The 113675-nt window shown below is 36.7% G+C and overlaps 3 protein-coding genes across 4 annotated transcripts; 1 reads left to right on the top strand and 2 right to left on the bottom strand.

Annotated features, from left to right (window-relative positions):
• The first annotated feature begins 10794 nt into the window (after positions 1–10794).
• mafk (v-maf avian musculoaponeurotic fibrosarcoma oncogene homolog K) lies at positions 10795–32137 on the top strand. 2 transcript variants are annotated; one of them, XM_005164203.6, is made up of 3 exons: positions 10795–10911; positions 25161–25235; positions 27670–32137. In XM_005164203.6, the coding sequence occupies exons 2-3, from the start codon at positions 25191–25193 to the stop codon at positions 28096–28098; spliced, it is 474 nt and encodes a 157-aa protein (XP_005164260.1). In that variant the 5' UTR covers positions 10795–10911; positions 25161–25190; the 3' UTR covers positions 28099–32137.
• A 3118-nt stretch (positions 32138–35255) lies between these two features.
• tmem184a (transmembrane protein 184a) lies at positions 35256–72706 on the bottom strand. The gene is given in 9 exon segments (NM_213520.1): positions 35256–36799; positions 49049–49246; positions 51073–51242; positions 51353–51444; positions 55558–55633; positions 55983–56073; positions 58632–58797; positions 70639–70875; positions 72361–72706. Coding segments are annotated over 8 exon segments (1263 nt in total). The 5' UTR covers positions 72361–72706; the 3' UTR covers positions 35256–36566.
• Positions 72707–75715: 3009 nt separating this feature from the next.
• psmg3 (proteasome (prosome, macropain) assembly chaperone 3) lies at positions 75716–76872 on the bottom strand. Its single transcript, NM_001002529.1, is given in 3 exon segments — positions 75716–76130; positions 76222–76450; positions 76762–76872. Coding segments are annotated over 2 exon segments (369 nt in total). The 5' UTR covers positions 76438–76450; positions 76762–76872; the 3' UTR covers positions 75716–75977.
• Positions 76873–113675: the final 36803 nt, after the last annotated feature.

Genomic DNA, 113675 nt, shown 5'->3' with positions numbered 1-113675 from the left:
TTACCAGCAGAGATCATGTGATTTTCAACTCCACTGCCATCTGTACGCTAATGGATGTTTACCTTCAATCTTGACTGCATGATGCAAAGCTTTGAGTCACTAAATCTGAAGCAGTTATTCATTTATTTCATTCATAATGTCATCGCCCCTTAAGACGCTTCACTCGTGTGACATAAGAATCTATCATTTTATCTAAAAGTAAAAGTTTATCTTAAAGTAACCACAGACTCTGGGTGGTTAGATGTCTCTGGGTGGCAGTGTTTCAATAGAGTGTTCCTGTACAAGGAATAATATTTCCAAGAATCTTCATTTTAAAAATGATGTCAGCATGGAAACAGACATTACTCTGCCTGCCAGACAAAAAAACAGCACAAAACAACACAGAGATACTCGCTCCAAAATAAAATAAAATAAAATAAAATAAAATAAAATAAAATAAAATAAAATAAATAAAACAAAATAACATTTTAGGCGACACAGTGGCGCAGTAGGTATTGCTGTCGCCTCACAACAAGAAGGTCGCTTTGCATGTTCTTCCTGCATTCGTGTGGGTTTCCTCCGGGTGCTCCGGTTTCCCCCACAGTCCAAAGACATGCGGTACAGGTGAATTGGGTAGGTTAAATTGTCCATAGTGTATGAGTGTGAATGAGTGTGTATGGGTGTTTCCCAGAGATGGGTTGCAGCTGGAAGGGCATCTGCTGCGCAAAAACATTTGCTAGATAAGTTGGCGGTTCATTCCGCTGTGGCGACCTCAGTTTAATAAAGGGACCAAGCCAAAAAGAAAATAAATGAATAAATGAATGGAAATAATATAAAATAATAAATATTAAAATAAAATATAATAAAACTAAATTATATAAAAATTTAAAACAATTAAATTACATACAATTAAATACAACTAAAAACCACAAAATAAGATTTTTTTTAATAAATTAATACAAAATTAGATACCATTACATACAATTAAATTTAATTTAATTTAAAATCTTAAATTAAAATTAATTTAAAACTAAGATACAATTAAATTTTATTACATTTAGTTAAGTTATATTAAATTTACTTATAAATAATAAATATACAGATTATGAATAAAATATAAATAAATAAATAAATAATAAATGAAGGAATAAATGAATGAATGAATGAATGAATGAATGAATAACATAATTATGACACATTTGAATGGAGCTACATAAACTTCAACTTTTCATCTTTCAAATTCCTTTTGAACCAATGAGATCAAATCAGTTCAACTAGAATATTATGAATTTATCACAGTTTAGACTTGTTGGGGCAATTAACTTTCTTAAAGTGAACATTTCCTCATCATTTGCTCATACTAAAGAAGTTCTAAATAAAATATTAATAAAATATTCTTCAAATTATATTATTTTGTGTTTAACAGAAGAAAGAAACTCAAACTAGTTTAGAACAAGTGGAGGATGAGTAACCGCTGACAGAATTGAAATTTATTTGAATTGAAATTTGAACTATCCCTTTAATTCTGATCAATGTTTTGTAAACTAATGCAGTTCAGACTTGACTTTGTTAATATTTTTTCATGCATAATATGGACTGTGCAAGTAAAAAAAGACTGATCTCAGAACTGTCATTAGTACAGTTATTGCTGATTGAGCGAACTAACAAACATTATTCCCTTATTCCCTGCTATATCAGGGATCACCACAGCAGAATGAACCACCAATTGCTCTGGCAAATGTTTTAGAGCCTGATGCCCTTCCAGCCACAATGCAACAATAAAAGCACAAACCTCAGTGCTGGGAAACACCCATACATTATGGCCAATTTAGTTTATCCAGTTTACCCATAGGGGTGGCACGGTGGTGTAGTTTGTAGCGTTGTCACCTCACAGCAAGAAGGTTGCTGGTTCGAGCCTCGGCTGGGTCAGTTGGCATTTCTGTGTGGAGTTTGCATGTTCCCCCTGTGTTCGCGTGGGGCTCTGGTTTCCCCCACAAGTCCAAAGACATGTAAAGGCGAAGTAAAGGCGAAAGTAAAAGTTTATCTTAAAGTAACCACAGACTCTGGGTGATTAGATGTCTCTGGGTGGCAGTGTTTCAATAGAGTGTTCCTGTACAAGGAATAATATTTCCAAGAATCTTCATTTTAAAAATGATGTCAGCATGGAAACAGACATTACTCTGCCTGCCAGACAAAAAAACAGCACAAAACAACACAGAGATACTCGCTCCAAAATAAAATAAAATAAAATAAAATGAAATAAAATAAAAAAATGAAAATAAAATAAAATAAATAAAACAAAATAACATTTTAGGCGACACAGTGGCGCAGTAGGTATTGCTGTCGCCTCACAACAAGAAGGTCGCTTTGCATGTTCTTCCTGCATTCGTGTGGGTTTCCTCCAGGTGCTCCGGTTTCCCCCACAGTCCAAAGACATGCGGTACAGGTGAATTGGGTAACCTAAAATGTCCATAGTGTATGAGTGTGAATGAAAGTGTATGGCTGTTTCCCAGTGATGGGTTGCAGCTGGAAGGGTATCCGCTGCGTAAAAAACATATGCTGGATAAGTAGGCGGTTCATTCCGCTGTGACAACCCCTGATTAATAAAGGAACTAAGAAATTGAATGAATGACTTTACCCATACATGTCTTTGGACTGTTGGGGAAACAGGAGGATCCTGAGGAAACCCACGCAGACACGAGAAGAACATGCAAACTCCACACAGAAAGGTACTCGGACCAGCGACCATTATGCTGTGAGTCATCTCTGCTGATCACTCCGGCCACTGTGCCACTCCTTGTTACAAACAACGTCAAACATTATTGTTATTAAAGCCCCTAAAACTAAAACAAAATAAAAACTAAATGTATTTTTGTAAACATGTTTCTTGGCACTTCACACACACTCCTATGTCTCCAAAACATATTTATAAAGCCCAACACAAATTCACTCATTTTGCTTACTATTATGTTGTTTTTACAAATTTAAAAGGATGAAACAAAAAACAAATCACTTATTAAAATAAGAATTGTGTTGTTTCAGCTCATTTTAAACAAGTGGCAAATAAATATACATATATTTTTTGAGTGTATGTGTTTAAGTAATGTACTCAGCAATAGCAACGTGCACTTGTTATGGAGAAAACGCACACATGTGTCTGCTCAGAGTTGTTAAAAACAGATTTCTCTGACATGAACAATGAGCAGTCGTTTCTGAAAGCCTTCCAGATATGAAATATGCATGCCACTCCTAAAAAGTTGTAAGTGGAAATAAAATATGTGTTTCCCTAAACTCGGACTGCACTTGAGGCAGATTTGCTGAGTGTTTCTGCTGTCTGTGATGAACTTTTAAAAACACTCTTCGCTGCATTTTTCCATAATTAGTAATGCTATGGCAAAGTCAGTAAAGTTATTACTTAGCCAGACGCCACACCAAACTTCCCCCATGTTATATAAACTGTTTTTCATATTAACCATATTTTCATGATGTCAGTGGCACACCAGTCACTTCTCCAAATATAAATCCTGTGTCACAGGGGAAATTGAACACTTGCGATTCTTTATGATAGAGTCTTTATAGTATTAAAAATATATAGAATATGGATAAACTGCTATTCTTAACTCTTTGGCATAACTTTAAATTTTAATCATTTAATTATTAATAACAGTATTTAATATTTAAATTCAATTTAAACTTTAACTAAAGAAGATTTCTTTACCACCATCCGTCTAGAGAGCAACCGATGAGTCATTCGTTGTAAGAAATGTAATCGTTTGAATTTACATCCACATTTGTTCATTTAGCAGAGGTTTATCCGAAGCGACTTACAAATGAGGGTTGAAATTTATTGTCTTCCACTCTAAAAAAACATTACATTGGGTTTATATTGGGTCTAAAATTACAGTTCCTGAGAAAAACTAAATTACAGTAATTTGAGTATTTGCAAATTGTTATTTTACAACACTGCCTGATGGTAACAATTTGAGATAAAGGATGTCTCTCATTATTGACAATCGTGATAGCCTTATTTAATACTCTTTGTACAGTATATGTCAGGAATGCTCTTTAGTTGTATTCCCACAACTTACTGGGATACAGTCTAGATTGGATATGCGGCTGGCTTGAAGTGCGATATACACATTAATATAATAGCTTGTCACAGTGTAAAACCAAAGACACTGACTGACAAACACACATCACATGGCACTCGTACACAAAATACATACACTTATAAATATTAATTTTTGTAGCGTTATCTGTTTTGTGCATGTGTGTGTTTGTGTAATGTGTAGGCTATAAGTTTTTGTTTTTTTCCAAGATTAGCATTGCGTTTATATAAAAATCTCACTTTCGTGTCAAACAATAGGCCATATCATCTTCCCATTCACACTAAAATAACCACAGACACGTTTTTTTTTAACATAATTTATTAACCAAACATAGACAGTTTACATACACTTACCAGTTTCCATTTCTCAGCACCAAACCTGATTATGTTTCAAACGAAGACTTTTATACAGATTTTTCCCGCCTTCACTTCGGAGCAGCCATTTTTGCATGACATCATCAGGGCATTGCATCAGGGTCACTGGTCAGTGAATAAAAATCACAGTTTTGTTGTTTAAATTTGTATTGGTTATTTGTTGTGTTGTATTTTCAGTTTTGTATGCATATTAATTTACTTGCATTAATTTATACTTTTGTTTAGTGTCTTTTTATGTCTTTTTTTTGTCTACATGTTAACCTACAACCAGTAAAATGGTTGAACCCATGGGCGGGGCCAATACTATAAAATGGCCCCAAACTTTGCTAGTGGTGGTGAAATGAAGCTTTCTGAATCAGTGAAGCGATCAACACAATTGTTTTGGAAAAAGGTTCATTACTCGAAGCTTTATAAATCAGAGCTCGATGAGGAACAATTCTGGTTAAAGTGTGGGAAAGCAGAAATGCATGCAATCGACGCCCAATCTCTCGCTACACACTTTACTAACCCATAAGTGTGTTTAAATCTTTGAATCAAAATTCGAAGCAGTCACGTGGGTACAGGCGGAAAATTAAGCTTCGGACGTCATTGATCACGTGATAATGGTAAAATAAATCAAGCTCTTGTACACTGCTTCACTGCGAGATGTATTGTTGTTGTTTTTTTTTTCCTTTCTTTTTTTTTGATACATGCTTCGAAGCCTCGGCGCAGAATGTCACATCACTACCATTCACCCCCAAAAAAATAGTTGTCAATGTGGGTATATGCACATAGACTTCTTGTGCCATTATAAATCACCATGTGTAAGATCTGGTTTCTTTAAAATCAATGATCCTCACTGCCTGATTAAGCTGTGATATAAAGTGGGAAGAACTGCATTAAATTACATTGTGTTTACGGTATAAACATTTATTTAACCACAGTATTTTAAATGGAGTTTCAGCACTCGCCTGCTGCTCTTGATGCTGCTTGCGTCTTCATCTAGTTTTGATTTCACTTATTTAACTGATTATATTTTAATTAAATTACATTATTAATGCTGTGAAAGCAACTTTATGAAATTTAAAAACGGTTCCATTAACATTTCACCAGACATTTATCGATGGCTGAAAAACACTTGCTCATTTACCCATCCTCAGAATTTTCATGCAAAGTGACTTTTTTTCTGGTTGAATTTTAAAGAAGATTTTTCTAGGAGTAATTGTGGTCCTTGTGATTAATAAAATAAAAGTTAATGACAGCTGGAACATTAAGAGTAAAAGAATATATTAAGCATACATGGTAATCATTTCAAATATTTACCATTCCTACAATCTGTCTTTATAGAAAAAGAAATAAATAAAATTTACTATGTGCTATAAATCAAAAGTCTTTTTTAGATAAATCTTGTTTAGTAATACCTTTTCAAAATTTGCTATTGCAGGGTGAAGCGAGGGACATTTTAGCTCTTAGAAAATGTAAATATTACAGTAACTATTTATTTCAAGCACCTTTCAAAAGATATGAGAATGTTCTGTAACGGGGAACATTTGGCCAGCATGTTACATGCGAAAATTCTGTTAAAAATGCTAAACCGTAATATCCTGAGCTGGAACAGTATTTTCTTATAGTTTATTAAGTACTCTTTCAATTGAAAAGATAAAATCTTGGAAATGGAACATTTTTTTAGGGACAGTTACTACCCTGAAATGGCACTGAATAGTAGGAATGACCTAGCACTGACCAATTGTTTTGCTTCATAAGACCTCAATATAGCATTCAAAGCCACACGGGTTATTTTGCTCTATTTATGTTTTAGTTTTCAACTTCAAAGTGCCAGTAGATTTTGAATTGCATTTAATAAATCACCAAGGACCACAATTTGAGCTAAAAATCTTGTTTAATGTCCTACTAATGAATAAAGAAAACTACATCTCAGACTGTCAAAGGTTGAGGAAATTACCAACTTATTTTCATTTTTGGGTTCACTGTCACTTTAAGAATCCGGAGATGTGTTTCCACTTAAAAGTTTCTCCCTTTTTTCTAATGTCCACATGGTGGTTTCCCACAGGTCCCACAGGAATCCCACGGGAAGCAGAACGGCAGTCCATCACTTCTTTTATGTTATTTGAGCTACATTTGTCTGTTTTTGTCTATAGAGGTGTGTATGTTCTTGCTTTGAAAGGTTCAAATGATGGGGTGGAGGAGAATTGTTCGAAGATAAGGAGTGGGGAATTTTTGGTAAAGAGATATTTTCACCTGGCCATAAATATTTAAAATGGACAGAACACTTTTCAGCAGCTTTGTGACATTTCTTAAAGATTTTACTTCATAACAATTGCTAACTTATTTATTTTTAAATATTTTTTTCTTAAGAAAACATTTTATGCAAACAACAACAACAACAACAAAAACATGTTTTCAGTTGACATTCAGTAAAGCTCGATACACTTGTTGGTACAAACCAGATAATTAAATGCCACCCAGAATTCTGGGCCTGAAAGAATCAAGAGGCCAGAAGCACAAACACTGATATTAAAGCCATATGCTTCTTCAGAGAGGGAATATGTGCTGAGTCACTAGAGACAATGCGAAAATTAATAAGGCATAGAGGACTAAACCTGCTAGGAAATAAATAATACCACAAAATGATCTTTCCCTTTCATTTTCCCCATAGATAACATAATGTGCAGTGTATAATTTTCCAGGACTACAGCTGTGATAAACAAACAGATCCACATAACTGCAAAGAGAAATAAAAGGATAAATAATAAATATGTATTCAATAATTTCTGAATTTATTTATTTATTATATTATATATTATAGAGATACTAAACCCTCATCCTCCACACTTACTACTGATGACTTTGCTACTTTTTTTTGCACCAAAACTTCAAAAATCAGTGCTCAATTTGCTGCACCTACAACAAACAGGCAAGACACACCACCATCACCACACACACTCACCTCTTTTTCTCAGCTCTCTGAGTCTGAGGTGACCAAACTCGTGCTATCTAGCCATGCAACCACCTGTCCGCTTGATCCAATTCCCACTCATCTATTGCAAGCCATTTCTCCTGCAGTCATACCAACACTGACTCACATAATTAACACATCTCTTGACTCTGATTTATTCCCCACTTCATTTAAGAAGGCTAGGGTAACCCCACTGCTAAAGAAACCCAACCTGGACCATACGCTACTTGAAAACTACAGACCAGTATCCCTGCTTCCATTCATGGCCAAGTTTCTGGAGAAAGTAGTGTTCAATCAAGTTCTGGACTTTCTTACTCAAAACAACCTCATGGACAACAAGCAATCCGGCTTTAAGAAAGGCCACTCAACTGAGACTGCCCTGCTCTGGGTCGTGTAGGATCTCAGACTGGCTAAAGCAGACTCTAAATCATCAGTCCTCATCTTGCTGGATTTGTCAGCTGCTTTTGACACTGTAAACCACCAGATCCTGCTATCTACGTTTGAGTCACTGGGCGTTGCAGGCACGGCTATTCTATGGTTCACATCTTACCTCTCTAACAGGTAATTCAGGGTGTCTTGGAGGGGAGAGGATGTCCAACCTACAGCATCTAAAACACTGGCTCTGTTCTTGGGCCACTTCTCTTCTCCGTCTACACAACATCTTTAGGACCAGTCATCTAGAAACATGGATCATCCTGATGATCCCTCGGTTCCAGCTCGCATCTCAGCCTGCCTGTCAGACATTTCACACTGGATGAAAGATCATCATCTTCAGCTTAACCTCATGAAAACAGAAATGCTTGAAGTTTCTGTCTGATGACCAACTAAACTTCTCTGACCACATCTCTAGAACTGCTCGATCTTGCAGATTCGCACTCTATAACATCAGAAAGATCTGACCCTTCCTATCTGAACATGCAGCTCAACTCCTAGTTCAAGCTCTTGTTCTCTCCAGACTGGTCTCTCTACTTGCCGGGCTTTCAGCTAACTCTATCAAACCTCTTCAGATGCTTCAGAACGAAGCAGCACGAGGGGTCTTTAATGAACCTAAATGAGTACATGTCACTCATCCGTTTGCACTGGCTGCCAGTTGCTGCTCGCATCAAATTCAAAGCTCTGATGTTTGCTTACAAAGTGATTTCTGGCTTTGCTCCTTCTTATCTGCTCTCACTTCTGCGGATTTATAGGCCCTCCAGAAACTTGCGTTCTGTGAATGAATGTCGCCTCGTGGTTCCATCCCAAACAGGCAAGAAATCACTTTCCTGAACTCTCGCGCTCAATCTGCCCAGTTGGCGGAATGAACTTCTTAACTGCATCAGAACGGCAGAGTCACTGCCTGTCTTCAAAAAACGACTAAAAACTCAACTATTTAGTCTCCATTTTCCTTACTAATCTGCAATTCCCTCTCTGGCTCCTACACTAACTACCACAAAATGAATAAATAAATAAATACTAATGTTTTGCTTCTTACACTTTCTTTACATACCTGAAACTTGCCTACAGCACTTATTCATTGTTGCTCTTATAGTTGTGTAAATTGCTTTCTTGTCCTCATTTGTAAGTCGCTTTGGATAAAAGCGTCTGCTAAATGACTAAATGTAAATTATATTATATTATATTATATTATATTATATTATATTTATATTCTATTCTATTCTATTCTATTCTATTCTATTATATTATATAATTACCTTTTTGTAATTACCTAGCTGTTTTAGCCATTTATTTTGATGATTTTCCAGCATCATAAGTCTTCAGTGACACGATTCCTCTGAAATTTTATAAGATGAATTCTGTAAATACTATACTGTTTTTGAACCACACTATAGGAAATACTTAAATTACTCTGCTGTACACACAACTACTATACTAATATAAAAAATCATACCATACTGTAGTTTATATGTTATAGAATTATTATCCCTCCTGAATTATTAGCGCCTCTTTATATTTCTTGCCCCCAATGTCTGTTTTACGGAGAGAAGATTTATACAACACATTTCTAAACATAATAGTATTAATAACTCATCTCTAATAACTGATTTATTTGATCTTTGTCATGATGACTGTAAATAATATTTGACTAGATATTTTTCAAGATACTTCTGCACAGCTTAAAGTGACATTTAAAGGTTTAACTAGGTTAATTAGGTTAACTAGGCAGGTTAGAGTAATTAGGCAAGTTATTGTATAATGATGGTTTGTTCTGTACACTATCAAAAATAAATATAAGGGCTGATAATATTGACCTTAAAATTAAAAACTGTTTAGCCGAAATAACACAAGTAAGACAAAGTAAGTAATCAAAAATATTATGACATACTGTGAAAGTTTACTTGCTCTGTTAAACATAATTTGGAAAATATTTTAAAAAGAAAAAAAATTACAGGAGGGTGAATAATTTTGATTTCAATATTTACATTTACACACTAATACACTACAGTTTACTGTAGTAACATATTAAGTACACTACAGTTCTACAGCCTTTTTTTGTTGCAGTTTTCAGCTCATGGTTGTTAATACTGTAGTATGCTTTAGCATCCATTAGAGGTAAAAAAAAAACATACAGTATAAAGCATTTTAATAAAACTATGGCTCAAAAACACTATAGTATTTACTATAAACTACTATAGTATTTTTGTCAAGTGGGTCTCCTAATAAATTACATTTTAATCAAATAAATACAGCTTCTGTGAGCAGAAGATACTAAAACATTGAAAATCTTGATATTTACAAATGTTTTATTTTATTTTATTTTTTTAGTTTCCAAAATCTTTTATTCATGCACAAGATTATCTAATCCTCCTGAATGACTAACTGGCAGCAGTTGCTTCCCATGTGGAACTGAATGAGTTGTTAAAATGCTTGCTGCTTTCTAAGCTTATTTTCACCTACTGTAGAAGTCTCTCTGTGACAGACAGAGGGCGCTTTTGCTTCCACTTACTCAAATGTATGACACAGATATATTTATCTCAAACATAGACGTCAAAGGAACACTAAAAAATAAGTAGAGGCGTATGAACTCTGATAACAGTCATATCACCACATATCTATCACTGATGACTAGCACACACATAAAACAATTCATTTTGTCGAAGAACACTTCAAAAAGAATTCCTAAAAATCAAATAGATATTTGCCGTTTGTATCCATAATCTGAAGATTATATGCTTACTTTCTGCGATTAATACAACGCACCGACTAAAAGTATTCAGTTGCGTCTATTTCTGGCCTCCCCTAGTTTCCCGCCTGACTGACGTCAGCATAAAGTTATTTTCATGAATGGAGGGGGCGGTCACGAGGAATTGGTGACGTCAGTGCTTGCGGAAGCACGGAGTGGAATGTTGATACATTGTTGTTGTTTTGTAGTTAATTTAGTTCAGGGAAACATTTCGCTTCGGTTGCAGGACGCGGGACAAGGCTCGACCTGTTGACTCCAGGACACTTTCTCAGAGTTTCTGCGCATCCCCGACACAGATTCCGCGTTCACAAGGTAAAGTGTGCGAGCTTTTCTGCGAGATGTTTTGAAATTCCTTTCGAAATTGCTGATGTTCTCATGATGACGGACAAGAATTCAGCCTATCCGTAATATTCGCGTACATTTGGTCGATGCGTACCATGTATCCTTCTCTAAAATAATAAAGTTGAATGAGAAATGTCTTGTGTTATAAAGTTTAAACATGAAACATTATGTAATAATGAAATATTATATTATAAAAATCAAAATATACCAGTCTGCTTTGGACACGTGTTAACGGTTACAACTTGGAATTTAGCTTACAAACACTTTATTTTTTCATGTAAACGAACACTTTAAGTCACAAACCTCACTGATATGTTGCGTACTATTCAATGTTGTGTATTTTGGAAGTTTGTTCTACTTATTTACATTTTAAAACAAGGTGTATTCGAAGCAGTGCATGGTAAACCAAGTAAACAAGGCAGTCTCGTAACATTTAAATCAATATGGCAATACTCTTCCAACTTTTTTTCTAGCTTTAACAGCGGTATGTTTCAAAAGAATTACTATTACGACATAAGGAAATAACACGTGGTGGGCATTTGGAATTCTGGGACAAAGGGCATATTTGTGTGGCGAGTAGTATTGGAAAGAGACCGAACGACTGCTATAAAGATCTCAAGTCATTCGAGCCGCGCGGAAAGATTCCGTTTTCCCGTGCTCTTTAATCAACACGAGGGTTCAAGAATAGGGTGACGTTATGTCAGATGCCCGTGCACGCGGCGTGAACGCGCACTGGTGATACATAGGCTATTACTTTTTAAGCGCTGATTTAAGAATGCGTCGCATCTTCACCATTTGGCTTACTTTCTATTTATGATTGTGCAAGTTGTTTAGTATCATAAACGCGCTTGGGCACTCTCTGTGTTGCAATAAGAAGACAGTGGTCGAAAATTATCAATGAAGGTCATCTGAAATGGAATATGAAAGTGTTTGTGGATGTGTAGGTGATTGGAAATCTGTTTGAGCACATTGTTTTAGAGTGATTGTGTCCACTCTATGCTGGCAGGTTAGCACTAGAGCGACGCCCTCACAGGAAAAATGAGTCATAACTGGATAATGTGATTCATTTCCACACATGATGATAAAATAGTTGCCCTGAACCAATTTAACGTGATTAAACCGTATTAAAGGGGAATCCATTCATTGTGATTAGAGGAATGCATGTCTTTTGCTGAAACAAGTAGTTGTTCAATTGTGTTTTGTATGCAGCTTGACCATGTAAGGACAATCGGTGTGGTTAATTAACTGTAAGAAAGAATTTAAGAATTAAGAAAAAATTAATTAAAAAAATTAAATAATGCGAGAGGAGCATTTAAGCAAGAAACACTAGAGAAACTGAATAATCAACAATGCTTATTTTTTTATAAATTACAATGGATCAGAATTGGATGAAATGTATGTGTGTGAATGAGTGTGTATGGATGTGCCCCAGTACTGGGTTGTAGCTGGAAGGGCATTCGCCACATAAAACGTGCTAGATAAGTTGGTGGTTCATCCCGCTGTGTTGACTCCTGATAAATAAAGGGACTAAGCTGAAGGAAAACTAATGAATATAGAAGATATAACAAGTTATTCATTCAAGATCAGCGAGTGAATCCTTCTTTTTGTGTTTTGAGTAACATTAATGACAAACAGCAGGAGGTTTGTTAGACTAGATGCACGGATCTAAAGTAACATTACACATCAGATTTAGTAAGAATGCCTTTATCTGCAAAAAACTGTATTATAAAATATTTGACAGACATATTTAAATTAATTTGAATTTGAATATTATGTTTGCTGTGTTTACAAGGAATTCTGAAAGTCTGTGAATTTAACCAAGTCATACATATTCTCTCTCACTCTCTCATGATTAAATCTGGATTAGTTGTTCACCTTAGTAACAGCAATGTAAAAAGCAAAGTAAATAGTGTCAGCTTTGATTGTGTGATAACTTTCAAAAGTGGGCGTGCTGTGTAAAATCAATCATTAGCCACAGTAGTTTATTGAAGGAAATAAAAACTATTGTATACTACATCAGAGGCTTTTTACAAAAGGATTACAACAAACTTCTAAAATATTCAGAATAATAAGTTACTAATATATTAAAATAAACAAGTATATTTCTAATATGTAATTATGAAATAATAATAATATAAACAAATGTAAACTAAAATACACAAGATTGTTTCATTAGTTAATTTTAGCTTGAAATGCTCAAACTAGTATGTCTTATATTATATTAAAGTTCTTATATGTATAAAAAAATATAAAGTTCTTATGTAATATTAAAATTTTGATTAAAACAAGGTTGGGAATCACTGTATTAAGCTCATTTATTTGTACTGGAAATGTGTTCCCACTGTTCTGCTGTAGATAGGGTTTCAATTTACATTGCATTAACACTGTTTATGCAATTCATCCTTAACCCTAACACTGTTCCTTTGCATTAACTTTGTGTAGCATCTTGTACAGCCACAAAATTAGAATTAGACAATAACAAATTAAAGTCAATTTGTAGAGCTTTGTTTTAACTTTACATCGATAAAAGTGATTTAAATTGTCTCAGATTTTAAAATAGTGATTTTTACAGTACGTAATGTGGAAAAGGATGCCTAATCGTCCATACATATTATATTATGTAGTGGGTCACTGTTGAATACTTGTTATTTGCTGTATAATGACTATGGTTTGCTCATAAAATTACATATACTTATAGCAGTTGTACTTCTAAGCTTATAATGTGTTAAATGTGAGTTATGCGTGTTGAAAGAGCGGAATCTGAACCTGTGCATCACTTTTTTTCCCCCCACATGTATTCAGAGAGCTTCTAAACATTGCCTGCCACAGCGACTAGCAGATGAACAAAAATATCCACCATGTGTAAAAAAAGCAAGTGTGTTAGCCTGGTGTTCATTTCACACTTTGGAGAATATAAAAAGGCCATCATCTAACCACTTGCGTGTGGCGCTGTGGTTTAGTTTGATAATTTGGCTTTGTTTTTTCCAGAGTCAGCAGGAGATCAGTTGTGTAGGCTGCTAGATCAGCAGTGCTCATTGCCCAGGAAGAGTCCTAAGAGCCGAGCTAAGGGGAAACTGCTCTGAGTTCCTGTCATTACACACTCAAACAGTTGCTGGGCTCAGCTTACATTTGTGTTTTCATATCTTCCATCGATATAAGAAGCATATTTATAGTTTTCTCTTGAAGTCGCACCCTTGTACAAACGGCCACCTATAAGGTGAGACAACATGTTCCTCTCTTACCACTTTTACATTGTTTGAAGCAATATTATATGACATTGATTTTAAAGTTGTGTTCACACTTGCATGGTCTGGGCTGATTAAAATAAAGTGTGGAATGATTGCTCTTTTGGTGCTCTTTAAGATGTGAATGTTTATCTGAGGTTTAAGTGCACCTAACAAGAGACCTCTGAAAAATGGGGTTTCCATCAGCCTCCAATTGAGCTCATTTTGGCTGAAAGGTGTGAATGCAGCAAGAACCACAGAAATCTAAACAAACAAAAGCATGACATGATGTCTTAAGATGTGACCTTTAAAGTAGCAGAATGATCAAGCAATAGCTGGCTTTACAGTTCAGCACAGGCAGCTTGCAATAGATATAGTGTGTGATGGAGGAACTCCTGGAGCTGTTTATACTCCTTTACATGTTTATAAGCTCATTAAGGGCATACTCACAATAGGTACAGTTGCCTTGAAGAATGATTGTCCCCCCTCTCCTCTCCCCCGACGGCCTGCACTCACACTGCATTTTGCCTTCCGAACCTGAGCACACTTGCGTCATCGATGATGCGACTGCTCAGTTTAGCAGGAAGAGAAGCGCTCTCACTCAGCACAGTAGAGATCGCTTCAGTTATATTGTCAAATATTTTGCAGAACATATTTTGACACTCATAAATGAACATTAAAGTCCTTGAACTGCACATATTAGGATGTTTGCTGAAGGTGCAGCTGACGTGCTGCGAGGGGTTTGCGTCTTTACTGAACTATGACAGTTTGCTTTCATTGAAAAGTAATGATTAATAATAAATCCAAATGAAACCCTCCCTTAAAAGTGATGTCACATCTTCAGTTTTGACTCAGGCATGTTTTGCACTCACACTACAAGTGTACCGCGCTAAAGCCCAACTAAGCTGCGATATGGCACAACTCTTCCAACTGAGTCAGGGCTGGCTGTACCTGAACCGTGCCTGGGCCCAATTCTGAGCACTCATACTTTAACAAACAAACTGGCAAACGCGCCTGGGCACTATTCGAATAGCATAGTATAAGTGCACCCTATGAGTTCTCATCTGATATAGTCATATGCATGCATACAGCTAGCGTTCAGACCAGCACACAGCATTGTTTTGGAGTTTTGTCACAAAATATACATCATGATAGCCAGATTTTCATGGCTGATGTAATTGCATATGCCTTTGTAAGGTTTTCCATTTCAGGCACAAAATTGACAGTCTAATTTGCACTGCCTATGCACTGTGTATACATATGAAGAGTTTACTTGCAAAAAAAAGATAACAGTTTTTAGTGATTTTCATACATCTTGTTTTTCTATTATGTATTGAAGGATACAACTGCAAAAACATAATTTATGGATCTTCAAATTACTAAAGTTTTAGAAATCAGGATTTTACATTGAGTACTGAAGAGAAGTAATTCTGTAATAGTAAGATAAGTAATTCTGCAGCATCAGTGTTTTGGTCTTTTAATATTACAGCCTTATTATTTGTATAATATTACATTAATAAGTCAGATGATGCAGTGTTGTTTGGTTCACTTCTTTTTGGACCAAATAAAAGTTTAGTCCTGGTTTACTTAGGACCTATGGTGTAATTTTAAGACCTGAAGAAAACAACTACAACAAAAAGACTCATATGACACCCATTCTGTGACTAAACTTGCTGGACTTGCTTGTTGCATTCATTCATTTATTAATTTTTTATGAATAAATGAAATAACAATTTATTAATTCTTTGGCTTTGTCTGTTTATTGCCAACTTATTCAGCATATGTTTTATCAGCGACAACTGCAACCCAGTACTGGGAAACACCCATACACTCTCACATTCACACACACACATACATTACGAACAATTTAGTTTAGAATTTACAATTTAGAACACAATTCACCTACACCGCATGTGTCAAACTCAGTTCCAAAAGGGCCGCAGCTCTGCACAGTTTAGTTCCAACCCTAATTAAACACACCTGATCAAACTAATTGAGACCTTCAGGCTTGTTTGAAACCCACAGGTAAGTGTGTTGGAGCAGGGTTAGAACTAAACTGTCCAGGGCTTCGGCCCTCCAGGAATTGAGTTTGACACCCCTGACCTACACCGCATGTCTTTGGACTGTGGAGGAAACCCACTCTAACATAAGGGAGAACATGTAAACTCCACACAGAAATGCCAATTGACCCAGCTGGGGCTTGAACCAGCGACATTATTTCTTTGAGGGGACAGTGCTAACCACTAAGCCACCGTGTCGCTTGCTTGTTACAAACAAATGATATATAAATGAATGCATATGTTATTTGTATCAGGTAAAAACTCATAAAGAGCTTATTAAATGTGTAATGGAGTCAAAGCATCTTCTGAAAGGAGACAACTTTCTAACACTTGCACTGAACTTTAATGAGCAACATAGTGACTTTAAAGGGAAAATAACAGACATGCTTGCTTGAGCATTCTGTGCATATTATGGTCTTATTATCTTTGATTCCATGTCCTTTTTTTTGTTCATTTAAGCATCTATGATCTGTGGTTAATTTTAATTGATCTATTTAGTTTATTTAACTCATTGTTTTAGAAAGGTGATCTAATTATCAAACGCAACCTCATGGTAATTGGTTTAGTGGCTTATTTGTATTTATTTGCACAGTCTCATTTGTACATTTTTGTCTGAATTACTCATCCCCCAATAGTTTTTGGTTTTTGGGGCAAGCTTCATTTTAAAAATCTTACACATTTATACTAATTAAATCATATGAATTTTTACAAATCATCCACTTTACTGACAACATCCAAATAGTTATCTTTCCTCATGAGATCGTGCTGAATTATTCATGTCTTGAAACCGATTTTCTATCAATACCTTGCCCGACTCATGGTGGAAGATGTCACAGTAAAGTAAATCTTGGTTTCTTTTGACTTTGACCCAGCATGTTCAGTGTGGAAAGTCATGAAGGAGGGCAACTTTGTGTTGTCTCTTCATACTGTACGTGGGGTTGTGTGACCTCGTCTGAGATCTAGTGTGACTCAGAGTTGCTGAGGTATCTGTGGCCATGGCCTCCCACATGTTGTACGTTATCTGCACGCTGCATTTAGAAACCCAAGGGAAGTGCAATGCACACACTGCACTGTCATAAGACATACACGTGGGGTCATAGGAACTCGAGTTTGGTCACTAGGTGTTGACAGAGTAAACAGTTTGCCATTAGCATTATAATCACATGATGTCCATATTCGGTTGTTGGCAGTTTTGGGTTACATTACGATCATTGTTGTATAGAGGATCTAAAGATAGCGTAGTCTGAAATCTCTGGCAGAAAAGATCCTGTGGTTTGGATGTTGCATTTGGAGAATCGGAACTCTTACAGTGCTCTTTGTGGTTAGAACAGCGGGTTTGAAAGTGAATGAGACAACGGTAGTTGGTGAGATAATGACTTAAAATGAAACTCAGGGGAACTCCATATCCAATTCTCACGTCTAGTTTGTATGTCGCTTTCACTTTGTGCACCATGTCTTGACTTAGTCACATCGTGATATTATCACCAGTCATTGTGAATCAAGGTCATTTGAAATAATGTGTTTGGCTCTTTCAAAACATGTGTTGACCAATGTTCCCTTTCAGAAAAAAGAATGTTTTTTTTTAAATAGATTTAATCTAAATGTTTAAATATAATTAATTTGCAGTGATAATCCCTTTTACTCAGGACACAACAGTGTACACATCTTAAACATTTTAAACATCTTAAACCAGAATTTAGGTTTGACGGATATTCATTAACAGTATTATGATTATTAATAATAATATGAATTAGGTTGTTTATACCAATTGGCATTAAATTTTATCTCATCAAAAAGTCCAGTTATTTGACATTTTAAGCGGCTTGTTATTTTTGACACCTTGAGTCATGGGGAGTCTTCTAAAGTGATATCACTTCCTGTTTTGATTTCACCTGCATGTGTCTGTTTGATTTTGTTACAGAAAATAAATGTTCTGAATAGCACATATTTTATTTGAAATATTACACATTGTATTTAATATTGTAATGATATTAAAGTATTTAGTAATTATTTTATTTCCCCAGAGTTTACCATGAAACATGTTTCTTAAAAAAAGTTATTTATTTTTATATTATTAAATCAATGTGTGTATTTTTCTTAGACTATAGAAGCAGATACAGTAAACAATGGTTGCACAAGTCTATGCATCCTCATTTGTAGTGCATTGCTGAAAAAACAGTAGAATCACATTATTGATCCATGTAGTGAATCAGACTTTATTGGCCTACGGGGTGTCTGGACCACAAAGCTGCACCCTGCCCTTTTCTTGCTGCCCTTTACTAGTTTCTGGATTGGACAGGATTGACCTCACCACATTGTGGTCAGGCCTGTGGAAGAGCTGTCTGGTACTTATTTCTCAAGAGCTTGGGTAACTGGATGTTTATGTGTCTATGATGTGTTGGTGCTGCGTTGCACAATCCCCAGGCCTGACCCGATTGCTGAAGACCATTAGTTAAGCCTTGTTTAATCATATGAGGGTGGAGAACTGATGTTACGTCAGATAGGGGTTTGGATGAGATCTGTTGGTTGTAACAAAGTTGGTCAAGTCATGATTTTTTCTGTGAAGAGCTGTGCTTGTTGTTCTTTACTCATTAAGCACATTGCACTGGCTTCCTTGTCGTACATACTGGGTGGGTTTGTCTTTGGTTAGCACATGCTTAACATTCCTTCGAATCCCTGCATCCCCAGTTGGAAAGGAGCTTTGCTCTTGCTACCTCTCCTCCCAATCCGCAGAAAGTTCCGCCGGCTCCGCCAACCATTCCCAAGGTTCCACGTACTTTTCCTTCCGCCCCTGCGAAACAACAGGATTTTCCAGGAAACGTCAGTTTGGGAGGGTGTGATTCCCTGCCGATCGTCCTAGCTCTTACCAGTAAACAGCATGACTCACAGCTCTGCTATGCTCTCCATTTCCTTTACATAATATTCCTGCGAATGCGCCGCTGCGCTGTGGAAAAGAGTGGGCCAGGACCAAAGGAGACTGAGCTCTCCACCTCCCTGTGAAAAACAGAGTCTGAGCAAATCCTTCATCTGGCTCCCTCACGCAGGAACGTAGCAGCTGGCCATGCGCTGCTTGACTAGCTGAGCAAAAGAGGGAAAAACAAACAGCAAGTACAAGCCAGGCCTCCATTTATCATGGGAACACAAGCACACATGGCTTTGAAGTGGTGTTTGGTTTAGCCCAAGGCCTCGTCTCAATTCTCTACCTTTCATAAGTGGTCAAAACAAGAGAATCTCACATTCTCACATGTGTTAACATGGCAACACTGGCGTCAAATTCCAGAAGAGGGGAGGCCCTTTGTGTTGTTTCTGAGAAAGTTCACAATCTCAAGACTCAGATATGCGGTTATCCAGCCATATTGCTCAGGGAGCCTAGAAAAGACGTCATCCCTCTAACAGCCAAAGCACGCAATACTTGAGCAGACATTAGCCCTGCGGGCCAGAGGTTTAGTCAGTAATAATCTGCCCCGTTTGGTTTATTGAGATCAAATGTCATATAAGTAATTACTTGAAGCACAAGTTATGTGACGCAGAGGCCCATTGTAATTTACCTCATGGTTTACAATTCATGGAAAATTATTGCAATATTTGGCGTGGGACCTTAACTTCCATTGTAATTGAGAGTCACCAAATCATGTGTCAAGGCTAGTGTGAGACGGAGGCTGACCTTTGAAGTTGAACAGAAAAAGCCATGACAGACATCCACATGATTCCTGTGACATGTCTGAACAGCTTCACCTTGTGATTACTGAATAGTTTCAGTTCTGTTTGTGCTAACATATTACAGTATGTACAGCAATCAAATCAGGTATACCAGGCATGGTAAGCCAAGTGGAATTAAGCATAAGGGGAACTTGATGTGAAATGAAAAGAGCAACTTGTATAGAAAAATTGGTCTCTGTCAGAAAGCTTGGCAGGATTTTGCACAGTATTGTTATTGTTGACTCCTAGTTTGACTCACCGTAGGATGTGGATGCTGGGGCTTCCAGTTCTGTCCCTTACAATCCTCTGATGAGGTAATTGTTGCTTTCCCACAACAATGCATAAACAAGCCATTTTTACGCTGCACAACCAAAATGCTTCGCTTGCAGAAATTAAGCAAAGTTCTTATAAAAAGTATTTAGTGACACTCAATTAAGCCAAAACCAACTTAAACAGACTTGACCGACATAATTTAATGTTGCACATTTGTCTGAATCTGTTTTTACAATATGTGCCATCTTCCAAGCCATTTTGTATGCCTCATGTTGGGTGTCAACATCAAGAATTTTAACAGAACTCCAAATAATATAAGATATATCACTAGAAATCAAATATGCATTTTAATTGGCTTCCTTATATATATATATATATATATATATATATATATATACACACTTGTTTGATTTTACTACACTTTATTAATTAATACACAGTTAGTGCAGGCCCAATACTAATACTTGATGAACGCCATTGTCTAAAAACAACCAGACTGATAAAGACGCCTAAAAAGGGGTCTGAAAACAGGTTTGATGAATTTTTGCTGAGTTGGCGGCACATACTTTTATACACAGCTTTGTAAAGTAATTCCATGCATTGATGTCATTTCTATTTAATGCTACAGTGTTGTTGCTGCGAGTATACTGTAACAAGTGACTAAATATAACATGGAGTGGATCTGGTTATATTTAGATGATTATAGTCATGTAGTAAGATTATTATGCAGAGAATTAAGTATGCAGTTCTTTGAATGGAAAGTGGGGCCTCTTCGCTTTTTCACAATGCCAACATGTGTGGAATGTGTTTGTTATCCACACTTCACATACGCTTTGTGGCTTTCTTCATGCTGTAACATGGATTCATTGTTTCGTCCTGGCTTCAGAATCTATGATAAGAAGTCTAGTGTTCACAAGGAATATCAAATGTTCCGCATCAAAGGCGTTGTTCGGTCCTATAATTTATGTCCAGGAAACTATGAAAACCCGGCTCTGGCCTTGGGACATTAAGGCTTTTCCTCTCTGTGAGGGCTGAGCAGGAAAGAGGGGCCCCCTGTCACTTCACCCCAGTTCTCAGAGCAAATGGAAGAAGGGGGACCATGTGCTGAAGGAATTTCAAGGAAGTGTGTGTATGTGTGTGAAAGACGTGAAAGACTGGAGGCCCCATGAATAGAAAGGGAAGCATTTAAAAAAATGTGATTCCATGGTGCTTGTTGGAAAGAAAGACAGGGCCTCCCCTGTCACAGCCATTTTAAAATCAGCTATGGTAAGCCAATGTGATGTCTGTCTAGGAAAGCTGGTCAGAGCATTGCTTATTGTAAAGTTTTATACGTTTTCATAGTTAATTAATTGTTTTGCCATTACTTAATCTGCCATTTTAAACATGAAGGAATGTTGTATAGATTTCTTATTGGATTGTAGCTGAATTAGTTGAGAGGCCCTTAATGTAGCCCTCACATCAATGGCCAGATGGAATGAATCAACCATTCAGTTTTTTTTTTTTCATGGTGGTATTTGGTTTCAAGTGCGCAGTTCAAACCCAATCTATACTCTTTTTGTCCCGTCATAACCGAAACATTTAAACCCGCAAGTGATGCTCATCCGGTGTGGTTTACTTGGGCCAAATCAAAAGAATGACTCAGAATGAACCAAACATGCCACAGGCAGTGAATCTGCTCACTGCTCAGAGATACTTAATGTAACCCTTACTAAAGAATTCTCCTCAAGACAAAATAATCAGCTTAGAAATGATTGAGGCATTTAGAGGGTTAAAAAGGCCAGATGACTGGGCCGCTGGAATTCTGCGTAAATCTGTGCACCAAAAGAAACGTGTGCTTCATCCTAGAATAATACAGTAACATACCAAAGAAATAGTATCAGGTGAACGTAAATAGTTAACTTTGAGGATTGCACAATTATTTTACTTCCTAATGAGTCATTTCTAATATTTCTACTCAAAAATTGTGTCACTGGCAACTGGAGTTTAGTGTCAGCATGCTGAGCTAAATATAACAGGCACAGTTAAATAAGGACATGAAACGAGCCAGGAAAGCCTGGTGAAACAGGATCCAGTCTTTCAGCTACAGTTCTAAACCTGATAAAGAACATTGTCTAAAAGCACAAATATAACAGTGACTGTATAAGGGAAACTATTCCCATGTGACTGACGGCTTTCTGGAATGTTCCATTTACTGAATGGCGAAGGATAGACTTGACTTAATTAGAGCTCAGCATTGCATTCAAAGAGGTCCGTGTGTGGTCTGTTCAAGTTCTATATGTATGCATGTACTGTATGTCTGTATAACAGGATGAGATCATCAGATAGAACGATGGCCTGGGTATACATGTCTATCAGTCTGTCTATTGTTCCTTCTGTTTGCATGTTGATCTTTTCTAAATCTAGTCAATGTAAATATATACACAGTGGTGTGAAAAAGTGTTTGCCCCCTTACCGATTTCTTTTTTGTTGCATTTCAGTCACACTTTATTGTCTTAGATGATCAAACACATCAAATATTACTTAACGCAACATGAGCAAACACAACATGCAGTTTTAAAATGAAGTTTTTTTTTTTTATTAACAAGGGAAAACAAAATCCATAGCCCTATTTGAAATAATGTTTGCCCTACTGATTGGGCCATGCTTAGCAGCAACAACTGCAATCAAGCATTTTCAGTAACTTGCACTGAGTGTGTTACAGTGCTGTGGGGAATTTAGGCCCACTCATATTTGCAGAATTGTTGCAATTTAGCCACAATTTGAGTATGAACTGCCTTTTAAAGGTCATGCCATAGCATCTCGATTAGATTCAGTCAGGACTTTGACTAGGCTTCTCCAAAGTCTTCATTCAGTTTTTCTTCAGGTTTTCTTCAGCCATTCAGAAGTGGACATGTCTTCCAAAAAAAACCCCGACTTCAACCATTGTCTCATCAGTCCACAGAGTATTTTCCCAAAAGTCTTGTGCGTAATCAAGATGTTTTCTGACAAAGCCGAGATGAGCCTTTATGATCTTTTTGCTCAGAAGTGGTTTTTGTAATAGAACTCTGCCATGCAAACCAATTTTGCCCAATCTTTTTCTTATGGTGGAGTCATGAACACTCACCTTAACTGCTGTTGGATGAGCTGTCACTGTCCTCTGGTGGTTTTGGTCCATTTGTAAAAAAAAATGGCTCTTACTGTGGTCTGCTGCAGATCCAAAGCTTTATAAAAAAACTGATTTTTTAAAAAACTTTTTTCCAGATTGGTAGATCCCAATTATTTTCTTTCTTGCTTGTTTTTAATTTCTTTTGGCATGGTGGCTAGCTAATAGCCCTTTTTACACATACAAAACTTTCTGGAAAATTACCGGCAAATGTAATTGCAAATGTAACAAAGGTCTGTATGTGTGAACAGGTCCTTTTTGAAAATACAGGTAAAGTCATTCCGGCAATTTTCCAGGATAAGAAATTGTAACATTATCGATAATTTGCCGAAATGCTGCGCTGTGTGAACGCAGAAGGAAAATTGCTGGAAAGAGTGCCTTAATGATTAAAATGAGATGACATAAGGCATCCAACTCCAGTCAATGAGAACATTCAGGGCCTACTCACACTGTGCTATCTGAACCGTGCCCAGTCCCGTTTCCCGGATAGTTTGAGAAGTGTGAGTGCTCTGAATCCGGTTCAGGCATGGTTCACCTTGGCTTTGGAATGGTACGCTTGTGTGTGAGTGCAAAACGCACCTGAGCCCAAAACTGAAAGTGAGACATGACTTTTAATGGACTGTTTGATCTGGATTCATTATTCATTCTTACTGTTCAGTGAACGCAAACTGTCATAGTTTAGTAAAGACACAAACCCCTCACTGCACGACTGCTGCACACCTTCAGCAAACCTCCTAATTCCTGCAGCACGAGGACTTTATGATTGTTTATGAGCGTCAAAAGTGGCGGATCTGTTCAGCGAAATATTTGACTGCATGTCACTGCATCCCAAACGACTTAAACGATATAGCTAAAGAAATCTCCACTGTGCTGTGCGAAAGCGCTTACTGAACTGCGCATCGTCGATGATGTAAGCATGCTCAGGCCCGAATGTAATGTGAGTGCGGACCATCGGGGGAGACGGGAAGGGGGACAAACATGCTTTGGCCCAGTTCAAAGCAACTGTACATATGGTGAATGTGTGTGTGGATGATTCCCAGAGATGGGTTGCGGCTGGAAGGGCATCCGCTGCGTAAAAACTTGCTGGATAAGTTGGCGGTTCATTCTGCTGTGGCGACCACGGATTAATAAATGGACTAAGCCGACAAGAAAATGAATGAATAGATAGATAGATAGACAGACAGACAGGCAGACAGACAAACGGCTAGACAGACATGTTATTTCCTTTTGAATATCTATTATTATTTTTTTTGTTTGTTTCTCCCTTGTGCGTCGAGCTTATGAATGAAGCTTGTTTACCATTTTCTGGTCACGTGACACTCACTCCCACACCCTTTGAAGCGCGTCTCCATGGCTGCAGTCATGAGCAGAGTTCAGTTCACGCGCTCAGACGCTCCTGAAATGGAGCCCGCAAAAGCGCGTGTCTCGAGCTCAAACGCACACAGTGGACTCTTTTAAAAATAGCACAGTGGCCAAAATAGCCTCGCTTGAACCGCTAAGCAGAAAGATCAGACAAAGCCTCATGCCGAGCGCTGACCTGCTTCTATTATTGCCCTCCTGTAACGGTCTAGTGAGCCGCATCGTGAGAACGCGAGATCAGCAAGTAAACAGGGCAACCCTTGTCTGGCTGAGGTTGTGCAGTACTATACTGACCTCTGCTGCTCACTATAGGACACTTCATTCAACTCAGCAGTTTCATTGGAATGTTCTAACTAGTGCATTCACACAAAAGTGTTTCTCCGATTTTGTTAATTTTTTATTGCACATATAAGTGTTACATTTGATATATTTATTACGTTATTTTCTCTTTCTTTTAGACAGATTTTTGAAGAGTTCTGACAAGCTGCTTGTATGCAGGGCATGACGACTCATTTTAAAGCAGGCAAAGCTTTAAAGGTAAGAACACTTGTGTGTTGGGAAGATTAGATTTTTCATAAATGTAAGGCCTTAAAGGGTCTAAATTCAAAGCAAATCTTAAATTTATAGAACGATTAAATGTTGCAGATGCAAAGATTAACATATTGTTACAAATATCTACACATCTTTAAATCAACATGCATCTACTTAAGATGTAAAATTAATAAATTGTTTTTTTTTTGCGAAATCTTTTAAAAATCAATTTAGCATAAGACAAGATTTCTAATCACATGCCAATTTGCTTTAAAAGTGTGTCTTAATAACGAATCTAAACATTTACATTTTGAAACGAAATAAAAAGTAATTTAAAGTCATTGTTGTTGTTTTATTTATTTTTGGAAGATAGAATAAAGTTGATCTTAATATTTAGTGTTTATGATACCGCTTATTTTTTAAAAAGTACTTGAGCATATTACCATTTGACAGCATGCTAATATTTAATACATCTAAAATTTACCTTATTAAAACTTTCAGGAACCCGTATGAAATAGCTACTATTGCAATTTAAGCTGAATTTAAGATGCCATTTATTCTTGTGATGGTACAGCTGAATTTTCAGCATTACTCCAGTTTTCCGTGGTACGCAATTCCTCAGAAATTATTCATATTTGCTGATTTGAGGATCAAGTAACATTTTTGAAAGCCTTTGTATAATTAATTGCTTTTTTTGTTAAAATTGTGATCAGGTAATTTTGTTAAGGTACATGGTGATGGGTAAATTTTATGAATTTTTTTTTTTTTTTTACGAACAGAAATTATAAATTAAAAGCATTTATCTGAAAATTGAAATAATTTTTGATGAAATTAATCTTTTATGAATAAAAAAAGTATTATTATTATTATTATTATTTAAAGTGCCATAGAACTGATACATGCTTAAATTGTTCCCTGAACTCTTCATAGAATGTATGTGGCTTAGGTAAGTACAAAATCTCCAGAAAAGTTTTTACAAGTCTATTTAAAACCCTACACTAAACAAAATTAGTTTCCCGTATTTTGTGCTTTGTGTTTTTATTTATAGATCTTTTCCCCACCCTTCTATTTATGCTTTTAAATTGCATGATGAGACTTTGATCTTTCTTCTTACAACTTTTAACCTTTTAAAAAAAGTGACTTTTATTAACATTTTGAATAGTTTAAAGTGATATATTGTCTGGTTTTGTTCTGTTATTTTACATGCTCATTTCTCTCTATATTATTTCTTATACAATATATAACTAAAATGTCAATAAAAGTCACTTTGTAAAACTGTAGAGTTGAATTTTCAGCGCAGAGATCAAGGTCCCATAATGCAATTCACAACCGTAAATAAACAGAAAACACTAATCCCTAAATACGGAAACTGTAAATGAACAGATCTTTTTAAAGCATAGGGATTTGTGCTACAATGAAAAGCTCAGTTTTCCCTTATTTGGAAAGATTATGAACATTAAAATATTCAGAATAAACTTATAATCTGATTTTACTCTATTGAGACTGTTGCATTAACTTACCCCAGAGCTAACGTCTGTCCCATTTTCAAAATATGAGTCCAACATAAGTTGTTTTAAACTGAGAACATAAGAAAACATTTCTATCTCACTAGGAAATGTTGTGTCCAATCAAAGGCTGCTGGGGTGCATATTGATTATCCCACATGTAACATCACAGTCTGTTATGTTCAGATTCACGTGTGGTCTTTTAGTCAAGTAAAATGTTTATGAGAAGAAGGAAACAGTGGTGTTTGACTCTTGTGGTTTGAATTATAATTCAACCATGCATATGCAATTTTTTTTCATTCTATGGAAGAGATTTCTGAGATTTAAAATTCTTAGCATGTTGATGTACTTGCGACTGAAACAGAATATTGAAAAAGGGCCAGAGCTGTCTTTTTACACATCATTCCCTTATAGCAAACTAAAGATAAAAGGGGCATGGTTAAGAATTTTGTGACTGAAGCCATCAAACTGACGTCAATAGACCCAAAGACCACCACTACAAACATGGATCAGGGTGGGGCCAAGCTGGAGCGCACGCTCTGATCCCCCTGGCTCTGCAATGGTTTGGGAAATTAGAAATTGAACCGAAAACAAACAATTACAGATGGCCTAAGATTGACAATGCAAATTTGGGAAATGTAACCAGCAGAAACTGGGAATTAAAAAAAAAACCGCATGGAATGGTCAGACTTTGATTAATGATTACCAAAACAAACATTTTTTTTCTCAATGAAATAACTTGCAGTTATTAGTTTAATCACCTAAACAATAACAGTGTATGCTAGCAATATAAACATTGTACTTTTTGATTGCTCATGTACAACTTTCCAAACTTTGTAAATTTACAGATTCCTAATTTTTTTTTTACATTTGACTTGATTATGAAAACTTTATCAAGCACAGTCTCTAATGTCTGTTTCTGTGCTATATTTCAGGTAAAGAAGGAGGCAGGTGAGAATGCTCCGGCGCTCAGCGACGATGAGCTGGTGGCCATGTCTGTGCGGGAGCTCAACCAGCACCTGCGCGGCTTGACCAAGGAAGACGTGGTGCGGCTGAAACAGCGGCGGCGCACGCTCAAGAACCGCGGATACGCTGCCAGCTGCCGCATCAAGCGCGTCACGCAGAAGGAGGAGCTTGAGCGGCAAAAGACGGAGCTGCAACACGAAGTGGACAAGCTGGCTCGAGAAAACGCCAGCATGCGACTGGAGCTGGACGCGCTTCGAGCTAAATACGAGGCCCTACAGTGCTTTGCCCGGACTGTCACCCGTGGGCCGCCCGGTAAAGTGGCTGCTACCAGTGTCATCACGATTGTCAAGTCTGCCAATCACAGCCCAAGCTCCGCCCCCTTTTCAGCACAATCGTAGTGCAGGCTGACAGTGCCAACCTGGTCCAATCTGGCTCTGAATCCAGACTGAATCTGAATCTGAGATGCTCGGGGTTCAGACTGACGGGATGGCGGACGCCTTCATCTACGCGACTACAACAGGCTGCATTCATTTTCTTTCATGTTTTTTTTTTTTTTTTACTCATACACAAAATACATTTATATTGTCTGTGCACTGTGCTAGAAAGTCCGGCACCGGCAGGGCACGACGACCGCTATTTCCACAGGCTGAGCGTTAGCTGAGATGAGCACTTGTTGAAGAAGATACTTGATTTATGATATGGCAGCACTGGTCAGACAGCTGTGACATATTACATATGCATTGGAAATATTTTATATATCTTACGTAATAATTATTCCTATATATTACAAAAATATATAGTATAGCACTCAGATGGTTGAGGTCAGTAAGATATGATGCAATTTTGTTATATATAATATATTCAGCAGCAAATGTAGTTTTGTTGTCATTTAAATAAATTATAATTTAACGCATTCAAAGAGGAAACTTTTTAAACTATTCCATACAGTGGCAGAGAGAGCTTAATGTGCTGCAATTTAGGGGTGCTTTCACACCTGTAGATCGATTGTTTTGTTCCAAAACAGGGCTTATAACCATTACTGTGTTGCTCTTTGTTCTTGGTGTGGTTGGCTTTCACACAGCAAAGTTTCTAAATGGACCAAAATAGCTAAAACAAGTCACGTGCGAGTAAACTCTCCTTACATTTGTCAGAGTTCCACTGTTTATTTTTCGCGCTCGGCTGTCATGTGTCCTTATTTTAATTTATGACAATGATCAATAAGATATTATAAGCAAAAAAGCTGTGCTTTCATTTTGAATCGTGACACCCACAGACCTTGTCACCAAATATGAATCAGAGGAAAGACTTTCTCATACACTTGCTTAGAATTATGCATTATAGGATTTACATTATAGAGAAATATAACAGATAAACCTAGACTGCAGTTCTGTCAATTTTTCTAAAGGATAAAAAGCTGTCGTAAAGAGTTCAACGTGGCTTCACATTTGTATTTGACATGAAATGCATATTTACCAGTAGGAATGATGACATCCCGTCCTAATCATCATTTTCTCTTCATATAGCCATATATGCCTATTATATATCTACAATATACTGTAGTAAAGCCTGGTTTGTTAGGTTGTTGGATTGTTTTGCTTTCTCATTACAATCGATCGGCCCCAGAGTTCACTTCAGTTGAGCAAAGACCACCCCTCTTTCGAGCGATCTCGAACTAATTGATTTGGTGCAGACCTGAGCGCAATTGCTGGTTTCACATATGCCAAACCAACCACGCTAATGGGGGAAATGAGACCGGTTCCGAAACAAAAGTCTAGGTGTGAAAGCACCCTAAGAAAATATGTGTAATTACAAAAAAATGCCAGCCAATTGTCATCTGTTTGACAGCACACGTGCTGCAAATCGTCACAATGCAAACACATTTGTAAAAAAAATTTTCTGCATTTTCTTACAATACAAACAAATGAATAAAACGCGCAGCATGTTCTCAACACACAAAAAATAATAAATTGTGCTGGATTTCTTTTTTACAGTGCAAACAAATGACAAAAACGCCTGCAGAATGCAGCACGTTTTATTAATTTGTTTGCATTGTTAGGATTTGCAGCACGTGTGCTGTCAAACAGATTTTGCTGTTCTTTTTTTTTGTAATTGCTCTCTCGGCCACCATAATTCCATGATATTACTGTTTATAGGTTCGTAAGCAAAAATAATAATTAAAAACAATACAACTGACCTTTAACTTCTGAATATATTCATAAAGATTAAGTGACCACTTGAAAATTCACCATTTTCTGGATTTATTAGATATGGGTTTGAATGAAATGTTAATATTTGTTTTATTAGGTAAATGTCTGATAACATTGTCTAAAATTTCAAATAAGAAACATTGTAACTTAACTTTTTTTATTTAAAGATTTACAATGATTGGCTTGCGTATTCTAAAGTTAAAACTGGCGTTGTGTTCTCAATAAATAAATACAAACCAAAACATAACTATTCCAAACAGAACTTTCAAGTGGTCTATTAATTGTATTTTAAATTATATGTTATGCATATATAGATAGGTAGATAGATATGTGAATAAAACATGACATCATCATATGTCATCAAATGTGTTGGCGGAATCTCATAATACATCACTATAAACTGATATCAGTCATTGTAAAAGACCAGTGATTCTGATGAAGTCCAAAGTTGAAAATGATATCGACATCAAGGGCAAATCCTTATCCTGAAACATGACATTACTGATAAACAGAGAAAAAAAAAAAAAAAATCCAATAGGAAATGAGCCAATCCTCACATAGTCAGCTTTTATAGACATAGCAATCCCAAATGGGAAAACGGCACTTACCTTTTACTGTTGAATTGCAGTACAATACTATGAAGCACTTGCAAAGCAGACTGACATATGTAAATATGCAAGACTGAAAGCACAGAGGGGCTGAGATTCTAAGGGCACTTCATGTTTTTTTCTTTTATGATACTTGTTTTACAAAAGGTTAGTTAGTATAAAGTTGATTATCCTCAACTTGGTGATAACATCTAAGCGGCACATCAGTGTTGTCAGTTATCTTGAAGATATATCGTTTTTTTCAGATCTGTCTCTATACGACACCATAAAAATGGTAGGTAATCCATATTGGATAGAGCGATAGCTGTCTTAAAACTAATGCAGTTCAATTCTAACCTGTATATTACAGAACTGAGTTAAGCTTAGCAAATAATGTTGAATTCAAGCTCCCAAACTTCATCTAGAAAATTCCGTCCGTTCAGAAATCATTCCTACCGCCAAGCCACGAAAAAGTGCCACTGCCGGTGTTGGTAACCCTGATGAAATGTACATAAAAATGCAAATATTTGATATTTCGACACAGACTCTTGGGTATAGGGAGAATTCTGGTGTAATGTAGATCTGAAAACATTAACATATCCTAAAACTGATCCTTCGTAACATTGAGATGGTTAAAATCAGGATTGTCTCTTACCTAAGTGGCTATGACCTTTTTTTATTTTGTGAGCCCTTCCACCAATGCAAGGAAGCATATTGGGGTTTATATCGCCACAAGTGTTTTTGTATGTCTTTATATCCCCCAACATGATCTAAATTCCTCATTGCCTCTATAGTTTATATCTATATCCAGGACTGGTGTGATTTGTCTTTAAGTGGTTTATTTAATTGTCGATGAGCAGCAGAAACACACACACAATATCTTTTGAACAATATGTACAATATTATGAATGCAACACACTATTAGTTTATTATGGGTGAAATGTGGTGTGTTTAGGTTTCATTTCAGTATTCATTGTTTATTTGGCATTGTTATGAAAGGTTTAACATGCAGTCAGCATTTCAAACCATGACCTTTGTATTCTAATATATAAATGTGACCACAGCTCTGGTTGGCAAATCCGCTTTTATAGACGAATGAGTTTTTAAATTGCTGTCTCCACTTCCCTTTTAGGCCACAAAAGCTTTTTAGTGAGAGAAAAAAACTCTGACATTTACCATTCGTCATTGTGGCCATTTATTTTGTTCCTCTGAGATTCCTAACACATTACGTAATATTGGAATTGATCCAGTTCCATTAAAAGTCACTTAATCCTCCTTTATGGAGTTATATACAGCTTTTTAATGTAAGAAAACTTGACAAAACAGCTCTTTCTGCGCTTTACACTGACACCTGGTGGCGAGTTGTATTTTCTCCTTCAAAATGCTGTGATCAAATGCTGATGACACCAAGATCTCCGTTCGTTTCTTGGACTTTTGAGGCATTTTTGTTTTGCTTTTTTGTTTGTGTGTGAGTTCAATTCAGCTGCCACCAAAGCCATAACTCATTTGTGTACATTCTTTAAAATTCACTCAATTTTCTTGGTATCGTGAGTGAGGGTGTGCGATATTTTCTTTGTTAATATCTGCCGTTTTTGAATGGTATGTGCGCTAACATTTATCGCTACGCTAAAAAAACAAACAAACATAGCTCGAGAGTTGACTGTAAATTAAAGGGTCAGTTCACTCAAAAATGAAAATTTACTCACCCTTAAGTTGATCCAAACCTTTAAGTTTCATGGGTGTCAAGCTTCCAGCCCTGCATCAACACCTATCTGTGGGTATCAAACAAGCCGAAAGCACTCAATTAGTTTGATCAGGTGTGTTTAATCAGGGTTGGAAGTAAACTGTGCAGCGATGTGACCCTTCTGGAACGGGGTTCGATAGCTGTGTTCTTCTGTTGAAGCCAAAGCTGTCAAAACTATGTAAATCTGTAACCATTGACTTCCATAAAAACAAATAGTATTGAAATCAATGGTTACAGATTTCGAGCATTCTTCAAAATATCTTCTTTTCTCTTCAACTGATGACAGAAACAGGTTTGGACCAAATAAAGGGCAAGTAAATGATGACAGATTATTCGATTTAGGGTGAACTATATGGGGTGGCTAACCCTGTTCCTGGAGAGCCACCTTCCTGCGGATTTCAGTTGCAACCCATATCAAACACACTTGCCTGTAATTATCATGTGGTGTTCAGGTTCTAATTAATTGGTTCAGGTGTGTTTGACATGGGTAGCAACTGAAATCTACAGGAAGGTGGCTCTCCAGGAACCGGTGTTAGCCACCCCTGATATAGACCATTTTGAGGGATGTAAACAATAACAATAGTCCTAATATATTTACTGTTATGCATTTTTAATTTTTATAGCTTCCAGGAATTCAAAAAATGACATATTATTAAATAATGTTATATATAATAGCTGTTATAATAGATGTTATAATGATAGCTGTTTTAACGTAAAGTTTGATTGAATTGCCTTTATTTACAGTTATGAAATAGTTTGACATTAAACAGGAAATGTAAACGGACTATAATTCACTTCATGAAAATGATTCGATGGACAGTCCAACAAACAAAAAGTTAATATTAAGTAAATTAATATTGAGCTTTTATATGCTTTCCAGCTAGTTTTTAGGTTCCAAAATATTCTCAAAGTGTTATATGTTGATTAGCCAGGACCATTTTCTATATGTAATTAAAACATTCCTTCTAGTTTAGGAGAACAAACTCTATGTCATCTGTAACGTGATACAATCTGGAAAGTTTAATGTTTGGTTAAAAAAAAAAACCTTCAAAGAACATCCTAAAAATTTCTTATTTGGTTTCTAAAACAAGCTTATTTTTTTATAGTTCTGAAGCTTACATTTCTGAATGAATTAAGTGAGTTAATGATTGATTCATTGTCATTTGATTAAATGAATCATTTGCTTGACATTAAAGGGATAGTTCATCATTAGTCATCACTATAAACCAGTTTGATTTGATTTCTTCTGTTAAGCACAAAATATTTGTTAAAGAAACCATTGACCTCCATAGTAGGAAAAACAAATACTGTAGTCTGTAGACTGTAGTCACAGGTTTTTAGCTTTCTTCAAAATATCTTCTTTTGAGTTTAAGAGAAGCTCATAAAATTTTATAACCACTTGAGGTAGAGTAAATAGTGAGTCAATTACTATCCCTTTAAGATACAGACTTTCCACCACCTTCTAGTTGTTTTGGTGTTATATTTATTCATCCTCAACAGGCCTAAACCGTACCAGGGTAAAAAAAAAAAAAACACACACACACACTAAGCAAACTGTTGTTTATTATTACTATGGGGCAACACAGTGGCTTAGTGGTTAGCACTGTTGCCTCACAGAAAGAAGGTGGCTGGATCAGTTGCCATTTCATTGTGGAGTTTGCATGTTCTCCCTGTGTTTGTGTGGGTTTCTTCCGGGTGCTCCGGTTTCCCCCACAGTCCAAAGACATGCGCTATAGGTGACTTGAATAAACTAAATCGTAAATGAGTGTTACCCATTACTGGGTTCCAGCTGGAAGGGCATCCGCTGAGTAAAACATATGCTGGATAAGTTGGCGGTTCATTCCACTGTGGGGACCCCTGATGAATAAATGAACTTCGAAAGAAAATGAAAATTCTTACTATAGATACCATTATTGCCAGTATCGCACACCCCTACTCCATCCTTCAGTAATGCCGTAATTCAAACTAATAAGAACCAAACATGCTGTCAAAGAAGCTGTATTCTGTAGCCTTACAAGGAAGCCAGTGTTTTTTGGCCAGTTGATCAGATTAAAAAACAAGATCTGTACTGACAGAGGCATTACAGGTCATCCTGTGAGCGAGGCCTGTAGACACTTCCCTTTATTTTCATGCGGTTTTGTGCAGTAAACGTTCCTCCTAACACAGTTAGATGGTGAAGATGGTCTTTAAACTAAGTGGGTACTTTTTCCTGTCTTTTTTATTTTTAATGTATGCTGTATGTGGCCTTTTGGGCTGAATATGATAAATTATTCTATATTTTACATATGAATATATCTATTTTTTAAAATATATATATATATAATATGTGCTCAGTCAGTCCTTAAAAGCTATTTACCATGAACGCACATAGGATTTTTTTTTTCACCAATGCTCTTTAATACACACTTGCCTATAAAAAAAAAAAACCTCCATGACGTATAAAGTATGCTGCTCCAAATTATTACTTTATATTTGTCAATGTTCAGATGAAACTGCAAGGTATTGGGGGAAAGTAGTCATGTTTGTAGTTAAAATAGTGCCTTTAACGTTGAGCTCGTCATCATTTAAGTACTGTATGAATGGGTTGTCATTTTGTTTTCCCGTGTTGGACAGATTTGCCTGTTTGATCGGTCTCATAGGCGTAATTCCTATACAAGTCGGCGATTGTAAATATGGAAAAAGGCAGCAAAAACTAGACGTAGATTAATCATATTCATGATTCTCATCATTAATCAGCTTGTATCACGTTAATCTTTGGTATTTATTTTATTTTCAACCTCTAAATTATTTTATTGACATTATTTTGTTTCCTTTTCAATGAACTACCCTCATGTACAAATGAAATCATTCTGTGTTTTTTATTTCGTTTTCTTTCATTCTGGCTAAATTTGAGGTGGTAAATTATTCCTGTACAAAGTCTGCAGTGTTTGTTTTGTACTTTTAAATAAAGCTTTTCTCATGTAATCTTGTTTGATTTGAAGTCTTTTTGGTTGGAGACGTCAACAAAAAGAAACAAGTTTCACTCTCATTCATTTATTTCCTATGAGAACAGATTTGTAAAACCAACTGTACAGGTAGCTTGTTTATAAGATATCATACTCGGAATCACACAATATATAAACACAACTTCCTTCATCCACATATATAAGGCAGCAATCATTGGCACAAGTTATACTCGTATAATGCTGCCTCCCGACATTCGTTTAATGGCTATTTTACAGACAAAATAGGCACCCTTATTTTGTCTATAAAGTAAAGAGAACACTTATTACATTCTCAAGTCTGTATATTTTCGAGAAATAATTAACAAAACAAGATCAAGACATATTAACAAACATACCGGCTAACATTTAAAAACAATTTTGTATTCAGACATAACAAGCGGTGTGCTCAGAAACTTCAAAAGGCAGGGTTTCAAAGACGTCAAATTCTGTTTGGAAAGTGATCAGGAGTTCACTTTGTGGTAACAAGCGGTAAATAAACATTTTCAATGGCTTTTTCATGACGCCTGAAGTATTTCATCTTGGACTGTTTACACATGTAAACCATAAAAAGAACGAATCACTCTTGAACGGAGAGCTAAACAACATCGTTTAACGTCAACAAATTAGCCCAGGTAACCGCCTGTTTTGTTGAACACTTAAAACATCATAGGTTAAAGCTTTACCCAACCAAACATTGGATGAATACGAATGATCTGCAATTAAAATACACAACAGTGGTGGAGACTCTCCTTTTTTTCGGCATCAGATCATATTCTCTTTGAAGACCTGGTGTGAAAATTAATGAACCTCCGAATCAAACAGGGGGGGCCAGTGCTCAGTCCCACACTTTGTCCGTGTGGTATGATTGATATGGAGGTTTCAAAGAGTCACATACAAATGTTTGAAGTGCCATCTCCAAAGCCAGGGCGTCTTTGGGAGCCGTTCAATTTGTCCTGGGAACCAGCAGAGGGATGCTGAGCAAATACTTCAAACGGACAGATGCAAGGATGGCTCTCTAACGTGTCGCTCCCTCATTCTTTCCATCCAAACACCCTCATGTTTATAAGACATTGGCTTGGTAGAAAAGTGGGACTCTTCATCACAGGGATCAACTGCAGCAACGGGATGAGCTCCGGACTACAGTGAGGAAAACAAAACAAGCCCTTCCTGACACCATCTCCTTTCATTCCTGGTGTGCTCAGATCCCTTTTTTAAGATCTCTTCATATATAGATATATAAAAACAAATCATGAGCTGATTTACATGATTAGCATTGGTATTAAAGTTAGAAAGAGTTAAATTAGTTTCAGATTCAATAAATAGAAGGGACAGGACAGATTCAAGCTAGAACTCATCATCTGTGTCGATCAGCATCACTTTGTCTGATTTTTTGGTGCTCTTGGAGGTGCTGATTCCCGGTTTGCCGTTTGCATTGGGCTGCACCACTTCCTGCGTGGACTGCTGGGTGTACTGCTGGTAAGCGGGAGAGAAGTTGTGGATTGCATCCTGAACCATGTCTCCAGGGTTAATGGTCTCCTTCAAGCCACTGGATATGCTGTGCATAGGTGCCACATTTTCTACAAAACAAAAACACGGTAGATTAAATTTAGGACATCCAAAACTTTTAATGAGCTATTCTAATTATTTTTAGACTATTAGAAGGGTGTGAAAATTGAGGATGAAGCAACCATAAGAGTCTACAGCAGAGCTGCTCAACCCTGTTTTTGGAGATCTACCTTGCTGTAAAGTTCAGCTCCAACCCTGATTGAACACACCTGAACCAATTAATTAGGACCCCGAACAGCACTTGATAATTACATACAGGTGTGTTTGATATGGGCTGCAACTGAAATCTGCAGGAAGGTAGATCTCCAGGAGCAGGGTTGAGCACCCCTGGTCTTCAGTAAGAAGCCATTAAAATACAGTCATCATCATTTAAAACTGGGTAAAGTCTAGATCGGATACGCGGCCGAATGTATGATGTGCTAGTGATTGTGAAATAAAGCTTTCTTAACCAGTGAAGCGCTCGACTTGATTGTATCAGAAAAAGGTTTGTTACTCGGAGCTTTCTAAATCAGAGCTCGATGAGGACCTCTTCTGGTTAAATTGTGGGAAAGCACGGCCTTGCAATATCAAATGTTCACAACTGACCAACTCATTCATGTAGTAACACAACAACAGTAATATAAACACAATTAATCAATTACTGTAGTTTTACACATAAGGTATGTTACATTATACCACCGATGACTAGTAAAATAATGTTCAAATAAATTTACATTTGTCGTATTCCAACTAGTCCTTCACCCACCCACTCATTCCAAGCGGAGATCGAACTGGCGACTACTGTATGGGAGGCGAATGCTCTAAGGAAGAGGCTTTGAGAGTTCAGACTGTATTCGCAAGCTGGCCTCTGCTAAACAGTATACTACGATATGCAGTGGTTTTCTTTAAAGATACTTGCAAAAAATACGCTTATACACTTTAGTACGTTTCAAAACCTTTTTACTATAAATTACTATTCTATTTTTGTTTAATTACTGGTGTGTGGAACCTGTGCAGTGCTTTGAAACAGTAGAAATGCATGTAATCGACACCTAACCTCTCGCTATACACCTTACTAACCCATGAGGGTGTTTGAACCTTTGAATCAAAATTTGAAGCAGTCACGAGGGTATAGGCAAAAATGAAGCTTCGGAAGTCACTGATCACATGATTATGGCAAAACGAAAATAGCTCCAGTACACTGCTTCATTGCGAGATGTAACTTTTTTGATAAATGCTTCGAAGCCTCGGCGCACAATGTCACATCACTACGATATGCATATCAATATAGCAGCATTTATGACATTGTATAACAATAATTAATATTTGTTACAGTACTGTGATGGTTGGGTTTAGGGTTAAGGTAGGAGTATGTGTTAAAAAATTCAGTTTATTGGGTAATTTAATAGATAGCATAAATAATACTCTGTACAACCAGGGCTTAATTTGTGCTGGAACATGCCGGATCCAAATCCGGAACCTCTAAAATCTGATCCAGCACCTCATTTTATATACCCCTCTCCTCATCCGCCCTCCTTCCTCGTCCGCTGTTCACTTTCACTGTCTTCCGTGACTCCCCAACACTCTTCACTTTCGTCCACGACACCTCTCCGCCATCCACCGTACCAACCAACAACCACCGCTCCTCCACGCTATCTACTTGTGAGCGCGACACTTCTCCATTTTCGGTGAACATGCCGGATTACGCACTGGGTACAACTTCTGTTTTTACATTACTGAGATGGTTGGGTTTAGGGTTTGGGGTGGGGGTAGACGCAGTAGGTAGTACTGTCGCCTCACAGCAAGAAGGTCGCTGGATTGCTGGTTCGAACCTCGGCTCAGTTGCCGTTTCTGTGTGGAGTTTGCATGTTCTCCCTTCCTTCGCGTGGGTTTCCTACTGGTGCTCCGGTTTCCCCCACAGTCCAAAGACATGCGGTACAGGTGAATTAGGTAGGCTAAATTGTCCGTAGTGTATGAGTGTGTGTGAATGTGTGTGTGGATGTTTCCCAGAGATGGGTTGCGGCTGGAAGGGCATCCGCTGTGTAAAACTTGTTGGATAAGTTGGCGACCCCAGATTAATAAAGGGACTAAGCTGACAAAAAAAATGAATGAATGAATGAACTAACTTCCAGCCATAACCATATCTGATCTAGCAACAACCTTAAACCTGACCTCACAACTACATGGCAGGTCAACAAATGATATGTAAGCTAGCGGTGTAACGATACACCAATGATTCAGTTCGATTCTTAGTATTGGACCACCATATGGTACATTTCTCTTTGGTTTGGTTCCGTTTGCTGCAACATTCAAAATGTCCAAATTCCGATCCTTCTAAAACCTTGTATCCAGAAGTCACTCGGGAACAATCACATTATCATTATGGAGCATGTCCAAAATTTGGTAGCCTTGGGGGTGGGTTGTACCTTGGTACTCAATGGAAGCATCACAATATAGGGTGTATCATGGTTTTTCAGTTCAGTTTGAATGTCGTCACACCCTTAACCGTAGGTTAGCTGAAGATATGGCACCACACAGACCCATCTTTACCTGACAAATCTAATGCATACTGCTGCTGGATCATGGTCATGTGGCATCAAAGTAGCGCAAGCACCAGCTGCCTGTGTCAGTTGCACCAAATCAGCTGCATGACCTCTGATGCCAGCACAGCTGTTCAACAATACTCGCAGGAAATCAACTGATTTATTAATAAAGTGTTGTAAACATGGTTTACTTTTGTTGTTGGGTTATTGGTTTGGGCATAAGGCTACTTCAATAAGCAGGTTGAACAAGGGCACTTATTGAGCAATGTTGCTTAGATACTTTATTACTAAGAAAGGGCAACAAAATGTGTATCTGGACCTGGTTGATCTAATTAGTTCGGTGTCTCACATGGCTGCCCAAAAAATAGCAAATTACTGGATATTTTCAAATATTGTATCTACTTACTCTTATAAGTAAACATATAAGGTATTTCTGACCTGTTTTTTAAGTCAGCCACAAGGAAAACAATCCTTGCTGTGACAAATGCAACAAGGTGATATTTGACATGTCTCATGTGGACAAAACTACCTATGTGCAGTGGTGTAAAGTGACATTACAAATGCTCAGATTACTGTAACTAGGTAGTCTTCCTCAGGAATTGTAATTTACGAAGTAGTTTTGAAAATGTGTACTTTTACTTTCTTTTGAGTACATTTTTAGTACTCTATCAGTACTTTTACTCTACTACTTTCCTTCAGCCTGCAGTCACTGCTTTATATTTTCTTGTCTGTGGGGATTAGAAATATCAGTCGCACATAGTAGGTCAATCGCATCATAATGAACTACTACCGCTAACTGTATTACAAAAAAATAAATAAATAAAATAAAACAAAACAAATTACTAATGTTTTGCTTCTTACACTTTACATACCTGAAACTTGCCTACAGTACTTATTTATTGTTGCTCTTACAGTTGTGTAAATTGCTTGTCCTCATTTGTAAGTCGCTTTAGATAAAAGCGTCTGCTAAATGACTAAATTTTTAATGTAAATGTAGATGAAAAGATGACAGATGTTTACTGTGCGATGACCGAAATGGCCTTAAACAACCAGCGGCCATAAGACATCAACATGACATCAAATTGACGTTGTACCCCAACGTTATGGGGATGTTGTATTTTGTTTGGAAATCAAAATTGGGTTGATGTCAGAAGCCTACGTTAGGCCGTCGTCAATATTAAACGTCCAACCTAAAATCAACATCTAATAATGTTAGAGCTTGATGTTGTGTGTATGTTACCACTGTGACGTCTATCAGAAGTTGGCTTTTGGTTGCCATACCTGACTAAAAAAATGTCAGTATTTGACGTCAATATCACTTTGGTTTTAGATGTTGGCTCGACGTTAGATTTTGGTCACTTTCACAAGCTAAAAATCAACCAAATATCAACGTCATTTGACGTCGTTATTGGACATCAAAATAATGTTGTCCTTAGACGCTGGCTAGACATTGAATTGTGGTCAACTGAAGTCACAAAATAAATCTGACAAAATATTAACATCTTATGACGTCGTGTGCCTGCTGGGCAATAACTAAATGCACTACAGAATGTTAAGTTTACAAAAATTTACAAATAACATGTAAACTCATCAGCTTTTTACAGCGTAGTACTCACTTCTTACTACTCTTGGGTACTTTTAAAGGGCTACTTTTTACTCATACTTTGAGTAATATTTACAACAGACACTTTTACTCTATTTGCACTACATTTTTAGACAGGTAATGGTTCTTTTCCTCAAGTATGAATTTTCAGTACTCTTTCCACCACTGCCTATATGAAGTAAAATGTGACTTGTCAAGTATGGTTTTACCCATACTCGAAATTGGTCTTCTGCTTTTAACCCCAATTTGAGCGGGGTTGAAGAGATATCACACACAAATAAACACACAGAGTGAGCATACACCTGGAGCACTGGGCAGCTATATAACCTTTGGATCACAAGTCCAATTCCCTAACTATTAGGCAAAAACTGGTACCTCTATGGAACTAGAGGTGAAGCAATCTTAGTCACACTGACTTCTGTTCTACCTGCAGGCTTTTTGGGCACTTGAGCTGGGCAAACCCTGAAAATTGTGGGTAATAGGAAAGGCAATAAGATAGATCTTTCTGGAATGCACATAAACACAATCCACCCCACGTAGATCTCTAATCTAATTCATCCAACCAATAAAGAGCCCAAGAACTGGGCAAAAAGACTTGCTGTAAATACAGACAAACTGTGAACATTCACCTTGGAGAATAATACACAGCCTGCCCAGATTGACTTAACACAACAGTCATATTCCACATTCTTTTTGCATTTTGTTTGTATTACACAATGCTTTAACAGCCGGTGACATTTCCACACAATGCAATCTTGCTATTATCCTCACCCTTGTGAGCACATCCCTGCTGGCGCTGCCAAGGTTCAACCCAGCTGTTCGCAAAATAGAAACCAGGATGAAAACACTAGCAATGCATTGCTCCGCTTCACTGATGGGGTTGCCAAATCACTCTTTTGCTTCATTTATCTACTACAGACTGAAGAGGCCCACAAAAGAAATTTACAAACCCCCCAGATTTTGGCTTAGCTGTGGATGTATTGAATGGGGTTACAGAGTACAGCCGTATACACTGGAAAATGATGAGTTCCAGCAAACTGCATTTTGCCTTGTGGCTGATGGATGAGAGCTCGGACAAAGGTGACGGCAGGCTGCCATGAGAGGGGTGGAAGTTTCTGACCTCCTGTTCAAGAAATACTTAAACTATGCTGGTAGATCTCCAGTGGCCTACACTGTGTGTGAACGGATGGACTATTGGGGATCTGGCCTCAAGAGCAGAGGGTAAAAACTGGACAAGCACACCATCCTGAGCATCTCAAAAGCTGGTCCACTTGGGAGAAAAGGCCGACCTGGAAAAGGTTTAACAGGTTTCACAACAGTCGTGACCTTTAAATCGACAGTGAACAGTGACTTCACCTTTCCCGCTCTGTGCTAAACTGTGGTTAAAACAAAAGCAGCTTTGACTTCATATGCCAGTAATATGAGTATATATATATATATATATATATATTATATATATTTTCTTTTTTTTTTCTTTATTGTCTACACTACCTGACAAAAGTCTTATCATCTATTCTAGTTTTAGTCACAACAAATAAAAACTTGACTTCTAGTTGATCATTTGGTATCAAAAGTGGCTTATATGAAAGGCAAAAGCCTCTAGATTACGTCTATTTGACCAAAATAAAATTTGATCATGTCTTGATTTTTTAATTGTTTAAATAGGACAGTAAGGTCTGAGTTGGGTTGGGAGCTGGGACTAGAGGTCTGCATTCCCGCGGCTGTCCCGCGGACGCCGCAGGACCCGACCAGATTTCTGCGGCGCGGGAATAAATTTCCGCAGTCGGTAACGGGTTTAATTTGGGACGGGAGCGGGCTGTCTAGCAATATCGTGGATATTGCTATGCGAAAGAAAGAGAGAGAGAGAGAGAGAGAGCTTTGCCTGTGTGTGTGCTTGGTGCTTGTGTGTGTGTGTATGTTAGTGCGCGCGCGCGCGAATGAGAGAGGGAGAGATTTCCCAGATAGCAAAATACACTCAGGCCAGTTCCGGCTAGATTCTCGCCTGCCGGAGACTTACCCCTCGGCCCGGCTCCGGCTGCCGGACTCCGGATGCTTGTGGACTCACTGCCCGATTCCGGCCCGAATCAATCGGGCCAGATGCGGCGGCCGTAAGCATGTCGATGCTGCTGCATCCGCGCCGGAATCGGCCCGAGAGTAATGTATATAAATGTAATGTATATAATTTATATAAAACCTTTTGGTATTATATTGGTACTTGATACATGGTATTACAAGCCTTTGAGTTGATATAACAGCAAACGCCTGTGTGTCTGCTTGATGCTTGTGTGTGTGTTAGTGCGCGCGTGCGCGTATGAGAGAGAGAGAGAGAGAGAGATTTGTCTGTGTGTGTGTGTGCTTGGTCAGCAGGATGACCTTTTGGATTTTTACTTAGTTCAAAGACACTACTGACTACGTTTACATGGACATCTGTAGTCTAGTTATTTGCCTTAACAGACAATAATATAATTAAGGTGTTTATGTGAAGTGCTTTCATGAAAGAGTTTTCTGTAATGTTGGGTGACTTTAACTGCAGTTCGGCACTTTCACTCATGAACATTTCATTCATGCCCCCATGACAAACTGGGGTATTAGACGCAAATAAGAAGGAAGGACTAGTGAGTGTGTTATGGAATTAAATAAGTCACACCAAATAGAAAGAAAAAAACTTTCGCATTTCGCGATGTGTGTGTGGTCCTTTACTGACAGCCATGTGTGTGGATCTCGTCAAATATGTGGCGAAACGTCCTACATGACGGTAATAGTTTGATTGTGGTGTTTACTTCAATAATGCCAATAATATATGCATACTCCATATGTCTTAATTCCATTTCTGTTTAGACTTTAGTCAGATTTAGGTAATCAAAAATCACTGTTTCGAGCTTATGTAGGCTTACAAAACAGTTCAAAATTCATGTTTAACTGAATAACCAGTTAGTAAACACAAGTACATCTTATTGAACATCATTTTTTTCATCACCAAGTTTAATAGTACAACAGTTTCTCAAGCAGTTTGTGATGCATTTTAGAAACAGGAGATGAGCCCCTGGTCTAATGCGCCACCTGGCTTGAGAAACCCGTTCTCAAAGACTTATATTTAGTCATTACTTGGGTAGCACACATATTCAGAATGCCTTCATTAGAAATTCAAACGAGCCATTTTATCTAGATTAATCTGGATTAATTCCAAGATTAAAAAAAAACATCTATGCCCACCTATAATATTATATATAATATATAATAATAATTTTTTTTTTTTTTAATCCTAAGAAAGATTTGCTGAAGTTTGAAGTAAGATTGTAGTGAACCAATAACTGACTACTTTGCGGTTGCTAATACTTAAATAGGTAAGTCATTTTTGTGCTATATCAGCTGCTATGGTGACCCCTGATAAAGCAGGGAATAACCTGAAGAAAAGTGAGTGAGTGAGTAGTGTTAAATCCTTGTAGTTGGTATAGGTAAAATGAATTTGTTATGTATATTTATTGTGTTTTGTAAAGACTTATATTTGGATGTCTACACTCTATTTAATATAGGCAGAGTTTAAGTTTCGTACCTCGCTTAAATGATCTAAGATTATTTGGCAGATCCCGGATCTTTTAATCTTGATAACTGATCTCTCGCTAATTTGGTTCTTCAAACAAGTTCGCAAATCAGATTAGAATGTCTGGATAAACTGATCTGAGATCGCTGAATGTGTTGTGAAGGACAGATCTATCGATCCTCGAAATCATCATCAGCAATGCAACGATTGGCTGACGGCACAGCAGCGTAATGACATCATCTGATTAATATTCAATTATCCATGTGAGCAAAATTACATCAAATTAGCAGTAAACGGTTTGTTAAATATGACACGCAATAACCTTCCACATTTGTTGTGAGCTGCAGGCTTTACACTTTCATGTGTCAAGAGTATTCATCATGTATTTCAATGCAAATCAGTGTATTTAGTTCCACATTTAGAAAAGATTTTCTTTATTAAAGTAGCCGTTTTTTAATCGGTGTAAAAAATAACTGGTTGTTTACAAAAGCGTTTTCATATTGGTAAAGGCTCTGCAACTTTTGTGAAGCATCAAATCACCGGCATATTAACTATCAAAACATGTTCATGACTGCTGAAATGTATTATTGCTTTAAAAAAAGTCACATATTGTGCATTTCTATTATACACAATTTGTACTAAAGCGGTCTAAAAAGTTCATATCAATAGGTTTTCTTTTTGCACCACCAGGTGGCAATCTTTGTACTTTCATTTCGAGGGTGCAGATTGCATATGTTTTTTAATATGTATAACTTAATTTATTTTATTAATGACTATAACTTTATATATATACAGTTAAAAAATATGTACCATTTTCTCAAATGTATATAACTACTACTGTAAGAAAATATCAGAATTCGGAACATACTTTCTGTATTATCTCTGCTTGAACTGAGCCGATCTAATCCTGTTTATATGAATTGAACCTGCTCCCGATCAGGTTTGACCTAGCAGAACTGTTGCTATGACAACAACTCTCGGATCAGCTTTGAAGAACGAAACGATCCTGGATCGTGTCAAATCGTCAATATCCAAGTCCAGCTAACTGAGTAATCCACGTACGAAGAACGGACCCCTGGTGCCATTTTAGAAATGTAGCTTTTAGCACTAGTTCTACCAGGAAGACATAATGTCACATCGCTCATCACAATCATTTCCAACCGATAGCCACGAGACTCAAGAATTGTATAAGTTTTTCATTCATTTTTTTCATTTGATTGCAGATACTGATGCGGATGTTTACCCACCATCCTCCCCACTACCACCATATTGGCCCTGTCCAGGGGGGTAAGCTCCGCCCCTGCCTTTGTCCTCGGCAGCCATAGCTGGATCAACAAACTTTCGATTCAAGCTATGGATGGGGCCTCTGCCAAAGAAATCCATTCATTCATTCATTCATTCATTTTCTTTTCAGCTTAGTCCCTTTATTAATCAGGGGTCACCACAGCGGAATGAACTGCCAACTTATCCAGCATATGTTTTACGCAGCGGATGCCCTTCCATCTGCAAGCCATCACTGGGAAACAACCATACACTTTCATTTACACACATATACTACTGACAATTTAATTTACCCAATTTACTTATAGCGGATGTCTTTGGACTGTGGGGGAAACCGGAGCACACAGCAGAAACCCACATGAACACTGGGAGAACATGCAAACTCCGCACAGAAATGCTAACTGAACCAGCTGAGGCTCAAACCAGCGAACCAGCGGCCTTCTTGCTGTTAGGCGAACGTGCTACCCACTGCGCCACCGTGCTGCCCCAAAGAAATCCAATGATTTGTTAATATCAACTTTGTCAAACGATACTCATCAGATAAATGAAAATTAATATCATATTTATCTCCCTGGTCTTTCTGTTAGAAGTATTGATATGGCACCTTATACTAAAAAAACAACAACAACTAAAGATGAGCCAGAACACATTTGTAGGTCTTCTTACACATATGCCTACAACTGTTATCTAATATGCTTTAATATCCCTACAGCTTATCTAATAAGCTTCAGTATGCCTACAATAAAAAAACCTCACGCTCAGAATATTAACATTAACAATGACACAAGGCTTGAAGCGTGTACATCTGATTGACATTCAAGTTACATTTCATAGATGCCTCTTGAAGTCAGAATACAAATCTAATGCAGCTTTTAACATTCAGCGGCTGAACTGACATTACAGCTTAAATTGGTGAAAATTGAAACGGAACTCTTCCTCGCTACCCTGAAAAGCACAAGCGGCAGAATATGACTAATCCGTTATCCGAGAGGCTTTCAGAGCTTTAAGGATATGATCAGAAATACTACTAGCTTTTTCAGATAGAGTATGCTTCTTGATGGATAAAAATGGAAATATGTAATCACTAGTAATAGTGGCTCCCACAAATAATTATAAAAAACATCATCATTTAATTGTTTACTTAATTAACTGTATTCATTATATGACTTTCAGAACAGAAATTCAGAAGTCTTTCTGTGCATTTGTTTTTTAAATAATAACTTTAAAAGGAATTTTTCATTCAAAGTTTTTCAGTTTACATATTTTTTTTCATAAGCATTTTACATTGAAACTGCAGTTCTTGGTTATTCATTAAATGTTTGTAACAGCTGCCAGCATTGTGGTAAATAATAATAATAATAATAATAATAATAATAATAATAATAAACCTTCAGCATGCACTGAGGCAGTTTGCTGCAGAATGTGACATGACTGGGATGAGAATCAGCACCTCCAAGTCTGAGGCCATGGTGCTCCACCGGAAAAAGGTGGTTTGCTATTTCCAGGTTGGAGGAAAGTCCTTACCCCAGAGGGAAAAGCTCAAGTATCTTGGAGTTTTGTTCAGGAGTGAGGGAAGGATGAAAGGTGAGATTGACTGGCAGATTGGTGCAGCGGCAGTAATGCGGTTGATGTATCAGTTTGTCGTGGTGAAGAAGGAGCTGAGTCGAAAGGCAAAGCTTTCGATTTACCAGTCCATCTACGTTCCTACTCTCACCTATGGTCATGAGCTTTGGGTCATGACCGAAAGGACAAGATCTTGGATACAAGCAGCTGAAATGAGTTTCCTTCGCATGGTGGCAGGGTGCATCCTAATAGATAGGGTGAGGAGCTCTGATACACGGGAGGAGCTCGGAGTAGAGCAGCTGTTCCTCCACATTGAGTGAAGTCAGCTGAGGTGGCTCAGGAATCTGTTTCGGATGCCTCCTAGACGCCTACCTAGGGAGGTGTTCCAGGCATGTCCCATCGGGAGGAGGCCTCGGGGAAGACCTAGGACATGCTGGAGGAATTACATATCTAGGCTGGCCTGGGAATGCCTCTGGATCCCCTGGAGAAGCTGGAATAACTGTCTGAGGAGAGGGAAGTCTGGGGTTCTCTCCTAAGACTGCTGCCCCTGCGACCCGGCCCTGGATAAGCGGGCGAAAGTCAGAGCTTAGTCCCTTTATTCATCAGGGGTCGCCACAGCGGAATGAACCGCCAACTTATCCAGCATATGTTCTACGCAGTGGAAGCCCTTCCAGTCGCAACTCAATAAAGGGAACAACTTATTTAAGCAACTTATATAAACAAACTCTCATACACCACGGCCAATTTAGCTTATTCAATTCACTTATAGTGCATTTGGACTGTGGGGAAATCAGAAAACCTGGAGGAAACCCATGCAAACATGAGAAGAACATGCAAACTCCGCACAAAAATGCCAACTGGCCCAACTGGGACTCGAACCAGCGACTTTCTTGCTGTGAGGCGATAGTGCTAACCACTGAGCCAACTGTGCCGCCCTAAAACCCAAACTAAACTAAGTAAACTAAAAGGGAATTTATCAGCTAGTATTTCCCCACACTTTTTATTTTGACAGATAATCAGGACGTTTTTTGCTATTTCTGCGGTGAATTTTGGTAAAAATTCTGCGGAATTATTTTGGGAGTATCCAGCGGAAAATCATAACTAAAACCTTAATATATTAAATAAAAAGTAAAAAAAAATAACTGAATAAAAACTGAATAAATTCAGATTTACACATTTACTCGAGTAAACAAACAGAATTAATGATGGACTAAAAATCTGCAGAAATCTGCGGAATTCTGCGGAAAATCTGCAGAATTCTGCGCGCGCAGATACAATAATAATAATATCAATAATATCAAAATAATATCAATAATAATGTTATTTCATATTATTTTTGACACAATAACTGTGGATTAATATGCTTATATCGTGACAGCCCTAATAAAAAAGCTTTTGATAATTTTTTTTGATCAATGATTTTGTGATGCAAGTTAAATTCCTAATAGAAAGGATAACCTCTAGAAAAGCACCCACTGAAGACTGTTTTCTACTTTTTTTTGTTAAATGTCATCATTTGGCCTGCTACAGGTCTGTGTTTCTCACTACACAGGAGTTATTTGATGATCTGTGTCTATCTGACATGAGTGGAGCTTTCCAACAGTCCTCTGAACTGTGAGTCACAACCCTCTTGAGGAGAAAAACTTCCAGTTGCCTCATAAAGGTTTGACGAGACATGTTTTTATGAACCTCTAAACAACAAAGTTACTCTTTCTTTTTCCCCCAAGTGTCAGATTTTCGAGTGTCTAACCTGGTGCTTCGTTTTTCTTCTCGCGGTACACGCTGGAGGTGAAGGCGTAGCGGAGGGCGATGGAGGCGAAGAACATTTCGATGCAGATGATGAAGTTCTGCCAGCCGGCTGCTACTGTTCCAGCACCAACCTCATGACCATCAATGAACTGAGCTTCTGGGATCACACCACAGCGTTCCAGAATAGCCAAAACCATGCCTGATGAAAGACACACAAAAGAAATGTTTTCAAATGGCCCATGACTCCAATTTACCAGACAATTTGCAATTTAAAAAATACTTTTGCCCAATTTCTATATGAGTGTGGTGAAGTTATGGATAGATGGAGTTTTTTTAAATAACTTTTAAAGAAAAAAGTTAAATATTACATTTATTTTAATGTAATCTTTGTTAGGCCATTTTAACAGTTATGAATAAATGGCATATAGTTTCATTTACAAATTGTAGAACATTTTTGTTGCTATCTTATAGACTCCCGTTAGGCATGTGTCTAGATGCTAGATGATCATTTAAAATGATAAAACTCACTTAAAACATACTTAAAACTTAAAATTCATGCAAAACATATTAAACGCATGTTGACAACATGCTAACTTCACACTGGAAATATGTGAACTATGCTAGCAACATGTTAAACATGGTAACAATGAGCTAAACTAGGTAACAACATGCTAAATATTGCTCTTTTTTCTTTCTTTGAAAGCTGTATCAGACAAAGGATGATCTTTAGTAACTATGCTAGCTGCGACATGTTGAACATGGTAACAATGTGATAAATGAGGTAGCAACAATGTAAATCTTTCTCCTTTCTTTCTTTTTTTGAAAGCTGTATCAGACAAGGGATAATCTTTCTATGTTAACTATACTAGCAGAAACCATTTAAACATGATAATGATGTGCTAAGCTAGGTATCAACATGCTTAACCTTTCTCTTTTTTTCTTTCTTTCTTTGAAAGCTATATCAGATTAAGGATAATATAATTATATGTTTACTATGCTAGCAACCTGTTAAACATGATAACAATGTGCTAAGCTAGGTAACAGCATGCTAAATCTTTCTCTTTTTTCTTTCTTTCTTTGAAAGGTGTATCAGACTAAAGATAATCTTTAAATGTTAACTATGCTAGCAACCTGTTTAACATAACAATGTGCTAAGCTAGGTAACAAATTGCTAAGTTTTTTTCTTTTTCCCTTCTTTGAAAGCTGCATCAGACAAATGATAATCTATGTATGCTAACTATGCTGTCTGTCTGTCTGTCTTTAAAAGCTGTATCAGACAAAGCCTAACTGAAAAAAAAAACTGTTTAAACCAGCCTAAGCTAGTTAGCTGGTTTTAGCTGGTCGATCAGCCTGGTTTTAGATGGGTTTTGGCCATTTCCAGGCTGGTTTCCAGCCATTTCCAGCCTGGTCTTAGCTGGTCAGGCTCGGAGATGACCAGCTAAAACCAACTTGACCAGCCTAGCCAGACTGAAAGCCCAGCCAAAACCAGCTATGTCCAGTTTAATGTCCTGGTTTTAGCTGGTCATTTTTCAGCCTGACCAGCTAAGACCAGCCTGGAAATGACCAAAATCCCTCTAAAACTAGACTGGTCAACCAGCTAAAACCAGCCAACCAACCTAGGCTGGTTTAAGTTTTTTTATTTTAGCAGGGAGGATAATCTTTGCATATTAACTATGCTAGTAACATAGTAAACATGATAGCAATGTGTTAAACTTGGTAGCAACATGCTAAATCTTTCTTTATTTCTTTATAGGATGCATTATACATCAAGGCTAATCTTTCTAGTTTTTAATTTAGCTTTATAGTTACATGTTAACACAATTGAATACACATGCTCTCTCCGGTTTAGTCTTAGTTAACAATAATAATCCTGCAATAAAGACTAAGCAATAAGCTGGAATAAACATTATTATTATTAATATCATTATTAATAAACAATAAACATAGTCAAACAATATTCCGCTTGGACAGAAGTGTCAAGTAACAACAATGCCAAGTAATACGAAGCAAACTTCAGTTACCAACCTTGCCAAAACGAGAGGAAGATGACTGATTTGATGGTGAGGAACTTGAGCACAGGCTCAAAAGGTCTCAGAAGGTCACTGGTGGCGAAGTAGAAGAGAAAGAGGGCATAGAGAGCCAAACTGACAGAGAAGTTGTAGATGATGGTGATGTACAGGTAACCTCCTGTTACACTATATAAGGAAAAACAAAACGTCAGAAAAGTGAAACGCTTGATTTAAACAGCCAGATGTTAGGTAACTATGAGGGTGTTAATATGAGAATTAATGACAAGGCGGCTCACTTAAAATCTCCATCGTGATATTTGCCAAACGCCTGCAGAAGGATGGTGATGACAGCCATGATGGGTTTGACGACGCAGAACTGAAGTGTGGCCTAGATGACGATGACATTAGTAACAGATGAGTAACGGCAATGGTTTGACTTTTACTCCTCTTCTATTTAGTCAGCAAGAGCATCTCATATAGTCTGAGTGATAGAAAACTTCTAGTCCCCATCGCTTTTTCAAAGGCATGGTAATGCCGAATGCTTATTTTTGACAGGAGGTGCTTATTTCTTACATAATCAACACAACGCTCGACATGACTGACAAATCCACTCATTGAGAATGACACAAAGGAGAATTTCTCCCCAATATCTCTACAGGCAAATCAGAATCGACCACTTGAACCATCAACGTGGAACACAAGTTTTAAGTCGAAGCTGTCTGCGTGAAAAAGCCGTCTCCGAAATAATCAAAGCACACGCTCTGGTGTTTCGCAAGGTGGTGACGCTTTGAAAAATCCGTAAGGTCAGACAGATTTATGAGTTTTGAAATTCCACTTCCTATTAAAACAGAAAGTTGAATTCACATTCTTTTCAGTGTTTTTTAGGGACAGGGCTCTCAAATCCAATTTCCATCAGTATTATTTTCAAAGCGTGAGTTTCTCAGCTGTCACACAGACAACATCAGGCTGGCGGCTGTAGCTATTTTTTGTGTTTATTATCAAGCTACCTGCACCTGCTTCCTACTGTTTTTAATCCTACTTTAACCACTGAAGCTCCTCCGGAAAGACAATGGTGCACAGATAACAGCTGCCACTTCATGACAATTCAGGTAGAAAAGGTAGATAAAAGGCTGAGGAGGATAAGTCACAGGAATTCAGACCCACTTATTAATATATTCATGCTATTTAGACAAAAACGCTGTCCTCCTCATACAATTTCATAGCAAAACTTGGATTTGAGACACTAAGTGGAGTCCTAAAAAACACTGAAAAGTCTACATGTTTAAAACAAATAAATGTAAAATCTGGGATTGATGTTAAAGTCTCCATGAAATCACAATAAATCTTTTTAGATGCTAGTATTAGTTTGCTAGTTTTATAAGTAGCTAGTGTGCTCCAAAGCGATGACAATATTTGCATTAAAAAGACTTAAACATTGAACGCTTGTGGTTTGTTAGTCATGCTTAAATGAATCAACAATTTTTGACATCAACTCACTTCAGTTCCTTATCAAATCTTCTGACCAATCAAAAGCTCTCTAGGATCTTACATGCTCCGCCCCCTTCAAGACACTATAGTTACAGTATGTCACAAAAGTGAGTACACCCCTCACATTTCTGCAAATATTTATTTATATCTTTTCATAGGAGAACACTGCAGAAATGACTCTATCACAATGAAAAGTAGTCAGTGTAAAGTTTGTAAAGCAGTGTAAATTTATTGTCCCCTCAAAATAATTAAAATACAGCCAATAATAGCTAAACCCTTGGCAACAAAAGTGAGTACACCCCTAAGTAAAAATGTAAAATGTCTGTATTTTGTGTGGCGACCATCATTTTTCAGCACAGCTTTAATTCTCTTGGGCATGGAGTTGACCAGAGGTTGCCACTAGAATCTTTTTCCACTCATCCATCACAACATCAAGGAGGTGGTTGACATTTGACACCTTGTGCTCCTTAACCTTCTTTTTCTGCCCCAGAGGTGTTTTATGGGGTTTAGTTCAAGAGGCAAGCTTGGCCAGTCCATCACCTTTACCCCTCAGCCTCTTCAGCACTGCTCTGCTTCCCAGTTTCCTGAGATAGGGGATCATGTTCTTCTTCAGTATGTCACAGTACATGTTAGTTAGTAATTTCTTTCAATGACATTTAGCTCCCCAACGCCAGCAGCACTCATGCAGCCCCAGATTATTACACTCACACCGCCATGTTTGATGGTAGGCAAGATGCACTTGTCTTTGTACTCCTCACTTGGTTGCCGCCACACACGCTTGAGACCATCTGAACCAAATAGGTGTATCTTGGTCTCATCAGACCACAGGACATGGTTCCAGTAATCCTGGTCCTTACTTGCGAGCTTTCTTGTGCATCATCTTTAGAAGAGGCTTTCTTTTAGGACAACAACAATGCATATGGTCTGAGCACTGACACGCTGACCCCCCATTGCTTCAATTTCTGCAGCAATGCTGGAAGCACTCATCCGTCTGTTTTTCAAAGACAATCTTTGGATGTGACGCTGAGAACATGCACTCAGCTTCTTTGGCCGACCATGGTGAGGTCTGATCTGAGAAGAACCTGTCCTCTTAAAGCACTGAATGGCCTTGGCCACTATGCTGTAGCACAGTTTCAGAGTGTTGGCTTCTTATAGCATAGGCCATCTTTATGTAAAGCAACAATTGTTTTTTTTCAGGTCTTCTGAGAGTTGTTTGCCATGATGTGCCATGTTGAACCTTCAGTGGCCAGATTGAGAGAGTGGAGAAGCTTTTATACCAAATTTAACTCACCTGCTATCTGTGGATACCCGAGACAGTGTAACACTAATGAGTCACATGACACATGGGAAGGAAAATGACTAATTGTTCTCAATTTGTACATTTTTGCTTAGGGGTGCATTTACTTTTGTTACCAAGGGTTCAGATATTATGTGTTAATGTGTTTCTAAATACTGATTTATTTTATCTTTGCCATGATGAAAGTAAATAATATTTGACTAGATATTTTTGAAGACACTTCTAAACACAGTGTCATTTAAAGGCTTAACTAGGTTAATTAGGTTAACTATGCAGGATATGGTAATTAGGCAAGTCACAAAAAATATATAGCTTAAAGGGGCTAGTAATTAACCTTAAAAAGTTTATTAAAAAATTAAAAAACAGCCTTTATTCTAGCCGAAATAAAACAAATAAGACTTTCTACAGAAGACATAATATTATCAGACATACTGCGAAAATTTCCATGCTCTGTTCAACATCAATTGGAAAATATTTAAAAAAAGAAAATCAAAGGGTTTAATAATTCTGATTTCCACTGTATATTTTTGAGCAACTGTCCCCTCGATTATCACAAAAGCCCTCTCTGTTTTGTTGTATGTGATCAAATACTTAAGCTGTGTCAAAAGTATTTTTGATATCTGTATAATGCCTCCAGAGTCAGCACTTGATTGGACAGAGGCAATAAGTCAACAGCCTTAGTTTCAGACAGACAGTGACATTATGTCATAAATGAGAATGAGTATAATTTTATAACATTTGGTATAAAAGTTGATTGATAATCAGATAATGTACTGATGAATACAAGGTTATGAAGCCTGTCTCTGTGAGAGTTCTCATTTTATGTCATATGATATATCTTAACACAACCAAGACAATTAAAAATCTAACAAACCTTTCTTTTATATATTTAAAAGTATCATTGACTCTCCTAAAACATTTTCATATTTTGTGTAGTGCTTTATTTGTTTAACATTTGTAAACTAAAACTGGTTTAAAATCAGTTCATAACATTATTAATGCAACTGTACACTGCAAAAAATGCTTTTCTTTTTGTTTCCAGTCCAAATATCTAAAAACCATGAAGCGTTTTCTATACAAATAAAAATATTGTTTTGTTTTCAGAAATAAGGCAAAAATAAGTGGATTTTCCCTTAAAACAGGCAAAATAATAAGCAAATAAGCAAAATACTAATTTTTGCTTTGAAATAAGATTATTTTGCTTACTCCATTGGCAGATATTTTAAGAAAAGAAAAAAAAACTAACTTAATTTTAACATGTTTCTGAAAACAAGAAAATATGTTGTACTTGTCTAGAAAATGCTTCTTTATTAAAGAATTTTTAGATATTTGGACTAGAAATGACAAAAAAAAAAAAAAAAAAAACAACAAGGAACAGCATAAAATTGCCTTAATAACGTTATGAACTTAGTGTTAACCATTTTCTGCAGTGACATTTTGCACTGTAAATTAATTCATGTAAATTATATGTAAATTAATGCATGTAAATGATAAATTACTCCATGTAAATGAAGCAAATCATGTTGATAAATTAATTAAATAAATCATGGTTCATTTGAGTTCATTATAGTGTAAATACATCTAATTGTCACCTCTGATGCTTCCATTTCTTGGAAGAATTGATTAAGAATATGAAATAAAAATGATTCATTTATTTTTAATAACATTAAGAAAACAATAGTCATTTATGTGGATGTAAAAAACATGGGAACAAACCTGCTTGCAGAATCTCAGGAAGCCAATAGAGTAGCTCATCCCTACCAAACAGCATGTGCCATACAGGCAACTAGACCTGTTGGAGACAAATGAAGAAGGACATTTGATATTGCGGTTTGTTGACTGGATCTCTTAGGGGAGAAATCTGAAACAGTGAATCAAAATCTCTGTCCAGGTGAAAGTTCACTTCAAGAATAACCACATTTTCTGTATGTGAATGCATCTTTCCATGTACACATTTGAGTTATTCCAGTCACATAATCATAATGACATTAAAACATCAAAAAATATATATATATATCATATAATATTTAAAACCCCAATAATCATGTCTACAAACCATATTGTGCATCCTTATCATGCTTTTAAAACGCTATATAAAAATAGCAATTATTTATATATAAAAAATAAACAGGCACACTCACTGAATGGGCTTTCCTCTTATTTCGGACATGATGGCACTTTCTCCTCCAAGGTACTCAAAAGACAGACTCAAGAAGTTGTATATCACAAATGCTAGAAGAATAAAAAGGAAAAATCTAATTTAGATGACAGGCAAACTATTTGCTGAGCTTGCAGTGAGTTTTAAATAAGCAGGCTGAACACGTTTGACATGAAAGAATATCTTTTTCACTTTGTGTGACAAAACAAGATTGCGGAATTCCAGGAAATCCTTCTTAACCTGAGAAGTTTATTTAAAGACAGATTAGATGGTTCGATCTTATTGTCTCTTGTCTGACTTAGAGCGTTTATACGAGAAATAACACAAGTTATGGCAAAGTTTCTGGACTTCTGGAGCTTTCGGTTAGAATTTTTTTTAATACTTTTGTAGTTGAATTAACAATTGGATCTTTAAATTTTGTTTGTTCATTTTGAGATTTTGTTTGCATCCACACATGGATAAGAATTGTTTCTTGAACAATACATAAACATATTGCATATTGTGCTATAAAAATATTGGCTTGTTTTAATTTGTGTTAAACACAGACAAACATAACAACTGGGTTAAAATGTCATAATTTTGGGCAAATATGAGCAGACATTAGGCTAAAGGTAACAATCAGAGTTGAATACATAGAACCCAAACTTTGGGTAAACATTTTATTCTAAATTAATTTAACCCAGTGGGTTCATATTAAACTCAAATTTGGGCTGAAATAACCAGTGTAAATTTACAGCTTTGTTTTTAACTGTATTTTTGGTCAAATAACTGCAGCCTTTTGAACTGAAGTATAACCGAGAACACAACAGATTGAACTTCAAAACTGTGACTGATGTGTACACGGTTACAATGATAGTTTAAATCAGTGGTCACAAGCTTGTTCCTGGAGGGCCAGTGTGCTGTAAAGTTGTAGCTCCAACCTAGAGTTGGGCCGATGGCTGATAGATATCACGATGCTGAGCCGGCATTGCGATCCTCCACATGCTCCCGTTGCAGCAGCAACCCGCCCCGTTTACACTAGTTGTAAAATGGCCTTTTAGAATGAAAATGATCCACGTCCACACTGGCATTTCACCTGGCATTTATGAACGGCTCTCTGTCCACACTATACCACTCAAAACACACATCACGTGACCACACACACACACTCTCTGTCATGCACTCTAGCATTTGCATAGAAGTCTGAGCTCCAGGCAGTCAGCGGGCGCTTTGAGCACAAAACCCCAGAGAGCAGTGCACGCCAGACAGTTTATCAAGGATGTACCACTGGATCGAGTCCCACTATAGTTTCTATAAACGTGAAATTTAATTAATGTTGTCTCTATCTTACGACCCTTCTGTCTTTTGAATCTTTTAAGTAATGCGTTACAGCGCCAGTACAATGCTTCAATCTTTCACTTTCACGCTTGTACTCTTAGTAATTATAGCAAAAACCTCAGATACTGTTGATTGGTTGCTGTTGATTGGGCACCTTTTTTTTACCAACCAAGATTGTCGATGCCATTATAATGACACAAATCACTCAGAGCCTATTCATGCCAGAGTCCTGCAAAAAAGTGATAGACAGGTGGTAATTTGGTTGTAACTTAACTTATTTATGATTTGGTTATGGGTAAAACATAGACCATGCGGGTCAGGAAATGGAAACTGTAGGCTACAAATAATTACTTCGTTATGAATTCCTTAGTTATTCATTAATGATTAATTCACCGCCACCTACGACGTATGATGCCAAATTGGTCGACATCGTCCAGCCCTAATCAAACACACTTGAACAAGCTAATCAAAATCTTAATAGACAAAACCAGTGCATGAGGAAGGAGACCAGAGACCTTTTGTTTGAATGGAAGTCAATAGAGGAGAGGTGTCACAACATTAAATAAACAGCTTTTGTAATAGCTTGTCATTTAATCAATCTAAAGCCTGGAAGCTGATCTTCAACATGTTTAACACTATACGACACATTCATGTTCAATCAAATGTATATAATAAAAAAGTATTTTTTAAGAGAAGGCAGGGTAAAGCTGCATCAGCAATGTGAGCGCTGTTAATGCTGTTACATGATTAGCGGAGGTGTCGTGTGGATTCAATGTTAGCCGTAACACTATTTTCAATAGCGAGTAATACACATATTTTCATCTCGACACAGTTTCGAAAATCTCTGGTATTAGGTATACTTAAAACTTCCAAGCAGATGTTTTGAGACAAGTTAGCGCTAAACTCTGCAGGGACAACGGCACTCCAGGACCAAGATATGTGACCCCAGGTTTAAACAAAACAGCACCAACACTATTATTTTCCCAGGTAACTCAAACACCGCCGGGAAAAGAGTGTTTCAAATCTTGATTGTCTAGGGATAGAGGATTAAGCCTGAAAAGATAATAACAGAGACAACTGGCCATCCTCCATTCTAGCACTAACAAGACAAACAGGTTTGTTCAGTTGCAATGTATCAGTTTCCCCGTCTATGAAACTTGCCACCCCCCAACGTCTACAAATCAAGCTCTCCTATCCTTACTATTCCAAACAACAGACACGTCATTCCGCCCGCTGTACTATTTGGCCTGAATAATGCTACGCCTGGGGGACAGGAGTAGATGTAAGGGCAGAGAGGAGCTCAGATTTACTGTACCTTCATAGCAGTCACGAACAGAGTCGAAATACACATAATACTGGTCATTAGTGATGAACAGCAGGCTGAGCCATGAGTCGAAGGCATAGATGGGGACGATAAAGAGGATGCGGATGATGTAGCGCTGCTCGTTTGGCACCGTGTACGACCTCAGGTGCAAGTAGATCTAGAAAGACATAAATGTGATAAAAAAAGCAACATAAATGCCAAGTATGGCAAGAAAACAAGTGTGTATTATCAGTGTATCATCAAGGTAGGAGGAAAAGGGAGTTGGGCAAACAGGAATATTTTAAGTGTTAGTTGCAGTGGTGTTGAAAAATAGTAATTATTAGTTAACTTTAAGAGTTTAGAGCAGACTAGCATGAGAAAAAAAAGGCAAGCAGAAGAAATAAAACAAACAATGGAACAAATAAAACTAAACTAACTAGGGAAGCAGGCTATGTCGAAAAATGATGGTTATTGTGATATACATTTATTATTGATTATCTGCATAGCAGAGAGGGGAGATAATTCCTATTTCATTTTGTGTGTCAACATGTTTGTGTTGCATGCATAGGTTGTTTATTCCAATTTAATCAATCAGTTGGGGGCTAGACTGAGCCCAAAGGTGAACCTATATTGCTTTAGAGAAGATAGCTGAAAGAAAAAATGATAATAATGAAATAAATGAATAAATAAATAAATGCACTAATGACTGGAGTAAAGACATGGAAGGAAAATGACAACAACAGTAAATAAGAATGAGAATATCTGCAAAATTTTCAGACTTTTCAGTTTTATAAAGTATAAATGTTTGCAGTTTGCTCCTTAACATAGCCTGAAAAAGATTTTATATTTGTTTATTTTGGTATAAACACAAATAAACGATTTTTAAAATGCTAATAAATCGATTTTTTTTTCTGTAGGGAATGTTATAAATATATGGTTATCGCAATACTCCAACACGATGATCGCACAATACATATTTTGCCAGTATCATGCAGCCCATCATTCTTCCAATTATATTCTTTAGTGTCAAGCATAAAGAAACTCCTAAATGGGGAGTGCATCTTCATATCTGGGTGAACTATCCCTCAAACTATCCCTACAAAAGTGGTAACTTTTGGTCTTCAAGATCCAGTCCTGCAGACTTTAACTTCTACCGGACAAAACAACCTGAACACTATAAAGAAGTGTGTCCTTATTCAAAGGCTGCATCCTAGTAAAATCCATATTTGATGACTGATTTGGTCACTGTTATCTGACAAAGGTGGTCCAATTTCAAAAGCAAGAATTAAAAAAAAAAAAGATTACATTTTAAAACAAGTACAGTATACTGTAGGCTGCAAATGGACTTAAACACTTTAAAATAATTCAGAGCTTCACATGTCTTTCTAAGATGCAATTTGTTGCAATTTTTGCTATTTGTTACATACATAACTGAATTTAATTAAATATATTGAGACAGGTTTTGAACTTCTTGTTTAGAAATTACAGTACAGAAAAATGACTGCTATTCTTTCATGGCAGCGGTCACTTCGAGAATGTTTCTTTTTTAGAACATCAAAGCCTGTACCAAACCTGTTTGTGCTTCACTCTTCTGTTGAACACAAACTCAAGAATGTTTTTATTTTATTGAATTATTGTATTTTTGTTCCAACTATAGATGTCAGTGGCTGCTTTTTCCAATATCCTTCAGAATATCTTGTTTTGTGTTCAACAGAAGAAAATCCTAAAAAAAAGTTAGAACCACTTGAGTGAGAGGAAATTTTCATTTTTGGCTGAAGCTTCCCTTTAAAATAGCAGTCAAATTGACTCATGAACATGGAAATCATTACAAAATGTGATCGGAAATCGTGCCTGATCATGTGTTTCAGACTCGATCGGAATCGGACGATACCTCCCGAACAGGACTCGAATACACACACACACACACACACACACACACACACACACACACACACACACACACACACACACACACACACACACACACACACACACACACACACACACACACACACACACACACACACACACACACACACACACACACACACACACACACACACACACACACACACACACACACACACACACACACACACACACACACACACACACACACACACACACACACACACACACACACACACACACACACACACACACACACACACACACACACACACACACACACACACACACACACACACACACACACACACACACACACACACACACACACACACACACACACACACACACACACACACACACACACACACACACACACACATATATGTGCATCTATATATAGATTTTCTCAATATTTTTTAACACATCTATAGTTATGCGGTAGCACAGAGTTAGACCTATTTTTTGACTTTGAAACAACAACGTATGCGAATGACATCACTTTGTTGCAGAGATGTTATTGGTTAAATGCCAGCAAAGTAGAACACGGAAGCAGCTTGATGTGGAAAGCGAGAGTATGTCTATGGTCTGGAGGAATTATAAAGTTGATGATGACAATTTTGCCGAAGCAAACCTTAAGACATGTAAACTTGATATGCTGTTTGTTTTCATATTAGATTTTTTAGATTTACTTTTGAACTTTAGTGCTAAAAGTGTGGAATTTCTGTTATTTATTACTTCAAGCCACCTCACAGAAGTGTTCTGTTTGTTAACAGAGTTGTTGAATGTTAAAATAATGCAAATTGAATAAGAACACCATGGATCTGTTTCTTCACTCTTCTTTATTCTTTTTTTATGTATATAAAAGTATCGGAATGGGTTTCGGTAGATACTCAAAATCAAATGACTCGGACTCAAGGACTCAAAAAAAAAAAAAGAAAACGGGATCTCTACAAAATGTACAATATGAATATATCCATTAATCAACCATTTTCCTTTTATGATTCCTGTGTGTTTTCCATGCATTTATTTACTCTTTTAATCTGATGAGATCTTGATCTCTGCTCCAACAACTTTTATATTGAAAAGTTTACCAAAGTAAATTTTGTGGGCATTTTAATAGTTTTAATCATTAACTGGCAGTACTTTTTCCTGTTACACACATACATTTTTACACATATTAAATATATTGCATTAAACTACAAATTTTGTTCAACTTCTCATTTAAAACAAAAATGATGGAGTCAAGACTAAGATCGCATAATTGGGGATAGGATGATAGGATGATGACCGTTATCAAGGTATACCACAATTTGGAAAAGTCAAGGTTTTAAAACCACCAAAATGTTCTGTTGTTTTTTTCTGTTCGGTAGATTATTTAAAATGTTTTTTTTATTTATTTATTTTTTTTTTTAGGACAACAGTATTTCCAGCAGAAAAGATATCCAAAGATGCTGTTTTAAATTGTAAAGTAATCAGTGCTTTTGAAACTACAGCAGAAGTCAATGATTCATTTGAATGAATTAGCCTGACATGTTCACTGCTCTAAAATATTTGAAATGTTCCTCAACATAATACATAGTGTTCAAAGGGGGGAAAAGTTTTAGTTTTTTACCCAGACATTTAAAAAGAGCCTATTTTAGAGCAGTAACCACAATACTGTAGTATTCCTATGCAAGGTTTTTTTTTTTTATTATTCGGTCAGAATCTTATACCAGCCCATGCATACCCATAATACAATTACACATGTGAATCCCAAGTAAACATTTGTATATTTATTGTATTTTATTTATTGTATAACAATTGTATATTTGTATATGTATATTTTTACAGAGTACATAATTACTTTGCACAGAATACAAAAGTCACACGTAGTTCGGCTATACAGATTTAAAGTCTAAATTTGACAAACACTGAATTATTTGAAGCCTATAAATGTCCTCAAAATCCCTTTGAACTTCACATTATTACTGATGGGGCTCAATATTCGCTGGGCTTTTTAAACTTTGGCACTCTCAATCATTTGAAATCAGATTATTTGAGGCCTTCATTCCACGGGTGCAGGCTTGATGTATTTGGGCTCTGGAAAAAGCGAGGGGAGTTGCTCTCTGAACTGATGTCCTCCATTTCACCTAGCCTGCAGGGGAAATAAGTTCATAGTCTCTCAGACTCCATAATCCACTGCTGACAGTGAGAGAGAGCTGCGCTCACAGTAATGGCTTTGGCCATTGACTGTCTGCTGGCTGTCGCAGAAACGCAGTCAAAGCTAATTACACCCTGTCTGAAGCAAAGAAAGGAACTGCCTGTGGAGCCTCAAAACAAGAGTCAGTGAATCACAAGGTGCAAAACCAACTTCAAGACTGTAACACTTATAAAATCTAGAGAACAGAGAAAGGGCCTACCCACGAGTGCTGCCGGCGCCTTGTCATTGCAACATTTCACTTAAGAAAGACTGGCCTAAAAGGTGCTCGTGTTCTAAATAGCTGGTCTTCAAAGACTCCTTTGATATCCTTGGGACTGATGGGAAAGTTATGCAGGCAAATCAGTGGCTTCAGAAGAGGGAACACAATCTCAATTCCTGCCTTTAGTAAGCAGAGCATAAGAGGCTCCGTCGGGAGAATCTTCTATAGCTGAGAAAAGGCAGTGAAATACTAAAACAATCCTGAGGGCTCCTTTAATCTCCTCAGGATTTACATGTGTTGCCTCACACAAACCTCCGCAGGCGATGGTTTGACTGCTTGGAAAGCCGCGGATGAGGTGGCGGTAGATGAGTCGTTCAGGGGGACCAAAAAACCAGACTGTTTTGACTTGATTATGACTTGAAGAGGAAAAGCACTACACAGGGACTCATTTCCAGGCTCTATATAGCATGTTTGGACGCTTCAAAACTGTCAGGTTCTCAGAGGTATTGGCTTTTGTATGGCACACAAGATGCTTTGGAGGCAATCAAATGCAAGTCCTCCGGGCACACTGCGGGCGCTGCAATTCAGAGCTGAAGAAATACCTTTCCTGACCTCTGCTCTCCATCACGACGTTCCCAGTGGTTCAATTACATAACAGATGCTTGAGAAACATATTCTATATTAAATTTCTTCATGGGTCATATAGGCTGCAATGGAGAGAGATTCAAACTATAGCAGCAAGAGCGGGGAAATTAGATTTCAGGCCTTCCTGAAACTGAACAATGTCTGCAAATATAATTGGTAATTCGACACACACAATATGGGTATATTCATACTGTGGCGCCACTTCACCTGACAATTACTTTTACACAAAACTCATCCACCACCAACTGATTTCATCTAGCTCTAGGCAACACGGCGAACTCATTCATATGCCGCAGAAATTGATATTCAGGTTTGATGTGCGCTTTTAGCTGTAATGAACGGAAAAATATAAAAGGACAAGGAAATATCCCAGCAAATTAGAAGAGCTCAGCATGTTTATATCTATGAACAAATGACAAGAAGACTTATTGAACGGTCTTATCTCTCTCTTTTACTGATACAGCTGGTGTAAAGGTTAGTGACTGATGGTCTTTCAACGAGCACAAAAGAACTTCCTCTATAAACAAAGGTTGGGTGCACAAATATTGCTCACGCTTTATTTTCTGCCTCAGACTAGAACAAATGCTAGCAGACGACCATGTGAACACATTTAGTCACTTTAATAGTACTATTTTCCACATTTACAATACATAATAAGGCTAAATGGCAAATGATGCTTTTCAAAATATCTTCTTTTGGGTTCAACAGAAGAGGGTAAATGATGATTTTTGGGTGAACTATGCCCTCAAAAGCATCGGCAAAGACTGATATGGTGCCTGATTTAACTTTCTGCCTTTCAAGGAACACAGATAAAATGCATCACAGCAAAAGTATTACACAGCACAACTGACACTGATAACCACTTTATTAGGTACACCTTGCACTCGGGTTGCACACTTATTTGTCTTCAGATGGTCAGCAACAATACTCAGTATGTGGCTTTTTAATGATGCTTAAATGGTACTAAAGGGAACAAAGTGTACCGAGAAAATATTGCCCAAAACATCACAACATCGGCAGCTTGAACTGCTGACACATGGCTGGATAGATTCATGTTATTTACGTTCAATTCTGACCCAACCATCTAAATTCAGACTCATTTTTTGTTCCACATTTTAAAAATATGTTGGTAAAAGAGCTTTTATGTTTAAGAGTCCAAACGATTGGAATAATTTACCTGCTAACATTTGATCCATTGCATCATTTAAAGTGTTTAGGCAAACTTTGCTGTCATATTTTACTTTGGACTGTTTTTTTGTTTTTTTTGGTGAGGATTTTGTCGTTTAACATTTTTTGTACTATGAATATGCATGTATAGTACTTCCCCTTTTGTTAAAGTTTAGGTTTTGTTGTTTGCTGTTGTTTTATGGATGTTATGTAATATATGTTTTGTTTCTTTCTTATTGTGTTATTATTATTATTATGTGCTTACAATTAATTGTGGGACTCCATCCTTATAAATAAATGTGGGGTTAATCCTAATAAATAAATAAAAAATACAAATCTTGCAGCAGACGAAATAAAAAAAACTTACATGACGATCAGGCAATTGTTTTTTTAATCTTAGTAGCTATTCTGCTCCTGTAGCTCACCTGCTTCAAGGTTTTTATGTGTTTTATTTTCAGAAATTTAGGCATCAACAAGGCATTCACCCACAGAACTGACACTCACTAGATTTTTTTAACTCTTAGATTTGCTAATATATTTATATGTAAAAAAAAAAAAATAATAATATAGGTGATGCAGTGGCGCAGTAGGTAGTGCTGTCGCTTCACAGCAAGAAGGTTGCTGGTTCAAGCCTCGGCTGGGTCAGTTGGCGTTTCTGTGTGGAGTTTCATGTTCGCGTGGGTTTCCTCTGGGTGCTCCGGTTTCCTCCACAGACCAAAGACATGCGGGACAGGTGAATTGGGTAGGCTAAATTGTCCGCAGTGTATGTGTGTGAATGGGTGTGTGTGTATGTTTCCAAGTTATGGGTTGCGGCAGGAAGGGCATCCGATGCGTAAAAAAACATGCTGGATAAGTTGGCGGTTTATTGCGCTGTGGCAACCCCAGATAAATGTAGGGACTAAGCCGAAAAGAAAATGAATGAATGAAAAATAATATATGTATCTCAATAAAATGCCAGTATACCAGCGGTTTCTAATATCAGCCCACCTGGCACCAACAAATATGTTAAAGTCACTTAAATCCTCTCTCTTCTTCATTTTTATGCACAGTTTGAACTTTATCAGATCTTCCTAAACATGTCTACATGCCTAATGCTTTGAGTTGCGGCCATGTGTTTTGCTGATTAGATTTTTGTATCAACAAGCAGCTGAACAGGTGTACCTAATAAAGTGGCCAATGAGTGCATATTCTTTTAACCATTTAAACGGGTACTTTATATCATAACAATGTAACTCAATTTTGGACCAAACAAATTAGGTCCTGGTGAGCAGACATCTTTCAAAACATAAAAATATCCCTCTGTACCAAAACATTTGAATGGTGCCCTTTTATCTCTGTCTATTCAACACTAATTTTGAGCAAATCTGCTTATTAAATAACGAAAAACATATAATATAGAGTCTGATGTGTATGAGACGCTGTCATCAAAACTAAAATGTCAAATCTTAAACTGACGAGCAGGGTGCGTATTATTCAACAGACATCAGAAGGGGTCAACTTTTTTGGTAATGTTAGCTTGCGTAATACATGCTTTAGTTAACCAAATTTAGATATTTAAATCAATAACATCAAACTTTTTAACTCAAGTCTTCAGTGTTTTGAAGGATATTAAGTGTATTCTGACATACAGTAAACTGTGATTGTCTATTTCAGCAGATGTATGATTCTCAACGACAATCTATTTTTGATTAAAAAAACAAACAGTAAATAGTTAGCATTCCTGTGCCAATAAATGAATAACCATGAAAGTGTGAGTAGGTGTCTATTAAAACACAAACTATGCATTTATTTTGACTAAAGTTTTAGGCTACATATAGATATAAACATCTATTTTACAATAAGAATGTCTTGTGAACACTTACGGTGTTTATTGTGCTCTAGATATGACGAATTCAGACTAGGGCTTCACAATATATCGTTTCAGTATCGATATCGCAATGTGATCATTCGCTATAATCACGTCACAGAATATGCAATGTTGAGTCTGGATTATAACTGATCATTTTGTAAGTGTTTTTTGAGGGCTGTGACTGTACGGGGATTTTAAAGCATTTAGGAATGAGAAATTGTACCATGTGCAATTTTGAAAAATGAATACCGATTCATTTTATTGAATTATTTATTTAAAGACTATGGAGTGTTATTTTATATTAAATTTGTGTATACCTGAATACAGTTTGACTCCTCTGAAAACAATAAAATGCTGTTTGTTTAATTATGTTGTTCTTTATTGAATTTTTAAATGTTTTTTTTTATTATATTTTATGCAGATACACTCCCTTATAGAATCATACCAATCAATCTAAATTTATAAATTATTTCCAAATAGTTTTTCATGTCGTCTAGTGAAATCGTACACATATTGCAACATATTGCGGAATAAAAAAATGTGATTTTTCCAATATTGTGCAGCCCTAATTCAGACTGCTGAATGAATTTTTCTTGCATATACTGCATGGGACGATTCTGCATTTACAACGGTATGAACCATTTTAGGGGAGGTCAAAATGTATATGTTTATCTAAAATAAAATTTTTTCATTCATTTATTTTCTTTTCAACTTAATCCTTTTACTAATCTGGGATCACCACAGTGGAATGAACCCCCAACCTATCCAGCACATGTTTTATGCAGCGGATGCCCTTACAACCTATCACTGGGACACATCCTCACACACTTACTCATACATACACTACGATCAATTTTAGCATACCGAATTCACCTATGCCACATGTCTTTGGAATTGTGGGGTGAAACCGGAGCACCCGGAGAAAACCCACACCAACACGGGGAGAACATGCAAACTCCATTCTTGCTGCTTACCCACAGTGCCAACACGTCGCCCATATTTTAATTATTAATGTTTTTATTTAAGATACGGATATGACCGAATATAAATATTTGACCACCTAGCTATTAATGGAAAAATTATTAAAATTGACATTCAGAACGTATAATTGATCAAATTTTTCCAGGTAAATTTTTTTCAATTACTTTTCCTACTGCATGTGGAGTCATGTGATCCCGCTTTATTTATACTTCTACATCAAGCAAACCCCTCACCGTGGCTGACGTGCACCTCTCAAAATTTATTTTGAAATGACAAGAAGCACAAACTCTGCGATTTAGATTTTAGGCCAAATTGCCCAGCCCTATGACCACCCTATACATTTTGTTTGTATGTCCTTCATGGGGGCATACCGGTCAACCCTCCCATTTTCCATGGGATTTGCCTGTATTTTACAGTTCCATTTCCCTATCATCCCGTAAAGGTATTTTGCTGTATTTCTCTAATTTTTTTAAGTCTTTCTGTGAAGCTTGGGAATAAACATTAAAGAGCTGAGCCTCCCTATACACAACCCATAGCGCCAAACCACCAGGGGCCGCCACTTGCTCTTAAATGTGAATCTGTTGTTTTTCCTTTTTATTTAGTCATGAAAACACTAAAAAAATAAATAAATTTGAAAAAAACAATGGATTCCTATTCTTTTCATGACAGGTGCCGTTGTGTCGTCCCTCCTGTGCAATTATCAAAACAGCCATTAGGTGCGTTCGACATAAAGCTCAGCTGCAGCCGGTGATCAACGAGATTAGCCGAGCGCAGGCGGGGCGGAGTTGAAAACGGAGCCGTCAAGACGGACAGCTGGACACTTCGGGACTTAAAGTTGCTGCAGTCATGATGACCGATAACATGGCGTCATCATATTTTTTTGTTATTTTTATTTATAACAACAAAACATTTACAAATAAAACAGAATACAGTTTCTACAAACTGTAGTTCTTTTTTAAACAATAAGAGAGAATTATGAATAAAATATCTAACAAATGCATGAGAGAAATAAGAGGAAATGAGAGGTTAATATAAACATAAAAACGAACAGGTCTATTAAATACAAAGCATAAATTCTAGGAGTTAAACATCAATCTTTGGGCTAATACTTCTTGTTTGAATATGCTAAAAAAGGGTTTACATATATGTACATTTATAGATAGAAGACTTATTTAGGTTATTCACTAAAATATACACTAAATATATCATTTAAATCGTTCATGAATGCAGTAAATAGTCTGTATAAAAAGTTAAAATTAAAAATAAACCTGTGCAAACAAGCTAACCTTTATAACCAGACTATTTAACAAAAGATGATTACTGCAGTAAAATATTGGTAGTCTTTTAATAAGCAAGATGTGTACAGGATAGAGAGGGTGTGAAAAGTGAATTGTTTGTTTTGAAACTTTTGAATCGGAATTTGTCCAATTATAAACCCGAAATACACGTGTTTGTTGTCATGTGGTGAACTCGGCCAATCGTGTAATATCGGTGTCGTCATCAAAGCTCCTGCAGTCGCTCTTCAGAAGCTGCATGGTCTGAGTTTGCCGTCTGATCTCGGAGCGCTGTCGCGGTACTTTGATGCCACATGTGACAGTCACGTGGCATCGGCGCAGCATCAATCCGGACAAGATTTCTAACCAGAATGCACCGCTTTAAGACAGATTTCGATCGATCTGCGCAGCGCTGCATGAAGTCGAACGCACCTATTAGGCGGTGCTTGACTGTCAGCTGACACGCTCCATAGACGCTGTTTCCCAAACGGATTCTGTACACGCGATTTGAAGTGGAGCAAAAGTCTGGATTTTGGGTGCATGTTTAAACAGACATATACACATTAACAATAATAATACCATCTAAAGATCTGTCTATCTTGGTGTTTTCTTTTTTTAAACACAACTAATTTTGTCCTAAATGAGCATAAACAGTTAGGAAAGCAATCGAATGCTTCCAATTTTAATGTTAGATGTGTGCATTTTTAAAGTGACACCTGTTAATGTAATCAAACAAAAAATCCAAATAAATGAGATTCATTCGTTGCTCTTTAATCAGAATGTGTAAGTTATACATTGAAGAAAAGATTAATGAGATTTGATAACTTGATTCTATTTCTTTATATTAGCTATATTAGCTATTAATTTTAATAAAGCTAAACTGTTTGCTAATTTATTTGCAGCTAATGTATACTATTTTTTATACTATTAATTTAAGGCGAGCACATCCTTTTTTTCACATCCCAATGATGTGAAATGCATAGGGGATGTAAATGTATTACACAGACACACTAATATTCTTTAATTGAAAAAATAAAAAACCCACCTTACTGTAGATAACTACATAAAATGTCCACTGCAGATAGCACATCAGTGCACATACATTATTGGTTACGTATCTTCGCATTACAAACCCCAGAGTACACTAAACCATATTCGATGTTTACTCAGCAGTCTTATCTGCTCTGGGAACAGGTACCACTCGCCTCCAAAGTTAACTTGGATTGGTCAAAGATGACTAACAGCACACTAAATGGATCGTTTAAAAGGAAAGAAAACATGGATGACTGTCCAGAACAAACAGGCAAGTATTTATTGATCCTTGATGATCGATAAACCTGCCTGCACTGGTTAGTTATTGCTGCAGTTTTTTAATGACTGCTGGCATAGATTAACCTTCTAAAATTACACAGTGTTATCAAGATCTGCTGGCGATAATGAGCCTGTGGTTAGATATGAAGGAGGAGACAGTAGGAAACAGCTGTGCGTATTCCCCGCCTAGGCTATTTGCTTTTATTTGTGTGAGCTCTGAATGAACCACGGCTATTAGCGCCTCCAGTTTTCCCTGGGCCATGATAGCACTCCATTTAATGCTGAGATTTGTTTATCACCTCATGGCCCATATTGGCGTACTGGTTTAAAAGCAACAGAGCGACGCCTTTCTGTTTCTAAATAAGCCATTCTGGGGATTAGAAACTGTGCTGCATGTGTGAGTGCCTGGCTGTAAGAGGAAACCTGCGAATTATCCATCCTCAAACACATTAGTGACATTTAGTTTCGGTAAATTAGCCTACCTGATGACAGGTGAGGATGAGCGCGGACCATACAAAAATGCCTGATAGGGCTTGAGCTGTGGCCGTGCTGAGGAAGATCTGGTCGTCTGCCACAACTTCAGTTCCATTAGCAGACCTGATCACGGTCTTGTTCAACAAGTCTGTGTTATTTGACAGCAGGGAGTATGAAGGCAAAGGAACATTGTCCATGTTTTTATCTGAACTCGCTGACAGAATTCTGAGAGTAGTTTCATTCATCTGCAGAGGAGAACACAAGCAAAGAAAGCATTTTTAATGTATTTCTATACTCAAATATTGATATAAATTACATAATCTAATTAATTACAAGTTTACATGTTTTAATATCTTTCATTTTACATCAGGCTGGGGTCAGCAAGCATATATATATATATATATATATATATATATATATATATATATATATATATATATATATATATATATATATATATATATATATATATATTATTATAGCAATTCCAGTGTTATGGATGTGAACCTTAAATGTTCTGTTGAACTGTTAACTGTTAACATTAAATCAAAACTTCTGTTTATATTTTTCAGAAAAACTAACCACAATTAAACTGCTCAAGTAAAAAAAAAAAAACTAATCATAAGTTTGAGAGAGAGTAAACATGTTTGATTTTAATTTTATTTAATAGTTTTGCATTTATGATAAAAAAAAACTTTGTTATGGATGTAAGAGATGTGAAATTGCCACTCGTGTGACTTTAATAAATCAAACATAATTGTTTAAGAAACATAAACAGAGACATTTTTGAGTATTTTTAAAGTACAATAAAATACTTGCTTACAGAAAAAAAACATAGCAACAGTTTCGGTATTTTGGTGAAAACATTTTCTTGGAAAAGTTAACATTTGCATGGAATTTCTCAATAATAATTCCGATCTACTACTTTATATTCCAGTATAACATGCGTAGAATTAATAACATACTTTCAATAAAGTGTATTACATAATTAATTTATTATTTTAAATGATTTATTATTTTCAAATCAGAAAGCATTTTATTATATTATTGAATTATTTTTTTATTCAGTATGAAGCAATAAATGAAAATATATATTATTTTATTGAAAAAATATATATATATATAAATTATAATCACCCCAAACTACTAAATTCTTGTGTGTATAAATATTCTATACAACAATATGAAATCTATTTATAAATACCCAACTACTTCTTTGTCTACCATGCATTTTTATTCATGGTAAAAAATACACATGAAAAATATCATTACTTATTATTTCTTCTTTAAACAGTTTCCTTATTAAATAAAACCCATATATTAGTCATCAAAACAAAGACAACGTCATTCGAAATAACATGTTTTATGGGTATTAAAATGCCCTTGACTATAATATTTTGAGCGAAACTGGATGGCATGTTAATAATAATAATTATATATATATATATATATATATATATATATATATATATATATATATATATATATAAATATGTTTCTTTTAAAACCACGATAAACAGAGATTAACCATCGTTTTGCTATTCTAGTACATGGTATTTGTAATAAAACGTTAGTAACAGTTACAGTTTTGCTATAATAAAACCATGGTTAATTACGAGTTTGCGTTAAACCTAAAAAACTGACTCATTATTTAAGTCAGATATATATAAAACTGTTTAAGTCAAACGGTTTACTGTAACAGAAGACAATATGTGTATATAGACACTTACCCTGATACTGTATCAACACGTGAAGAGATGATTGTGATCAAACGTAAATGGCTTAAAAGTCAAATAAACGTCACTTTTACTCTAAACATCGCTGTGGGACTAAAATACTTCATATATTGCATATATTTTAGTCTATGCAAGTATCAGAACACGACATGCAAGTTAGCCATAGGTAGAGTCGGCCCGCGACGACACTTCCTCGTTGAACTATTGACAGACAGGTCTGACGGACGTCACTCAGCTCGATGGAAACAGACGGAAACAGATGACCTGGCGGATGGTGATGAAAATCCCAAAGCGAAGGTGTACAGGATCGGTTTTTCCAAAAGCCTTTTCGCGATTCCACACAAAAGAAGCTCACAAGTCGGTTTCAAATTAGGGCAGGTGTACGTACTTAGCAACAACACAACAGCACACCCAGGTCATGTGACCTTGAGACTTTAGTCTTTTGGTCACGTGACGTGACAGTCAGAGGCTGCACCTGTTGCTCAAAGGTACGCGCAGTGTCTCTTTAAACGCTTACGCATTACAAAATCTATTCAAAACTATGTAGATTTAGTTCAGGTAAATCAGTGGGTCACTTTTAAACTTGGACAGAAATAGCACCCGGATATCACTTTAAACAAACACAGGGGCGAATTTAGTGATTTTGGGGGCCCTAAGCAATTCCAGCCATGGGGCTGAACAGTCCTGTAGACCCTTTATATTTTTATTCATTTCGTCACCTTAGAATTATCAGGTTCTATCTGACATTTTTGTCAAAATTGAGTGATTGACATATTCTTATTAAACGACAACTTGTTTACATTATGGGATGTTAAAGTTGTTTACATTTTAAGACTTAAAAAAACAAATGCTACACACATACTGTTTCCTATATGGAAGGCAAAAAGTTTGAAGCTCAATATCTCCAAATCATTCAGAAATCAGATAGAGCCTTATAATTCCAAGGTGACGATTTGTTTAACTGTGTTTTTTATATATATAAGAGAATCTTCTTTCCTACAACTTCACAAAATATGAAATAAACTTTCTTATTTTAAAACTAAACCTTCATCTGATTTGACTGCTGGACACAAATGTAACAATTACACTAACATTTTATTTTAGTTAAACCCTCACCATACAAAATATGATAGAAAACTAGAAACTTGAAAGGTATTTATTGGAGGCCCCAGATGGGTTGTTGGATAAACTCACCCCTGAATATACAGTATTGATTAGTTTTAAATAAATAAATACTGATAAGTAAAATTGTAATCATGAGTTAATAAGCCTTGATCTGTCGGGAGGTTAATTTATGGTTTAAGGTTTTAAAGCTATTTTCCTGCTTTCACCCCCAACTAATTAAATTAATTTATTTTTTAAATAATGTTAAAGAGATAATGAAATAGAAAAAAAGTCATCTTTCCATGTTTAGTTTGAGTTTTAATTCTGGTATAAAAAAGGTAAACCCAAAAATGACCAATCTGGTGTGAGTAAAATGACATGTATATTATCCACTGTAACAAAGCCACTCCCAGTCCCAGAGCATCTTTTTACCTCTAAATTAAAGCCTTTACGCTAAAGTTAGTCAAAATTGCCTTTTGATGCTAATTAATTTAAATTATAGGAATTTAAATGATTTGTACATTATATTATGTAATCAAGTAGTTTCAAATGGTCAATTTATAACTGCTTCAGATTAAAATTTACATTAAAAATATTCATATACAAATTTGCTTCAATATGTAAATCTTTTGAGCTGTTTGTGAACCTGCATTATAAAAATCAATTGATTTAACTGCATTGATATTAGTTAACAGACAATGTTTATATAAAGTTTTGTAAAACCACTTAACCTGATATAAACCAGATTAACTGGCTAGTTAGTTTCACTGTAGTTTGCAACCGCTCTGGGGTTTAAGTACCATGAATGTAGCTCACCTCAGCTCAGCTGCTCCATAATACCGTGGCAACAAAGAGACAAGCTGCCTTTGTGTTAGCTAAAACCAAGGATTGGTGCAAAATAAACTGAAATTAAACTGGCTATCCAGCTAATCAAGCTTTATGGGCCTGTTTAATCTGTTTTGGCAACCTGGAGTTTGTTCATTTTTGTGATATTTCAGTACTTTTGAGATAATATTGAAGTTGCTGTAAATAATACATTTGGAAAAATGAATAAATAAACAAAATACAATTTTAATAATTACTTAACAGACTTAGACCTAGTTCATTTAAGTTTTACGGTTTTAAAGCCATTATCCTGCTTTTTCCCCAACTTAATTTTTAAATTTGTTTTTAAAACAAAATGTTTGAAGGGATAGTGAAATTAAAATAAATAAATAAATAAAAAGAGTTTTTTCTTTTTAGCACAAAAATTATATATTTTAAAAATATTGAAAACTATTTACTTCAGAGGTGTTTTTCTTTATACAGTGGAGTTTGGGTAGCCAGCTAATCCAGCTTCCTGGGGCCGTTTGGATTTGGCAACTTTTTTTTGTTCAGCTCTTTTTTGTGATATTTTAGTAACTTTGAGAAAATATTGTATTTGCTGGTAATAGTTGATTTGCAAAAATGACAAAAAAAGAGCTATAAACAGTTCAAGTCAGAAATATTAGCCCCCTTTGATTTTTTTTTTTTCTTGTTGAAATATTTCCCAAAATAAGTTTAACAAAGCAAGGACATTTTCACAGTATGTCTGATAATATCTTTTTCTTCTGGAGAAAGTCTTATTTGTTTTATTTCGGCTAGAATAAATAAAAATAAATCAGTTATTAAAACTGTTATGTTTAGAAATGTGTTGAAAAAAAAATCCTCTCTCCGTTAAACAGAAATTGGGAGAAAAATAAACAGGGGGGCTAATGATTCAGGAGGGCTAATAATAATAACTTCAACTGTATGTGCATTAAGCTGACAATGGCACGGTGTAGAAACACTAAACATACACGCCTGTGCACATCCAGCTGTGTAAGCCACCACTGTTGTTTTGGTTGTCAAGTAATATGCAAGGCCTCATCGTATTCATAAATCTCCACTTCAAAAATTTGTTTTCAGGCCCTCAAAATGTAAAATAGCCCTCTGTGTAGAAGAATGACAGAAATGAACAAAATGATTTCAGTTTGTATATTTATACTCAGTTTATAAACTTAATTTTAGCTTATATTTATTTCAAATAAAAAAGTCAACTCTGGATTGTAACTAAATTAAAATCATATGGGGAAAATATGGATTAAAGTAGCTGAACATTTCAGTGAACACTGAATTCAATAACTGTTTAGCAGACAGTATATGTGAGGCTAACATTGCAGGTCCTTTTCCAAATGTTTTAGAACTGGTATGAATCATTTAAATGAGCACCAAAAATAACCAAAGATAAGAAAATATAAATTTATTCTTGTGACAACTTAAAGACATCCATTATTATCTGGAAAAATAGAAGTGAAACTGAACAATTCTCTCACGTTTTTATATTAAGAATCAAGTGCTGAGTAGTGTTCAAGTATAGCATGAGCACTTAAGATCACCATCTGCTCAAGCATCCTGTAAACTCACCAAAGACAAGTAAAGATTTATGATGTATAAATCACACAGATACTCCAAAACAAAAATAGTGTGCTCGCCATGTGACCTTCTGTTTACCAAACCTGGCAGCTTTTGATCATATCTTTAACAGTTTTCATAGTTTCAGCACTGTTGTCTTTCAGTGAAAGGCCCAACAGGATTGGTCGGTTGCCTGATTCCTGTGAGACAAACGTTGCAACATTCTTGGCGTAGACGTGTGTAAGAGGCTGCAAAGGAGACAGAAATGACAAGGTGAATCACAAACACGACTTTATCTGTTATGCTGATAGTTATCAAACAGAAAGCACACTTCAGTACCTCATCTTTCCCCAGCAGGACTTTGCTAGTGTACATTGGTACACTGATGTCACCGGACCTCGTGTCAGGCGTTATAGACACAAGTGTTCCAATTTTACCATACTGTGTCAGAACGATAAATATGTAGTTGCTGAATTCCGTGCAAACAACTTGAGTTTGGTTTCCGTTTATTGTTTTTTCTGCCTGTTTTGATCGGATGACTGGTTGAGGGGCCATTATTTAATTTCACCTGAAAATAAATAAGAGTAAGAGCCACCAAGCATAATAATCATGAGATTCATATGATAATACTTATTAACAATCGAATTACTGGAAGTTATAAGCAAACAGAAAGCTCTGCGGAAAGATTTAGTCTTGATGCTAATTCGGTGCTAAAGCGAGACTAGGCCGCATGACGTCGCGGCGTTCGGCTTATCAAACGCGGTGTGTAATCCAGGAAACACCGAGGCTCATAGTCTCTATAAGTTAGCCTTACAGAATGCTAAAAACAGCACACAGTTTCTTAGACAGAACAGCGTACAGTTAACAGCAATTTCTCACCTGTAACTTATTGACGGGGGCTAGTAAACTATCCTGTTAAGTCGATGGAATTCAGTTTATGAACATCCCTCGGCGAACACTGAAACGTGGGTGATCTTCTTCTACGCATACAATGACAAAGGGGAAAGATGTTGAACGAGAGGAGGAGAGAGACAGAGAGGAACGGTCCGTTGACTTTTGTTGCATGGATGACAGTTTTATGTCATTGTATATTTATATTTTATCAACATTAAATCGTAGTTATTTTAGCATTATATTTATGGCAATCAAACATAAAGGGAAACGTACACATTTGTTCAGATAAGCAATACAATGATCAAACATGCATGGCAGGACTTTTATTGTTACAAAGTTATTTATAATTTGTTTTTACTTCAAAATAAATGCTGTTCTTTTGAACAGTTTATTCATCAAGAAAAGTAAAACAAATTCCTCAAAAATAGTTTACTTAATTATGTTAAATAATGTTTTCTGAGTACCAATACGTGATGTAATAGGAGGATCATTTGACACTGGCTGCTGAAAATTCAACTTTATCATTAAAGGGAGTTTTTTATTTTATTTATAATGACTATTTCTGTAATACTATGTCTGTTTGAATTTGTATTTAATAAAACAGTCAGCATCAGTGACTTAAAAATCTATACTTTTAAATGCAATTGATTATATTTTAAATAAAAAAAGTATAGATGAGTGAGACAAGAAAAAAATACTGAATTTTGTATGACATTTTTAACAGTCACTGGCAACTGTATTAGGTATGTTTCTAATACCGGGTTGGACCCACTTTCACCTTCAGAACTGCTTTAATCCTTCATGGCACAGATTCAGCAAGCTTCTGGAAATATTTCTCAGAGTTTTTGGTCTATATTGGCATGATTGCATCACGCAGTTGCTGCAGATTTGTCATCCATGATGCAAATCTCCCGTTCCACCACATTTCAAAGGTGCTCTATTGGATTGAGATATGGTGACTGTGGAGGTCAGTGGAGTACAGTGAATTCATTATCATGTTCAAGAAACCAGTCTGAGATGATTCGCACTTTATGACATGGCACCATATAAGTAGCCATCAGAAGATGGGTACACTGTGTTCATAAAAAGATGAACATGGTCAGCAACAATAACCAGGTAGGCTGTGGCATTGACACAATGCTCAATTGGTACCTTTGGGCCCAAAGTGTGCCAAAAAACATTCCCCACACCATTACACCAGCAGCACCTGCCTGAACCGTTGATGCAAGGCAGGATGGATCTATGCTTTCATGTTGTTGATGCTAAATTCTGACCCTACCATCCGAATGTCGCAGCATAAATCGGGACTCATCAGACCAGGCAACATTTTTCCAATCTTCTATTGTCCAATTTTGGTGAACCTGTGTGAATTGTAGCCTCAGTTTCCTGTTCTTAGCTGACTGTAGTGTCACTCGGTGTGGTCTTCTGCTGCTGTAACTCATCTGCCTCAAGGTTGGAAGTGTTGTGCGTTCAGAGATGCTCTTCTGCGTACCTCGGTTATAACGAGTGGTTATTTGAGTTACTGTTACCTTTCTATCAGCTCGAACCAGTCTGGCATCAGTCCTTTGACCTCTGGCATCAACAAGGCCACAGAACTGCCGCTCACTGGATGTTTTATCTTTTTCACACCATTCTCTGTAAACCCTAGACATGGTTGTGCTTGAAAATCCCAGTAGATTAACAGTTTCTGAAATACTCAGACCAGCCTGTCTGGCACCAACAACCATGACACATTTAAAGTCACTTAAATCACCTTTCTTCCGCTTTTTGATGCTTAGTTTGAACTGCAGCAGATCGTCTTGACCATGTCTACATGCCTAAATGCATTGAGTTGCTGCCATGTTGATTGGCTGATTAGAAATTTGCGTTAACGAGCAGTTGGACAGATAATGAGTGTATATAATGATTATTTCTTCATTTGCTTCAAATTGCTTAAAATATCAATAACACTTTCTTAAACTGTCAAATTAAACCTTAAGCATCTAAAATCATTGGAGCAGAGATCAAGCTTAAATAAACGTCAATAGTTTGTAAATATTTTGTCTTTATCATTTTAATAATGTTTCTTTTTCGTGGAAATATTGGCATAACAAGTTAGGCCTAAATTATGTCTGACTTATTGTTCACTCTAAAACAACACACATGTATAGGTGAAATAATTGCTGCAAGAGTAAATATTTTGATTTAGAAACAAGTCCAGACAAACGAACAGACATGTAAATCTATTTGGAAATGTTCTGCGTTATCCTCTCTGTCCACCTGGGGCTGCCTGATTGCGCATGGTTTTGTCTGGATAACTTTATCCTCTGGCTGCCTCGCCCCTGTCAGTGGATCTGGAGTGGATGTGTCATGCTTTTGCTGAGTCTAGTTCGTTTGACAGTGTGTGCCATGTTCACTGAGGCTGCGCTTTGTGTTCCAGACTGTAGCGACTCTGGCAGACTTATCCTGAAGCCTTTGAGCCTTACATCTGCCTGAAAGAAGTTGCCATCTTTGCACTTTCGTCACAAGGTTGACTGGAAGTGCCAAAGCTCTCTCTCTCTCTCTCGCTCTCTCGCTCTCTGTCTCTCTCTCTCAAACAGACCATCTGGATAGAACAGGTGAATGGAGGATTAGTTTTGTGAAATGTCATTTTAAATGTCACCAATTCACATCAACATACTCGCTTGTTTTAGAATTAAATCTTCAATGCAGTGTTGGGTCTGTTTTTATAGAGTCATTTTCAGCAGCTATGCATAGTTTTGGTCTGTTATTGAAACCAAGACTAAATTCAGAATCAGGGGTGAAGTAGCACAGAATTTTGGATTCAGATTAGTTTACTTATCTTATACCGCTTTGGGGAGGATTGGAAACTTAATTTGAAACTGATATCCATGCAAAGGCAATTAATGAGCCTCTGAATCTGTAACATCAACATTGGGCACACGGGCAAACACAAAATCTGACACACACAAATCTGAAAAAGACAAAATCAACAGGCAAATTACTGCTCATTCATGTTAGTGATGATTGCTTAATGCTGGGATCCCCATGCACAATTTTGAGTCTTGAGATCTCTGTTCTATGACTGTGATACTATTTAGCTCCTGTTGTGCATGCTCTACACAATCAATCGGCCTATGATGAAAGACAAGAAAAGGAAACAAGATTATTTGTGAGAAAGTAGTCAAGAATGGGAGCTCTGGAACCATCAAGAAGCTTACGAAGTTGTCTATGCTAATCTTTGGTAAATATTAAGTTTTAGGTCTATAACTATAATCTTTCTGTTGCCGTCTTGCTTTGGGTTGGCTTTGGGACATCACTGATACTGTAATTAAACACATTAGACAGTGCAGTGTACACTTGAGTCCTTGACAGGTCCAGATAAATAGCATACTATATCTCACAGGCATAGTCAGAATACATCTTTAATAATGCAGACTACACAATTGTCCCTCAGATGAACAAGCATGATTTGCACAAAACTGTTGACAAGTGAAAACTGTGGTGTGTAGATGGCACAAGGAAAGTATACATAATGTGCCATTTGCTGTACACACTACACAAATTTATTTGACAGATTTCGTAAATCAGTATCAATAACCCAAGATCACTGACAAAGTAGGGCTTTTTGTGGTCGCTAATGCTTATGTAGAATTTGATAAAATCCAGCCAATCACAGTAAAGAGAGTATGAAATGAATAATCTTGTAATTATTTGTAATATATATATATATATATATATATATATATATATATATATATATATATATATATATATATATATATATATATATATATATAATATTTTTTATTTTATTTTTTTATGTGTTGTGTATATGACCATGTTGTGGGTGAGTTCCAAAGTGTTTCAGGCAGGGGTTGGTCAACGAAACTGAAACATTGGCCAATTTAGTATTGGAGGTTTCATGGCTAAATTTGACCAGCCTAGTGGCCAATCTCTTCATTAATTCCACATTCCTCTAGTAAGAGCAGAGTGTAAGGGTTTAATTAGCAAAGTGATAACACAGTTTTGCTTAAAATATTTCAATGCACACAGTATTATGGGTGACGTATCAGAGTTCAAAGAAGAACAAATTGTTGGTGTGCATCTCACTGGTGCATTTGTACCCAAGACAGCAAGTGTTTGGGATGTATCAAGAACCATGATATCCAGGGTAATGTCAGCACACCACCAAAAGGGACAAACCACATTCAACAGGAGTAACTGTGAATGCAAGAGGAACTCAATGCAGATATAAAAGTGCACCTCAAATCTTCTCTTTTCACCAAAACTGTTCACTGTCCAGTGGGGGAAACTGTTTGTTTGCTCCACAGGATCAGTATAAACATTGTTAGGCTAATATAGCCAAAACTTTGGTCACACGGGTGGGTTATGGTGTGGAGAAGCCCCAAAGAAGCATACCACTATGTTACCTGCCCTGACTGAAGCATAGGGGTGGATCAGTCATGGTTTGGACTGCAATATCATTGCACACATATGTGTGTTAGATGAGTACATTGCTGCCAAGGACTATCAAAGCATTCTGAAGGACCATGTGCAAACATTGTATCCTGAAGGCAGTGGTGTGTATCAGGATGATAATGCACCAATAAACACAGCAAGACTGGTGACAAAGTGGTTTGATGAACATGAAAGAGAAGTTGAACATCTTCCATGGTCTGCACAGTCACCAGGGCTATGTATTTCTGAGCCACTTTGGGGTGTTTTGGAGGAGCGAGTCAGGAAATGTTTTCCTCTACCAGCATCACATAGTGACCTGGCAACAATTTTGTAAGAAGAATGGCTCAACGTCCCTATGGCCACAGTGCAGGGCTTGTATCTGAGCTTGTATCTGTCCTTTTCAAAACGAATTGATGCTGTATTGGCTGCAAAAAGAGGCCCTAAACCATACTAATGAATTGTTGGGGTCTAAACCAAGTGTTTCAGTTTCATTGCCCAACCTCTGTGATTATTATAACTTAACAGTGCAGTAAGTGATTTTTGAGAAATGCTTTTGACTACAGTGTTGGATTGACACCCAAAATACACTTGCAGCCAATCAGAAATAAGGGGGTCTATCTAGTAGCAATGAGGAGAAATCTAAAAGCAGAGGGGTCCTGTTAAGTTTTGGGTTTTTTTTTTTTTTGTACTTTCAAATACCAACATCATTTGGCAAAATTAGTTTAGTACACCTTTAATCATTTTGTTTTGCTATACATATTTTTTCATCTAGCAGTTTCTAGCTAGATGTATATGGAATTGCCTTAAGAGAATAATATGCTGACAATTGTTGTAATTTTAAGAGTTTTAATTAAACAAAAAGGCTTGTTAAGAGTTTTATTGTCACATATTTTGGACATTTAGAAAAGTTTCAATCAGTTCGAGATTTAATATTACTACTGTGCAAAAGAGTAGCAGACATGTGTTGCTGGCCCTTTTACTATTACAAAGAATGCTTGCTGCTTTACTCAGTGAGCAATAACTGTGCTAATAGCAGTTCTGAGATCAGCCACTTCTTACTTACCCAGTTTATATGTTACAAATAAAGTCAGTGCACAACATTATATGAGAATGCTAACAAGCTTTTTGCTTTTTTAAAATTGCTTTTTAAATTTAACACAGGGATAGATTTTGTTAACTAAGATCGACAACGCTTTATTAGTTTTAGTTAAATAATTGTATTGAACAGTTTTCTTTAGTTTAAGTTCAAGGATTTTGCTATTTAGTGAATCAAATGAACTGAATTAAAGGTGCAGTATATTAGTTTGACACCCAGTGGTTGAACTAGGTATTGAACGCCTGGTTCAAAACATCAATAGTATCTGGATGCAGCCTTTATAATGCAAGCTGAGACTGCATCACTTTGCGATGCAATGTCAGACTCAATGCACTCAATGGAGTGAGTGACGTCATTGTGATGGGCAGGGTTAGGGGTGGGGTTAGGTGAGCGCATTAAAAAGCATTGGATGCAGCTCAGATTGCACCGCACCAAGTCTGCAGCCAGACCCTTCTCCAAAACACTCAAGTGCAGATTGCCTGATTGACAACATCAAAAGACGTGTATAGTGAGCCTAAAAGCTGATTTAAGACTGATAATATAAGTTTGAACACTTTTACATGGTATTTAATATTGCCATACTAATGAAAGCAGCAGCAGATAGTTCACCTCAGATCTTGAAAATAAAACTTTAGAACTGTGACTCAACAAACCAACAAATATTGGCCATTCAGCATGTACATTTAATAATGATAAAGAGGTTTATTATGTATTAATTAAATGATAATCCTTATCAGTTGTTGGAGTGCAGTAAGTGCACTATTCTGTGCTTCTGAATGGCTGTATTTAAATTTCTGTCACGTTTCATCTGGTGCAAACAGCCAAATTGATTTTGGGTTACAATGTAACCTGCTCACCTAATGTTTACGTCTGTAATATTTATATGATTTGCTAATTGATAACCTCATGTGGAACTCTTTAATCTGCTTCTCATTTGCTATTGTCAACCGGAGGTCGCATTTTGGTCATGAACTTTATACTTTGAGAGCCTTCCTGACTGAATGAATGAAATTCGCAAGGCTACTCTGAAGTATAACTACTAAAAAATAATTGGCTAAATTCTCATTGGCAGGCTTAAAGGGACCATAGCGTTCCAGCATGCAACTCGCATTTTCAAAGCAGAATATCTGATTTTAGCATTGATTTTCAGATAAACAAGAATGTTCACTTAGCATGTTTCTTAAATATCTGTAAACATATCAAGGTATTTTTTAAATATTTTAGAAGAGTCAAAAACGTACATACAGCACCTTTAACAGAGATAGTTTTAATCTCACCCATTCTACCAAATGTAAACATATCCTTAATATCCCATCAGGCAAAAGAGAATTTGTATCAGTTTCAATGAAGTGACACAACTGATGCATATGCTGTAAAATGGCAGATGGGGTGGACTATTTTAATGTGGCTATGTCACTTACCCATGAACAATTCCTGTTTGTTATCAAAATATTTCATAACTGAAACAAGAGGCCTCTCAATCATAACTTATTTTAAGGCAGCTGTTACATAATTATTTATCAATATGTGTCTCTTTTTGGATTCTCAGAAGCTATAGAAATTAAAAATGAGGAACAGGAAATACATTGGGACCATTGGTTTTGTTTACGTCCCTTGAAATGGTCTTGATAACATAGAACATTCTAGAGACATTTTAAAGGAACACTTTTGTATTTATTTTTTTTTTTGACAATAGGCTCATTTTACAACTCCTATAAACAACAGTGATCAACTATTTTTAAATTGATTCAGCTGATCTTTGGGTCTGAGTTGAAGCACTTTTAACTTAACTTATCTTAGCTTAGCATAAATAGTTGAATCAGATTAGACCATTAGCATCTCACTCAAAAAAATAAAAAAAATAAAAATAAAATAAAAACTTGGCTTTTGTGTTGTTACATGCCAAGACCAACTGAAAATAAAAATGAGTTGTGGATAGCCAGCAGCACAAGCACTGATTTTACTCTGTAATGAAACCTTTCATGATCCCTGCAAGGTCTCTGATTTTCTCAGCATGGTCTTGTACTGCATGGATATAACAAATGGATCATCAATTGTTCTGTCCTAAAACAAACAGTCTCGAGCGATGTTTATATTATATATTTCATGATATTTTGCAATCATGTAAAGTGAAACCTTTTTTCCAAAACAAATGTCAAATGTAGCATTTTTCCTCTAAAGCACCATTAAGTAATCACTCTCAGCTGTTAACATTAGGTAAAATGGGCACGCATGCTATAAACATGCTGAGAAGTGATTTGCTCTTCAAAGTGCTATAAAGAGGCGCCAATCAGAAGCATGATGGGCTTTTTTGTGCTCCGGAGGTAGAGGGAGAAATGAGGATGGAGCGGCAAAATGCCTATCATGGCTGATAAAAGAAAAGAACAAGCAGGTTCATTGTTCATGAACACCTCCCACAGAAGAGGACTATCGTTTTAATATCTTTTTAATGTTCTGCAGGAAATATGCATGTCATTTGGGTTCTTTTTGTTCCCGGAGCAGGAAGATAAGTCTGATTGGCTGGCGCAGAATTTAATTAGAGGTTCATTTTATCCTCGGTGTAAGTCCACACATTTTGCCACATACCTATACTCTTTTGTTCCCAATCCCTTTCATTTTAATTGTGGCTTCTAATGAGGACAGGATTATACAGATTTGATGGACATCCATTATTCAGGTTGGGAGACTTGACTTCAGTTGTGATGATTAGGGTTTTTGTTTTCATTCATGTCATGAGTAATTATTCACATTGATTTGACACAAAAACTCCTTACAGTTATCAAATGAAGTAGTAGAGCAGTTCAAACGAAAATGAAAATTCTGACGTTACTTATTCACTTTTATTATATTGTTTCAAATTCAAATGCTGTGTGCACGTGGCAACTTATGTGGATATACAATGGAGAGCAACTTTCAAGAAGTCTACAATTTCCTTGGTTTTTAAAGTTACTGCTTAATCCTATTTGGAATTACCTGTAAGCATATTTCATGAGTTACATATATTGCACCATATAAAATTCTTAAAGGGCACTAGTGATGAAAATTATCAAATGTAAGCTTTTTGGACAGAACTGTGTGTAGCTATAGTGTGTCCACAGTCATATTGAGGTGATATAAAGACAATAAGTCTCTTTTAAAATTTCCTGACGTTAAAATAGGATCCAATTCCCTCTCATTTTGAGGTCCACTGCAACATGATGTAGGAGTGTGGTTTCCCTGCCCACTGAATTTGGTTGACAGTCGCATATTAACATGTCTAATAGTAACGTGGATAATCATTTCAACAAGACAGGATGTGTGCAAAGCAACTGGGATTAAAAGATCTGTTCAGCTCTCTGTGATCATCAATCATCATCAAATGTGATCAAGAAAGAGTTTTACAAGTTTAAAACGTTTTAAAACAGTGTATGTTTGTAATGAATTACAGCGATTTTACCGTCTTTATCACCACAGCCTCATGTCAGTACAATTACAAAAGAAGATACTTCAATCTCGGATTGGTAGGTGGTTTGCTAAAATGCTGTGGAGGACCAAAAAAAAAAAAACCTCAGGTTTTATATTCATTCAAAAGCATAACATTATTGGTGAGAAATGTCTTTTTTTTTAAAGACAAATTTAAATCATATTTCAATAATTTTTCTTCATGTATTTTGCAAAAAGTACACATATGAGATAAATCACAATATTGAGTAATTTTAGAATTTGTATAGGATATACATTATGCAAAATCTTAAAATGTGTCATTCTTATTTTCTTGGATATGCTGAACTTTTCCAGCAATATCCATCCTCTCTTCAATTGAATGCTGTCAGAAAAATTGGTCCAGAAAAATGTAAATTTTGGGGAGGTATATACAGAGTAATGTAACAGTCATCTGAGATGTCTGTTGTCACATTTTTTTTTTTTTTAATTTAAAAAAAAGACACTACATCCAAAACAAGTTTGGGCATAATTGTTTTCCTTTCATTAAAGTAAAAAAAAAAAAATGTTTTAAGTAAATGCACAAAACTTAGTGACAAACTCTTTATAACACAATTGAAGGATTTGGCTGGCAGAGGAACTTTATGCAATGTCATAAATTCTTCACATTCCAGAATATTGCCATAATTTTAAATAAGTCCAAAACAAAAACAATCCCTCTTTCAAACCACCAATCAAAACAAAAGAAAAAAAAGAGAAAGAAATCCAAGCAGGTAAAACTTGTTTGTGAAAGTTAGAGAGGGAAATTGTCAATTTAGAAGGGATAAAATGACATTTTAAAAGAAAGTCTAAGCCACCTATTTTGTCAAATATAACATAATATAGTACCAAATTAGTTGTAGAGAAATCTTTGTAACCAATCAATTTTAAATGAGCTAATTAAATCTTTGAAATATAAAATCTCCAATCCACCCTCTGAGGTCCTGTTAGATAAGACTGATTTTCTAATTTTATGTGATTTATTCTTCCATATAAAATACTTTCAAGAGTTCCCACTTAGATATGCTTGGCACTTATCAGGTTTGGCATGCTGTCCCGGGAGAGAACCCTGAGCTCGGAGATATTTGAGCCCAGGGCTCCCGCCCGGTCTAGAAGCATATCAGGAGAACCGAGATCAGGTAGGTCTCGATCGCTCCCCCTTTAGAAGGGGAGAAAAAGGAGGAGATGGGGTGGAAGGGGGGATTCTTCCAAAATGAAGATAGTGCAATGGGGAGAAAGTGATCCATTTATACTAAGGTAGGATCATTCTGATTGGATTATTACTGATTACGGATGAGTGGCCAGCAGTGCACAATCATATCACGTGCTCCTCTCGAAATTAGTTTATGAAACTTCACTTCAAGAGTTCCCACTTAGATATGCTTGGCACTTATAGCAGGTTTGGCATGCTGTCCCGGGAGAGAACCCTGAGCTCGGAGATATTTGAGCCCAGGGCTCCCGCCCGGTCTAGAAGCATATCAGGAGAACCGAGATCAGGTAGGTCTCGATCGCTCCCCAAAAAATGCCTCTAGCTCGGGACAGCAGCCGAGTATTTCAAAGAATTTCCCCCAAAAAGCTAGAAAGTTTTTACTATATCCGGCTGCTGGATATAGTAATTAAGGAATGAAGAAAGAGTAGGGGGCTCCAGTTGGAGCAAAGTTTGAAACTGACTCCTGTGGAAGCCAGAGCGGGGGAGGGGGTTGGGTGGAGACTAGTGAAGGGGGGCCAAAAGGGGTGGGCGGGGTTGGCTCATTAAGAGTCAAAAATGCTCGAGGAACACTCCAAACGGAGATAGAGCAGGGAAGTGGCAGCGCTATATATAAATATATATGTATATATGAGAGAGTATATAAATATATATATATATATAAAATGGGATAATCTAAGGCCTGGGGGGGGTGATCAGGAGACTTCTGAGTCAGAATGGGCGCTGCGGGAGTTGGGTGCAGCAATTTTTTATTTTGCCATCTCTAGCAGAAATCGTGAAGTGTGATTTGGGCGGTGGAGATTTCTGCTAGAGGGTGAGTGGCAAGTTTGGCCAGACTCTTGCTGGAGTCGATGCTCGTGGAACACTCCGACTGGAGATGGAGCGGGGAGTGACAGCGCTCTATATAAATATATATCTATAAACGAAAGTCCATAGATATACATATATAATGAGTTTCAGTGGCCTGGGGGGGGCAGTGACGCCCGGGGAACAGGGCAAGCTGGCCTACTCTAGCAGGAGTCTGGGAAAAGGGATTTGGACAGTGAAGACTCCTGTTAGAGGGTGACGGGATAAGTTAGGTGCTCGAGGAACACTCCGTTAGGAGATGGAGCGGGGGAGTGACAGCGCTATTATAAATATATATCTATGTACAGGTGTATATAGATATATATATATAAATAAAGATTGCTAAGGCCTGGAAGGGGGACGGTGAGACGACCCCTGCGGGGGTCGTAGCTCGGGGTCACACTTCTGCGGAAGTCAGAGCTTTAGTGGGGGCGGGGTCCGGCAGGAGTCGGGAAATGGGAGGGGGCTGTGAAGACTCCAGCGGAAACGGCCAGGGTGGCGAGGTGACGGGGGGCTTGGATGAAACTCCAATTACCTATGTGGCTGGGGGAGGAAACTGAGTGTTACTCAGGCTAGAAGGAAGAAAAAGAAGAAGGTGGCTGGGTCACACCCTCGCCCTTGAGTGGATGTGGGATTATGGCTGACAAGAGCCATCTGGGCTTCTTTGGGGGGCCAGTGGCTAGGACGCATGTCTTGAAGGCATCAGGTGACCACCTTTCTAGGATCTGGATTTGTTGCTGCCCTTTGTACTTCTGTGATGGCTGCTCATATTCTGAAACATAGTATACAGGAATAAGAGAAGTAATTCAACACCTTTAATACTTTTCCCACACATTTAGAGACATTATCACCATTTTCAATCAAAAAAGCTGGCGAGATTTATCTTACGGAATATTTACTAAATATTAAAATGTAACAAATGAATCCAACTAAACATTCGAATACAGACACATGTATATTAAAATCTAGCCGATTCGACAGGTTGTCACCTATAGAGCTGCAGACTGATAGTGTTGCAGTAAACAAGCGGCAAGCTGTCAAACCTCAGTAGAATTTTACTGATTACGTAACTACCTAGTATCCTGATATTCACGGCTTGAATACAGTCAAACTTTAGCATACGATGATACCTTGTTCAACAATAAATGTATTACCTTGTAAAGGAATCTAAGACTTTCTAATACTTTAAGCCCTCAAACTCCTCTATATTGACTTAATTGACTTATCAGCCCCCAACACCTTCTGATACTCCGGAGACACCCTGTGTAAGAGTGACTGAGAGTTGATCTGGGGGATACCTGTGGAGCAAAGAACTGCTATAAGCATCTCTTAAATCAGAATCGTGTGACAGGGCGGTTGTGTCATCTATAAATGGGAAGAAGGGGGGGGGGGGTGCAGAAGGAGAATGAGGCTCGGCGGAGCGACTCTGCTATAGCGGAAGTACAAATGATAGTCAGCATTGGAGCGTTATGAGTGCTAAATATTGTCAATAGTGATATGAAGAGTAAATGGGGGAGGGGGGGGTGGTATATGTGAATATGGTATCAAGGGTGTGGGTTGTACAGGCAGAAAGTATCTTTGCGAAGAGTGTAAATGCATTAGGAATGGATGAAGAGTGTGATGGGTTGAATGAGGGCAGTTTCAGGAGCTGGCAGTCTTGAACTCTAAAATGGAAAACAAGAGAGAATTAGAAATGAAATCTTAGCAACATGGCACATGTACAGCAGACATGATTAATTGTATTGGCTGATATTCGTGGGAGAAGTCTTCATAAGTGTATGGATGATTGTGAATGGAGGCGCCTTTGTTAATGCATGTTCCAATACTTAATATCACAATGTGCCAGGGTTGTAGAAGTGGGCATTTGTCCTCCTGCAGGGTGGTAATTAGAAGGAGAACTGAGCGTATGGGGCGTTTCTATGCTGGAAGTCCAGGAAACCTCTTGGAGAGCTGGTGAGATGATGATGGAGTGGAGTTTAAACCCCTTACTGATATAGAAGTTTTTAAAACTCAAATGTATTTAACACAAAGTATAAGTATGAAAAGCTACTCCATGGCCAGAAATGTCCTCCTCTTGTTTGTTGCAGTCGAGCAGGAAATTGTTTTCTTACTGTCATTATAAACTGACTGACATTCAGGTGTATTGATATGAGAGTCACAATTGGCGTGATACAAAAGGGTTTCTGCTTGATGTGTAGGTTGTCTATCACTTGCTGGGTAATATTCATTTCAGATTTTTTTTTTTTTTTTTTTTTTTTAAATATATGTATATATAATTATTAATAAAATGTAAATATATTAACTGCCTACATCAGTGGTTCTCAAACTGTGGTACGCGTACCACTAGTGGTACGCGGGCTTCCTTCTAGTGGTACGCGGAGGAATCGCCAAATAATGAAATAAACAATTAACACTTTTAATCCTTTGATGCGTACTATAACATCGATGTGATCAGCATTTTCTGTTTAGTGAAGCGTACGATCACAGCTCTGTGCTTAGTGTTTATTTAAGTGCATTGTGTCATAAACTTCGGAAACTGATATTCAGCAGCTTAAGAATTGATTCTGAAGCGTAATTTGACTGACATGAAAAGTAGCCAATCACAGTCGACCTTGTCTAGTTTTGCGTGAAACGTAAGGGCGGGACAAAGGCTTTCTGTGTTGCAGAGAAAGAGAAAACAACTTAAAAACAAATGTTTTGTGGGAATAATGCTTCTCGGATGTTTTCACTATAGAAATGTCTAGCATAGTTATTAAACCGCGGACATATTTCCTGCCTATTTTATGATCTTCATACACGTTTCGCCCTACGACAGCGAGTCGACTCGCCTCTGACCTGTCACTCCTCTATACAGTCTGAATGGCGGCGCGGGAATGGAGGTATTGCGCAATAACTAATTTCTGCAAATGTGGCGAGTGCTTTATTTTATCACGAGAGCGCATTCATGTACGCAAATCGCTAAAACAGACATGCGAGCTCTTAAATATGCTTTTTTCAAATGAACTGCAAGTCCTCTCATGATCGCCTGCGTGCTCAGATTGAATACAATCGCGATCTTTCCACTATTAAAGTAGACATTATTTATCTTTGCTCCTTGACTAAATTTACTCAAAAGTATTCAAAGTTATCAAGTATTTAGAAATAGATTGATGCATAATCGATTACAATGCTAATGGTCTTCTTGTTTGGCTGTGTTGTGAAGTGAAACTTACTTTTAGCAAGGTGGTATTTTTTTATTTCTTTACGACAAAAGAATTATGCTGGAAATGTTTCTGGATGAGGTATTTGTGTGATTTATACATTAAGCTGTATTCTGATCTGTCTTAAGGCATTACAGGTCAAAGCAATCCGTTGTTAATACTTATTGTTTATTTATCAAAATGAACAATAAGGCTCTTAAAGCACTGCTTTGATAAATGTAGTGTTGTCATATTTCAAATACCTCATGTAAAATGAAGTCATTTGTTTTATTTTTTTAACTGACAGTGTACTTGTATTTTTTTTAAGTTTGTATTTTAGATTAAGATCAAGTGTAAAATAAAATCTCCATGTGATGTACAGCTATTTAAGAAAATAAATTTGCCATATTGTAAAGAAAAATAGTGTAAAATATGCAAATAAAAGGCTAAATTTAAATCTTTTTACCATATACTTTAATTTAACCTTTCAAAGCTTGAAAATATTGTTTAAAAATGGGCAAAAACTGTCTTGATGGCCTTAAAGTTTATGTGGTAGTTTTGCCAATGCTATTGAAAAAGATTAATTGTCATGAAAGAAAAAATCGGTCACACTTCCTTTGTTAGTGCAAGTTCCTATACATGTAGCTTTGGGATTTAAGCAATTAAACCATTCAATCAAGTTTACACTTAAAAAAATGATTTCATAATGAAAATCAGATTTTTTTAACTAGTACTTATTAAAAGAGTACTTTGTACTTTTACCTAATATTAGTTTTATTTACTAAAATTTGTTATTTTAGCAGTGTAATAGTATTTTTACTTGAGTACAAAAAAGATTTTACAAGCATTTAGTGCAGGTTTATTTTATTAATATATGGTTAATAAATATTATTATTATTATTATTATTATTATTAATAATAATGGTTTTTATTTGTATCTATTCCTATATAATGTTTTATGGGTTGCTGACAATACATTTCAGGTCTTCAATACATAGCATGTCAGTCTTGAAAAAAATAGGTGCTGGAATTGATTTTCATTAGGCTGTCCCTGTATGAACCCTGTCATATGTACATTTAACATATATTTCAAGATTTGTCTGAAAGTGTATGAATATGACATTTAGCCTATATTTATGAGATCCAAGCAACATTTCCAACTTTTGATAAATAGGCTACTATGAAAACTTTAGATTTAAGTACAGCAGTTTTCTTTTTACTTTTTAAGAACAGCGCCATTTTTTAATGAACTTTTAAAAGCACATTTTAACTAAAACGTTTTTTTTTTTTACCTGCAAGCACAGTTAATGTTCAGACTATTTAAAATGTTTAAAGTGACTGACAATAATACATATTCTTAATAATAGAAATTAATCTGCATCGTTTTTAACAATGTGCACACCTGTAGCTGCTTAATTAGGCCTACGTCGCTATTTTTTTAATACTGGTTAAAAAATAGCGTCGTAAGGTGGTACTTGGAGAGACAACTTTTTTTCTAAGGTGGTACTTGGTGAAAAAAGTTTGAGAACCACTGGCCTACATCAAACTTAAAAAACGATGTAGCCACTTAATAGGAACTGTGTGAATGTAATGTTTATCATGGCTTTACTCCATCCATGATAAGTAACATGTCTATAATCTCAACATGATTATTTGGCCGGAATCAAAGTCTCTGCACGCAGTCCATTCATGAATTTGTCGGGAGAGAAGGCGGGACCGTCTCCAGTTTTGGAAAGCTCATTGGATGGTGATACTTCCCCTTTAAGCTATTGGCTCCTTGGAGTCACGGTCAAGAGTTCAGAGTGCAAAGGCCGGCGGCCATTTTGTAGATCAGATCGCTACAATGTTTATGCGTGAAAGTATGGCTCCACTTTCACCAGCGGCTGGTTTGGATATCAGTGCACCTTTCATGGATGTATATCGACGAATGAAGGTGTTGTGGAATGATGTTTATGGATTAGATTGCCTGGTCATTTGCCTTCGAACTATTTCAGCTGTCAGAATGTTATGGATCTGCTGACCAGCGGGAGGCTGAGAGGTGAGTTCTTCATTTAAAGCGTTCTATTCACGCTGATCTCGCCAGACTTCCCTTTAAAGCATGCACGTTACCGAAAGTGGACCGTTAACGTTAGGTGATCTGTGAGTTCGGCTCCTCTCCGGTGGCTTGAATCGCCGGCGTCATAAGTTTAGACGAAGTTGTGGCTTGTGTAGTGAGGTGCAGATGAAGTAGAAGATGGAAGAGTTGATATGCCGGCTTCTTGCGGGGGTTCTGGCTCGATTGCTGGCGAGGCAGCTGCTGGAGTTTTGGGGAGAGCGGGGTTCTGGTTGGAGAAGTTGTTGTTGTTGATTGTTTGTTCTTCCATGCCAGAAGGTTGAATGATGCTGAAGCGTAGTTTAAATGCTGGAGCGTTTGTAGCGGGAAGCATTCTTCCAAAATGAAGATAGTGCAATGGGGAGAAAGTGATCCATTTATACTAAGGTAGGATCATTCTGATTGGATTATTACTGATTACGGATGAGTGGCCAGCAGTGCACAATCATATCACGTGCTCCTCTCGAAATTAGTTTATGAAACTTCACTTATTTACATCATCAACAATTTCGTCTCTGACATCGCAGAGACATCACTGGATAAATACTATGAGACAGCCCTTTAGATTTGGATATAAGTACCCTGCCATAAATTAATAAGTCACATTGAAGCCATGGATTAAAGATAATTCTAGTTTTTTAAATTTTAGATTACAAAAATTCAGATTTTGACGAGATTTTTCTTTAGTACGGAAAATCCCCAGGTACTGATGTCCTCTGACTGACTAGTGATATCTGTGAGCGTCTAGTTATGTCCTGTGAGTCTAGTGTTGACTTTGAGAGACTACTGATGTCCTCTGATATTCTAGTGATATCCGTAAGAGTCTAGTTATGTTCTGTGAGAGTCTATCCATCTTAAATAGTTTTCTAAATAGAATTAGTTATGTTCCAAACCATATGCTAAAAAGAGTTTTCCAAAGTTTCGCAGATTATTTACTATTTCCAGTAAAAGTGTAGAAGTGTCCATACTCTAACTGCTAATATTGCCCACAGTTCATTGTGCGTTGGAATTAAAATTGATTGGAACTACAAATGTGGGTGAAACAAACTACAAACATGCTGAACGCGCAAGACCAACTGGCAAGTAGAGAGGTATCAGTAAAGTTTAAATGACTGTTAATCAATACCTAGCCAACTAGAACATATTTAAGCTGCGTTTTCCGTGTTGTATTACATCTGCAACAACAATCCCGAATGGCAGATTGACCTGCTGCTGCTTCTCCAGTAAGGTAGGAAATTAAATATGACAGAAATATGGATGATGTGTGGATGATTGACAGGGGACGTAACTAAGCAACATATTGATTGTTAACAAAGAAGTTCTTTTCCTTCACAAATAAGTGCATAGTTCTAGGGCGTAGTATGAGTATGTGAATTGGGACACAGCATCTGGCTACAGGTTTGACTAGTGATGTCCTGTGAGAGACCAGTGATTTCCTGTAAAAGACTATTTCCTGTTGCTGTAGATGTGTTAAAGCCTGTACACTTCCTATTCATATTGCTCTTTCCACCAACAAATATAGCTGTATCTTTCTTTGTGCTGCCATCATTGCTGCTCTAATTTTAATCACTGTGCTATCCAAAACAAAGAAAGGGTTTTTGTTAAACTGTTTTGTTTGTTTTGTAAAACATTGTTCTACTAGCATGTTAGCCACAACTAAAACTCCTTCAAATTATGTCATAGCTGTCAACATCGGGATGTGAAAATAAGGGATATATCCTAAATGCATTTTATAGTTCTTTAAGACAAATTAAAAAAAATTTACACCAAGATAGACATTTAGTTATTATTATTATTATTATTATTAATATTATTATTATTATGTGTATATGTCTGTTCAAGCACACACAGAAAACCCAGGGTGTCCACTGTTGCTCTTCTACAAACCGCGTGTACAGAATCTGTTTGGGAAACAGCGTCTATGGAGCACGTCTGACAGTCACGCACCGGTACATGAACTGACTGTTTTGGGGATTGCATAGGAGGACCAATGCCGCCTGTATTGGAATGAATGAAATCCTGCTGTTTTTATATTTATTTCAAAGTGTTTTCATGCCTAAATAAAATGAGCACACAGAACAGATTCACATTTAAGAGCAAGGGGCGTCCTCTGGTGGTTTGGCGGTATGGGTTGCGTATAGGGAGGATTGGCTCTTTGATATTTATTGCCACCCTTCATACAAAGACTAAAATATGGGAAAATACATTTACGGGATGATAGCGGGATAGAATTGTAAAATAGAGGAGAATCCCAGAAAAAAAAACTGGGGAATTGACAGGTATGAAACATGTATGATGAAGATTATTTTTTCTTCTCAAAGAAGGAGAAGAAGTAGAATACAATATTTATAAACGTTTCTCTTATTTTCAATCTTCACTGTATGTTCTGGACATTTCTTTATGTCTTCATATGTGTGGAGAGCAGATTTGTGTCAGAATGGTGCAGTTTCAGAGGGTCTGAGTTTGGGCTTGGGGCGCAGTGCAGACCCACATAACCCTGAATGAGTGCACTCAGCAGGGGTTAATGAGAGCTGCCATGGGTCGGTTACCTCAATGAATACTTTCTGCTCCATTGATATGACAACCCACCTCTGGCAACAGTCATCTGTGTCTGTCCTACACACGCATAAAGCATGTAATAGTGCATGGAAGAATATATATAGACTGAGGTCAAAGACAATGCATCCACAATTACTTCCACTTATTCTGTCTTTTAGACTGGATATACAATAAGAATATGTTAATTAATTTATTTATTTTTTTAAAATTTTTTATCAGGTAGTTGAGTGGTTTGTTAAGGCAAGGCAAGTTTATTTATGTAGCACATTTCATACACACTGGCAATTTAAATTTAAAATGATAACTATTGAAACAGATTAAAATGTGTCAAAAGAGGTTTTAATGGTGCAATAGTTCAATCCTTCGGCCGTAGCACAGACCTGTTAAATTTGTGTTCAGTGAGCAAACCCAGCAAGCATTTTTTTTTTTTAAAAGATGTCTAATAGATGTCTAATAGACGTCTAAACATAGTCGTCTTGGGTAAAACAAGGCTAAATTTAGGCTGTCAGTGAAAATCTAATAGATATCTGAGAATACACCAAAACTAGACTAGTCATCAAAACTGAAATGAATAACTACACATTTAAAATCTGTCTAATCTGTTTGACAACTAGTCTAGTTTTGGGCTAGACTAAAAGTGTCTATGTTTAGATGTCTGTTTGATGTCTATTAAACACAAAATTGTTTGCTGGGTTTCTGTAATGTATTGAGTTCATTGACCATTGCTTGCCACGGCTACAGTTTCTCATTCAAATCCTTCAGTTGTTGCTTTTTTTATAGCTGGTTATTATTGCACCAAAATGTATTAAAATGTAAGTAAATTATAACAGAGCAAACTTTTCTGTATTCGTAGTTATTAGTAGTGCATTATTTGTTTAACCCCTAAAGGCTACATGCTGACTGACTGACAGGGCTGTGTGATGAGGCAAGCAAACATGACATAGCTTTCAGTTATGATGAACACAGTTTCCATAATTATACTTAATTTATCCGCTTGTTAAGTGTGACGTCATGCAAAGCGGCTTCTGGGTCCAAATGCTTTATCAAACTGATTGGGAAGACTCATCAAATGGTAATAATAAATGTTTACAAAACAATGTAATACTTTCGAAATCACGATCAAAATATATATAACCATGCCTGATATCTGATGGCCAGAAAGTGATTAATATTTTACAATGAATAATATTTTATTAGGTACACCATAATGTTAAATAAAATTCACTTTATTGTGTGATAGGACTAAAAAGTGGTCAAAAACAAATATTTTCTCAATTCAAATGAGTACGGCTTGGACCCAGAAACAGTATTTATACGTTACGACTTAACAAGTAGATAGATAAAGGTCTATAGCTCTGCATACAATTACTTTATCTTGCTGGAGTTTATGACCGTTTCACTTTACTTTAGGACACATACTTTAGGATACATTACTGCTGCTCTGTAGGTCTATTGGAGACATTCATAAATATTCCTAGCAAGTGTAATAAATGTTGGAGACATACTTGCTACATAAGCACACAAAAATTGCACTTCAGCAGTGTTTATTTGAGAAAATCAGCAGTGTATATTTGAGGCTGTGCAGGAAGTTTTGTGCACAAACGGAGGAAATCGGCACTCAAGCAAAGGAATTTGCATGTTCGTATTAAGTAAATTCGATCTTGACTTGTAATACTGCTTACAACATTTGTCATTGAAATAATGCCATAGGTAGTTGGAAAATCTGTGTAAAAGGCCTGCCACCACAGTTGGAAAATCCTAGAGGAAACACTACAAGACATAACATCTAAGAAATCTGTTCTAAATGTAACTGGGAACCAGTGTAAAGATTTGAGGACAGGTGTGATGTGCTCGGATTTTCTGATTTTGGTCAGAATCCTGGCAGCAGCATTCTGGATGAGCTGCAACTGTCTGACTGTCTTTTTTTGGGAAGGCCAGTGAGGAGTCTATTACAGTAATCCACCTTGCTGCTGATAAAAGCATGAACAAGTTCTAAGTTCTATGATCTAACTTCTCGCTGGAAGCAAAGCATCTAATTCTTTTAATGTTTTTGAGATGATAGTATACTGATTTACTAAAGGCTTTGACATGACTATTGAAACTCAGATTCAACTCCAGAATTACACCAAGATTCTTGACCTTATTTTATGTTGTTTGACCCTTCGAGCCAAGGTACACATTCACCTCATCTCTCCTCACAAACGCAATGACCAGAGTTTTCTCTGTTTAACTGAAGAAAGTTTTGGCACATCCAACTTTTAATTTCAACATTGCATTAGCAGCTTTCAATGCATTAGCATGTATTGGTTAAAGTGGTTAGAATAGTTATTACCAGTTCCCCCCAATCTTGAAGTCAGAATTATTAAAACCCCTTTGAATGTTTTTTTTTCGATTTTAAATATTTCCCAAATGATGTTTAGAGCAGGGAAATCTTTACATTATGTCTGATAATGTTTTATTTATTTGTTTATTTTGGCTAGAATAAAAGCAGTTATTAATAATAATAATAATAATAATAAGAAAAAAGCATTTTAAGGTCAGAATTAATTGCCCCTTTAGGCTATATATTTTTTTCTCTATAGTCTACAGAACAAACCATCATTATGCAATAACTTGACCCTAACCTGCCTAGTTAACCTAATTAACCTAGTTAAGTCTGTAAATGTCTTTAAGCTGTATAGAAATGTCTTGAAAAATATTTAGTCAAATATTATTTACTGTCATCAAAGATCAAATAAATCAGTTATTAGGAATGAGTTATATTTTTAATAATAATAATTAATAATTCTGACTTCTTCTGTATATATGTATTTTTTTTTAATTAATAAAGTTTGGTTTGTTTATGAAATTTTAAGAATTGGGGAGGTATGGTGGCTCAGTCCTTAGTACTGTTGCCTCACAACAAGAAGGTTGCTGGTTCAAACCCCCGGCAGGGCCTGTTGGCATTTCTGTGTGGAGTTTGCATGTTCTCCCCATGTTCATGTGGGTTTTCTCTGGGTGCTCTGGTAAAATAATTTGGCTGTAGAGTGTTTCCCAGTACTGGGTTGCAGCTGGAAGGGCATCCTATGCATAAAACATATGCCGGAATAGTAGTTCGCTTCGGCAATCTCTGAGATTCAAAAATGTTGTTGTAATTTATTGTCATTTGTTTTAAATGTGTATATATTTATTAATTTTATAATACGGTTATTATTTAGTTCAATGTTATGATAAAGCGAAATGAGTAATTTGTCATGGCTAGTTGTAATAAAGTATGTTTTCTTGAATCTGCATTTATGATTATTTTTCAGTTTAACATTTCCAATTGCACAGATTATTTTAGCGTTAATTGATTGCTTTTTATTTCAGATAACTGCCGTGCAGCGTTTCAAGGCGATTGTTAAAGGAACGGTCATGTAATTAGAATCATTTGTTCAAATCAGAAATGGTTTGTGGCACTTTGATGAAAAATGAAATTGTTTTAAATTTCATGCAATTTTCATCCCCTTTAATGATGGCAGCTGGAACTGAAATGTTTTTTTTCCCCCAGCTGCTGAGGGATTTTGATTACAACTGATAATGATTTATTTTTCCCTCTTTTTTGCACCAACTCACAGACAAGAAGACCAGGAACGTGCATTAAAAAAGTAAATAGACTTGATTTTGATCTGATGTTGACTTTAAATATCCGACAATTATCGGAGTTACTTCCTTCCTCCTCCATTCAGCGTGATCGTAAATGGCCTTATGCATATTCATGGACGTCTACGTCACATGAAATCCATCATCAGCACTCTTTGAGAGAGTCTGAATGCAGCGGTTCATCCGCAGCATTGGCGTCTCAGTCTCTTAACATCTGATTCATGTTGATCTGTAAGGCTAGATTCATGATGTGAGTGGAAGTCAACAATACATGTAATGAAAATTGCTCTTCTACCATCTGGAGCCTTATGTCAGAGGCTCATTCATGAAACAAGAGTACCAACAAAGACACAAACGCACACACACCGCAGAAGGAAATGCATACATTCCCCAAGTGACCACTAGAGTGCTGTGCAGCATTACGGATTGCATGCATATAATGTTGGGAGAGTTAAACGCACTGACTATATTAGAGTTGTGGCTTTTTAAAAGCAGGCTTTACAATATGGATTTCCCATACAGTCCAATAAATACTGAATCACTCCTAATTAAACGGCTGACATTTAAAGAAGTGTTTTTCTCCATCAATTTTCTTTGATATTTAATGGTACATATACTGTGAAGAAAAGTAAATCATTTTTCCAGGAATCATTTTTGTTGTTATTGTTGTTGATTCACAATTGTCTTATAGAAATAACACCAAAGGCAAACCGATAGATTCAAGACACTAATTGAGATTCATCCCAACACAAAACCAGGGATTGTAATCCAAATTGTATCCCTTATATAAGCAACATACTGTAGATTAATTTATAATTACAGACAGCTGGAGAGAGGCAGTTTAGATGTACTGTTAGTAGACCATAACTTAAAATGCAAGAAACAGTATGGCATATTAAATAAACCTATTTTAAATGAACATATTTAAAAACAGTTTTGAGCATGAAGGGCTAAAACATTCCAGCATCTGAATTACAGATCTGAATTAGTTTTAGTCTATCTATCTATCTATCTATCTATCTATCTATCTATCTATCTATCTATCTATCTATCTATCTATCTATCTATATCTGTCTGTCTGTCTGTCTGTCTGTCTGTCTGTCTGTCTGTCTGTCTGTCTGTCTGTCTGTCTGTCTGTCTGTCTGTCTTGATGCCATCCATCAAGTTAGTTAGTGTCTAAAACCAAATGTAAAAAAACAAATATAAACATTTCTGAAAACATGGCACCTTGTTTTGTTATTCCTACTGGTTCTAAATTCATGTGACATTTTTTTAAATTTTATATTAAATTTGGATTAAATATCATAAGTAGTTTAGAGAGTAAAGAAATACATACATATTGTATTAAATAATGTTCTGTCTAGCTGATATATTTATTTGAAGCAACATACATATTCTAACATGTACTTAATAAAATATGTAAAATAAAAAATATATATTAAAAATGTTATAATAATTTAAATGATTTAAAACATTTTGCTGACAAATGGGTCAAACCTAATGGTTTAAATACATAAATACATTGTAAATACACAGTACTAATTAATATGTGGGACTGTATTTTGATGGTCTTTTAAAATGTCACCATATATATATATATATATATATAAAATAACAGCACTCCTACATCCTCTTCACCTTTTACTCCACCCACATACAGCAACAAGCACTCTACAGTATGACAAATATTCCTCCTGTTGGACAACATAATGTACTTTTGAGTTTTATCAGTCAAGAATGTTGTTTAGATTGACACCATGCAGTTTATTTATAAGGATAGTGCCTATTTTTAATTATTTATAATTTCAGAGCATCAGATTCAATGCATCGGCTGCCATCAGCCTTCTGAGCAGACCAAATAAAGTGACAGTTGACGTTCTGCCACAAGATGGCGACAGAGACCGCATAACAAGTCCTTAGGGAAAAAAAAACAGCCTTTAATCAGCATAGGTTCCAAACTACAGCTGAACAAATCTTTGTAAATCAGGTAAGTGACTTTTTAAGTCAGTCTCCCTCTTATTTTGTAGTGCGGTATTTATACCTCATAAACTGGAAGTGTTTGCTTTGCCCTGGCTTTTTCTGGGATAATCATAGTAATCTCCCGATTGCAACAGAGAAATACTCGGAAACCGCTGTAGACTGATGGCATTTCATGCCGTTCAGCCTTATAAACTTGTCAGCAAAATTACCTGTTTTGTCATCACTTTAGACATTGCGCTAGAGAATCAGCCAAATACTAGCTCTAAAGGGACGTTTGTGAATTAGTAATAGCTTCTGCTGTTGTGACATTAATAATGGAAGAAAGTAGTTTCTCATATAAAAAGATTTTTCAGACTATCCGTGTTTGATTTTCTTTTTTATACACACGATTATGCCTCAAACTGTTGTATAAACGCAACATCACACCCGTAGCACTGCAACATGGCTGTATATCAGCACTGGTGGGGCACTAAGGCACTCGGCCTGTGGCCTTGATATATATATATATATATATATATATATATATATATATATATATATATATATATATATATATATATATATATATATATATATGAAATAACTAAATAATCGGACAATAAACAAATAATCCAATTGTAAAAACACTTTTATTGTTCTGTTGCTTGAAATCCCCCTTTAATTTTTTAACTTTATTTTTCTCAGTTTACCTATTCATTCATCATATTTCACATTTCCCCATTGTTTTGTCAGTAAATGCAATGCACTGCAGGTCCTTCCCTAACCCTCAGATGTATTGCGGTGGTTGTGTTCATTGGTGTGAGGTGACTGTAACTCAAGGCAGGACTGCTGGAGGTGGATGTAGACACACGGAGGAGAGAGGCTGATTAAGAACCTCCGCAGTGTGAGAGCAGGGCTTTCTGCCCCCGTGCTACCGGCTGACCTTGCACAATTCAGCTCCATGAAGCCAAGTCACAGCCGTCCCACTGAATAAAAGCTTGCTGGCCATATGGGTCATGCCTAAAAACACTGCTTTCCTTCCTGTCATACAAAGTGCCCCCACCTACAAAAAATGCACACGCAGCATTTAATGCCCTGTAGCACCAGCTCATAAATGCTTTGAGCCATTGGGAGAACATTGAATCTGACATCACTATTACCGGATTCTAAACTAGCCTCGAGGAAGAAGAAAAGTCTGTTATGATTCGCTCACCTTTTTGTTGTTTCCAAACTTGAATGCTGTTATTTTTTTCAGTTCAAAGTGTGACCCTGAACCATGAAAAGCAGGGATACGGGTCATTTTATTTTGTAATCGAGATTACATCATCTAAACGCTGAATAAATATAACAAAATACTGGCAGATATACTCTTATTTGAAAATATGGGATCTGAGGGTTTAATAAGAATCAAATTATTGAGAAATTGTACAAGTTGTACGAAATAAGTTCAATGCACATTACTGATTAAACAATAAGATTTGATATGTTTCCAGTTGGAAATGTCTTCATGGAGCTTGATCTTTACTTAAAATTAACAATTATTTTTGGGTCAAAGTAAATTGATAATTTAGACTAATACATTGCATTGATGGCTAATTCCTTTAAATATACCCATGTGACTATTTAGAAATAGGGATAATTCACTCAAAAATAATATAAAAAGTTGTTAATTTACTCACCCTGAAACAATCACACATATAGATGACTTCTTCTTTGTTGAACAAACACTATTTGTTGCTGAAAATGTGCTCTTTGGTGATCCATAAAATGCTATTCAATGGCTATCATCACTTTAAGAGTCAGATTCATTCTGAAAGCCTCTATATACATTTCTGGAGAGCACCAAATACGTCTTAGGTGGTCCTTTATTTTTGCGTTTTTTCTTTTCATGAATCCACAAGAGGCCGCTGTGTACACTTTTGAGATGTCAAATTTCTCTTACAAGTGCCATTTGTGCATGCTCTTCCAAAGGCTGCTGTCGACTTACAGACCAACCGACCGATACCCCCTCCCACACCCTTCCTAAACCCAACCAATAGTGTTTTCAACAGCACTGATTGACCAGTGCCTACCCATTTTTTAAAACCCAATCAACACATTACATTTTCGAATTTTACCACATTCTCACCCTGCTATTTACTTGTTTATTTTATTTTTTTTCGGCTTTTGTTTTTGTCTTACCTGTTTTCTGAAACCATTTTTCACTAGAATTGAACCCTGTCATTGCGGTCAACTCCTCTCTGCATCTCAAATCTGCTGACGTACACTATAAGCCACTGGAAAAACTGGTAAAAGCAGAAAAGCTGTCAACACATGTGGTAAGCAGTCAGCAGCTAGCGTGAAAAGGTGCTAATACCGAAAAGGTGCGAATAAGTTTAATACTGCCTCATAGCTTTTGTTTTAAAGATGAAATGCAGCCATACATACTTCTGGCTACATAATTTGCAATCTCCAGAAATGGATAAAGGGCTATGTTTTCAGAATGAGCCTATGTTGCAACAAGCATACACAGATAAAAAACATTAATACAATACACACATAAAAGAAGAAAAAATGTGTTTAATGGAGCCACTTTTACCAATTCAACTGCTAGAGTACATAGAACCTATAAAGAAGAACCTGTAATTCTCTGGTGGTTAATTTGCTATAGCACAATAGGTACTATCATTAAAAGTGTTTTGTTTTGTTGTTGTAATCATAAGGGAACCATGTCAAATGTTTTTTGTTGTAAACATGAGGGTAACGTAAGTAAAATTTAGCACAGTTCTTTTGTGTTTGTAGTGTAATATTGTGCTTAAAAAACCCCAAAGACCTGCTGGAGAACAAATTATTACAGGTTCTTTATAGGTTGCATATAATCATCCTATGATTATTCAATTCAGTTCATGTTTATTTCTATAGCGCTTTTACAATGTAGATTGTGTCAAAGCAGCTTAACATAGAAGTTCTAGTGAATTGGAACAGTCAGTCTAGTTTTCCAAGTTCAGTTTAGTTTAGTTCAGTGTGGTATAAATGTCACTGCTGAAAGTCCAAACACTGACTAGCAAATCCTTGCATGCTTGGCTTTACAAGTCCACAGGTGATCAGGCTGGTACATGGGATCAATGCGAAGACTTGTCTGTCACTGTGTTCTTTCTGGAATCAGTCCCATGCTTTCCACTCCTTCATGACCGCCACAGTGTCTGCTCAGGATTTTAGCCTCTTTATGGTTGATTATGGGCCAAAGAACCACTGAAGAACCTTTTTTTGTAGTTGATTGTTATAGATTATTCGTAGAATTTGTATTGTGTCGCTATAACTTTGATTAATAAATGCTGTAAAATATTTTCCATTTATTCTGATAATTTGCAAAGATTTAGACCAGTGGTCACCAAACTTGTTCCTGGAGGGCCGGTGTCCTGCAGATTTTAGCTCCAACCCTAATCAAACACACCTGAACAAGCTAATCAAGATCTAACTTGGTATACTTGAAACATCCAGGCAGGTGTGTTGAGGCAAGTTGGAGCTAAACCCTGCAGGGACACCGGCCCTCCAGGACCAGGATTGGTGACCCCTGATTTAGACACTCTAGTCTGCAATTAGGCATGGGCCAGTATTAGTTTCTGGCACTATGAAAACCTTAAAAATACCACAGTATTGTGACTACTTTTGTAGTCTGCTCAGTTATTTTTAAATGCCTTAATGAAAAACAACAACAATAACAACTTGTACACAATATATTTTAGTTATAGGAAAGATTAAATTTTTGTTTATAAGAGTAAACATTACAGGCTAAAAAAATTAAAATGAATTTTCGACTTCTGCTTCTTCATCATTAGTTTCAAAACCACAGATTTCTTTCTCTTTTTTTTTTGCATCTTTTTATTAACATTTTAACTATTAATTACAAAACACATTGAAGCACACCAACAGACTATGCCCATTTATAACAATGCAAAGCTAAATAAATAAAAAAAAATAAAAAAAAATAAATGAATAAAAAATAAAAAAATAGTAATAAAAATGATTTATTTATTAGTTATTATTAATTAATAAATAATTAGAATATGTACATATATGCATAATAAAATTACAATATATATATATAAAAAAAAAAAAAATATATATATATATATATATATATATATATATATATATATATATATATATATATATATATATATACACACACACACACACACACACACACACACACACACATACATACACACATGTACACACATACATACATATATACACACATATATATATATATATATATATATATATATATATATATATATATACATACACATACACATACACACATGCATACATATACACATACAAATATAAAGATAAAATAATAATAAAATAAAACACATAAATTCAATTATGACATACCATAACTCAAAATGCAGCTTAAAGAAACATCAATAAGTTCTCATATTAAGCCTCAGTAGACATATGAATGACACAGGTAAGAAATTCTGAGGGAATCATTTCCCTAATAATACTGTGCCACCCTTTCAAAGATGGGGGTTTGTCACTGACCCAGTTTATCAGTATATTTTTCCTGGCAGCGAAGGCTAAAATGTCAAATAAACGATTACTGAATTTGTCAGGCAAACGTCCAACCGGGAGACCTAAAATTAAAGATAAAACCACAGATTTCTTAACACATAAACAAACATAAATCTTAGGAATGGTATAGCAGATCATTTTAGCGGTCCTAAAACCTTGACTTTTCCAATCCGCGGTAAACAATACTGAGCATTTTATTCACAAACCAGTTTGATCCAATTCCAGACTTTGACTCGATGTAATCCATGCAGAATTTTCATGGGTTGTCGCTTACAAGCAACACCGATTTGTTTTGTGCTTCAGCATAACTTTTCAGAAAGCCTATCCTCACAGCATGATTGTTCAGGGTGAATATAAATAGATATATTGATTTGTGCATGGGGTTGTATTAGTGTGGATGGTAACGGCAGACACAACAACTTGGCTGATTAGTTTGTTGGTCAGAGTACGAGAGGAAACCAGTGGAAGTCTGAATAATCAAAGCTTGCATCCCTGTGTGCTGTCTGCCAATAGACCCCCTCATTACTGGGATGTTGACAATCAGCTACAGCAACGCTGACACTATTTCCCAGTCCTCGGAGGCCGGATCCTTTGAGTGTCATGGGAGGGGGGAGAAGGCTTCGAAAAGCACTTGTATGATAGAGAGAGATGCTTTGTATAACAACAACAGCTTGTTTCTTCCATCCTTTTCACATGTATGAGTTCCTGGCATATCCAGTGTGCTGTCCTGCAATGTTCCTTTCTGTTCCCTTTCTCTCGTGGCACTAATTACACGGTTACACTAAGCTATTATTAGGCATCCTCTTTGTTTACTTAATGCCGTATTCGTGTGCGTGTGTGTTTTATGTAGCCTTGGTTTCCAGGCGAGTATAATCGGCACTTATAATATGCGAAACTGAAAATAACTTGGAGATACTAGCAGCATTGCTCAGATGCGTAATGGAATTGAGGATCAGAATGGATAGAACTGTACGGCGTTTAAGAACGGCGTGTGATTGGACTGAAGCAATGAGTCATTGTGTGATCATAATGACTCAAATCAAAATTACTTATTTATAGAGCCAGCGATTTGCACTCCTGCCTCCTCCATTATGAACAACGACGTAACTTGAGAGATGAAGCTATTGCATAATGTTTGAAAGGTTTGGAGAACTGAAAGAGATTTCACATGAATAAAATTCCCATTTGGCCGCATTAATTGTCCGGTGTCATTTAGATTGGACTTGGTTTGATTAATTTGTGACAGCCGCTGTCAGTTTGTCCGTCTCATGAAATTCAGATCATCCCTTCAATGTTTTTGTTTTTCATCATTCAATTGAAACGTCATTAAACATTTAATTTAATTCATATGGACCATGAAGTAACCTGCTGCGCGTCTGCTCTATTATTGATCAATTAGACTGTAATTTAATCAGAACGTTTATTTATTTACGTTTATAATGGCGAAGATTCATCCAGGGTGCTATGTAAGTGACATGCTTTAATGGAACCATTTCATATCCATTATGACCAGTGCTTTGTTCTAATTTAAAATAGAGACACAAGACTTTTAAAGATGATTTCATTATTATTACCTGCACCATTAGGGGACTTTACCATTATGAGTGTATTTGCAGCGAGGGAGCTAAAGCATGACAACATTAAGCATACTATAAACTGCTGGGGTGTCAAACGCCGGTGTATTCATACAGAAAATGACATCATTAAAATTGATCAAGTGTAAGAGGAAATAACAGGAGCCGTGGAGTGAACTCCACTTTCAAACAAAACCTTCATACGCAGCCTAATGTATCTGCATCAAGCCCCTGTTGTCATCCAACTGCTATGCATTAGCCATATATAAATGATCAGCTATAAATGAAATGAGAAGTGCTGATGAAATTTGGGGAGCTTGATGTGAACTGCAGCACAGATTAGGCTTGGAGGATTGATTCCTTCTAAAAATGTCAATGAGATGAAAAGTAATTTGGTAACTATTAGAATGACCACAGCGATCATTCTGATCATTCATATAAGACTGTAAGTTAAGTTTTATGAAGTCATTACCCTAAAAATACAATCTTAAAAAAAGGGTCACACTTTACTATAAGGTTTTATCTGGTAATGTATTTACATGTATTAATCATATATTACATGTATTTAAATGTATTATAATGTATTTAACATCAGCTAAGTATGAACAGTACTTGTACAGCATTTAGTAGTTCAACATGTACTAATGCATTATTAACATCCAAAGCCATGCTTGTTAACATTAATGCACCATGAGTTAACATGAACTAACGATGAACAATACTTCAATTGACTAGCGTAAAGGCGGAGTCCTGGCTTGGCCAGTTAGAGTTTGCATGTTCTCCAATGTTCGTGTGGGCTTTCTCCAGGTTTTCTGCTTTCCCCCACAGTCCAAACACGGTTCATTCTGCTGTGGCAACCTTTGAAATAGACACTAAGCTAAATGAAAATGAATGAACTAACGTTAAGTAAAACTGACAAATACTGTTATAAATGTATTGTTCAAATACATGAACTAATACACACTTATTCTCACACATGCACTATGGCCAATAGAGTTAATTTAATTCACCTATACCACATCGTCACCTTAGAATTATAAGGTTTTATTTGACATTTTTGTCAAAACTGAGTTATTGACATATTCTTATTAAATGACAAATTATTTACATTATGGGATGTTTTTTTAGAAGTTGTTTACATTTTAAGATATTTTATTTAAAAAACAAATATGTAATGCAAAAACTTTTAAGCTCAATATCTCAAAATCATTCATAGAACCTTATAATTCCACGGTGACGACATGTCTTTGGACTGTAGGGGAAACCGGAGAACCCAGAGGAAACCCACGCGAACACAGGGAGAACATGCAAACTCCACACAGATATGCCAACTGACCCAGCCAGGACTCAAACCAGCGACCTTTATGGATATAGTATAATGTTGCAGGTACATTATTTGAGAAGTGTATTTCCATTAGTTAGCCTATATTGACATTCAACGAATATTATATACTACACAACACCATCAAATTTAAATGTATTAAAATGTTTTGTGTGGTTTTATTCATTCATTTATTTTTCTTCTGACTTAATCCCTGATTTATCAGGGGTTGCCACAGTGGAATGAACCGCTAACTATTTTAACATATGTTTACCTATACGCTATATGGCCAATTTTGTTCATTCAATTCACCAATACCACATCTGTGGGGGAAACTGAAGCCCCCCGGAGGAAACACATGAGTACACGCACACACAAATGTTAACTGAACCAGCTGGGACTCAAATCTGCAACCCTCTTGCTTTGAGGCAACAGTGCTAACCACTGAGCCACCATGGTGCCTGTGTGTTTTTATTGTTGACAATGATTTTATAATGGCAATTTATAATGCAGGTATTTGTGTTATATCATGCCACCAGAAAGGATCAAGGAGCATCATTCCTTTCACTTTGAAAGCATTGCAAAAGATGCAAGACGTGATGCAATATGTTACTGAAATGTCATTGTGGGATTGAGCCTGGTTTGACTTCTTTTGACTGGCACAAGAAAACAATTAAAGCTTTGTCTCCAAGAGAAACACAGGAGGAATCCTCCGAAACTCGCTGTTCGGCAGTCTCAAGGTGACTGCACTTTGAATGACTTCTGATTTTTAATTGAACACGGCGAGACATTCACAAGACCCTGGAGAATCCACGGTTCAATTGAGTGTGAATGCGTGGCGCTATGCAAATGGCTTCACTCCTCCTCTCACAATAATTAGGATGGGTTCCCTAATTCCACAGAACTTGTTCCTGACTCGCAGTGGCTTCCTCTCTAATGCAAATGCAGCTACCAAAGTTGAGAGTGGCTCATCAGTCAAATCATGCGAGACTGAAGATCAGAACACGTATGAACTGGATCATGCATACTTCATTGGGCGTATCCTTCAAAACTCATGTGCTGCTACTACTTCGAGATGAGCTTTAAGATTGCATCCCATTGAAGAATGCATTTCTTCAGGATCCCATTATGGAAGCTACGGTGCTCACAGAGATTTTAATGGCAGGGTAAGCTCAGCCAACGAAAGTGAAGCTCTAAATCAATCAATGATTAAAACAACACTGCTGGCTTCTCGATGGCTGGCTGCTTTTAATTTCCAGCTTAAACCAGCCTCCGTGCTCGTTTCAATTTTTCAGCGATCCCTCGAAGTTGCAGCATAGCCAGCAAGTCTCCAGAGAATCTCTGCTGTTGTCTCGCTCGTCCCACCACCTGACAGGAAAGTGGCTGGAGGGGCTTCTCCTGATGATGCCAGTGGAAAAAAAGCCCCTATTAATTACTGATGTGGTCTCAGAGCAGGGACATGACAGCAGGTAAATGAGATTCAGGAAGAACAGCTGCAGCTCCTCATCTCCTGTGCTGGCTATTCTTAGAAGATAAAGAACAGGCCGGATGGCCACTTGCCGAACGAGCCAAAGAAATGAATGGTTTTGAAATGTCTTCAGATAATGGGACTTTCAGTCTGTTAAGTGGTACGATTCTGTGATTTTTTTTTTTTTTTTTTACACAAAAGTGGGTGACTGCATAGAGACAGCTAGGTCAGAGAAATCTGAAGAACAACCTGTCTTGCAGGCTTTAAATCAAGCGTTCTCCATCAGTCTAAAAGTTTCTAGTGAGTCTGAAAAGAGATCTTCCTCTGCAAATTTTCATTATGTATCCCAAAATGTGAGCATTTTGAGTGGCATCAGATGGCGGCTGCGGTATAGACCATTTACCATGTTTGTAAACATTCAGGATGCGCGCGCAGGGAGGTGGCAGAAAGCAACTGGGAGCCCTAGCATTTACAGCCAGGGAATGACATTAGATGCGGTGCAGAGTTTGTTGTTGGCTTAGAAATAAGATATATTACTTACATATTATATATATTATTTACATAATGCTTACAGCATATTATAACAGCTCGTCACCCAGTGACAAGCACAGTGATTCTGCAAAATTAACGTTAATGTGAGCGGCGTTCATCTGACAGGTCTATTTGTGATAGCTCCCTCCCAATGGATATTCGATAAGACGAAGTGACCAAGCATCCAGCCCGAAATATACAAACTCATTGAAGTTCCGAGTGATTTTACAAGAGAGGAGTTAAAGGTCTACAAGTCTTTAGATGCCAACAATTTTGTTCTTTGTGGTCATGTGCAAGAAATAATGCTCCATGATGACCAGATTCAAGAGCTAAACACAGAGATTCTGCCTAGCCAAAGACAAGGAAACAAGACGGAGCTAACGTTATACAAGGCCTGGGTAATTAATCACCAACACGCAAAACAACTGCATTCTGACAGTGAACTTCACCTGTACGGCAGGGTATTTGTACCTACACATAGAGGTAAAGTTGGTTTTATATTCGCACATTCAGACTTTCTCCTTAATAATATAATTTCATAAAAATATTATTTGCAAACTCTAAATAGCAAAATCATATTAGCAGCAGCCAATGACTATCAATATAGAACATGTTCACAGTGAAATAAACAGTGTTAATGTTTTCAAGTCACACTTGCAGGTTATTTCAGACCGAATATTCAAAGTGCCGTGGTAAACAATATAGGGAGTTTGTCACAAGTTGTCACTGAATGAATGTGTGAATATAAAACTAAGTTTACCTTAATAAACGTAACTTTCACATTTCATTCTTAGCATTCAGTGTCCGCAGTTTAATTCACCATATGTAACTGTTTTTGCTGAAATCATTTCAGCAATCAAAAACGAGTGATGTGTAGGATTCAGCATAGTGAGCTTACCTAATATGACATGAGAACTGCAGAGTCCAGCATTTCTAATTAGCTCCTTACTTCATTCAGCTCCCATTTAGCCAAAGACGTCTGCAGTCGGTATTAAAGCAGTGTGTGGTGTATGGAAAAAGTTAAGTTTTCTATTTTTGGACTCGAATTCGGCATCCTACCGCAAAACATGACATCTTTCCCATTGCAGCCTGTCTGTTTTTTGCAACCGGGGACCCGTGTGACGTCATGTGTGACGTAGGTTGGTAATTGATCTATAGGTCACTAACCCCGCCCTCTTCTTGTAAACTCATGGGAAATTCATTTGGCGTGTTTTGGACTTTATGAAGATTTTGATTCCATGGATTCAGCTCAAACTCACTACTGTGGAGGCACCATCGTCATCATTACTCAAAAGATGACAGCAGCCAGTCAAGTTTTGACTTGACTTTTCTAGAGTGTAACTGTGGATTCACACCAAAAGCAGTGAAGGCGTTTAAGTAGCTAGAAGTCATTCATTTTCAATGGGAGCCGGTGGTGATAAGCAGCAATTAGCAGTGCGGTGTGGGCATCGAGGAGAGTTGAAATCAAGTCAACTTTATGGTAATGAACTATGACGCACTTCGGCAGCAAGCGTTCGGAATTTTGAAGTCCAACGCTTGAGAAGATTCCAGAGAACACAGTCACTGTAAACTTTGATTCCGACCACAGTTGTTCCCAAGGGTTTGATTATTGCCGTCGTCTAATTTCCAGTTATTTACAATGTTTTTTTGCAGCGATGTTTATTAAAAACAAGTTAGAGGCAAATTACTGATGTGCATTAATCCCATATATACTTTTTTCCTAAAAAAAGCGGGAATCTTATGCTAACTATTAGAGGTGTGAATCTACACTGGTCTAACGTTACGGTCCAGATAATATTATCATGCCATCAATAACGTTCAATTTGATATCTCGGTGCATCACTTTGCATTGACGATGCTTTCCATACACAGTTTTATATTTGTTTCACAGCACAGCAATTCTTGTAATAAAATGTATAAATATATTTGAATTTATATACTATTTGTAATACAATTTTGTCCTTTAATACAGTCAGATATATAAACTGTACCTTTAAACAGCACAAGAATTTATAGCAAATAACCAAACATAAATATCCTGCTCACTTTCTGAGCCGTCTAGCAAGATCTTTCTTACAGCCCTATGATTGGTCACATGCACAACAGAAAGGGCAGCGATTGGCTCTTACGAGCAGCATTTTCACAGATGAGTGACACTAATAAATGGCAGCGATTTTTAGCTGATCTATGATAGATGCGGTAAAGAAAACTCTGCAGACACACGCTTGTGTCTGGATCCAGAAGTATTGATGTAACAGCCGAGGAGAGGAAAAGTCATGCCAGCAGGTCAAATGGGTCAAACAGTGATAAAAGGAGAGAGAGAGAGAGAGAGAGAGAATTGGAGTTTACTTTCATTCTCTAAATCGCAGGGAAATAGGGGCTTCTGCTGTAAGTGTCAGTGAAAGACTGACCAGCAAACACACAAACACACACGAAGTGAAATTGTGCCCAGTTTCTGTGTTTTTAAGTAGTTGGAGCGTTGTAAATACTCGCGCTCGCTTTCCTCGCCATAGTAAGCTATGGCTAGAGAGCGTATATGATATAAATGACTTCAGTACACAATAAACCAGTTATTGTGTACTGACATCATTTATATCATATGATTATTACTGAATCGATACAGAATTGTGCGCGTCTGCATCACGGTGCATTGAAGAAACAATTCATTTTGACACCCCTACTACACAGTAAATTTTGCTGTGTTAAAGAAACTCTTAAAGAGTTAAATTTAACACTGCACGTGAGTGTATTTGGTCCCACTCAGAATTGGTGTTAAATTAACACTTTTCATTGTGTTATATTTTCAGAGTAAAATTAACTCGATTTTGAGTTAAAATTTAACACTGGTAAACACTGAAAATTGTTAAGTTGTTTTACTCTATTTAGAAATGACTCTGACTGGTGTTCCTTAATTTAACGCCACACAGAAATGAACTCAGGTTAAATGTTAATACATCACTAATAAAGAGTCGATTTTCAAACCA

The sequence above is a fragment of the Danio rerio genome, chromosome 3 (assembly GCF_049306965.1).
Source record: "Danio rerio strain Tuebingen ecotype United States chromosome 3, GRCz12tu, whole genome shotgun sequence".
In the NCBI taxonomy this organism is placed as follows: domain Eukaryota; kingdom Metazoa; phylum Chordata; class Actinopteri; order Cypriniformes; family Danionidae; genus Danio; species Danio rerio.
Note: the sequence above shows the minus strand (reverse complement) of the source record. Positions and strands in the feature narration are given on the sequence as shown.

What these genes read in the sequence shown, in the direction of transcription:
- mafk (XM_005164203.6), top strand. Translation starts at nt 25,191, where the DNA reads ATGCAGGGCATGACGACTCATTTTAAAGCAGGCAAAGCTTTAAAG. An exon ending in AAGCAGGCAAAGCTTTAAAG is followed by an intron (nt 25,236 to 27,669) that starts GTAAGAACACTT and finishes GCTATATTTCAG; the next exon opens with GTAAAGAAGGAGGCAGGTGA.